Genomic DNA, 104,809 nt, shown 5'->3' with positions numbered 1-104,809 from the left:
TGTGCTTTCAGAACAGAGCGACATACTCAACTACGATCATTTTTCATTTCCTGCAAAATGTTTTGCTCTCCTTGGAGATAATAATTTTTGCCTGTGTGTTTAGTTAATTTTCTAATCCCTAATTCAATCCAACTCTCTTTCAGTTTAAATTTATTAACATATTCCATCAATTTCATCTTCCTAAATAGGATCTGCCTCCGCAAACATATTGAAAATTCCTTTTTCTTGTCTCCTACAATAGATCTCCTGCTTGGATGGAACACAAACTTCAGTAACTTCATGAGAAAGGATGCATGGGGAGGGAATTTTTTGGGAGCTTGCATGTCTGAAAATGTCTCTTTTCCCTCTACATGCATACTGAACATAAAATTCTAGGTTGGAAATAATTTTCCTTCAGAGTTTTGCCACTTCACCATTGCTTTCTGCCTTCTGATATTGCCACTGAGGAGTCAAAAGAAAAAAAATTCTTGTTCCTTTATATGAGGCTTCTTTTTTTTCTCTTTGGACGTTTCTAGGATCTTCTCTTTGTCTCCAGTGGCTAAAACTGCACAGCAATGTGTCTGAGCGTGGGTGTTTTGTCATCGCTGGTGATATGTGCTCACTAAGATTTTTCAATCTGAAAACTCACGAGCTTCAGGTCTGGGAAATTTTCATAATTATCTTGTTAATGCTTTCCCAACTGTTTTCTTTTCTCTCTGTCTGGAGCGCCTGTTACTCAGATGGAGTCGTTCTCTGGATTGTCTTCTTCCTCTTCTCTCTTATTTTCTGCTCTTGGTCTTTTTGCCCTCCTCTCTGGAAGATTTCCTCGACTGAGTTTTCTGACTCTTTTGTCAAGTTTTCATTTATGCTACCACAATTTTAATTCCAAAGAATATTTTTGCTATCTGAATATTGTTCTTATATAGCATCTTGTTTCATGAATATAACAGCTTCTCTTGTTTTTAAGATTTTTCTCTTTGCCTAGTTGCTATTTCCTCAATTTTTCTTTCTTGCATTTATTCATTTTGGTTTTTATCTTTTTAAATAGGATTTCTCCAATGTTCTTCAAATTTTCTTTCCTGTGTTTATTTGTTTTGTTTTTTACGAGGAATCTTCAACTTTCTGCCACTCAGGTGTTGGGTTGCTCGTGTTTAACAGTAGGACACTAAAAGCTGATTGAAAGATTTGAGCCTATGGCACCGCTGAGATTTAGTGTGAAGGGATATGGCTGGGTCGTTTCTGGAGGAATCCCCCGAATTGGTATACTTGGCATTCTTTGTGGACTGGTCTGATCTCCAGAGAAAAACCTTTCAGTCCCCTGGCTGGAAGGCCTACGCCTCACTGCCAGTGTCTTGGCGTCAACTGAAAACTGCAACTGGAAACAACCCAGGTGATAGGAATCTTCCATACGACACTGTTTCCGCCAAAATAACTGTGAGTCAATAGTGTGACGCCCCTTGGATTCACAGGTCGTATCTTGCATCCCCTCACCCAGCAGCAGTTAGTGCGGATCTTAGTCAGTGACTTGGCTGCTGAGAGCTCAGTGGCATTGCCAGCTCTGGGACCATGCTGTACTGAGGTGTCAGCTTGGGGTGTGGTCCTACAGGATGAGGTAAATGCTCTAAAAACCTTTGACTAATATAAGGTACGCTTTCTCCTCTCCGGGAACCGAAGGAGTGGAAATGCAGATTATGCCTCCCACAGTTTAACCAAATGGCCCTTGCACAAAGTGTTTATTTCCTGTCCCCATGACCTTGGGCTCTGTTCGTTTAGCAGTTTTAATAATTGAGGTAAGAAGACATCCAGCAGGGAGATAAGAATGTCGTGCAATAGACAAGTAGAAATGTCTTTCCATCGGAAAATAAAAGGTGACAGTTTAGGTGAGAAGACCCGGACTACAGACAGCAGTCTGAGAGTCATCGGGTATCAGATGTCGAGGTGGAAGAGTAGATTTACGCTCTGAAAGAGAGCGCAGCCCGAGCAGCCCGCCAAAGACTGTGCCCTGGGAAATCCTGCAGTCAGGGTTGGGAAGGAATGGGAACAGGCTGATGCAATCACAGCAAAAAGTCAGTGAGGCACTTCTAGTGCTAAATGGTATTTGGCTAGCAGCCCCTGACTCAGTCTCTCCCAAAGGCTGCCTAAAACACAGAAAAAGACACAGAAAAATGACAAAATCCATGCCAATGCACAGCATAAAGAATGGCAGGCTGCTTATTGCCCAAAGGAATTACCTCAATTTACAAAGCCGATGGAGTTGGATTCAGAGGAACGAGGGTGGTCTATGCATACCCTGCTTCAGGATACAGAGCAGACCCACCGGTCTGAAAGGTGGGCCATCTGAGCACCCCTCCCCCACTGCTTGGACCCTGGCTTGCTGATTCAGAAAGCTGGGGTCCAGAGAGAGCGCCAGACTGAGCGACTGGTCCTCTTTTACCTCCAAAATCCGCAGTCCCCCTTTTTGGTTATAGCAACCTGGAGGATATCATCTTTCCGTGTGTATTGGAAAGACTGCAACCTCCAAAATTCCGTGGGGCAGGATGCAGTGGGGGGGAGGTGCAGATAGTGGTCGTTGTGGACGGGCAGCTCTGTCCCTGCAACAGTCCCCAGCAGGGTGCTGGGCGCAGCGCCTGCTGAGCGAGAGCAGATCGTGAGTTCAGTTGGTTTAGTTTCTCAGAGAATCAGCCAGTGCCTCCTCCCCCAGCAGTGACATCGGGACCACCACGTCATCGCAGCAGAGCAGAACATTGTAAGAAAAAACACTGGGCATTACTCTGGACGTGAGCATATCAAGCTGGCCTCTAGCTGGAGATCTGAGAGGGCAGCCAGAGATCTCTATTTCCTGCCTGGGCACATGACGGGTGTACTGAATGTAGACGGAAAAATAAAGAAGGGAGAAAACTGTCCAAACCGATCAGAGGTCTTAACGATTCCCTCCAAATCCAGCGCTGTGAAAAGCTATCCCACACCTGTGTGTTCTATGTCCTCAGGTTAACGTTCCTGGCTCTGTCTCCAGAACCTCCCAGCCAGGGTCAGTCTTGTCCGACAATCTTCAAAAAAGATCCAGTTCTTGAGTTCACCTTCGCTTGCAGATTTCACGTTTCAGATTACCGCTTTCTTCTCCAGCTGCTCCGCCAGGCTCCTAGACGAGGGCGGGGGGCGGGGGGGGCGGGGGGGGCGGGGGGGGGCGGGCTCCCCCGCTGCCCACGGCCCGTGGCCGGCCAGCCTGCCTACCGCACACGACTTGCCCTAAATCCTTGGAACGTGGCCCATGTCAGACACCCAAGCCCTCCTCTTGCCCGAGAGAGATGTAAAAAATAATATAGAAAAAGGAAAAGGAGCATAAATCCAGATGGTTCAGAAAACAGACTTCTCTCAAAGAAATTTTCATCTAGAAAACCGTGAAGGACTTACGGCCTATATGAAACAGAATCAGAAGGACAAAAGAAAAAGATGGGATAAAAACCAAACTGGAAATTGTAAGTATGCCCGAGGAGCAATCCAGAAGGTTTTGAACAGAAGAAACAGTAAATGAAAAGACAAATTGAATAAAAAATGTCTGAACCTAAAAAAGACTTAAAATTAGAGAAAGATATGACATTAAATTAATGGGAAACACCCACATTGGGACATATCCTGGGGAAAAATATGATAACAAGGGTTTTATAAGCATTTGGGCAGACTAGAACAGAGTACTTATAAATGACCAAAAATCACATAGTCCTCATGTAAAGCTTAATTGTCACAGAGTTTGTAACCAAGTTTGGAGGGATGAAGTTTGAAATCCAAGCTATTGTTCAAATGTGAACGGATGTGTTTCTGTATGATAGCAAGAAAAAAAAAAACAGAAAAGGCTTCAGCATAAAAATACCATTCATGTTCTCTTTTTTAAAGAAATTATGAGTATATGTTCAACTATGAAAGAAATCAAAATAGCATAATTCATTCATTCATTCAGTTATCAGATATTTATCAAGTCACCGCTCCATGTGCTAAGCATTGGAAATGCAACAGGGAACAAGATTATTGCCCTGGAGTTAGTGGGAAATAAAGAAAATTAAATAACTAGAATCAAGTGTGTGCCATGAAGCATATAATAGGGGCAACTGGCCTATTTTAGGGTGAAAGAGAATAGACCAGAAGACAAATTTTAGTCCTGACCTAAAAGATTGCTAGGAATTAGGTGAAGAAGAGAGGAGAGAGTGTTTTAAACAAAGTGAAGAGCTCCTATCAGCCTCAGAAGCAAGAGAGACCATTTGAAGAACAGAAATATGTTCACTGGAGTTCAGAGATCCGGCTAGAAAGGTGGCTGGGGGGTTGGATCACGGCTGTAGCCATACTGAGAGGGCTGGTTTTTATCCTAAAGGTAAGTCAAGGGATATTATGGAAGAGTTTAACCAGAAAGAGGTGATCAGATTTGAGTTTCAGAAAACAAATGTTTTTCTATGTAGTCAGTGGATTAGATGGTTACACAGATAAGCAGGTAGATTCAAAAGGTATTTACAAAAAAAAAAGATATTTAGGAGTACAAACAGTTCGCTTTTAGAAACAGGAGGAAAGTTGGTAGATATGGGCGCCGATATGGGGTGGGTAGATGTGCCAATGTCAGAAAAATGTAACAAAAATTTAAAATTAAGTAGAAGAGTTAGAAGATAAAGTTGAGGAAATCTCCCAGAAAGTACGACAAAAAGATAAAGGGAAGGAAAATGAGAGATTAAAAAAAATAAAATAAAACGCAAGCCGAGTTGAGCTCCAACACCCCAGTTTAGAAAGAAGTGAAAAAGAAAAACACGTATAGGAAATGACTGAAGAACTTATCCAACCAAATCTCCTGCAGCTAAACCACAGGATCTAGGACCAAACTGCGTCCCTAGCACAACAAACGGAAAAGACCCTCGTGAAGGTACGTCACGGCTGATTTTCAGAGCTGGGGTTCAGAAAAGATTGTGAGAGCCCTTAGAAAGAAAAAAAGAAAATGTCACATGCGAACGGTTAGTGACCAGAATATCTTCAGAGTTTTCCACAGCAATAATGAAAGCTAGAGAACAATAACACAAGACCAATATGAGGGGCAATTACTTCCATGTATTCTTTCCCAGGAAGCTGCTGACGAACGTGTCGCCAAAAAGAAGGAAGCAACCAGATGCCACTCTCAAACTGGGTGACTGAAGAGAGGGTTTCTTGGAGGGACTATTTAGACAGTGTGGCACTCGGGGCCTAGTAACACCCCAGGCTGGAGGGAGGCAAGCAGAGAGCGTGGTTCAAGGCTATGTGACATTGGCCACAGGCCAGGAGCTGTGGCTTCAGGTAGAGAGAAGGAGTCAGCGGGATAAATACCCCATCCTCGCTTTCCTCCCTCCTGCAGATCTAATGCTGTGCCTCCCACCGTGTGAAGCCGATCAAAGGCCACGTCAGCCTCTTGGGAAGGCGCACAGCAGAGTGGAACAGGGAGAAGCGGAGTTGAGGGGCGAGTGGGGTGGCTGGAATATGCGTATCCGGTACAGAGGCAGATACAGGATGCAGGAAATCCTGCAGGTGCAGGAAAGCACCCAGGCGAAGGGATTTCCCACCTTGAAGGTAAGCAGTCCTGGACCACTGCTCTGTAGCCGAGTCCAGATCAGAAGCAGATGGTGGAGAGTTAAGGGCAAATGTGTCAATTAATAAAATAGAAATGAAGAAAGGAAAGAAGGATGGGAGGGAGGGAGGGAGGGAGGGAGAAAAGCAGTGAATTACCTGACACATTTCATGTCCTGGAAGAATATTTAAATGCTTCCTAAGAGTTGGGAGAATAATTTATCATAGTCATGTAGCAAACAAAGCAAAGGAGCCAGGCAACTATTTATTAAGGAAAAATACAAAGTAGTACCAGGAAGGAAAAAATACTTAGCTCCAGTGTGAGTGGTTCGTATATCAAAGCCATGATAACAAGTTCTGAGTATTCATCTACCAGATGTGGGAATGGACAAGAAAAGTGCGAGTACACCCGTGCCTTTGAATGTGGGGGTGGTGAACAGTAGCAAATAGGTAATGTTTAAAACCGACATGTTAGGAAATAACAGCATAGTGTGTTTTTAGAAATATGAGTCTAAGTATCAGAGCAGCAAGCCAAAAGACACAAAAGCAGCAGTGGCTCCCGGGGAATGAAGGGAGGGGGCATTCCTGGGGGAGACACGGGACCCAAGACTGCATTTTTTCATTATAATACTCTTTGGGTTTTTAAACCACGTACGTGCAATACTGTGATAAAATTTTAATTGAATGAAAACCCCAACAAACTGCTGATTTTTCTTTTGTTAAAATAAAGCAAAATGAAAGCGTGGGCAAGTCTTTTATACCGGTATGGGGAAACACACAGAACCTTGGTGACTCCTGTCTTCTCCCAGTCCTGGGACTTCTGAGCGTTTAGTTCCCTGTGCTCCAGCTCCTTCCCATCTGGTTCAGTGAAGATTCTTCACCACCTTCACACAGAATGAGGAAGAACTAATAAAAATGATTGATAAGTATAAAGAGGCCTGAAAAGATGAGACTCTAGGGCAAGTCTTTCGGCTGAAATGTGTTCGTATCTCATGAAAACATGAGAAATGAAAAAGAATTATAAAATGTGGGGATTTTCTTCAGAAGTTTTCTTCCTGGAGGTAATTTTTTTCTTTTATTGAACAAATACATCGTGCAAATGCTGTCAAGAACAGCAACAACCAGAGTGGTCCTCCCATACGTCCTCTTAGCCAGTGAATTCAGCATTCCAGACGAAACCTGTCTAAACTAAAATATGGCGACAATGAATAAAATAATAAAAGCTAGCAATAAGCCGTAGCTAAGTGACAAGCCTCGCGCTGAGCCCTTTCATTTGAATTCTCGCAGTGATCCTACGAGTCAGGCTGACTCTCTCCCGATTCTGCATATGGGAAAGCATTTGAAGGGATAAGTCATGTGTCCAAGCAAGCGGCAGTCTGGATGTAAACTCGGATATGTCTTACTCAAAGGCTCAAACTCTTGTCGACCTCCAGTGTATTTTGAGCAAAACCGAAAATGACAAGGTGAGGGGCGGTGGGCACGGGGCAAGATCAGAAATCACTCCGACTGCCAAGTCTCACGGCAGGGGCAGGGGAGTGGCAGGGAAAACGACCGAGGGCCGACTGAAACTGGGAAAGAGTGGTGCTCCCTTGGGAGACGATGCCACAATGAGGGTCCCGTGAACGCCACCGGACAAAGCAGAGTGCGCGGAGGATAATTCCCCAAGCAGGGGTTGAGAGGCCCCTGAGCTGGGCACGGGCAGTGTAAATGTTTACATGTGTGCAATGTAACGTACAGTGTGGGGCCGACGTAGGTGTACAGCTGTTCGTATGGAAAACAGTACAAGAACGAATAAGTAATAATACAAAAATAAATTCCGTTTCATGTGCTCACAACTGGAAACCTACTTTTGCCCGCCCCTGCACTTCGGAATGAAGAATGGGTTCAAGTATCACTACAACATTGAAGGCTGTTTGCTATCCTCCAGAACACAGTTCCTTTGAAGAAATTAGTTGTTATACTACAGCATTTTCAATAGAGGGCACCAGGTGATCAAGATAGTTTTGAGCTTCAGGTTATCGACATCGTTAATAGCATCTTTGGGAACTGCATAGTCTTGATTTTATTTTATTCTCTTTAAATTTGTTCTCTTTTTATTGACATATAATTGATATTGTATTCATTTTTGGTGTACAACATAATGCTTTGATAAATGTATAGATTACAAAATGATTACCACAATAAATTTAGTTGACATCCATCATCTTACATAGTTAGAAATTGTTTTTCTTGTAATGAGAACTATGTAAAATTTTTTATTTATTTAATTTATTAGGATGACATTGGTTAATAAAATTATATAGGTTTCAGGTGTATAATTCTGTAATACATCATCTGTATTGCATTGTGTGTTCAGCATAGTCATGACTTAAAAAAGCATATCAAGTGTTCCAAAAATCGAATAAGCCATAAATAAAATTTTAAAAAGAGAGAGGTTTGATATATAAATATTGACAAGATCACTAAGGTCAATATTCCAGATGCTTACGCAATGATAGATGTTGTGTGTCCGTGTGATTCTATTCATAAAATAATTACCATAACTTACCTGCAAGGCTCTGTCAGGGCCACCAGGCAATGCCAGTTTGGCCACTAGCACTTATGAGAGAGACGGCTTAGGGCAGCAGAAGAAGCCTTGAGCCGAAAGCTGAAAGGCTCAATTTTGACAGCGCCTACCCCTCTCTCCCCACCCATTGCCTCTTGTTAAGTATGTGGCCTGGGGGGAAATTACTTCATCTCAGTTTCCATGCCTCTAACATAGTATCATTTCTCCCTTGCTTATACGCTTATAACACTCTCCCTTGCAGAGTATTATAAATCCATGAGGTATCATTAAAGTATAAACAGGGAAGCTATCAGAAAGAGAAGCACTGTTTGTGTCTGGTTTCTTGCAAAGCTGGGATGGCATCCGCAGCCCAGAGCCTCCTCTCTGAAGGGCATAGGGTTGCCATTAACGAGCGGCATCTTAGGAGCTGCGCATCAGCCATGCTTGTTTATCTGTGGCCTGTTACCACCATGAAGGCGTGGGAGAACCGCTTTTTGCCACATTCTTTGAAGACCAAGCTGAGGTGAAGAGGGAGCATGCAAAGCAATTGCTGAGACATCTAAGAAAATGTGAGGGTAAAACCTGCCTTCCGGTGATGAAGAGGCTGATAGAGAAACCTGGGGAACTGGCTGGGGAGCTCCAGGGTCTGTCTGCAGTTGCAGGACACGTTAAGCCAGCTCCCGCGGGACCTGAAGGCCAGGGCCGCTGCCAACAGTGACACTGCTCCTAGGCTTCCTGGGAAAGTACCTGGGCAGAAGCAGAGCAGGAACACAGGCTGTCTGGAACCCCAGCTTCCGGCTCACTGGGGATTAGAAAAGCAGGCCCCGAAGGAAGACACGTTTAAAAACCTGCTGAAGCGTCAGGTTAAAAGGCTGGGCATCTGAAGGCAAAAAAGCAAGCAGTAGGTGCCCAAGTCAGCTCCTTAAGAATCTCACTCAGTCTTCTCCATTTGAGAGAAGGCTGCTTTCCTTCATTGTTGTGTGAACACATGAAATTGGTTGTGCATTATTTAAAAAAAAAAGAAAGAAAAGAAGTTTCTGAAATTTAACAGAATGAATTCTTTTAACCCTTTCAAAGAAGTCAAAGCTTTTTATTTTTTATTTTTTTAAAGATTTTATTTATTCATTTGTAGAGAGGGAAGGGAGGGAGAAAGAGAGAGAGAGAGAGAGAGAGAGAGAGAGAGAGAAACATCAATGTGTGGTTGCTGGGGGTCATGGCCTGCAACCCAGGTATGTGCCCTGACTGGGAATCAAACCTACAACACTGGTTCGTAGCCCGCACTCAATCCACTGAGCTACGCCAACCAGGGCTAGAAGTCAAAGCTCTTATCAAGCACCTGAATCAACCCACCAAATATTAGTTAAACAGCCAAGTGTATGGAAGTAAAATTTGAGAGATGTTGCCCCTCCTAAAAGTGCTAACCAGGGTGGAAATCAAAAACTCCCTGAATAAAACTATTAGAACATAACTTATTGCTTGACCTAATACTAAATACTAAGGGTAGAAAATAAGTTGTCAGGAAGAACAGAGGTAAAAAAATAAAACCAAAACAAAAAAACCTTGGACTATCAAGGTATCTTTATGGTTCTAAAACTGGAGATTCGTTCTGGAATACTGAGGATGCATCAAGTTTAGGTAAACCAACAAATTCAGACGGAGAAAGGGTCTGACTGAGTAAGATCACTGTGGCCCCAACCAAGTCCATTCACATTCCCCATCTCAGAAATCCCGACTCGGGGCTCGAAATGGGCAGGTTAGTCTCTGAGCAGTGCTGGAGCTGGAGCACGCACAGTTGGAGCCGCACGCAGGTGGGCAGAGAAGTGGGGCGAGCTGATCTGCAGAGAGGAGCAGCAAGAGAAGAGCCCGGATCTCTTGGCTCTGCGGCTGGCGACACCTGGCTGGCGCCTCTCACTGCATTGTCGTCCTGGAGTTCTCTGAGGAAGCTCCGTATCCTTATAATAATTACCCTCTGTGCCTAAATCGCCTCAGGTTGGTTGCTGTGACTGAGAGCCAATATGCCTCATCGGGGGCCAGCACCGTCGTGAACACAGGAAGGAATGTGACGAAGAGACAGGCCTGACCTCAGCCGAGCATTCTATGCACAGAACATTGAGTAGGAAAGAAAAAGCATAAGGCGAGGCACCTTCCTCGACAAGCACATGGTTAGTGGGGCAAGAGCAACAGCAAGACAGAAGAGCAATAGCCTCTCCGCCTGCTGATATCAAAGACGCTTCAGGTGAAGGATGTAATGAGCCCTGGGTGGTGTGGCTCAGAGGGTTGGGTGTCCTCCTGCAAACCCTGAGGTCAGGACACACGCCTGGGTGACAGGCCAGGTCCCTGGTTAGGACTGTGCACGAGGCAACCAGCAGATGCCTCTCTCATATTCTGATGTTTCTCTCCCTTTCTTTCTCCCTCCCTTCCCCTCTCTCAAAAAATTGATAAATAGAATCTTTAAAACCCATTAAAAAATAATATAAGCAACATTGTCATACAAAGGAGTCACGAATCAGGCACTCACACCCGCAGGAGACAGTCTTACTTTCTGGAGATGAATCTGGCAATATTCTTAAAATGAATATACTCTTTTTGACAAATGGGAGTTATCAAGTCCTTACTTTGTGTCAGGGACTATTCTGGATACTGGAGACATAGTACTAAGCAAGAAAGGCAAATTTTCTGCCCTCGGGGAACTCACGCTGAGGGAAGGAGAGGGAGAAATAATAAATAATAAATCAAGGACAAGACAGCACATAATTTCTAGGAATTTAACACAGTAAATAATCAGACAAACGTACATAGATGTAAGCCCGAGGATATTGACACCTTGTGTGACTTACAATATTAAAAAATTGGGAGCCACCTAAATGCCCAATAATAAGAAATTGATTACATAAATTATAATATATCCAAATAACGAAGTCCTATATTTAAAAAGTATTTTAAAATAGCAATAGCTAGTAATCATTTAGTGCTTACCATGGGCAAGATATGGTACTGTTCTAGTGTTTTACGTGTAGTAATTTATTTACTAAATACAGAAATCTGAAGCGGGTATTTCATTGTCATCTCCATCTTGTGGATATGGAAACTATGGCATAGAGAAGCTAAGTAACTTATCCAAAGTCATGTAGCCAAGAAGTGGAAGAGGTGAGATTTGAACCCAGAGAAGAGCTTCACTCTAGACACACGATAGTCTTAATGACACCATCTCCAGAAACAAATTCCAATACAGGAAAATGCCCATACTAGAATTTTTGAGCTAAAACATGCAAGATATTGATCTAACTTGATACATAGTTTTAAAATTAAATTAGGTATATATTCGTGCCCTAAAAAATGAGTAGGAGGAGATATTCCAAAATATTAATATATTATTATTTCCAAACAGTAGGATGGGAGATTTTTATTTCCTTCTATATCTGTTTTATATTTCCAAAACTGTTTTGCACTCAACCTGAATTACTTAGTAAAAGGGACAAAATTTGTGCTGAGACCTAAAGAATAAAGTGAAATTAAAAATTGATGGAAAATTAAGTGGGAAAAGATACTAATTTGCTACCGTAATCTCTATAGTGAATCAAAAACCAGGAGAAAATCTAGTTTCCGGAAGTTGCTTCTTCCAAGATGATTTTTAAAAAGAGTGTTGACGTTGGACAGGTAGGCCATTTTATTTGTCATTTTTACAACATGACATTGAAAGCAAGAGAAGAAAGGTTACATGTCCACAAAAATTAATGACGGGGCTGACAAGAGCTAAGAAAACAATTACATATCATTCAAGGCAGGTGTGCTTACAGTGCGATGAGGGCCATGCACTGTATTTTAAACCGTTACAATCGTGGGAAGAATTACCTCTGCACGGGTCAACTGATATTAGTTGGGAAGAATGGTAGAAACTCCGTAGACAGAGAAGGGAGGCGAAGGGTGTGTGCTAAGCAAGCACTCCGTCAGGTGTGAACACGGAAAACCATGGCATCTGGTGAAGCTGGTGCCACGGCATGGAGGGCTGTGCACCCCGGGTGCCCTGCCAGGAACGTATGCCCTCAGTTTTGTCCCCCTACTCAGCTCCAAGACCTAAAACTAGGCTAACAACCCCCCCGCCACAGGAGATTTCAAAGGCTTTCAGATGTCTTCCCAGGACTACCTGAGCTGTCCAAGAGGAAAGACCCGAAGAGACCAGCACTGGGGGTTCCTTAACATAGTGGGCCAAAGCAACTCACTCTACAGCAGATTTCGCAGTTGACAAGCATGACTCACGGGCTCAGAGTTCACAGTCAACTTTTTTCATCATTTAAAACAGATGAGCAAAGATCACAGTTATCTGAGGAGAGCCTCTAGCAAATATGCAAAAGTAACCTGGAAGGAAAAAAGCCTATGTGGCCTGGCCTGGTGGCTCAGTTGGTTGGAGCTTCATCCCAAACACCAAAGGGTTGCAGGTTCGATTCTCAATCAAGGCACATACCTAAGGTTGCAGGTTCAATCCCCACTTGGGGCACATTCTTAGGTTGCAGGTTCAAATTGGAGTGCATACAGGAGGCAAATGATTGATGTTTCTCTGTCACATTGATTTTTGTCCCTATTTCTCTTTCTTCCCTTCTCTCTCTAAAATCAATAAAAACATATCCTCTGGTGAGGATTTTTTTTTTTTTTACAAAAAAAGACTATGTGGAGAGAAGAATACTCCAAAAAGAAAATCCTCATTCATGTCCACAAAGCAAGAACATGATGCCATATAAAACAAACATTCATGATACAACTGAGCAAACAAAACAGAACTGAAAACATCAGTTCTTATAAATTAACACTTTGAGAATCTAAATGGAAATTTTAATCTCTGGCGGATGATGCTGTGGAAACTTAAGTAAAGCACAGTGCAAAACTCGGGGATAGAAAAGGGGGAGAGGGAGAAGGAGTTAGAGGACTCATCTGGATGGGACAGCATCCAAATCAGTGGAGGTCCAGAAAGCGAGAACAGAGAATGAAAGGGAGAAACTAACCGATGAACATATTCAAATTGAATTGAAAGATGTGAGTGTCCAGATTGAAAAGACTTATGTTGTATGCAGTGCAATGGATAAAAATAGACTCATACGAAGACACATCACAGAAGTTCAGAAACTTGAAGACAATGAAAAATTGTATAGGTTTCCAGAGGTAAAAACAGGACATACAGTATGGACCATGAATTAGGATAACTTCAGACTTCTGGGGTAGGCAGAATTCCAACTACAAGAGTCCCTGTCCCCTGTGTACCTGTGTGCTATGGATATGATGGATTTCACCCCCATCCATACTAAAATTGCCCATTTTACTTTCAAACCTTATAAAACTTTTTTTTCTTTAGAGGTATGTATATCTGCCCTGGCCAGGTAGCTCAGTTGGTTAGAGCCTCATCCTAATATGCCAAGGTCGCAGGTTTGATGCCTGGTCAAGGCACATACGAGAATCAACAATAAATGACTAAATAATTGGAAGAACAAATCAATCTCTCTCTTTCTCTCTCTTTCTCTCTTCCCCCACTCCCACATTCTCTCTTTCTCTAAAATCAATTTTAAAAATCCAGAGGCATGTATATCTTTGATGAAAACAAACAATTAAAAAAAAGAGGCAGTGAAAGGGATCTCTACAAATTAGGTATAAATGGCTTTTTAAGAGGCAAACTCCTGACAGCCATCTGACCATAAGAAAGTTGTTTTCATGTTAGTATCTATTTTTAAAAGCAAAATAGTTTTATTGTAGTTTTTTGAGCAGAGGAGACATGTTTGGTATGGCAAACGGGGATGGAAAGAAGTAGATTGAAACTATCTCAGGAAACAGACTCAATAGAACTCGGTGACCAATTGTCCAGTAGACCAGGGCAGTGATAAAATGGAAGCTGGGAGGAGGGAGGGAGGAGTCAAGGATGGTTCCCGGGTTTCTGCTTCAGAGTGTCCGGGTGGATGGTGGTACCGTTTTCTGAAAGAAAAAAAAGGTATAGAGGAGGAACAGAATTGGACAGACAGCAAAGAGTTTTGATTTGAGCCATGATCAAATAAAGCACCTACGGGACACCCAGGCAGAGAAGGCAAGTGGCGCCCAGGTGTAGAGAACAGGAGTCCCTAAGAGAGATCTGGCCCGGAAGAAGAGGACTGGGAATATAAGGACACAAATAAGCTAATGGGGGGGCCGGGGAGCGGGAGAGTGCCCTCCTGGGAGTGTCCTTTCCTGGGGATGGCCCCGCTTGCTAAACCCTCTTAGGGAGGTGAGACTTCAAAAGGCTGTGGGGAGACTGACAATTTTAAGTCAGAGAAGCTGAAAAGTGCTGAATTACTCCAAGAGGAGGAGGGCACACCAGGGGTTAGGAATGACTGAGGGAGACCCTGTAGCTGGTAGCATTTGGGAAAGGCTTCGAAAATGTTCGATTAGGAACTGAAAGTTATTTGTTGCGTGGTATGCCTTGTCACTTCACGTTTTCCTTCCCATGAAATCTTTAGTAATAAACACTGGCTTTCCTTCTCAGTATTTTGTGAAGCGGATTTGTTTTTGGGGGGACGTGACAGGAGATGAACTGTGTCTCAAGGTTTGTATAGGGCGAGACCAGACGCGTGTTCACGGAAGCGCGGTAACCCGTCCACAGTCAGAGCATTTGCAAGTGTCCCTGGTGAGAAGTAGCGCCAAGCAGTACCCAAGAGGTCACTGTGGTTACACAGGAAGGTCTCTGCTCATCTCAATTCTCTTTTTAAAAAAAAAAACACATTTTGTTGTTGTTTTTCCTCTGTTCCTTCATTTCTGCTTTTTTTTTCTTTTGTATTTTAAATATTGAGATACAACTCCCATAGAAGATTAGTCATGCCCTGCTTAGTGGTGGGGATAGGTTCTGAGCCAGCAGACTTTTTCTATAAACTCATAAGACTAACTTTATTTTCAACGTTATTATATTGGCTCTAAGTGACAGAAGGTGGCAGTGGTAAAAATAGAAAGCAAAGTGCGGATCTGCGAAACCTCCTTGAGAATATCTCAGAAGCAAGTACATCCGGAGCTGGGCGCATCAGCCTCTGGAAAGCGAAGGAAGAGGCTGGAGAGCAGAGGAAGAAGGAAGACTCACCTTTCGTGGGATATCCTAAAACACCTTTTGACTTGTATAGCTCTGAGAGTTCACGGGTGACGGAGCCCTGGTTGACCCAAAGGCAGGGACCAAAGGTGCCTGACCTCCAGGGTTTCCTGAAGATTCTCTGCGATGATGACGACACCATCTCCCCAGCCGTTACTGTGACATAGAGAAACCAGCGCCTTTGTTCTCGATTACCACCCACGGGACGGGACGCCGAGCCCAGCTGCCTGTTGGGATCGAGGCTCCCGTGTTTGCTACCTGTGACTCAGCCGCCACTCACAGCACATCTTGTGGTGTCGAGCCCATCAAGTCAGCACCTGACCAAAACTGCTCCCTCCCTCTTTTGAAGTCTTGTGTTAGTTGACTCATGTTCTTCAGGTTCCCAGTAAGAATGAGAAAGAGATTTTTAGGCTGTGAAGGTCCCCCCTCTCTTCCTTCCCCTTCTATTGTCCACCGGCTTGAAGCTTGAGAGAACAAAATTAAAGTTTAAAACGTTTGTTTCAGCAACGAGGAGAAAGGTGGGACAACTGTAACTGAACCACAATATTTTTTTAAAAAGAAGCAGAAAAAAAACCCATTGTTTCACTTAGCTGTTTGTCTTGAATGATTTTGATATATCTTCGCTTAGAAAATATTGAATTTCTGACTCTTTAGCAACAACAAAATACATCAAAAGGTGTTATTAAACGTCTCTACCTTTTTCAAGGAGTAAAATGAATTATTAGAGATAAAACAACACACACAAACCCTCACTGGGGAGTTGGGAGAGAGCAACGGTGGAGGTGGTGGTGGGAGGAGGCTAGAGACAGGAGTGCTTTAGCTGATATCCTATTTTCCCCAAAAATTTTTAAGCATTAAAAGTATTTTTACTGACAACAACAAAATACAATTTTAGAACTTAAAGTATAGGCAGTACCACAAACCAGTGCTATACGTATCGAAATAATATACTAATAAAAGGGTTTTTCTATACATGCGCCTAAAGGCATTGCATTTTAGCACAAACTCACTATTTTCCTCTTCCTCCATAAAGAAAGAGTGAAAAATTGTGATAATTTTTTGACTGTTACTTTCCTGTGCTGTGTTAACTGAACTTGAAATACATTCTAAGTGTTTCCTGCCTCCTGAAAATATTATCTTTGAACTTTTCCCAAATTCAACACCATAAACCTACACATGGCAACAACTTTGGCTTTGTCTTAAAACCTAAGGGTGATTTTTAATTAAATATCCTCAAAATGCACAAAATACAAAAATGACATGAAATGACGTATTCAGGCCCTGGAGCGTTTGTTCCGTTTATCTGCCCCTTGGAGGCTAAGTAACTGCTTTATGGAGTGGATCGCTCCCATGCTCCTTCTCTCTGCAAACACAGCTGCACTTCCGCCGTCGACCTGCCTGTTTTCTTCTCCCCGCAAGGGTCTAGGAGACATGGAAGAAAGAACCAGTTCTTCAGCTCTTGAACTTCAAGGGGGCGGTAGGTTATCTTGGATAATGGATGCCACCCCCCACCCCCACCCCCACCCACCCTGCCAGGGACATTGACTGCTGGCTCCAACTTCGAAACTCTCTGGGAGCTGCTGTCTCGGGATAAGAGCGATGTCACCAAAGTCATGTCCTCAGGAGTTCATGCTCCCTTCCTGGGGACAGTCCTCAGACGATGACTGGCCAGTGTGAAGTTGTAAAGGTCTGTCCTCTGGCCTCGAGGTGGGACAGCTCTACGGGAACTCCCAGCTCCAGAACTTTCTGAGCATCAGCTGAGGCTTCTGTTGCCGCTGCATCAAAGATGGACTCTTCCCACAGCCCTCGCTCCCAGGGGTGCCCCTGAGAGTAGCCCTCAGGCAGCTTTCTGCACCATCGCCCTCTGAAGTCTGCTTCTGGGGAAACTACCTAAGACATGGGGGATTGATTCCAGCCCCCACCCACCTGGCCCACCAGAAGTGAATCGGTTTATAGGGATGAATCTGGACTCCTTTTCCCTTTAATTTCCCAGTGTGTTTTGCACCTGTAACTCCCTGTAGCGGGATGTCGCAGAGCTATGCTAGGATGCAGAGGCTTCACGGCTGCAGTAAAACGAAAGCAGGCTTGTTTATTGCCTATTTCATAGCCACCCAGAACAACATTCTGGACTTTCTCTGTGCGTTTAGGGGAGAAGATGGAGTCTGTGAAGTTAAATGAGGCTAGTTGACCCTGATGGACAGCAAACTCATGATGACTTTGCTTGGCCTTATTTTGCCATGATCTGCCCAAGTGAGCTAATAGGTTCAGAAGCAAAGCTTAAAAGTGAGATTTAAAGACTACTTCTATAAATCTTGCTGTCCCTATTAATGACAATCATCCAAAACAATCTAAAATTATGAGAGCCTTTGCATTTCTCCAGTAGATTCTGGTTGAAGATGGCAGACTGATCATATGAATTTATCTCCTCTCCTGCCTAAGACACACACACCCCCCAAAATTTTAAGAAAATGGTAGAAGAAAGAGCAGCAGATAGGAAATTTCAACCAGCTTTTGAAAACCTGAAATCAGAAGAAGCAGTAACTGATTTGCAGAACAGAAACTGAATAACCCCAGGAAAAAAATATATCCTGTGTCCTCCAGAGAACTGGCTGCCTCCAGCCTAATGGTCTTGAACCTATAATACACAGAACGAAGGGACCCAGGGAAAACAGAGGTAACACAGGAAGAAGAAAACTCTTTTTAAAACTTTCAGGTGCCTTTCCCTTCTCCTTCTTGTCCCCGCCCCCTGCTCCCCCTCCCCCGCACGTAACCTTTGCCCTTCTCTCTCCTAAGCTCCTGGGGCCCTTCTTTTGCTTCTGTAACTTATTTCCTGAGCCTACACAGCCCAGCTGGCTCACTTCTACTGCTACCAAAGCACAAACAAACAAAAAAACCAAACCTCTAAAACTTTCAGAGAGGTCAAAGATTATATGGCACCCATTAAAAACAAAACAAAACAAAACAGAATGCTATTAAAAATAAACAAAGTACATAAAAGATATCTTAGAAATTAAAAATATAATAGCCAAGTTAACAATGTGGTTATGTGGGTTGGAAGGGAAGATGAATGAAATCTCCCAGAAAGCAGAAAAAGGTACAAAAGAAAGGAGATATAGGGAATCAATACAGAAAGCCAAAATCTAAGTTGTAGAATTCCTGCAAAAAGGGTCAGTAAATAGAGATGAGTAAAGTATACAAAAAAAGCTAGAAAATTCCCCAGACCCAAATGACCGAAGTCAACTAATTGAATAATAATAATAATAATAATAATAATATAATAAAAAATACTTAAAGCCCTGGAAAAATGACTGAAAAAAAAATTCACACAAAAGTATGTCCTGGCAAAATTTTAAAACACTGTAGATAAAAAGAAGATTCTAAAAGCAGAGAGGGAAAATAGGTCCCATTCAAAGGAGCAAGAAAGAAAATGGCATGAGAATTCTGTTATCAATATTGAAGGCTAGAAAAGAATAAAGCAATGCTTTCAGAATTCTGAGAAGAGTGTATCTTTCAAACCAGAAGGTAAAGACATTTTCATTTATTCAAGGAACCAGAAAACCTATTTTCTGTTCACCCTTTTTAGGACTTTACTAAGGATGTTCTGTAACCCAAACTGGATGTAGATCAAAACAGAGGAAGCGTGGAACTGAAGAAGCAGCACGTAGAAGGTGGCCCAGAGAACAATCAACATTCTGAAAGCGTGGATTGAAACGGGAAAGAGGCTTCCACGTGCGAGTCTCTATGAAATGAGAAAACTGGTAGTTTCTCTGTTCCCTGTGAGCACTGGGGGGAAACTGGCAGCTTGTGAATCTATTTGAGCTGCTGTAAAAATATTTTAAGTCCTTTTATTTTTCATTTTCATTTTATTTTAAATGTACTCTAGAGTTGCAAAAAAAAAGAAATACTATCATAGGGCCGTTTGGAGTACTGAAGCGAACAGTATTTACATAGACATAAACACAGATTAATTGAACTGACAATTATGATGTAATTATGTTAGAAGTGTTGTAAGTGCGGGGGGTGGGGGTGGAATTGTAAAAAGATTTAACCCACTTGACTGTAAATTCCGCAAAGTCAGGGATTTGTCTCTGTCGTCACCTCCGGAATCCTGAGCGCAAGAAGCAGAGTCTGGCACGTAGTAGGAGCTCAGACAACATTTGACTTGCTATCATACACCATACCAATAAAGTCCATAAATACCATGTAAAAGGGGTAGATCAAGAAGCAGCCCTGTAAGATACCATCTAGGAATATGGAGAGAGGCAAAATATAAACACATACACATACACGCAGAGAAAGAGCGAAAATGATATAAAAGAAAAAATTATTGTTTCTGAGGCCATCGTTGAGAGACAGTCTGAAGGGGCGGGGCAAGACACTACTGTTCGTCTTTTACTGATCCGGTGCTCCTTGGTATTTTTAAAATTATGTATATGTCATAAATATTTTGATTAAAACTTTAATGAAGACTGATACAAGCTTTAAATAAAACAATTTTCTGCAATAAAATATTTTTAAAAGAAAGTACTGAGCACCTGAAACCTTTATAATTTTACTAACCAATGTCATTCCAATACATTCAATTAAAAAAAAAAGTATTTAGCAATAGAAGCTGAACAGAAAGTGATCGAGGATCCTTCATTGTGAAAAAATATGCCAGCCTCGGCTGGTGTGGCTCTGTTCCTTGGGTGTCTTCCTCGGGGCGAAAGGTCACCCACCGGTTTGATTCCAGTCGGGGCACATGTCTGGGTTGCAGGTTCGTTCCCTGGTTGGGACGCGTGCCCCAGGCAGCCAATCAGTGTTTCTCTCTCATGCCAACGTTTCACTCCCTCTTTCTCCTTCTTTTCCCCTCTCACTAAAGAGAAATAAACACAATCTTTTTATTATTATTATTATTTAAGATTTTATTTTTATTTATTTTTAGAGAGAGAAGGGAGGGAGATAGAGAGAGAGAAAAAAACATCAATGTGCGGTTGCTGGGGCTTGCAACCCAGGCATATGGCCTGACTGGGAATCGAACCTGTAACACTTTGGTTCGCAGCCCAAGCTCAATCCACTGAGCTACGCCAGCCAGGAAATAAATACAATCTTTAAAAAAAAAAAACATGTCAAACAAAAACTCAACTTGCTTTTTTTGGCACCATGACCATCAGTATGTTAGAAAAGGTAAGGGTGGCTGAGCTGATAAAATTCTAGTTTAATGCACTGCACTGGAATGGCATGAGCTTTTAATAGATTTAGGGAATACATTAGTGGTGATTTATTTTGCACGACTTCTCATGTAACCTAGCTTTATGATAGTGGGCAAGGTTAAAGCATGCCTTGCTATGCGATTATGGCTATTAAACTTACAGCATTTGCTACAATATGGATGAATCTTGAGAACATCATGCTAAGCGAAATAAGTTAGAAAGAGTTAAAAACCATACAACTTTACTCATATGTGGGATATAAAACTGAAAGCAACAAATCAACGATAAGAAAAACAAAGAAAAACTCGTAGACACAGACAAGAGTACGGTGGTGACCAGAGAGAAGGGGGTTTGGGGGTAGGAGAACATAAAAGGGGCCAAACATACGGTGACAGAAGATGATTTGACTTTGGGTGGTGGGCACACAATGCAATACGCAGATGATGCATCATAGAATTGTAGCCTTGAACCCTATATAATCTTATTCATCAGTGCCACCCCAATAAATTTAATCTAAAAAAATAAATAAATACACAGGTGGGGTTTTTTTTTATTTAAAATTAGCCCTGGCTGATGTAGCTCAGTGCATTGAGCTCAGGACTGTGAACCAAAGGCCGCTGGTTCTATTCCTAGTCATGGCACATGCCTGGGCTGCAGGCCAGGCCCCTGGGAGGGGGTGCTCGAGAAGCAATCCCATATTGATGTTTCTCTCCCTCTCTTTCTCCTTCCCTTCCTCTCTCTCTAAAAATAAACAAATAAAGTCTTAATAAATAAATAAATAAAAATAAAAATGTAAAATTATTGTATTGGTGAGCAAATGATATTTATTTGGTCGTGTTAAGAAATCTAGGTAGGCTCTTTTCACCGGAGTGAATTCAAGGTAGACGATTAATTCTCTTCCCTTAGCTTTGGTGCTAAAACGTTGACAATTCTTGTGGGTTTCTAACCAACCCCCCACCGTCCCCAAACTGGAATGTTTACCACGTTCCTTCCTCTTCTAACATTAGGACCCTGTGCCTCTTGAACTGAGCTTCAGCAGGTCCTTCGACAGCAGTGCGTAAAGCAGAGCGTGGGCTTCCGAATCAGGTAGTGCCCGTCACAAATCCCGTTGTCTGCTAGCTCTATGACCATGAGCTACTTAACCTCTCTAAGCCTCAGGTTCTACCCTTTTAAAGCAGGGATATTAACACTTAGCATATCACACTGTTAATAAAAATCAGAGGTCAATAGACAGGGTGAATCCTTGGTAAAGTACCTGGTACTTAACTTCATAAATGGCAGGTAACAGGACTACTTAGGGCTCAGAGATTCCATTGTTTAGTTTTGTGACATATTTTTCTCATCTTCCCAGAAGTTCACCTAATGTCATGCATGTATATTGATTTTAGAAAGTCAATTAAAATGAATTAAAGTTTGGTTTTCAGGAGTCCATGAGACCCTCTGAGATAGCTGTGCTGTTGCCGACCCAAGGGCCTGGGGCTTTCTGCAAAGCATCTGCTTCATGGTGATAATAGCGCTTAGGAGGGGCCGCGGTGACAACTGTTAGTTGAGTGGGGGGTGCGTGGGGTGTTTATTATACCATTCTGTCTACTTTGTGCATGCTTGAAATGTTCTATACTAACAAGCTAGAATAAAGATGGGCTCCCAAGAAAGGAAAAGGTGTTAACTCGGTTTTCCTGAGCAAAGAAAGCATGGGTTGGTACAGATCCTCTCTTGTCCACTGGGTCAAGTTAGCAAAAGAAAGAGTCAGTGCTTTCTGCAAGATCAAAATCATGGCAGGTCCAGAAACTGATGCCCAATTCCAATTCACTGGTATCAAAAAATGTTTCAACTCTTACACTCTCACAGGGCGAATGAATTGTGTACTGGCTACATATGGAGGCATTGCTTTGCTGGTTTTATACTTCAAGTTAAAGCCTAAGAAAAATCCAGCTGTAAAAGCAACATAAAAGGATTCTAAACTGTACCTCATCTGTAATTTCCCCTACCTGGAGAAGCTAATGTCAACTCATCATGTGATACTCAATTTGTACAATAAATTATGAACCTGGAAAAAAAAAGAAAAAGAAAGAGTCCATTTTCTTGTAAATATTTTCCATCGTAAATTCTATTTTTGTTTTTATTATAAAGAGCACACCGCCTGACAAGAATGAAGATTTAATCTCTGGCCAGCTATATCATCCTCGATCTGCTAAGCACTTGAAGGAGAGACTCTCCAGGTAAATCTAGGTAGGAAGTAAAGTGTCAACGAGTCAGCCTGTGGCGCACTCTCTGCATTGACACTAAATCAAAACTCAGTTAATGACTAGGACTGTTTTGTTGTCTATGCACTTGTTTTGGGAGAGACAATAAGATTGAGTGTGTCGCTATTAATAGATTTAAACACTTCCCTCTTTTTTTTCGGGCGGCGTTTATTGCACAAGTCCATGTGTTGCTGGTGGAAACCTAGATAAGTCATTATTTGGATAATTATTCTCGCCAGGAAACGCCATTGGTGGTTTTCGTTAAACAAAAAAATGATGTTGCTTTTCCTGCTCTAAACTATTCGCCTGGGTTGTTTACACATGAAGTTGTGCCAAGCACAGTCTTTCCCACAAAGGCTGTGTTTTGCTGGTCCAGTCGGTGATTCATCCACTATACACACATAAAAATTATAGTTCACGAGGTTGTTGTAAGAACTAATTAACGTTTGCTGTGCACTTTATGATCCCCAGATCATAAAGGCTGTAAGGAAATGCACTGTGTCTACATAATGTAACATTGGTACACAATGTAAAAAATGTTGGGATCTTTTTGAATGAAAGGTCGAGTAGCCACTTCAAGTTATTTTTATTAGTGTTTGCAGAAGTCAAACACTATTTGGAGGAATATAATGAAACCCCAGAGATTTTCCCGGTGAACATGTAACTGACAAAAGAAGGAAGGAGATAATAATTGTGTTGTAGACTAAGGAAATACAGCTTTTTGCTTTTGGATAGCTAATACGAGAAAGAAAGAAAAAGCAACAAAGAAAGAAAAGAAAAAGAAAAAAGAGCACACGGTCAGTGTTCAAAGGAGATAGCCTAACAGCAATGATGAAGATCCTTCATTCCTGACATACTTTTCCCATTGAGATAAACAATTATAAACTGGCCAAAAGAGCTTATCAGAAATATTTGATCTTGTCTCACTCCTCATAGTTTTACATGTGGCTGGGGGAAGACAGTTCAAAGGAAGAGAAGGGAGGCAGGGAGGGAGGGAAAACTGGGCAAACACCAGTAGCGGAAGAAAAAGCCTGAGCATTATTTTGAACCCATCCTTCTTTCACTGCCTCTGAAAACGAAGGCCTAATAATAGTTCCTCACAAGTATCAGTTCCTCCTGCCTATTCCCCTCTGCCTCACCCCCGCTGCATCCCTCAGCGTCTCAGGTCTGGATTACTCCAGTCCTGGCTCCCTGGCTGTTCTCCCCGAACATCCTCACACTGCATACCAAACGCACCACATCCCAACTCCCTTCCTGCTCCGAAGGCCTGTTATTATCAGGCCCCACTCCACCTGTCCTGCAGGAGCTCTGTTCAAGTCCCGTCGTTCTCCTTGGAGTGGCCTCTCCTTCACAGTCTTTAAACCACCGGGATGCACTGTCCTTCCCCGTGACCAATTGAGATGTAACCCGCTCTTAAAGTTTCTGATCCGCTTCAAAGCCTTCCCTGACTGTGCGGCTCGCAGTCATCTTTCTCTTTTCTGACCTTTTTGGTGTCTGGGCCACGGTTTAGAGTTTGCACCATGGACTTTCGTGTTTGTTGCTCTTACCTACAGGATGCGGCTTTAACCTCCCTGAGGGCAAGGGCTGGTCTGGATACGCATTTTGCAAGTCGCAGAGTGAAGCGCTTAGAGAGAACACACTGAGTGTTTGTCTGCTTGGCTGATCCTAAGTGCGCTCTGCTGTTGTGTCTCTTTTAAACCAGGGTGGTGGGGTCCCCTGAGGCTCACTGGCTTTGGAATCAGAGCCGAATGAGAATGCCACCTCTGCCTTAAATATATTCCACCTCTGCTGCACGATTTTTATTTTCTAATGTCTAGAAAAGCTGTCAAGACAATACTAGACATGCCCATCCAGCCCCTGACCGGTGGAGAAAGACGTCACATCTGGGGAGAAGAACCGTCAGTGTAATAGGAGAGGAATGTTTCACCAGCCACCTCCAGAGCCTAAAGGAAATAGTACCAGCAAATGTTTGACTTTTCTTGCTACAATTCTATTCTCACTAATGAACTTTCTGGTTTTCCAGGATCCCTGATACCAGGAAGAGAGAGTCCCAGGTAGAGGGAAAGAGTCTCCAGACACTGGCATGGAATAATTGATCACATAACATTATGGCTCTGTACTAGTGTCCTATGAGTTTGGCCAGTGTGGATTGTCTTGAAGACACTCCTTATCTTTTAAGTAATTGAGAAAGTCCAGTGGATTGAAAAAAAAAAAGGCTGAGAAACAGTGGACACCCTTCCACATCCTCTGCCAAGGAGGGCCGGCCAGAGCAAAACTCCTGAGCCACATTCCCAGCTCAGCCCCCAAGACCGGCACACACATCTGCTTCTCAGACCATCGGTCCCGATTTTGGCTATGCCGAAGGAGCCATACCAGGCAGTGGTCAAGAGAGGGGACGTTAGAGCTGGGTGGCCTCAGTTTGAAGCCCGATAGGTTATTTACAAAGTCACCTTGAGCCAGCAGTCAACCGTCACGTGCCTAAGTTTCTAACTGCACCCACCTCACAAGGGTGTCTTGAGACACTGACATATGTAAAACACTTCAAACGGGGCCCGGCACATAAGTCCCCATAAATAATAATCATGCAAAAGGCAAGTTTCAGAGAGAACTATAATAAAATTAGTTTAACCCCAGTCTGTTGACTCATTTGGGTAAAATATGAGGAATAATTTTAAAAACCTGTTGAAAGTTAGCACAGACTGCTACTTCCCCATCTTTGCCAGTTTCTTTTGACCACAAATTTGTTTCCCCATAGCAATTGATAGTGATTCCTTACAAACAAAAAGGGCCCCTGGGCTTTTTTCCTGAGGTCCCAGTCTTGGGAGGTGAATTCTAGGTGGGGTGGGGGCCCCTCTGAAGAAGAAAGGAAGGTGGGAGCCATCCCACAAGCCCTAGGGAAGAAAGGTCTTCAGAGATGTCCCTGGACCTCAAGAAATGCTCTGTCATCATCTCCTTTTGAACCAGAGCTTCTGACTCAATTAAAGATCGGCTTGATGCTTGCTCTCAGCAGTATGAAGAGATTGTCTTCAATCCTTCGGTGGGTAAAGCTGTTTGTAATACAAGTAAGCTCTCAGTTAATACCCAAGAATGTGTATGACATGCTTTTTCATGAACATTCTCCTAGGAGATCGGAATATATTGTTATCCAATGTATTCCTTGGATGATTTAGAATAGGGATCCCCAACCTCCTGGCCACGGACCAGCGATGGTCCACGATCTATTAGAAACCAGGCCACACAGCAGGTGGTGAGCAGCCCAGGTCCACTGCTGAGGCTGCTGCAGCCCATCCAGCTGGGCCCCCGTGTGCGCCCACCTTGGCCATGATGGTCCTTGGCTTTCAGAGCGGCCACCGGGACTTCTCCTTCGGGCCCTGGAAGCTGACAGCCACCAGGACCCACATCGTGAAGTTGACAGAGAAGTTAGCTGATGAAGTGCATGCATATGCCAGTCCTCCCCAAAATGATATTTGGGGATGTTTTAAGAATCCAGCACTGTTCTGGCTTTGGGATGGAGCTCAATGCTACAGGTGCTCTGAGGTGTGTAAACAGCTACCAAGGAATGCTCCAAGCAGCCTGTGCGGAAGAGTGGCAGGACAGCAGGACGGAGGGTGAACACCAAGGAGGTTGTTAAACCGTACGATTGGACCGGACCTGTACAACAGGTTATAAGGGAACATTACTTGGAGAATCACTCAAGTGAAAGGTCGTGCCCACAACACGTCATATAAACACAGAGAAACTGAAAGCCAGAGAGCAGATTAAGTTTTTTGAAGGAGTTCTCCTGTTTGAGGATGAGCTTCATGATCGTGGAGTTTTAAGTCTACATGTGAAAACTAGAGTAATGCCTTCCTGCTTTTCCTTGCTATTGCATTTTTTGTTTTTTGAGAATTGATGGAGTGCTTATCAGAATGCATGCCATGAGAGTTTACCAGAGGCTGACAAGACCTACATTTGACGAGAATAAACATCATGAGAGAGCAAAATTGCTAATTTAACTAACGCATGCTCTGCCTTCCTCATTCACTGAGCCCAGTGAAGTAGCGCCGTATTTACCGATCAAGGAGGCCGTCTACGAGAAGCTCGTATTTCCAGAAAGAATAAATCACAAACCCACAGACTCACAAGAAAATGCACCTGTGGAATAAAATGTGGCGTACCACTTGCTCACCGTGGGATCTGATGGAGACCTTGGCTACGTGGATGGGGATATTTTTATTAGGAGAATTAATTGCCTTGTCTATGTGCAGATTTTCAATAGCCTTAAAGGAAAAAAATAAAGAATTATTGCAGGCAAAAAAATAATAATAATAAAAAATAAATAAATAAATAAATAAATAAATAAAGTCACAGCAGGATATCCTGAGATGGCCACAAAAGCACTGAAAAGCCTGCTTCCAATTCTGACATCCTGCCTCTGTGAAACAGGTTCTCTGCAGTGACGGCAACCAAAGCGAGATTAGGAGCAGACTGGGCATAAGCAACACACTCCGGGTGTCCCTGTCTCCCGTCACCCCCAGACGGGACCGTCTAGTTGCAGGAAAACAAGCTCAGGGCTCCCTCTGATTCTGCATTACGGCGAGTTATGTAATTATTATATGTTACAATGTAACAATAATAGAAATAAAGTGCATGATAAATGTAATGCGCTTGAATCATCCCGAAATCATTCCTCTCCTCTCCCTCCCCTCTTCCCCCACCCACGGAAAAACTGTCTTCCACGAGACAAGCCCCTGGTTCCAGAAAGGCTGGGGACCACTGATTTGGAACACTGATGGAATTCTTTAAAAATGTACTCCCACCTTCAACAAATATTTCTGTGTCTTCAACATTGTAGGGTGGTTCGACAGCAAATTGATCTTTTGGTTTTGTTCCAAAATTCCGACTGCGTGTACTTGGAAAATATGTATCCAAACATGGTGGGTGGGTTTTGTCCCTTCTATTCTGTCAGCACAGCCTGAGGGTCCCGATTCTGGGGCCGACTGTCAACACTCGGGTCCCAGCTCTGCTCCGGTTTTTGACGAGGGACCTCAGGGCAAGCAGCTTGATCTTTCCCTTTCCTCCATGCCCTCATTTATAAAATGGAGGTAGTAATAATAATAATGCCTATTTATAAGCCTGTTGTCAGAATTAAACGAGTCAGTGCATTTCGAATAATGCCTGACACATGGTAAGGACTCAATTAATATTAGTTGCTATTGCTACTAGTTTTGGTTTCGTTTATTGCATTATCTCAAAACAAGTTCTGATTCCTCTTACCCAAAAGGCAAAATATGTTTAGCATATGATTTTAAAAGGCACTTAGCACAGGTGTATCTGCAGAGCCCTCTTCTCCTGGTTCCATGTGCTCCTGGTGGAGTTACTGGTCAAGGTCTCGATTTTCACCACCACGAGTGTGGGCACACACATGCCACCGTTTGGGCCCATCCCTTCCTCCCGGACTTTCCTGTGTGTTGTGCTGAGGACGGGGTTGAGAGGGGGGCGCCTCCTTGGTTTTCCACTGTGAACAATGAAGAAGTAGCCCTGGGACTACCAACCACACTCTCCCTACCTGTCCGCTACAGAGGAGAGTGATGCCAGCAGGCGACGCATGGCAGACGGTCCCAAGAGCAGAAGAGAGAACAGATCTCTCCCCGCAGAGATAATCCAACACAGTCATATGCACCATGGCAAGAGAATTCATGCCACGCAGAGTCCTGATCTGAAGCCCCACCCACTATGTTTACATAAATATGCTTCAGTGGTCACTTGTGACTGTATATAGTATGTATATATACAATACTGTATTGTATATATACAATAATATCTATCTATCTATCTATCTACCTATCTGTCTATCTATCATCTCCTTCTGCATACCAGTCAAATCTGAAAAGCAAAATGATGTTTGCAGGCTTGGAAATCCAGCCCTAAATGAAATATACATTTCTGGATTAATATGTCTGACTTCTTTTGAGGTCACATGACTAGGCAAACCCAATTTATAATTTTCAAAAGCTCCCTTGTATTGATAGGGTTTTTGAATCCTTGCCTAACAGCATCTTTTTAAAATTAATTTTTTAAGTAGTGGTAAAAATAGTTACCTTCTTAACCATTTTTAAGTGTTCAGTTCATTTGTGTTCACTGTATTCACATTGCTGTGTAACAGACCTAGCAAAGCTGAAATTCTATACCCACTAAACATCTCCCAGAGTTCCCCTCTCCCCTCCCTGGCAACCACCACTCCACTCTGCTTCCATGAATCTGATTACTCCAGAGACCTCACAGAAGTGGAATCATGCAGTGTTTGTCCTTCTGTGACTGGCTTATTTTACTTAGCACAGTGTCCTCAAGGTTCATGTATGTTCCAGCATATGACAGGGCTTTTCTTTTCAAGGCTGAACAATATTCCATTGTGTGTATATACTACATTTTCTTTATCCGATCATCAGTAGATGGACATTCGGGTTGATTCCACCTCTTGTCTATTGTGAACAATGCAATAGTGAACACGGGTGTGCAAATGTATGTTCAATACCCTGCTTCCGTTCTTTTGAATACCCACAAGTGGGCTGGCTGGACCACAAGTGTTTTGGTCTCAAAAGAAACCGCCATGCGCTTTCCAAAGCATTTCACAGTGTTGCTAGCAATACATAAGAGAAGCAGTTGCTCCATACCCTTGCAAACTTTGTGGGCGGCCAGTCTTAGAACACTAACATGTAACAAAAGAGGTGGGTCTGTCAAAAAAGACTGAGAAGCAGTGAGCAGAGAAACAGGAGAAAGAAATCCAGGTGTGATTTCGTAAGAAGGCAAAGGAAGAGAAGTTTTTGAGAGAGAGAGACTGATCAAGATCTCGCGTGCTTTTGCTCTGCCCCCAATACAGTTTCCACTCTCTAAGTAGGGAGTAATTTTTCAACAAGCAAATTTTATCATGTCCCTCCTTAGCCTTTCAGACCTCACATTGCTATTCTAATAGGGTAGCCAGATTTAGCAAGTAGAAATACAGGATGCCCAGTTAAATTTGAATTATATACCGGCAATGGGTAATTTTTTTCAGTGTAAGTATATTCAACGTAATATTTGGGACATACGGATGCTAAAATGGTGTTGTTTATTTAAAATATAAATTTAATTTGATGTCCCATATTTTATCTGGTAAACCTGTCTTCACACAAAGTTCCAAGTTTGCACTTCAGGTACCAACGCCTACCAGTCTACCTCTGACAGGGCCCCTCTGAATTTCTGTGCCATCTCCAGCCAAACTGCACTTCCATTCGCTCCTTACGCATTCCGTGCCCTTCCTTGCCTCAGTGCATCTGCACATGCTCTTCTCTTGGCCTGAAACACTTTGCTCTCTCTTTGCCTGGCTAATTCCTACTTCTGTGGAGCTTTCAGCTTCAATGGCGCTCTTGAGGAAGCCTTCTCCTTTCATCTCAGACGAGGTCAATTCTCACTTTTAAATATACCATGTGCTTTGGCCTTCAAGCTTGTGGTTATTCAATTATTTTTCAGTGTTTTATCTTCCCTGCTAAATTAACTTGAAGCTATCCCAAGGAGGAGAATCTGCCTGTCTTGTCCACTACTGCATCACCACAGCATAGTGACTGGCACGTAACAGGTTACTAAGTATTTATTGTGATTGTAATAAAGTAGATGCAAATGAATATTTGTTCTGTTTGAGAATACATTTCATCATCGGAGAACACCTGAGGCTGGATTAGATGTTGCAGAAACGAGATTACAAATCTCTGCAAAAAAGAGCTATCAGTGAACACTCCCATTGTGGTAGTCGAAATACTTTTGCAAAAATTTAAAAGAGAATCAGCTGGGTAGCTGATTATGGCATCATCCTGCTCCAAGTTTGTGGGTTTGATCCCAGGGCAGGGCACATACAAGAAGCAACCAATGAATGCACCAATAAATGGAACAGCAAATCAAATCAATGCTGTCTGTCTCTCTCTCCCTTCCTCTCTCTCCCTAAAATCAATAAACAGTTGTTTTAGCAAGGAGGGCTTTGAATGCCCCAAATGAAACCCTTGATTAGGCAGATTCTTATTAGCAAAAGGGATTCAAGAAAAAATAAATAAAGAGCACTTTGCATTCATGATTTTTTAGCTAAACAGAGGTTAATATAGAACCTTTCCCCTTGAGAAATCTGTGCAGCATTTGCTGTTAATGCAGACACTAAACATTTATGGCAGAATGAGTAAACAATTTCAAATCAAAAGCTTGGGAGGAGTGCTCATTATTGGGGTACAATTAGTGAACTTAGTTAACAAAAGGAAACCAAATTTAGGACACCTGCACTTCAGTTTAAGTAACACGAACACAGATGGACTCAAGTTCTGAGACACTAATAACGAGGGTCATAAACATCAGGGCCCAGACAAAGAAAGAATATGGGTGACTCCATTAAACTGAGTGAAGGACAACTGTCTGAGAAATGGGAAAATGGATTATTCCCGCATTCCTTGGATTTCTGCACCCTTCCCCCCATGTGTGAAACCATCTCAGTGGCTATCTTAAGCAGAAAGGGAATTTCCTGGAGGAACATTGAATGGATCACCGTCTTGATGGTAAGGAAGGGAACTGAGGGAGGCTAGATGGCCGGAACCAGAGCTAAAGTCAGTCCCCAGCTGGCCACTGCCCCTGAGTGCTGGACACTCCCTGGGGCCTGCTGCCATTGCCCCGCCAGACTGTGGATATCACAGACACTGTGGGTCCACTTCTACTGATTCCCGTGTAACTCAGCCCAGATTCAAAATCCCACGTAAGAGCATCCAGTCTACCAAGAAGCTTAGGTCACTTTCTCCCCTCACCCCAGGCTCACTGTAGGGCAGGGCAGAGGGCAGAAGGTGAGCAGCTGGACATTGTGGCCCTTGTAGTGGGAGAAGAGATCTTGCCACCCACAAAAATTCCCCAGTGGGAAGTTCCCAAACAGTATAAGGAGGACAGGGTAAGATATTGGGCAGCCAAAACTATTACAAACATTCATTATGTCCATCTTTCAGGAATATGAAGACATATCAAGGAATCTTGCCCTATCCGACAACAACTACTTCATCTTTACAATTGTAGGCAATAGGTGAGTGAATTAGCAATCACTTGATTTAAACCAAGCCATACATACATGCGTGCACACGCACACAAATTGATCCGCTGATTTTTCTTCTACATTTACTAGTATTCCTGTTGCGAAAGGGAAACCTTTTTCGTGGTTGCAGGTTAAAGAAAGGAGATGGTCACAGGTGTCGCTCAGTTGCACCCATAACACGGCCCCTAATTTCAGAGGATGATCGGACACTAATGTATTATCCAAAGAAATTACAGTCGGGAGGAGCCAAATTCATCCCTGCAGAGAACCACGAAGTCTTGTTGAAAGGACCCCTTTGGCTTCCTCATAGCCTCTTGCTGAAAAGGGGAAGGTCATCTGGGGCATTGTTTGTTCTCCTGTTTACTTTGGTTCCTGAACGAGCCCCTGTGCTTTTTTATTATCTTATCTGCTATTTGTAAATCAAGTGCATTAGGAAAATCTACCCACCGCGAACTCAGTTTCACATTTAGCCTTGTAGAGTAGCCGCCTTGTTTATATGACCATTCCTCACTCAGGAACACTCACAAACATTATGTCTGTGCTGTTGTTGTTTCAGATTACTAATGCCTTCGAAGGCAGGAGCCCTGTCTGTGTAACTAATTGTGTTTAACACCAGACATTGGTCATTACGTGTAAGGCTTTTAATGCTGCTGTGGAACATAACAATAATAAAATACTTCCCCCAGCTAGAGCGAACATAACCTCTCTCCATATAAGACAGGGTTGGCAAACAACAGTCTGGGGGGCCAAATGCAGCTTACTATCTCTTTTTGTCTGTTTTTGTAAATAAAGTTTTATTAAAACACAGTCGTGCTCATTTGTTCACATAGTCTGTGGCTGGTTTCCTGCTACAATGGCAGAAATGAGTAGCTGTGTCAGAGACTGCATGGCCTGCAAAGCCTAAATTATACATTACCTGGCCATTTACCAAAAAGCTTGCTGCCCATTGACCTACATTAGTGGTTCTTACCTCAAGATGGGATCACCTGTAAAATCCCCCCAAAATGAAGATCCCTGGCCCCACACCAACACCTCAAATCAAAATCTCTAATGTCAGAGCTGGAAAAACACAGTTTTTCAAAGTTTACAACAAAACGGAGAATTGCCAGCCCAATGCGGCACACAGGCCTAGTATAATTTAAAAATAACTCTCATTCATTGAGTATCTGTTAGATGTGAGGCATTGTACTTGAGGGTCTCCATGTATTTTCTCATTTTAATCTCCTAAAACCCATCTTAGATACATTTTACAATCCTTAGTTTAAAGGAAATCAAAACTTTCTAAGCTTAACTTGTACAAGCTCACATAACTAGGAAGCAGTGGTGCAAGGGTCAGCGCCAGGTCTTTCTACGTGTCCAAGGTCGACAAGAGAAGACAAATGTCCAGGTGGGGAAGGACTCTGACTCTCGTCAGAGAGGTTGCTCTTGAGATTGCTTTTCCCCTGGGAGGGAGAGCTGCAGGTGTCTCCCACCGTGATGCTGCCCCGGCCTACATGAGAAAGACCAGCCTACTTACGGCTGCAGAACTCTCCTGTCGATAGAAGGTAGCGCTGCTGAGAAAAGACTGAAGCTTCCGCCTAAGACTTCATTCAAAGGTAGAGGAGATGAGAGGGAAATAAACTCATGGAGTAACCCGAAGCTGAACATTCATCTTCAGTGAGAACTCTGCCACAGGGACATCTTTCTACCTGGGTCATGACCTGCCTCCAAGAGACAGAGCTCATCTTTAGCCCCTAATCTCTTGGAACATCGTAAAGAACTCTGAAGACGCCCCTACGTCCGGATCCTAGAAAGTAAGGCATGGAGCAAAAAGAAGTTTCCTCTCGTTGCTTAAAGCTCACTTTCAAATTCTGGCCTCCTGAATGATTTACACATTAATGTCCCACTTTTTCTTAACTGGGGACTCATGACATGATAAACCTAGGAGTGCCCAACAGATACTGAATATACCTTTGTGCTAGAGGATGTCACTTGGTTACAAAACATATTTGACCTCAGTATATCTAGAATTGCTTATTTAGACAAGATGGAACTCTAAATGAGGTTCAAACTATTAGCTATATAAATAGTAATCCTTGCATACTAGTCTTGAGTCTAGTCACATTCTGGTATGTGCTTTCTAGTATCTGGTGGAATTACTCAGATAATTTTGGTAATCAATTTTTTTATTTTAGTATCCCAATTCTGGTTGCTAATTTATGCCCTCAAAACCATTGATATTGTATGATACAAGGAGCAATTAGAAAAGGAAAAGCTTCAGGCTTTACTGAGTATATTTAAAATTGTACGTTCACAAGGGTGCCTTTTATTCATAAGTATAATGTTTTATTTTAAAGGTTTTATTTATTTTTAGAGGGAGGGGAAAGGAGAGAGGAAGAGAAACATCAAAGTGTGGTTGCCTCTCATGTGTGCCCCCCACTGGGGACCTGGCCCACAACCCAGGCATGTGCCCTGACTGGGAGTAGAACTGGCAACCCTTTGGTCCGCAGGTCAGCACTCAAACGACTGACTCACACCAGCCAGGGGCATAAGTATGATATTCTTAAAGTGAGCATGTATTATTGTTATGGGCTAAATTGTGTCCATTCCTGCCCCCCAAATTCATATGTGACAGTCCTAAACCATAGTACCTTAGACGATGGTGCTATGTGAAGACAGGGTCTTTAAAGAAGCAATTGAGGTGAAATGAGGTCACGTGGGTAGGCTCTCACCCAACATGCCTGGTGTCCTCACAAGAACAGGTGATGAGGACACAAACACAAAGCCTCCACAAGCCAAGGAGAAAAGCCTTGGAAGAAACCTAACGGGCCTACACCTTGCTCTTGGACTTCTAGCCTCCGGAGAGTTTTGAGAAAATTTCTGTTGTTTAAGCCGTCTAGTGTGTGGCATTAGTCATGGCAGCCCTAGCAGACTAGCACGATAACGAAGCAAACAGTATTCCACCCAGTTTTGTCCCGTGAAAAACAGAGCTGCTTTCTCTTATGACACTTTAAAGAAGTGCCTAGAGTGGGCCTCTTTGTTGAAAGTTGTTTGATGCCTCTTTAGTAAAAAGGTGCTGTTTCCTGTCACTCTAAGATAAGTCTCGGAAGGTCAGCTGAAGGTCAGACACGCTCAATGTTGAGTTGGAGGCCTTCACGGGAGGTAGGTCATCTTGGAGGGAACTTCAGGTAGGACTCAGAAACATCATTTTATTTAGCTCTCTTCAAATCAAGCCTACGGGGACCTAGTTCCGGAAATCCTAAAACTGACTTGGCTTATGTCTGCCCTGATTACGTCGAATTGTAACCCTGAGTCTAAGGCAACCGGTTTGGCCCAGTTTGTAGATGATGACTCGGGACTCGTTTGAGACTAGACTCTGGAGGTAAAGGGTAGGTCAGAAAATACTGGTTTCCTCATATTTCCTTTGTGTAATTGCTGGGGACATTTTCCTCTATTTCAGGGGTGTCAAATTAATTTTCACCAGGGGCCACATCAGCCTCGCAGTTGCCTTCAAGGAGCTGAATGTAATTTAGGGCTGTATACATGTAACCACTCCTTAACCAGGGGCAAGGAGCTCGGTGCTGCCACGGGGCAGAAAGAAGGCATCGGGCCAGATAAAACAAGGTGGAGGGCCGGAGTTGGCCCATGTGTCTTGTGTTTGTCCACTGTGCTCTATTTCTTATTTATTTCCTAGAGATTTCTCTCAGTGAACACTAGGATGCCTTAAACTTAAGGAACAGTAGTCGTAGGAGCATGGACTGGGGGATGGGGTAGGTTATGGAGAATCTATGCAGGTATAGGGGAGGGGAGGAAGGACAGAGAGGCCTCGCTCTGCCTCCCGCCCTTATTTTACCTGAAGCAGGTAAGAAAACGCAAACGACTCAGCTCCAGTACTCCCTATCTGTGCATGTTCCTGTGTGAGGGCCTCATTCCTCCTCCCCCTACACGAATGGCCCCGAAGAATTCTCAGGCCCCTGCTGTACTTTAAGCAGGTGTAGTAGTTCATCCACACTCTAGGCTCCCACTTCCCATTTCCCATCCCTTACTCTTCCTCATTCCTACCCACCTTGAATGGGGAGCTGACTGTACTTCTGTGCCACTGGGTACACCTCTGATCTCATACATAGTATTGCCACCTGTCAAAAGGTAGGTTCTGCGACGTTAGAATGAAGATTCCTACTATTTCTGCCTTTTCACAGAACTTTGTAGCATCTGTGCAGTAATCTATTTTATACTCTACCCATCAACTTTCCTACCTTATTGGATTTCTCCTACTATACTGTTACATTTTTTGAAGGCAGGGACACATGACACATTCACCTTTGGATTTTCTCCTCCCATCCCAGCCTTTCCAGCTCTCTAGGCTCCTCCACAATAACACAATATTTATGAATAAGAAGTCAGATATATGATCCGAGCAGCCTGTCTCAGACTGTCTCCTTTGCTGAAATAAATGGGTTGCTATCCAAGGTCTTTTCTAGCCTTCATATAAGAAACCATGCTTTAGGTTGACAATTACACATTCCAGGGCAATTTTAAGGAATGTAGTAGCTTTAAAAAACATCACTCAGCGCAACCTAAAAAGCATAGGCTATTCTCATAAATATATACATACATGCATAATCTAAGGAAAAACAATATAGTACAGGCCTATCAGGAAATACATCAAAAGAAATCCGTAAGACATTACTCTGATTTGCATGTGATCTAAAAAACAGTATTAATATTTTTAGGGTTCATGCTAAGAGCAAAAATGTTATTTGATGACATCCTCATTTGATCAAGAAACCAAAGACTATAATGACATATACATAAGATTAATTTTTTAAAATTTTGAATACTTACTATGTGCCACATGCTGTTCTAAGTCCTTTATATGAAATGACTCATTTAATTTTCATACTGTATCAAATGGTGGAGGACCAGGCAGAGTCTAAATTTCTAAGCATTCCATATTAGAATTAACTAGTAAAATATACTATAAAGAGCTACATTGTTTAAATTGTGTTAAAGCTACAAAACAGTGATTTTTAAGTACAAATGACCATAAAACATTTAACCTGTTTGTCTTCAGTAATTCATTCTTAATGTGTTCTCTCAGTTCAAGGTATTTCTCAAACACTATTTCACTGTATTAATACAAAATTCATTGTATTAAAACAAATTATACAATATTAGGTGTTTAGAAGATTAAATAGATATAACTTAAATTTCAACATATTTAATCTTATTTATATTAATTCTCAATACCCTGAAAAATTTTACTATTACATAAACAATAACATAGCAAACAGCATAATCAGAAAAAAGGGGCTTCCTTCACTTGCTAAAATTCTTACAGAATTAATTTGGGAATAAGACCCAGAATATCTTTTTTCTTGCTGAATAACCACATTGTCTTTCTTCTAAATAGACTCAGCCTCAAGGGATAAATTATTCCCTGTATCTTATATGCGTGGCCTAACTGGGGAGTGTAAAGCATATCAATGACTTCTTGTAGATTAGTTTTTATTGTAAACAATTCAGTATTTTTCTCAAAGCTACTCTTCTCCCTTTTCTGCCAAATGTTTGTTTAATTATATCATTAAAATGAATTTTGGGAAGCTCCTTCATTTTAAACTTACTTTTAACTGAAATATTAATGAAATAAATTTAACTTAAAAATTCTATTTTTTTAAAGGGAACCTTGAAGAGACTTTACCAACTGAGGTACTACTATTAATAGTTCAAGGAATTATATTATCTAGGTTGCTAGGTTGTAATGGAAGTTACTGGCTTCCCCTAAGCAACTTAGGTTGGCATGTTTGCCTAGCAACAGCCGCTGAAACCTTCTGTTGTGGAAGGTTCCCTAGGAGTGAAAAGAAGAGAGGAGGAGAAGAAGCAGGAACAGATTAATCTGTTTTTTCTAGCAGAGGACTGAGGCCGAGCTGTTCGAGGTGGAAGATGGCCTGTAGGTTGGCGCAGGCCGGCCTAATCCCTCTGTGGAAGCTGGGAAATTTGCTCTCTGTAGGACTGGGGTTACTAAGTAGTAGGTTGAAGACAGGGTTACAGATTTCGTTCACTTCAAAGGCAGTCATTTCCAATCAATAGAAAGACATCAATAGGTCTGAAAAGGAGCTGAAATCTGAGTAGCAGGAGGATGCTAGCAACTTAAAAAGAACTCTCCCCTGCCCAGAGTTTAGGAAGGTGTGTGACATATTATTTACAGATAATAGAAAAGACTCTATCTATCCTAGTGACTGGATTTTATCACGAGAAAGGTAGAAGCGTCTCTAAATAGAGTACAGCACTTTCCGTGGTATTGGTGATGCAAGCAGTGAAGAAAGGACAGGAAAGCAAAATCTCTGCGCCCTTGGCAAAAAAGGGAGGGCGATGCAGAGAACTACTGACTGGGTGCATGTTTGTGGGCCATCTCTCTGCTCTGTTCTAATAAGACGATTTATTTTGAAATTAGGGATGCATGGTACGAAAAGCATTCTATCTCTCTCCCATTTCAAACGTCAGGACCTGGCTAAACCGAATTGCTTTGCAGGGGTCTCCCATTCCCCCAGAGCAAAATGACTCCTTCTCCCTAAGGGAGAAGAAACTTTCAGTCCTCACGAGGTTAGCTTTTAGGTCCCGGAGCTCTTCCAGGAGCCGAATCTTTCCCTGACCCCCCGCCCGTCCCCCCGCCCCTTTCTTGCCCAGAGAGCTCTTACAGTTCTCGGGGGGCCTGGGGACACATTGTGCAGTGGTGAACGTGCGGGCCTTTGGCCCGGTTCGCCCTGGTGAGAGGCCGAACTCCTTGGGAACTCTTGAGAGGAGTGACTAAGGCAAAGCTGGTGTGATGAAGAACCTGCCTAACGTGAAGCAAGAACAAATTCTTCTGGGGTGGGGGAGGCGAGCTGATGCAAAGGAACAGTTGGAACGGGGGGACGGGAGCTGAGAAAGCCAAGGGGTTGAGGCGGTGCGGGGTGGGATGGCACTGTCAGGCATTTTCCAATTCACCTTCACTGCCCGGCCACCTGCCCGTCGGGCGCAGGGGCGCGGGGGGTGGGGTTGGGCCGCGCGGGCGCAGGAACCTGTTCGCCGGCTCTGGGCGTGTTGCGCTCCCGGGCCGGGAGGAGCGCGTCGCCAGCCTCCCCGCGGGGCGCCGGCGGCGGGTGACTCAGAGCCACCCACCCGCGCTGGCCCCGCCCCCCGCTGGCCCCGCCCCCGGAAGGAGGGACCTGGCCCCGGGCTCCGCCCTGGGCTCCGCCCCAGTCTGCGGAGCGGGCGGGAGCCCGAGGAAGAGGAAGGGGACGAGAACGAGAGCGACCGGGCGGAGGAGGAGGAGGAGGAGGAAGAGGAGGCCGACCAACAAGATGGCCCCTGCTGCCGGAGCAGCCTCAGCAGCAGCAGGTGGGGGGCCGGAGGCGGCGCTGGTGGTGGCGGCGGCCGGGGCCCGGCGGCCTGGGACGGAGTCCGAGTCGACGGTGGCGGCGGCAGCGGCGGCGGCGGCGGTGGCTGCCGCGGCGGTGGCGACGGCCGCGGGGACTCGGAGCTGAGAGGAGCTGCTGCTCGGACCAGCGCGGTGAGCCAGCGGGCGGCGGCGGCGGCGGCGGCGGCGTGGGGAGCGGGGCGGCGCGGCCGGGCCTCGGTCGGGAACAATAGGCAGCGGCGGCGAGGACGGGGCCGTCCCAGCCGGTGCTGCGCTCCCAGTCAGCGCCCGCCCGCCCGGCCTCGGGCCCGCGAGCGGCCGGGGGGGCTTGTCAGTGGCCAGCGGCCTTTAGGCCTCAGGCCTCGGCTTGCCGCCGGGCGGGCCCGCGGGGCGAGTAGGCCTGTGGAGGTGGGGACCCCGCCCTGGACCGCGGGAGGGGGGGGCGGGCTTGGGCCGGAGGGAGGGGGCGGCCGGCCGGCCGGGAGGGGACCGCGTCCGGGCGGCGCTCCTGGACCCCCCGGCCCGCGGGGCGGCGGGGGGTGGGGTGACGGCGTCCGTAAACAGGCGCCGCCTCCGCCTCGCTCCCTCTCGGGGCCGCTCGGGTCCCCAGCCCCTTCGGGCGCTCCCCGCCCGGGCCGAGTGGGTTTTACGACGTCTGCTTCCCCGGAGAGGGAGCGGGACAGCCTCCTTTCCCCCCGGGGGCGCGGTGGGGAGCGCCGTGGGGGCAGGTGTCTTTTTAAAAAAGCGTGTAAGTGCAACAAGAACAACGACCCAAAAAAAAAAAAAAATGTGCGAGGTCCAAGGTGGTTAGCGAGGAGGGACGCCCCTCCTCCTGAAACAGCTCTGGGCTTCGCCGCTCTCCGGACCGCGGGGCGGGGCGGGGCGGGGGCGCTGGGGGGGCGCCGGCCGCTCCTGACATCCCCGAGCGGTCCGCGAAACTGGAAACAAAGCCGCTCGCTGGCAGCGCGGAGGCAGACTGTAGTGTTTGAATAGAACTTTTCTTCCCACGAAGCGCCGTGCATCACGCATGGGCCGCCCGAGGGACAACGGTAACTGGCGTGCAGTGGGCCCGGCGAGGCAGCCCCGCGGGAGACGGCGCGAGGGCTCGTCCGCAGGCGAAGCCCGCCGTGTGTCCTGTCTCATGTTCTAATTTTGGCTTTCAGCAATTCGTCCTAAAATTACTCCGGACCAGGCCGTTCCTCTGAGTTGGACGTTTGCTTTCTAAAGCAGTTTCCACGCGATTTCGAAACGTTGTTACAATTTTCAAAAATTGGCAACAACTGTTCTGTTCTGACTGTTTTTGGCTTCTCAAGAGACAGCTGTTCATGATATTTGCCCTTATGGTAGTGGGGTATGAAACTTCAACAAGGAATTGGTATTTCTCCTTTAACTTAGTTTTTGAAAGGCACCTACCAAGCCCATTTCCAAGGGAGGGAGAAAGATGATTCGAGTTTCTCCTATTCCAGTTTCGACCTAGGTGTGCAGAAATTCGTCTTAAAGTTGTGTGGATGCCTTGCTTGCCAATCTTCGACACTCAGTGGGGTGACCCGTCTGGTTTGTGTTCTGAACAGGAAGGTTGACCTGTGCAGAGAACACGCCAGTTAATGGTGCTCGCCCACGTTTATAGTAATTCAAAGCGTTTTCAGGTTATGTGGTATACGAAATTTAATGAGCTGCACTAGTTCTTAGTCCTTCCACAAGCGTTGACAGTAACTAGACTAGCAGTTGGGTAAACGTGGAGGGGGAACTGTCTCGTGGAGGACTGAGCTGGAGTGGACGCGTGTGAACGACTTTCATGCTATGCACAGCTTAAGTAATGTGCATGTTTTGACTTTTCAAGTGATGGGGAAAGAGCAACTTTCCCATGGCTCCAGGGAGTGTGAATTTTCTGGGAATCAGTTTCAGAAGGGAAACTTTAAAGTACTCAAATCTATGATTCTTTTTTTATGCTGAATTTTATTAGGTCAGTACAGAATGCAAGTGAAGTTTATATTGCAGTGATTCTTAAATTTTTTCTGTGACCCTAAAGCTATTACAATTTTAGTAACTTTAAAGTTTGTACATTGTAAGTGGTTAGTGTGCTTTGTTATGAAAAAAAATTCATGTTGTATCAAAGACTAATTTGTCTCATACCTAATATCATTTTTCTGAAAACAAAGCTTTTTAAGGGTTAAGGTTTTGAATTTGAAATTGGATATTGATCCAGCAATTTATGGGTTAAATCTGGGTCCCTGTTTCTGTTTAACACTGAGAAATCTCTTAGAGAATTCTGTTTTTATCTATCAGAACTTCTTAAAGATGTGATCTCTCAACTGTCATATCTTCATTATCAATGTTTATTCTGATTATTTCAGTTCAGAATTTCTCAACTAATATTTAAGAATTTTCTTCTAAGAAGTTTCAGGACCATAGCTTAAAAATCAGATTTGCATATTTTTTTTTTGGTAATATTGAAAGTTAATGTATGTTTGATTTATTTGAAAATATTTGAAAAAGTTTTTTCTACATAAAAAATTGAAGTTTTTTGAAGTAAATTTGTTGAATGAATAAAAACATTCTTATTTAATCCTCCTAGTTAGGCTGTAATATTCTCATTTTATATATGACGAATCTGAGAGTATAGGAGTAGCTAAGTAGCAAAAGGGTCACATAATTAATAGGTAAAAGTTTACTCAAACGTAGGTGTCGTGACACAAATTAGATGCTTTACTACTGCTACCCTGTGTCTCAGGGTTAAACTTTGAAGCATCTTGTTTTGACCATGAACTATGTCTTGTAATACTGTACTTGCCTGTCAGCCCTAATATCCTTTTTATTATCATTATTTGTATCCTGCCAAATACTTACTTATAAGTTTGAGAAAGTATATATTCATGTGAATGACAAAAAAAACATTTTTGCTTTTGCAGGTCTAAATCCTTTAAGTATAGAAACTCATACCATTTACATAGGACAGACTTGTGGAATTGTTGTCATTGTTTCATGACTTGAATTTGTTATATAAGCAGTTACTAAGTTGTGCCTTTGAAATACATAATGAAAATTCAAAAATGACTTTAGTGACTTTCAGTGGTGTTTAAAGTGGAGTGGGCCAACATCTGAAATTCTTCACTTACATTTTTTAAAAGGCATAGACCATTTAGAATTCTGCAGCATTCTAAATTTTTAATCTCTAGATCTTAGGGCTCAAAATGGAGTTTGATGGGGTCTAATCAGTCTGCACTTGCCATATATCTTGAAAGTGGTTGGCATCCAACCGAGTGAAGAATAAACTGATAAATGATCCTTGTTTGGTGGACACCTCGGAGCAAGATGTTCCCTGGCAGGGCATGCTGACCTGGTTAGCGCTGGCCCTGCCAGTGCTCAGGGTGCATGCGTCTTTGGGGTTGCTTTCCAGTGGATTTACATTCTCAGACTGGCCTGCATCAGAACAGTCACAGTTGATCTCGAAATGAGCCTGTTCCGGAGTGTCCCCTTTAAGACTCCCCTTTTGTTTAATCCTGGAGTCTAGACGGGATTTGCACTCGCCTTAGAGGTTATGACACAAGATTAATTTTGCCAGGCATTTATACAGGGGAATTTTCCTCCAAAGTTTCTTAAGGCAGATTCTATACATTTCTAAGTGTGAGGCGTACTAATTAAAGTAATGTTGCCCTGCATCCCTAAAACAGTTAGCTCTATTATTTTTATTTATGTCCGTGTTGGTCATTCTTGTGCTTGTTTACTTTTTATGTAACATCACAGACTTCTTATCAGCTCACAATGTTTTCCTGATTGGTTGAGGTTGGGGAAAAGAAGTCTAGTAAAAAATTTGAATTCCCCTTATATGCACAGTTAAGCTGACTAAAATTGCATTCTGTCATAGAGGAATAAATGTTTTAAGGTTCACTGATATTTTTCTTGGAGACTATTTACAAATGTATGTCAGCAATATTCTGTTGATGTTTGTTGAGCGTTTTAGCACTGATGTCAGTATACTCCTGAGCAAACATGGTAATAATTTAACTTGTAATGCATTTTAGCTAAAATCTCTAAGATCTAAACAGAATTTGAATGTGGTAACAATATTTTGAAGAAGAGAAGAGTTCTAAAAGGGTCAATTTTATCTATCTTAGCACTCATTTTTTCTTGAGGTTTAATTCATATAACATAAAATTAACCAGTAAACAGTACAGTAGCAGTACATTCACAATGTTTTGCAACTAACACCTCTAATTCCATAATATTTTTATCACCCCGAAAGGAAACTACCTTTGTTAAGCAGTTACTTTCCATCCTCTCTCTCCCTAGTTTCTGGCTACTGCCATTCTACTGTCTGTCTCTTTGGATTTAATGGAAAATTGTTTTGAGCCAAGGTGGAAGAAGAGTGCTATGTATAGTTGAAATTGCAGAAAAAGCTTTGGGATATGATTGTTAGCAATCAAAACCCACCTCATTCTGTGCATGCTTTTCCAAGTACAGTAGGCTGCTGCCAGGGACTTTTTATGGAAGAAAAGATGGAAATCACAACAATTTGCAGTTTTAGTTTGAATCACTCCGAAGGAGTTGTATGCACTCTCAGACCATTTGTATTTCCTCCTTGGGTTGTGAGCATTGACTAAGTTTCAGCGTTACATACAAATGTAAGTGATTTATTCAGTCTGTTATCTACAAGTTGTTTGCCTTTTGGTTTTTCTCAATGTATGGAAACAACTTGGAACATTAACAGACTTATTTGGGCTTATTTGAGGTTACTGTATTTTTAGGACTATAAGATGCACCAGACCATAAGACGCACTTAGGTTTTTAAAGGAGGAAAATAGGGAAAAACTTTTTGAAGCAAAAAATGTGGTAAAATATTTAATAAATAACATAATATTTCACCAGTGTAAATGTAAACTACATTTACTAGCCAGGTAAGCTACATTTGGACTATAAGACGTACCCCCTCCTCCCAAATTGGGGGGGGGGTGCGTCTTATAGTCTGAAAATGCGATATTGGGAAATGATTGTTAGATTGAAACTCTTTGATTCTATCCTCATGAATCTAACTCTGTGACCATTTAATTTTTGAGAATATTTAGAGTTTTGATTTGTCTGGGACTCTGCATTTAATCTCTTGTTTAATAAATCTTAGAACCTTGATCTTGGTTTTATATGTGACTTGCTCCAAAAACATAAGACACTGTTATAGAACCAATTGGTATTTAGCTTTTTTGGATTGTTTTAGATGGTTGATTGAGGAACAAAACAATTAGGTTTGTTTTTCTTTCTGGGATAATGTAATAAAGTTGGACTTTCTGTAAATTTAAATTTTCTACTAAGTTTCTACTTGAAGTTTCAGTTTTGGGCTTCAAAATATTCTTTTATCCTTATCTTAAATTCAGAATGGTACTTCCCCTAGTTAAATTGAAATCTTAAAATGTATGACAAGAAGTGAAATACAGATTTCATGCTATTAGTAAAGGAGGTCTAAGTGGAAAAGAAGAATTTAAATTTTGATACTAATCTCTCCCTTTTTAGGGAAAGTGTAATTAATAACTTTAGGTCTTAGGACAACTTAAGAAGTTATGAGAAAGAATTATGTGAGAATATTTAGGGTTCAATGCAGTAAGATTTCTGCTTTTTTAACAGTGAGTATTTTTTTATTCAGGACAATATCAATTTTTTATAAATATATTTCTTTGTTTTTGTATATCATTAATTTCTTATAGTGGCCTTTATTGGAAAGCTAGTACACTAAATTTAATCATAAAATAACATCTTTAAGTGGGTGGTATTCAGAGAGCTGTGCTTGAAAATGTGGTTTAGTGGAAGGTTTGTGAATGAAACAGAATTGTTATATTTCCAGCTTTATTACAGAACAGTGTCTTATCTATCCAGCTTCCAGTTTGGAATAAGAAGTAGATAAAAAAGACCTTGAATTCTCACACAATTAATGAACTGAGTCATCTGGCTAAGGCACTAGCTTAGAAGATCTCTTGCTTTGTACTAATTCTAAGAAGTCTGATTGTTTTCTAATCCCACAGCAGATTAAAAGGTGCCGGTCAGAGGTGGGAGTGGAGGCAGTAAGGGGAAGGAGGACAGCAAGGAGGGTGGCAGGAAGGAAACCACATCCGGGAGGGCAATGCAGTGGAGGGACAGGACCTCATGAGACTGTGAGTGTATTGTTCATTAACCATTCTGTTGTGCTGTGTGCCTTATTCAAAAGGTTTAGAGAAGAATAAGAAAAAAAAGATGACTTCAGATTTTAAGAGTTCCTGATGAAAAAGTTGTTGTAGGGAAGATTCAATTATGGTTGATATTTTAGGAATCATAAAAATATATACAGGGCATATTAGCCCATAGACTTTGGAGTCAGATCTAGCTAGGTTCTCATCTTCCACCACTTAAACGTTATGGTTCTTCACCTGTAAAAATAGAAATGGTAATAACTTCCCTCAAAGATTGTTTTGAAATTCAAATGAGATAACATATACCTTTATAGTACCTCACATTTAGTACCCACTGAATAAATGTTATTTTCCTCAAGTTTTGTTTAACAAAAATCATTTTAGAAAGCTATTCATCTAGAATATTTGAAACACACAGTTCTGCTATAAAATGTTAACATTCAAGCTGCATATAAACTTTGTATAGTTTAGTATTATCTATGTTTGTATTTTTGGGGTGGTGGTCAGAAATGAAATGCTGTTCTCATTTTCTTCCCACCAGTCTTTCTTTACTGTGGATCTGTACTGTTTAATACCAGCCACTACTAGTTCATGTGGCTACTTAAATATAAACATTTGTATAGGGTTTATTTTTTTAGTAGTTTTAGGTTTATAGAAAAAATTGCATCGAAAGTACAGTTTCCATATACAGCTTCCCATAGTTACCTCTGTTAACATGTTGCATTAGTGTGGTACATTTATTGTAATTGATGAGCCAGTACTGGTACATTATTACTAACTAAAGTCCATGTTTACATTAGGGTCCACTCTTTGTGTTGTACAGTTCTATGGGCAAGATGTCTCCTGTCATTTAATAATGAGGCCCTGGTTGGGTAGCTCAGTTGGTTAGAGCATTGTCCCCATACCCTCAGGTTGCAGGTTTGATCCCTGGTCAGGGCACATACAAGAAGCATGTATGAGAAACAGATATAGAACATTTCCATCATCTCAGTTCTGTTGAAGAGTGCAACATGTAGACTATTTCCCCAATGTCCAGTTCAACATTTATGTTCATTCTCAGAGAGAATTTATCTGTTTACAAGGCCTCAATTTATCCTCAAGCCTACATTTTCAGTGCTTTGTCCACCCTGGTCAGGTAACTCAGTCACGATTCTCCAAGGTTGTGGGTTCGATCCCTGGTCAGGGCACATAGATAAATCAACCAATGAACGCTTAAGTAAGTGGAACAACAGACTGATAACTTCTCTTCTGTCAAGTCAATAAATAAAAATTTTTTTAAAAATAAATGCTTTATTCCCCCAAAGACCCAGCCTTTCCAAATGTTGTTCATGGTAGCATGGTTTCTTCTGTTTCCTATCAGGACATCCATCCTCTTTCAGTCCGCTCTTCGTAGTTCCGCACTTGGAGTCCCCTTTCCTTTCTTACCCTCCTCTAAACCTTTCCAATACTCGTCAAAGGTCTGTAGATCTCAGAGCGAGTAAATGGCATCGCTGAGATGAGAGTTTAGGTCTCCCTATTTCCAGTTCTCTCCTGGGGTCCCCAGCGTTGGGTTTGCTTTTACAATTGTTTTTGAAATTAGAATCACTTTTGTGTAAAGTGATTCTAACTTCAGAACTTAAACCATCCCTTTATTTATGCAATGACGGGATTATGGGGTACTATTTGATTGTATACTGTGTAATTCAGAACTTATAAATCAAAACTATAGAGACTATTGCTATAGATTAATAAATAGCGATGTATTATCTTATTCTTTAAACAATTAGAATCTTAAATGAAGAAGTTTATCCTATCTAGTGGATATTTTTTCTTTAGTTAATGGTGGACTTTTTTTCTCTAAGTGTGACCCATTTTAGATAACAAATTGATTTCCAGTACTAATATGAATTGGTTGGCAAGGATGAATAGAATTTAACTAAACATTATTGTTTTCCAGAATTATTTGTTGGCACTGATTGACATTTGGATACTATTCAAATACATGTTAATCTGTACAGTCCAAATGGGTCACCACGTGAACTTGGATTTTCCTACGTTCATCGTGTTAAAGGTTCCAGAGCTTGAAAAGTGGAGAGCCTCAGGGTCCGTCCCTTTTGTGCTTTCAGGGGAGCATTACCTCTGTTTGTGCTCAGTAGTCATGCTCTGTGCAGCCTTGATCTGACCTTCTCCGCGGGCTGGTTGTGCTCGTTCGAAAGTCCGTTTCTGTGCAGACATTCTGTTAAAGAGTAGTAGTCTTCCATGGTTAAGTACTGCACTTAAAAAAATACACACCCTTGATTTAAACTTCATTTTGAAATGCTTTCCCTATAATTACTGCTTTGAAAACACATATTTTTGTGTCGATTTTCACATTAATTACTCCATTGACAAGCAGTTTTTGAACTATTTTGATTAATACTGTCACTCTTTGCTCAAATCCAGCCTTTCTCTAAATTTATTTAAAAACTTAAAGAAAATAAATGTAAGGCAGTACATTTACTTAGAAAAATTGAATCGTGGGCTCTTTGCATTGACTTGTTCGGTCCAAGTCAGTTGCCGTTTTGTTCTGTGGCGCTGAACTGGGCGAGAACGTGCTCACAAGGGCATAAGAGACCCTCCAGTTTTTTCCTTCCTATCAATATCTTTTCAAATGTTGGCTTTTTGAAATAAGAAAATTCTTAGAGTAGAAAATGTGATGTTTAGTAATTTAGACTATCACAAAGCCTAAACAGGCAATGTTCTTACGAAAGCATCATTGAATATCGAAGTAGTAGCGCCTGTTCCTCTAAATGACTGGCATTATTCAATTCACTGGACTCAGGTGTTAAGATAAAACTTTAATAATCTTTGGGGCATAATGCCACAATCACCATTATTTGATGATTTTAGGGGGCAGAGGGGAAAGAAGGGGACAGCAAATTCTAGCACCAGAATCTTCGTATTTGAGAGCAATTTCAGGTTCAGTTGTTGATTTAAAAATTTTTTTTGTTTGTAATGACTATTTTTAGAGCAAGTTTAGGTTCATAGCAAAATTGAAAAGAAGATACTAAGATTTTCTATAAACTCTTTGCCTTCACACACCTGTAGCTCTTCCTTCATTATCAACATCTACCACCAGATTGGTACATTTTTGGGACAGTTGATGAACCTACAATGACACTTGAAGTCCATAGTTTACATTAGGGTTCACTCGTGGTGTTGTACATTCTGGGGGTTTGGACAAATGTATAACACGTATCCATCATGATAGCATGTATCATACAGAGTATTTTCATTGCCCTAAAAATCCTTTGTGCTTTGCCTGTTCATGCCTTCTTAGGCCAACTCCTAGCAACCACTGATCTTTTTATTGTCCCCATAGTTTGCCTTTTCCAGAGTGTCCTATCGTTGGGATTGTTAAACAGAAATTTTAATGGCAAAAGCTTTTCTAAAAGAAAGGGCTTATTAAGACTATGCTAACTTTTCTGGCCGGTGTGACTCAGGTGGCTGGAGCTTCATTCCATAACCGAGGGGTTGCTGGTTTGATTCCTGTTCGGGGCACATACCCAGGTTGTGGGTTCTGTCCCCTGCCCGGGCATGTACAGGAGGCCACCCATCAATGACTCTCTCACACTGTGTTTATCTTTCTGTCTCTCTCTCTTCCCAAAAGCAATGAAAAAAAAAAAAACAACTTATGCTAGCCAGAGAAAGACCTGGTCCTGGGGCATGCAGTCTAATCCACCGGGGGCAGGGCTGGATGGAGAAGACAGCATGGTCTCCATCCTAGGATTGACTGGGTTCTTTTGTGTCAACAGTTTGGGGGGGAAAGATGTAAGTTGTTTTGAAAGAATTTATGTTGGCTGTAAACACAGGGGGTGGGAGAAGCTGACGTGGGGCCAGTTCGGGACAGGCCAGAGGCTGTAAGGGGTGTTTGCTCTTTAGGGTTGGTCGTGAGCAGTTGCCGGGACAGTTCATGCGTAAGCAAGAGGCAGCAGCACCTGGTGATGGGCTATTCCATCTCTCTAGGTAATTGTGGGAAGAGCCACCTTAGGGTTGTTTCTGGTTTGTTTTCAGCTTTTATGAGTAAAGCTGTTACTAATATTATATATTTATATGTCTTTTGGTGGACATATGTAGTCATTTCTCTTGTATAAATACCTATGAGTAGAATTCTGGGGTCATTTTGTTTGGCCTAAGTAGATATAGCCAGTTTATATGCACTGATTTACACGGGCAACAGCACTGTGTGAGAATTTCATGTGTTCATGTTCTCTTTAACATTTGGTACTGTCGGTTTGAACAATTTTAGCCATTCTGGTGGGTGTATCTTATTGTCATTTCAATTTCCCTCCTGATTAATGGTATCCTATAACTATTCAGTAAGCATATAATGGGTATGTATATTCTAATATGTATGTATATCATATGCTTATTGGCCGTTATCATGGGCTCATCCCTTTTGTGAAATGTCTGCTCAAGTCAGGGGTCCTTTTTATATTGAGTTAGTTTGTCATCGAAGACAGTGTAGCAGCAGCTGTGAGGAGGGTGGAGGGAGGCAAGAACAAAGTGGGAAGCTGACGTCAGTTCAAGGTCACTGTGAGCCAGGCACGAGTGGCTGCATGCTCTCTGAGGGCAGGGCCACTGTTTGGTTCAGGGTTGTATCTTCAGATCTTTGGACACTGTCGGGTGCATAGCAGGTGCTCAGTAAGTGCTTTTGGTTTTGCTTTTTAATGAATGAATACAGACCTCACTCTGAAGAGTAGAGATGGACAGGCAGCCACAGATGCCAGAGGTGATAAGGCTTTTTAATGGGGGCAAAAGAGAATGGGATCTAGGGTGATCACCAGGTTGCCAGGTGGGTAAGTACATGGAGTGTCAGGTTGGATAGTGGCGGTACCAAAGAAATACAGGTGACAGAAGGAATTGCCATTTTGGAAGTAGGGATAAGTTAAGTTGCCATGTAACTTTGAACATCTTTCCTGACATCTGTGCTTCAGTTTCCACAACTCTAAAATTAAGCCATAATGAAGCCTAACAGGGTCATTGTGAGGACTGAGATAAAGCTTGTAAAACACTCAGTACAGTGCCTGGTACGTAGCCCAAACTCAACAAGGTCAGAGATAGAAACAAACAAAAATCCCCGTCATTCTGGGATTTACATCTTAGTAGTAGTGGGTGCACACTCTGGCAGAATACGTAAAAGAACAGCTTGTTGGATGGGGAGAAGTGTTCTGGAGAAAAGTGAATCAGGAAGGAGGTGAGAAGCACGGTTCACGTGAGGTGGCAGAGGAATTGCGGTTGACGGGTCATTTCAGTGAGGCAATAAGTGTGGCCCTCCCTGAGGAAGTTCACACGCCGGAGGGAAGTGGGGGAAAGGTTTGTGTTTAGGGGGAAAGTGGGACAGACTGTTCATAATTTTTTAAGATAAGAAAGCAGGGCTCCCTATTTTTACCAATGAACAGAGTGTAATATGATATTAGTAAATCTATCTATTTAGTGTGCAAGTAGGGCAGTTAGACTAGGTATCTCAACCTTTTAGCTCCTCCTCCCAGCAATCAATCAATCTCTCTCTCTCTCTCTCTCTCTCCCCCAAACCTAAGCATGGATTTAATCCCTAAGAGATTGTCATTAATACTTTGGAAGAAGTGTTTCCTGTTTAACTCTGTTGTATTAGCGATGAATCAGTAGGTTCTCTGACAGTAGCTACTACTTGAAAATCAGCAAAATACCTTCTCTGTAATTTATATACCTGTTCCAAACCACATTATGTACAGTCAAATCTCGGTTCTCAAATGTCTCCCCTCTGGAACAACTCGGTTCTTGACTAAGATGTTCATGAAGAAACTGTCTCAGGCCTCTAACAGAACTTCTGGTCTCAAGTCTCTACCTGACAACCCTTTCGTGCTGAAACCTGTGTGATGAGTCACACGTCTCTCGGGCGACAAGCAAAAATGATTTGGTTTTTGAACAAATTGCTTTTCAAACAGCCTTCCAGAACAAATGAAGTTCCAGAACCAAGGTTCAGCTGTATGAATAAGATATATCGTAGCCGTAGGCTTCAGTGTTTGAAGTCCTTGTAGCAATTTGTTCATTCTTTTAAATTCAAAACGAAGTTTTGCCTGGGATAATAGTCCAGAAATAATTCTAAAATGGAAAGTAAATACATACCTCTTTATTTTTGTAGCTTTATTTTTCAAGTATGTGTAATTGAAAGTCACCATGACTTTTTTTCTGGAAATAGTTAAAATTCTATTAGATATAGTCTATAAAATAAACAAAGTAATGTAAATGTTCTTAGGCCTTGGCCAGTAGATTATGGGGGCAATATTTTAATAACATTAATACTATTGCTATTTTATTATTATTAAATGTGTTAGATTATATCCTCAAAATGCAAAAATTCCCTAGGTCAGAGTATGCACTCCAGTATCACCTAACCATTGTAAAAAATGCCCATGGACCTTGCCTATTCTGAAAACATCAATGGGAATGTTTTGTAGTAGTTTAAAAGTGGAAGTAGGAAAAAAATCTAACAACTATAATGTTGAGTGAAAGGAGCCCAAATACAAAAGGATGTGCACTGATGGTCTCATTACACAGAGCTTTAAACTGGTCGAAACTCATCTACAGTATTAAGTTGGAGTAGTAGTGACCTTAGGGGAAGAATAAAGGAGTGGTGATTGGGGGAGCGGGGGGGCTCCTGGGGTGCTGGTAACTTGTACTCCGGGCGCACAGGCGTGCTCACTTTGTGATAGTGCATCGAGCTGCACGTCTCTGTCTGTGTAGCTTGGTGCATGCATGCCACACTTGAATATATTATGTATAAAATTAGGAGCCATTTTCTGCCTTAGTCCTCTGAATATTTCTCAGTGTGTTCTAACAAAATATTCTTGTGTCTCTCTTCAAGAGAAATAGATGTCATTACCTGGTTTTTGTTTGTTTGTTTTTTAAACAAACCAGTAGGGTTACATAGTCCCAGGGTTCCTGTGCTGGTCTAGTGTGTGGTCTGTCACAGATAGTGGTCCGTATATATTTGAAAAGGGTTCTCCTGTTGTTGGGCATAGTATTCTGTGGATGCCTTTCAGGTCCAGTTGCTTTGTAGTGTTGTTTGAGTCTTACGTGTATCTCCTTGTTGAGCGGCACATACTATGGTGGATGCCAAGGCTTTAAAGTTTTCCATTGGCCTAATTGACTTTCCATTGGAGAAAACAAGTATCTAGCTTGATAGGTTTGCTGTTTTTTTCTTTATTAAAACCATAGAGCAAATGGCAACAGAGGAGGGGAAAACCCAAGATACTCCCTGGTTGTAAGGAATTTGCAATTCAGTTATAGCCTAGCTTTGCTTGGTTGGGGATACTGTTAACAGGGACACCAGTTAAGAAATTGTCACGGTAATCTAGGTAAGAGATGTTGGTAGCCTAAACTTAGGTATTGGGAACGGATGGGAGAGTTTCAAAAAACAGTAAAGAAATAAAATGAATAGGATGTGGTGATTTGTTCATTGAGGAGGCAGATTTGAGGAAAAGGAAGTAGGCAGGGATGATCCCCCTACCTTTGTCGACAGCTTGATCACTCAGTCACTGACGTGAGAACAAAAGGCCTGGTTAGATCGAGATGGTTTGAGACGGTAGTTGGACGTGGATGACTAATAGCCAACTGGTTATATGGCCCTGGCCCTCAGACCTCTGACCTTGAGCTGTAGGTTTGGAAGTCAGCAGCATCTAGTTGACAGGTGAGAGCTGATACATCCATGATATCACTCGAGGAAAGTCTGTACAGAGAAGTGAGGAAGGAACTCTTAGGGAGCCGTGTGTGCTCCCAGCATAGGCAGAGAAGTGGGGGGTGGGGGGGGGCTGCCAGAAAGTCACACAAGCATGGCCTGTCAGTCAGCTGGGACAGCACTCCCTATAGAAGCCAAAACAGTGGTAGCCTTTGCCAGAGTAACTGGTCAGCATTATTCCATGCTGTCGAAAAAGAAGTGAGGTAAGGACCGAGACGTGACCATTCAGTTCATTCAGTTTCGTAAGGAGGTGTTGATGCGCCAGTTTAGAGCCCTTTCTGAATAGGGGTTGGAAAGAGTGGTGGCTTGGAAAGTGGAGGGCGAGGGAGTAGAGAGTAGAGTCTGGGAGAAGGCAGGGACAGGGACTGAATGGCTTTTTTTTTTCCCAATTAAATAAGACAGGTTAGAGATATAAACGTACTTTTTAGCTCCTCTGAACAAGGATTTAAGCATGCTGGTGGGGAAAGAGAGAGTGAAGAGGGGCAAGTTAAAGCAACGGTATTGGTGCAACCCCTTAAAATGTCTCAGTGTCATTGGATTCCTCAGTCTGTGGGTTAGTAGTTTACAATCTGAAATAGAAATTTATGAGGCACAAGTTAGATTTTCTTTTCGTTGTGAGCATTTTCCCTACGTTCAACATCATTCTGCTCGTCAATCAGGTTTGTCATTGTGTCTCAAAATAACTTCTGGGGACACTAGGAGGAAGCTTCCTCCATGAAACAGAGCCATTGTTATAGCAGGAGGATGGTTTCAAAATGTGACCTGAAGAACTAAAGTCTTAGTACAATATCTGGCCTAATCTTCAAAATTTATTCATGACTCTTTTGTGTTAGTACTGAGTTATCTTTATAATTTAGCAAAGAACTTTATTAATTAAGGAGATGTCAGTTTTTACAAAGAGAACATCTGGTTTCAGAAATTTGTTTAGGGGGGTGGGTGGGGTGGGGGCAAAAGGTGGTGAGAACATGGAGACAACCGTATTTGAACAGCAATTAAAAGAAAGAAAAAAATGTATTTCATTTGAAAGCAGTTAACAAGATGACAGATCAACTAAAATGCATCGTGTATTCCAAAACAGTCCTGATTTTGCCCCGACTAGTGTGACTCAGCTGGTTGGTGTCATCCCACAAAGTGAAAAGTCGCAGGGTGGATTCTCCCGCAGGGCACATGCCTGGGTTGAGGTTTCTGTCCCAGGTCCCTTGGGGTGTGTGCGAGAGGCAGCCGATGGGTGTTCCACTCCCGCATTGATTACTTCTCTCCCTTTAAAAATGAAATAGTCCTGATTTTGGTTATTAGTTCTCATTAAGTCCTTGATGTTTGGACTACCACTAACTGGTGATGACACATTTATGTACTTGATGGAATAGTGTATGTACCACTCAGCAGAGTATTAATGCAGAAACTGAAATAAGAAAATAACTCTTTGCTGTTTTGCTATAATGGACACATTTTTCCTGCGTAGTATCTCAGTCTTTTAAAGATGATGCTTTTGAGTCTGGCTTTTTTATCCTATCACCTCTTGATTACCGGGATTGTCCCCTTCAGTGTAGCACATTTATACACAATGTATAACTTTGTTACATAGAACAGAAACCTGGAGCCTCAGACTGTGTACACAAAGTTAGAAACGGCCATTCACACCTTAGAGTACTGTTTCAACTTCTCATCAGGCAGCCTCTGGGGGAAATGGTTTTATCTTTTTAACTGTTTCGTTTTCATTTGGAATTAAATTGAAAGTAGAAATGTTTCTTTTTGTCCCCGCCCCCCCCCCAAAGTAAGACACCTAAATTAACCCTTTGCAGCTTTGTTAACCCTTCTCTACAAGTTCCATTTTTCAGGCCTTTCTCCCTCTAAATCATAAGCCCTTCTCTTCCCCAAATATGTCTCCATTAGCCCAACATTAGCATATGGAATCATTTATGTCTAGGATGTTGGGTACAGTGTAGGGTTACAATTTAATACATATATTTTGGGAAGAGCTATTTTTACAGTCAAAATTGGGTCTTTCTTCACAGGATATTGCTGGAAAAACCTCAATCCTTCTAAAAAATCTCGGACTACTATTTTATCTGTAAATGAATTGATATTCTGCTGAGTGATAACACTGAGTAGGGTTGTAGTAATTAAGCCTTCATTTCTTCTTCTTCTTTTTTATTTCTTGCTTTTAGCTTCATTTTTCAAGAGAGCTGAAACTTTTTCTCTGATGTTGCCCTGTGTGTTGGTTGCTATGGAAATGTTCTGGAAAAATGGCAGGTTAAGGCCAAGAATAATGAGTTAAACTCATTTCATAGGGCAGGGCAGGTGGGAATAGATCAAGATTGTCTTCTTGCAGACAGTAGGTTTTATTTGATATAATATCTTTCTCAAAGCAACTTATACTTCAGAGAAGAGCTGAGTTTGTAGTCTCAGCTCCACAATTTTTAGCTTCGGGCAGGTTACTTAGTGCCTCAGAAACTCAAGAGTTACCTAGAAATGGGCGTAGTGATGCCTCGGAGGGGTGACTGGCCCGGAGTAGCTGCTTGACGCATTCTGATTTCCATGTTTCTCCCTCCTAGTCAGAGGCAGAGAAAAGGAACCTGTCATAGAGGAGATGGTTAGTACATTTTTCAACAATGCCTTAGGTGCCTGTTTGTGATATATGGGAATGTAACCTCCAAATATTGCTGTACTCCTGTAACAAATGTGAAGTGTCTTTATATTTTTAAGTTATTGCATTTAAAAACTTGAAAACTTACTTTTTATGAAAAGCCTTTAATGACTATTGTAGCAGCTTCATTGAAGTATAATTTGCATGCAGTGAAATTTACTTGTTTTTAAGTGGACAATTTGATGATTTTTAGTCAATTTACAGAACTGTGCAGCCATCACCACAATCCAATTTCAGAACATTTCCTTTGCCCCCAGAAGTTCCCTCACCTTAACGACTATTAGTTTCCATGTATAAGGGCACACATTATAGGATTTAAAAGTATCAGTTTGGGGTTAGCCCTGCATGAGTTTGAACTGTAGTCCTGTCGCTTACTTGCCTTGCATCTTTGGATGCTTCTCTGTACTTTGGTTTCTGTGTCTTGAAAATGGAGATAACTATATTACAGCTATATACAATGCTCTGAGCATTTAACTGATTAGATACTATATATGGAACACTGAAAATGTATCTAATGCTGACATCTTGTTGGTGCTTAATAAATATTGATTACTGGTGGAAGTTTATATCGTGGTTCAGATTGATGGTAGATTTAGACTTTGTTTTCAGAAAACCGGACTCTCTTGTGCTGCGGGTGGTCATAGGTTTGTCTGTAGTAGCTCTTTAGCAGTCGCTTTAACCACACAGGTAACCCTTTGCAGCCCACGACATACAGTGATTTTTGTTACTTTGCAGAGCCACGGGCCTGAGCTGAGTGGCTGCACGGCAGCTCTGAGAGTGGGGGTCGGACCCTGCAGACCGGTGCTTAGTGGTGGGATGGGTCCTCGCTCTCACTGTCTGTTGTTCACTGGAGGGGTTTTCTTACTCTGAGATCTTACTTCTTTGTAAATAAGTTCCGAGAAAAGTCGAGTGGTGATATTGATGATTTATTTTATTAATATAAACACTTAGAGATGTAGAAGTGATGGTTTGTAACCAGAATTTAGAAGTCGGGATAAGGTAGTGAAACGCCGAATGTCAGAATGTGTACAGCAGCTCCGGTCAGGGACGCGAACACGGCACGGAACCAAACGCAGCCGTCTTTTAAGTGTTTTCCGTGAGCACGCTTTCCGGTATAAAAGTATGTCTGTTATTGGGGAAGCGATATGATATCTATTAATTTGGACCTACTTCAAGGTGGACTGATTTCCATTTAATTCTATTGTGTGTTCTGTATTATCTGTTATCCCTCATCTGCAGTAAAATCACTCGTTGCCGCTTACATAGGCGAGTAGACCTTATTTAAACTGATGGGAAAGTGACCATTGCTCTCATCACTGAGCATCGAGTCACTGTTGTAGGTTTTTTAGACACAAGGAGGACCCATCCTTCATGCTCTGCTTCTGATTAGGAAGGTTCCAGTAGAGTTACTCCTAATGAGCTAGACTGAGACTGAGCCCTCAGATGTAGAGTCATCTGCAGGCTTTGTGCACATGTGCTTTAATTAATAGAATCATTTAGGGGTTTTTTTCCCCTGATAAAACATTACTCTGAGGAGGTGTAAAGAAGCTGGATGTTGGTATTTTAGTAGTTTTATTGCATATGTGTACTCTTTTTAAAAAGATGATTTTATTTTTATTTTCAGACAGAGGGGAAGGGAAGGAGAAAGAGAGAGAAACGTCAGTGTGCGGTTGCCTCTCGTGCGCTCCTACCTGGGGACCTGGCCGGCAACCCAGGCACGTGCCCTGACTGGGAGTTGAAGCGGCGGCCCTTTGGTTCCCAGGCCGGCACGCAGTCCACTGAGCCACACCAGCCGGGGCTTGTGTGTTTACTCTTAGCTGAAAGAATGTTTATGACACTCACTAAGCCACATGTCCTGTGTGGTTTAGATATGTTTTGTGGTTGGAGATGATGTAAACACTCCCCTTGAGAAGCTTGGAGTATGTTTGGAAAGATGACTTTGGAGAAAAATGTTTAAAGAATGAAGAAGAAATTCTTCTTAGATCCAATAACTATAATTAATGACTCTTTGAGTCTCTAAAACATCTTTGATTTATGTTTTGTAGTTCCTGAAATTGAATCATTACTATTCTTAATCATCAAATTTCCCAGGCAGAGTCATGCTTTATTATAAAAGACTATTTTCCCTGGCTGGTGTAGCTCAGTGGATTGAGCACGGGCTGGGAACCAAAGTGTCCCAGGTTCGATTCCCAGCCAGGGTACATTCCTGGTTTGCAGGCCATAACCCCCAGCAACCACACATTGATGTTTCTCTCTCTCTCTTTCTCTCTGTCTCTCTCTCTCTGTGTCTCTCTCTCTCTCTCCCCCTCTCCCTCCCACCCTTCCCTCCCTAAAAATAAATAAATAAAATCTTTAAAAAAAATAAAAGACTATTTTCTCCTTGATCTCTCAAACTTATCGGTATGGTCAAATGAATGCTTTTATTTTTAGTGAAGAATTGGGTGCTAATTCTGTATGTTTTACTCTATCAAATTTGTTGTAATTGTTTCTAAGAGAAGTTTTATTAGAAAATGTAAGAGTTTAGCAACAATATGCCTCATTTTGCTAGGCTAATAGAGATAGAAATAATTATATAAAAATTAACAAATTATGTTAGTTCTGTGAAACATAAATTATAGGGAAATATATAAAGATTTTTAATGAATTTTGAAAAGGATTAATAAGCTTTGATGACGTGGCTTATCCAAATGTGTTAAAAGGTCAGTTTAATAAGGAAAAATATTTTGAGTAGTTTCATAGTAATTTATCTTAGGAATAGCCTAAATTGTGTTCTAAATGTACTCTTAGCTTCTCTTATTTTCATTCTTTAACCTTTGTTTACATTTATATAAATAATTCACAGTTGTATACATTGCCCAGCTGTGTAATGGCTATTCAGTTGGTTAGATACAAAAAAAAAAAAAACTTGGTTAGATACCTTTCTAGACCTTTTCCTTTCATCCATTTACACCCACTAACCACTAAACCAAGACTAACATGTAGGATTTTCCCCCAACACAAATAATATCATATGTACTGGTTTACAGGTTTTGTTTTTACTTAACAATATACTTTGGATCTCTTTCCATTTCTATATGCATAGATCTCCTTTAAATTTTCTATATGTTTCCATAGTATAGGTATAACCTCTGTTTAACTGTTCTCCTATTTTGGACACAGTGCTTCCAATTTTTTTTTTACAAAGATTTCTAGCCTTTCTTTCAAAAGAACCCTATTATATATCCTGGCCAGGGTGGCTCAGTTGGTTGGAGCATTGTGCCACACACCAAAAGGCTGTGGGTTTGATCCCCGGTTGGCACGTGTATAGGAGGCAACCAATCAATATTTCTCTCTCACAGTGATGTGTGTCTCTCTGTAACCCCACCCCCCACCCCACATCCTCCCTCTCTAAAAGCACTGAAAAAGTGTCTTCAGCTGAGGATGAAACAAACAATAATAAAAGAACCCTATTAGGAATACCTTGGTAGATTATCTTTCTGTAATATGAATGATCACTGTGTCTTTGTTCTCTGTTAGAACTTTTACCTGTCGTGTTTTCTTAAAGTGGGCGTGCTGCTGGTGTACCAAAACTTAAGTCGTTCAGGGCCCAGCAGAGAGAGAGAGAAGTCACACGGGGTTTGCTAGGTTGCTCTTCCCACTGGGCCTTGAAGGAGGTCTCTGTGGGCTGGGATGGGCGAGGATGGTATACAGCTGGGGGAAGTCGAAAACAGTGAGGTGGTCACTCCTGCCTCCGCAGTGCCTGCACGCTACTCTCCGCACCGTGACCACATGCCACGATGAGTTGAAGGACCCTCTGTGTTTGATCCTGGCTCATTCCTTCCTCGTCCCATGATTCTCTGTCTTGCTCTCTGCATTGTGTTTTGTTTTGGTTTTGGTTTCCCTGTTGTTTGGGTTTTCTAGCTTCCCAGTTGTGCTATGTTCTATCTAGTCTCCGTACCTTTGAGTAGGCTTTTAGTCTACCTGGAGTCTACACACACAGCACGCATTATTCTCCCCATAATTTTTATTCAGTTCCGCTTTCAAATCTTACCATGTATATCCCTTCCTCGGGGAAGCAGTGCCCCACACAGCCCACTGCAACTGCTTCAATCATCTCTGTTGCATCTGCTTAGACCTCCCCGAGCTTCACCTTCACATCATTTACCGGGAGCTACAGTCTTGTATGGAGTTGTGTCATGATGACTTGCGTGGCTCACGAAGGAAACCGTGTAAGCTGCGTGCAGACTTGGAGTGACTTTCGTGTTTGCTGTTTTTCATCGCCAGTGCAGGCTACGTAATAAAGACCAATAACACTTTTTTTTGGCCAATGAAATATTTAGTATTCTGAATATTTAATTTTTACTGGGGATGCAAAAAGGGTTCTAGGGAACATTTCTATGGAAAATTGGTTTAATGAACAGATAGAATAGCTGTGAATGACAGCATTTAACATTCTTTCTAGGGAATAACATATCTGTATGTCTACTTACAAAGATAAAGAAACTGCGAGTACTGGTGCCAGTTTCTCTGTGCAGACGGGGCAGGACTGAGGCTGCAGGGGTGGGTGGGACATCACTGCACTCACTGAACTTTCTTTGACCCTCGTGAATATTGCTTAAACATTTTTATGAGTTTGTTGAGATCGTGGGGTAAATGCAGAAGAAATATACGTTCATATAACTTACTGTTTCTGTTTTTTTCTATATTCTTATGTTTTCAACTGTTATTTTATTTCAGTATATCTGGGTCAGTGATTCTTATTTCTGTCCCCTGCAAGCAAAATCTTTTGAGAATCTGATAAAAGTCATAGGTCATATTCCCAGAAGAATGAGCATGTGTATATAATTTACATATCATTTCCAAGGTTAATGGATGCCTGATCTAAGCCAAATATTACTAACCATAGTTTTTTTTATTATTGATTTTTAGAGGGAGAAAAACATTGATTTGTTGTTCCACTTATTTATGTATTCATTGGTTGATTCTCGCATGTGCCTTGACCCGGGATTGAACCCGTAACCTTGGTGTATCAGGATGATGCTCTAACCAACTGATCTACCTGGCCAGGGTACTAATTGTAGCTTTACTGTGTGAAGATGTTTTTTAAAGTCAGAGGTTCAGCCATGAGTTTATATGCAGGCTGATCCAAAGGGTGCAGGGGACACTAAAACCAGGGATTCGTCAACTTGGTTTGTGATCCCCACTCTGCCACTGTTGAGCTGCATGGTTTGCAGTGAAATCGTGTTACCTGTCTTTGGTCTCTACCATGTCCAGCTGGTGTAGCGGAAACCAGGTAGGCTGTAGCGTCAACTATTAACCTGAGGTGGTTGTGACTTGACTTTGCCACTTACTATCCATGTGATCTTGGACATGTTTTCCGAATGCTATTTTAGTTCTTTGTAAAAAAGAGGGAAAATGATTCCAAACTCTCAGGGTTTTCAAGAATAAATGAAAAGAGGTGTTTCAAAGAGTTTTGTAGTGCTTGTTACCATAGGAACATAAATAAATATTTGTTGTCTCATCTCGAAAAATTGGTCTAGAATTCGATGTTTTCTAAAATATCTTTTACGGTAAAGTTTTATGATTCTTTTTAAAACAATTCTTGTTAAAACAATAATTTGGAAAACTTTTTATATAACAGCACTGATCTGAACTCGTGGGAGATCAGTGACGTGTTTTAAGTTTGTAAAACAGATGTTGACCATTTTTTTCTACCTGTTTCATATTCCATGCTGCTGGAATATGGAAATCTCAAATTTTAAGGTATATGAAAGATAGATACAGGTTTGAGTCTTTAAATGCCCTAGAGATCTGAGTAGATTTTCACCACTCTGCGAACTCTTTGAAATTATATGCAAAATGTTCAGTGCACCAGAATTGTAGTGAGGAGCTCCAGCTTTCATAGTGAACAGCACAGATATGACAGTTCTTGTCTCACATAGTCTGCATTCTAATAGGAGAATATAGACATTGAGTAAAAACATTAAAATATAAACCAGAAAATGCAACTTACAGATGATGGAGATGTTTGGTACAGAATTTAAATATAGTGATGGACCAGGGAGGGATTTAGAGGTTATTTTAGGGTTTTAAGTGGTCAGGGAGGTCTTCTGAGGAGTTGGCATTTTTGGTGGCTTCCATTATAAATGATAAAGGGCGGCCTCCAATACCAACATTAGACAGAGAGGCTAGTACTGGGTTGGCCAAAAAGTTTGTTTAGTTTTTTCCCCTACAGTGGCTGTGGGAGTGCTTAGTTGTCTTCAACTTCATTTGAAACAATTTCATACAGATTGTATTGTGACAGCTGTCATATCAGCATGCACTTAAAAAAAAAACTTATCAAAACTGGTGAATTTTTGTCCAGCCATTTTAATGTTGAAGCTAGAAGAAGGTATGCATCATTTTCAGTGTATTAAGCTTTATTATTTCAAGAAAGGTAAGAAACACAACTGAAATGTAAAAACAAAGTTGTACAGTGTGTGGAGAAGGTGCGATGACTGATGGGACGTGCCAGAGGTGGTTCGCGAAGTTTCTTGGTTCTCTGTCAACATTCTGGTCAAACAACTCTTTGCTGCGGGGCCGTCTCATGCACTGGAAAATGGTCAGCAGCACCCCCGGCCTCTACCCACGGGAAGCCAGTAGCAGGAGATAGCCGACATACTCAGAATACCCACATCAATGAAGTTATTGGCGAAAAATGGAAACGTGTCTGTTATTTTATGGAAAAAATGTAACAGACTTTTTGACCAGCCCAGTACTGATGTTCTGTGATGGGACTAAGCTTCACTCGAGCAGCTGGAGAGCAATGGGGTGACGGGGACAAGGGTTAGAAGAAGTTGGAGAGCTGAATTACAGGTCATACCACGTAGGGCTTTGTAAACCAGAACAAGAAATCCCAAGTTTATTCCGAATGCACTAGGAAGCCATCTCAGATCTTTAGCTAGAGAACGAGAAAAGGAAACTCGAGACAGAGGCGTGATGACTCCAGAATTTGGGAACCAAGAGACCAGAAGCGCAGCCAGTGAGCTGGGAAGGCTGCTGAGGGGAATGCTGTGGCTCCCTGACCCCTTTAAGAGGGAGGGAGGAGTCCTCTTGTCCTATCTCGTTGAGAAGACAGTTACCTTCAGAACAATGACCTGACCATCAGATTTGGCAACAAGCTTGCCAGAAGATTAGAGTTACTGTGAAGTCAGTAGCTAGTAGGGAATGCAGCTAGGTGACATTGGTTTTTAAATGAAACTGCAAGTAGTTCTTCCTTCTTTAAAGTTAACCTTTAATCTATGGGTGGTGATACAGTTAAGAGTCTGAGCCAGAGTATCTGGGTTAATATCACACCTCTATTTCTCTTTAGCTTGCTCAGCCTGTCTAAACCTCCATTTTTACATCTGTAAACAGGGTACCATAATTGCCTGCTCTTTATTTATTTATTTGTTTAAGATTTTATTTATTTATTTTTAGAGAGGGAAGGGAGGGAGTAAGAGAAACATTAATGTGCGGTTGCTGGGGGCCATGGCCTGCAACCCAGGCAGGTGCCCTGACTGGGAATCGAACCTGCGATGCTTTGGTTCACAGCCCAAGCTCAGTCCATTCAGCTACTCCAACCAGGGCAATTACCTGCCCTTTATAGGTTTGCTCTATGTAAGGCATTTAGCTCAGTATGTGGCACTTAGTCGTATAACTAGCCAAGATTATAATGGTGTGTGGCAAAATATTTATCATTTGTGTTCTTTGGGGTTTGTATAGTTTATAGTGTTTAAGGGAATGAAGCAATGTGTTTTATCTTAACTTTATGATCAGCGAATGCCAAATTCTCTACAGGCCATACTAGTAAACAGCAAGGAACCATTAACTGTACTTTCCAGGGATTGACGTCTGGACTAGCTCCTTTATTGGTGTTAATATGAAGCCATGCTAATCTAGAGAAACGTTCATGTGGATGATACTTTAATCAGCGTCAGCAAACATTTTCTGTCTGATAGCCAGTTCTTGTGTTGAGTATTGTGTCCTCCAAACGCTCACCTTTTCTCGTTCTCTCTTTTGGAGCATTCTGCAGCCCCATGCACAACTGTGGCATTTGCCTTTACTCTTCAGTAGCGTAACCAGAAGCTGTATTGTCTCTTTTTAGCATTCCAGGGGATAGTCTCAATTTATTAAGTAGTAATAATTTCATATAAACATACTTGTAGCTACTCATCATCTATTTTATTAAAAGTATAATTGGGGGGTGGCTGGGGGGAGGGGAGCATAAGGGGGAAAATTGGGACAACTGTAATAGCATAAACAAAATACTTTTTAAAAAAGAAAGTATAATTGAAATATAGAAATCAAAATTTGGGCAATCCCTTTATTATTTGTTGTTATTGCAAGGGCCTTTTGAACACACATGCAGATAACTTTTAGATCTTGAATGTGAAATTAATGTGGTGACTGCCTACTAGAGCATTAAGTGTTTTTACATTGTCCATGTGTCTGGTAGCACGCTGCACCAAAACCCAGACAAAACCGAGGTTGCTCAGAGGACAGATGTCATGACTCTGCTGTTTCACTGTTTCTCCATCAGTTCAGGCAGAGCCTGGCACGTAGCAGCACTTAGTTAAATATTTGCTGGATGAGTGGATACAAGTTTTGTATTCCTAGAAACTGTTCTCATCAATAATGGGCTTGCACTTAAGGTGGAGTCATTTTAATAAAACATTAATTAAACAAAATACTTGAAGAGTACAATGTGTAGATTACTTTTCAAGTTAATTACACTTAAATAAGATTTTTAAAATCTTTGTAAGTAGTCTCTGCTGAGCATAAACAAATCTTTTGGAATTTGTAATACTGTTACTTTGCTGCTTAGTGCATCTGCTCTCATTTTTAGACACTGCAGTCAGAGTAAGTGTAATAGGCATTGTTTGAGATACGTGCCAGACATTTCTGGTAGGGCTTCATACTCAAAGGAAATTTCTGTTACACATAGGTGACGAGTTTTGTGATTTGGCTTTTATCCTCCACCAAAGAGAGGGTAGACAGGGAAAACTGATTGTATGTGTGTTCTGGTGAGTTATACTTACTCTGTCACTCTTAAAGTCGGGAGCTTTAAAGAAGTATCCTGAGTGAATAATGCTGACCACGGTGTTCTTAACACAGCACCCTGTAGCAGTGGGTACAGGTCGTGCCTGGGGCTCGGTGATAATCTACTCGTAAGTTAAACTTTGAAGAATGTCTAGAACCCTTAAAAATAAACCCTAAAAAACCTGGTCTCTTTTTCTCTCATTGCCCACACCACATTTGATGATGAAGTATTTTAAGGCAGTTTTTCTCTTAGGCCAATTTTTTAACCAAAAAAAAAAAAAAAACCAAACCCTCTTAATAGGAGTGTACAGATCCTAAGTGTAGAGCTTGATGAACTTTCACAGATGAACAGATCCGTGCAACTGGTGTACAGAGCGAAAACCAGAATATTGTTAACCGCCGTAAAAAGGCTAAGGTTTAGACCCTGGCTGGGCAGTTCCGTTGGTGAGAACGTTGTCCCAGTACATGGAGGTCGCAGGCTCAGTCCCCAGTCGGGGCACACGGAGGAACCCACCAATGAACCCGTGGGTCAGTGGACCAGCAAACTAATGTCTGTCTATCTCTCTGTCTCCCTCGCCAAATCAATGAATTTTTAAAAGGCTAACTTTTAAATATAAAACAACCATAGATTTAGATAAATTTGAGAGACTTAGTCCTGGTTCTTTTTAATTTTATTACTAACTTCAAGGGTCACTTTAGGCAAGTTACTTCATCTTCTGGGGTCTGTCCCCAGTCTTTAAACTGCGGGGCTGAGGCCAAGTGTTTTGTTACGGCTCTAGTTATGTAAAAGTGCAAAGAGAAGGACTGCGGTGGCATAGCTGTGGTACAAAAGGCTGTGGGTAGTGGGATGAGAGGGCACAGTTTAATGTAAAAAGGAGGACTCATTTTTTTTCTTTTTCTTTGTTTTCCAGGTTATATTTCACACTATGTGCTGACTGTATCTACAGAAAATATTTAAAAAAAGATAAACTTTTTTCAAAGATTTTTGATTCCAGTGGAATCTTTGCTTTAGATATTTGTGTGTGTGCGTGTGTGTGTTAGTGAATTGTAACTCCAGAAGCAATGCCTGTACAAGCTCCACAGTGGACGGATTTCCTTTCCTGCCCGATTTGCACTCAGACTTTCGACGAAACAATTCGAAAGCCCATCAGTTTGGGTTGTGGCCATACTGTCTGCAAGATGTGCCTGAATAAACTCCACCGCAAGGCTTGCCCTTTCGACCAGACCACTATCAATACAGACATTGAGCTCCTCCCGGTGAACTCGGCATTGCTGCAGCTAGTGGGTGCTCAGGTATGGTGTGTGACCTGTGACACCTTGTAATTTCTCTCTCTCTCTCCCCCTGTGTTTCCTTGCTGAGAAAAAAATGGTCGAATTAAAACTGGGTAGCGTTGCCCTCTATTTAAAAAGAGTTCTGTTCAGTCCCGTGCAAGCCCTTTATTTTGGTCTGTTAGGAGAGTTAGGTGGTGGCCCCGTAAGTCCTGTCATGTGCAGTAACGATATGGTGGTTAGGCTTTCTCAGCAGTCTTCGCTGTTCAGATTGCTAGCGCAACCTGAGGAATAGTCCCAAGGACCTCTTAGGAGGAAAATACTCTTCATAAAACCATTGCATTTTACTTAACAAGAAAAGTGAAGCTGCTTGAGAATTTAACTTTGTAGACACTAACAGAAATGAAAGATGAAGAAGGGAACGAAAACTGAAGCTCATAGCCTTTGGGAGCCCGGTGTCTAGAGCAGGAGCAGACGACCCTGGGTGCCTATCAAAGCAGTGTGGTAACTCTGAAAGTAGTACTCTGAAAGTTTTATGTCAGTGTTCTCAGACTAGAGATCCATGATATCCTCAGAAGGTTTCACAAAGCCAGGAGAGGCCGTTTTTTTGAGAGCTACATGTGATTCACTTAAATAATCCCTTACTAGGTTCATTTGCATAATGTGAGTCTGAAGTACCATCTGGTTACCGTGAATTATTATCTGGATAAATATATTGGAACTTGGAATCTAACCCTACTGCTACCTTGCTAAAAGCTGCCATAAAACAGAGGAGGTCAATATTGTGTGTGTTGGAGATAAAGAGAACAGTTCTTATCAAAAGGTGTCACCGACAATACCACAAAACATTTGTCAGAGGGGAAAGTACAGCTGATTGTTTTTCTTTTCTTCCTGTACTTTTTATTTCATAATCACTTTTCTTTTCATTTTGAAAATTCCAGTATGACATTTAGGAAACATTTTTAAAAATTGACTTATTAGGAGGTAACAATTTGTGGAGAATACAATTAGGAGAAATACAATATTTTAATGACAAATAATCAAGGCTTACTTGTTTTCCTAAACATATTTGAGAATGAACTGATTCTGTTTCTACCGAATGAGTAAGGCCTTGTCATATGTTTCTCTTTTCATCGAATTTCCTGGGGTGGCCCTGGTTAACAAAATTATGCAAGACCTTCTATGTCTTAACAGAAACAGCTAATGTTTGTGAAATTTCAAGGATAGAGAATAGTATGTATTTTAACACAAAGATTTCCGTCTAAAAACTGGTAGAGCTAATAAGTTAATTAAACAAAGTTGTAGGATATACAATCAACAAGCAAAACTCAGTTGCATATCTATATACTAACAGTGAACAATTAAAAAAGAAATTAAGAAAACACTTGCACTTACGGTAGCATCAAAAAAGAATAAATTTAGCAAAGGAGGTGAAAGACGGGTGCCCCGAAAACTACCAAACACTGCTGGAATTTAAAAAGATGTAAATAAGTGGAAAGACACCCTGTGCTCACGGCGGGGCAGACTTCGTGTGGGGAAGCTGGAATACGACCCAAGGTGATCTGCGGATTCAGCGCAAGCTCTATCAAAATCCCAATGGAGTTCTTTTTTTCTTTCAAAAACAGACAAGTTCATCCTAAAGTTCACATGGAACCACACTTTCTGATATTGAAACTGCAAAGCTCGAGTGGTCGAGTGGGTGTGGCGCTGGCATGAAGACGAGTTTAGATCGGTGGAACGGAATAGAGGGTGCAGAAACAAACCTGTGTGTGGTCAGATGGTTCTTGACACGGTTGCCAAAACCATTCAGTGGGGAAAGGACAGTCTTTCCAACAAGTGGTTCTGGGAAGACTTGATACCCAAGTGTGAAAGAGTGAATTGGGATCTCTGCCTCAAACCGTGTACAAAAACTGACTCCAGGTAGATCAAAGGGTCCATTGTAGGAGCTAGCACTACAAAACCTTGGAAGGAATGTAGGCCTGCATATATTGGTGACCTTTGAGTAGGCAGTAGTTTTTTAACTGTGAAACCAAAAGCACAAGGCAAAAGATAAATTAAACTAAATCAAAATTTAAAACTTTGTGCTTCAAAGGACATTGTTAAGAGAGTGAACAAAACAACCCACAGAATGGGAGAAAATAATTGTAACTCATCTGTCTGGTAAGAAACTTGTGTCTAGAATATGCAAAAAGCTCTTGCAACTTAATAAAAAGAACATAATTTTAAAATAGGCAAAGATCTGAAGAGACACCTCACCAAAGGAGACATAGGGATGGCAGGTGAACAAATAAATGAGCTCAGCATCATTTGTCATTTAGAGTCGCAAATTAAAACAATGAAATGCTACTGCACATCAGTTAGAATGCCTAAAATCTAAAACACTGACACCACCAAATGCTGGCGAGGCTGTGGAACAACAGAAACTCATTTATTGCTGGTGCGAGTGCGAAATGGTGCAGTCATTTTGGAAGTTCCTGTATGATTCTATGAATCTGTTTATCTGGAGTGTCCAAAATAGGCAAATCCATGGAAACAAAATATTGATAGGTTAGTTTTTCTGTAGGGCTGGTGGGGGTTGGGAAGGAATAGATGGTAGGGGCGGCAGTTAAAACAGCATGGAGTTCTTTAAGAATCCCGTAAATTTAGCCCTGACTGGTATGGCTCAGTTGGTTGGGCATCATCCTGCAAAACCAAAGGTCTCCTGTTGGAGAGACAACTGATTTTCTCTTTCTCTTTCTCTTTCTCTTTCTCTTTCTCCCTCCCTTCCCCTCTCTCTAAAAATTAATAACATCTTTAAAGAATAAAAACCATTCAGTACATTCACTGGGGGTTCTGATGTTACCGGGGTCAGTGGCAGTGCACGTGCACACTCGGCACCGCTGTTGTGTGGTTGCTTCGTGAGCATGAAGGAGACCTTTTCTTTTGGCCTCCAGGTCCCTGAGCAGCCGCCCATTACTCTGTGTAGTGGGGTGGAAGATACAAAGCATTATGAGGAAGCCAAGAAGTGTGTGGAAGAATTAGCATTGTACCTGAAACCACTCAGCAGTGCTAGAGGTAAGTGGGATGCAGTTGTCAATGCCAAGCCAGTGTTTATTAAATGCATGTTAATGAGATTCATTTATTTATTGTAAACCAGACTCACTGGTCCTAAATGATGTCATTGCAAACCGCACCAAATACAGTAGTGAGTGAGGGTCTAGGTGATGTTGGAAACATTACTCAAATGAGATGCAGAAGAAAATCCGAGTGTAAATGCAGTAACGGTTTCAGAAGGGCTCGCTAGCATTGGACAGCTCTGAATCGTCTGCCCGCGATTCCCTTTTGTACGGCGTGCTGCAGGGGGTGTAGTGGCATTGGAAGGTGATAGTGGTGTCTGGCCATCACAGCCTGTTATCACCGGGAAGGTAAGAGTAACCACTAGGAACCAACGTGCCAGAACTGTCACGACCTCCAGGTGTGGATCTTCAACTAAGTGTCATTGTCTGGCCTCTCGATCCTTATTTCTCCATGATTAAAATAAGTAAGAGTATATTTAATGTCATGAATATTCACACGAGGTAACTGCTTTTGTGTGCCTCTAAAAATGCCTCACTTGTGTAATTGTATTGCTCACTTTAGATATCCTAGCAGAACCCAGAACTGTTCATATACCCATACGTCAATCAGCCCATCAGAGGAAGTTTTCCTGGCCTCTGAGTTTGCCTTGTAAACCGAGGAATGACTTTCTGCTCTCTTTTAAAGGAGTGGGTCTGAACAGCACGACTCAGAGTGTTCTGAGTCGCCCGATGCAGAGGAAGCTGGTGACTCTGGTCCACTGCCAGCTCGTGGAAGAAGAGGGCAGGATTCGTGCCATGCGGGCAGCCCGGTCTTTGGGCGAACGGACAGTTACAGAGCTCATCCTCCAGCACCAGAACCCTCAACAGCTCTCTTCCAATCTTTGGGCAGCAGTCAGGGCCCGGGGCTGCCAGTTCCTTGGACCAGGTATAGAATTAAATTTTATGGCTGCTCTGCTAGTAATTCTAAAAGTGTGGTGTAGGAACTAGAAATATGTACGGAGGCTAGTTCATTGCAGATTCTACTGTTATCAAACAATATCCCATTTGATAATCATGGCTTGGGTAATTCCATGTTAGTTTTTCAGAGCTCTTAAACTTCCCTTAATGCCAAAGTTTGTTCATATTGATAGAAGTTTTTCTTAAATGTATTAACTTTTTATCTGCTTTCCTAAATAAAATATACAGAATGTAATACAAAAATGCCCCCCAAGCTTAAAAGTCTAACTGTGACTATCTGTTACTGTGTTACCTGTGTATCAGGTGATACCTGCAAAAATGACTGAATTTTGCCCCTCTGATAAGGGGATTTGTCTTATCCCTGCATGAGATAAATTTGGGGTTTGCCCATCTTTTCCTAGCAATGCAGGAGGAAGCTCTGAAGCTGGTTCTCCTGGCCTTAGAAGATGGCTCTGCTCTGTCCAGAAAAGTGCTGGTTCTCTTTGTGGTGCAAAGGCTGGAGCCTCGGTTCCCGCAAGCCTCCAAAACTAGCATTGGGCATGTTGTCCAGCTCCTTTACCGGGCCTCCTGCTTCAAGGTACGCACTCCGCCCCACTTCCGCCAGAAGGAAGCACTGCCCTCTCCCAAGCAGGTAGACGGCTCGGGGTTTAATCAAGGTGCCTGAGTCTTTTCAGAAAATTCAGTTTTTCTTGTAAAGAATATATATAGTGTCCTATTAAAGTTAAATCTTTTTATATTAAATTTGGATGTTAGATATTGAACAATATAGATCAAACCAAGCCTCAGAGATTTTTGTGTTTGGAGAGACTAATAAGCTGTGTCAGTTTTCCACTGAGATACAAAGAGAAATGTTCGGAACGGAGAGAGCCGCTGAAGCAGGAAATGAGCTGTATTTGGCCGTTTGTTCCGAGACGGCTCCACGCGCAGGGTCCTGGGGCTCCAGGTGCCGTTCGGGTTCCCGGATGGGGAGTGATGCCGGGCAGACTCCTTCGTGTTCCAGATCGGCTCCGGGCTGCTTCCCACACCGGTGCCCCTGTCTCATTTACTGTTCATCTCGCTTTCCTGACTCCTAATGTCAAGGCTTCTGGCTTCTGATACAACCCATAACCCATAAGTGCTGCGTGGACCAGGGAGGCATGTCTCCAAACTGTTGTTAATTCGCCCAAGCAACGTGGAAATCCATTCCTAAGTCACCCCATTCCTTCATCTGACACTCAAACTAAAAAACAAACAAACAAACAAAAAAACTGACATTAACCATCCTGTTAAATTCTGTTCTCTCATTTTTTGAAAAGAATAAAATGGCCCACAAAATGAACAGGAGAGTATACAGAATTAATGTTAAAAATTTATTCATTTTAAAAATTAATGATTGATTTTTAGAGAGAGGGGAATGGAGACAGGGAAAAAAAGAAAGAAACAGCCATCTGTCTTTCCACCTTTCTGCATTCATTGGTTGATTCTTATGTGTGCCCTGACCTTGACACAAGGGGATGGTACTCTAGCCAGCTACCTGTCCAGGGCAAGAATTTTTTTTAAAGCTCTATCTAAAAGCCAACCTTATTCTCTTCGTAGAGTCAGATTATTTACTAAAAATGAGGTGTGGACTTCAGGTGTGTGCCCATCCCTGTCACTTTCCTTAGGTACCTCTGGAGCGGTCAGAGCCTTAAGCTACAATAACTCCAGCTGGTCCTGATTGTCCCTAAATAAGGCACATTTGTTGTAAGTGCTGTAACAACACAATTGTGTACTAGAGCCCAGAAGCCACTTCAGAATGTCTGTCTGCTTCAGCGTGGCTTGTTCTCCGGGAACAGCCCCAGGCAGGTACAATGCGGGAAGCTTACAAAGGATGGGAAAGCCCGCCTTCCCCTGCGAGGAACAGCAAGGGGCTCAGGAACCCACCTAGGTGCCCACCAGGTGAAATTCTTGATCCTAATTAAAAGCATTAAAAGTAATTTTTAAAAAGATTGGACATTGTAAATGCACTTATTTTTAACTTGGATCATGATTATTTCCCTTTATTTCATTGTCCACCTACTTTATTCTCTTGGTGTGGTTCATACCACACTCTCACCCGCAAAGAGACTTACCTCCTCATATTGCGCTAGGTCCACACCCTGACCTTCACTCGCTGTGGCAGAGTGTGTGCCAGTGCCCATTTCGTCTTCCTCGTGGGACTCAGGCCGGGCTCTGGTCCCCACTCTGCCTTGCAGGGGTACGGTTCATCCAGCTGCATCCAGCTGTGTCCTTCCAGCATCTCTCGCTTCCATTTGAGCAGCTTTTCCAGCTGCAGGACAGTTCTGGTGGTTCTCAGCACAGCACAGTTGCAGGACTTCAGACGTTGCCTCTCCTGGAAACCCTGGATTGTTTTTAGTTACAGAAACTTTTGAGAGCCGAGTCCAGGGAACCCCAGTATGTCTCGTAGAAAGCCCAGTCTACACGTTACTGAGGGTTAGCCTCCGTTGAGGAGGTGTTCTCACACATATGCATATGCATTTGGTCTTTTGACTTGCTTTTTAATAGTGGTGAAATATGTTTCTTTTCTGTAACTGTAGTTCTTTATTTATTTATTTACTTGGTCTTTCTATGGACTTGCCTAACGAAATTTAAGTTCAATCTTCTTGTAATAAGAATGGAATGTGCTTTCAAATATTGTATCAGTATGACCTAGAAGTCTTGACTAAAACATTTTGTAGCTTCTTTGATGGAAATTTTCTGCTAGAGGAATTTGAGTCCTAAAAGGTTGAGTCCTAGGCAAAGTATGTTCTAAAATGTGTTAGGATGTAAGGTGATCCTAGACAAGAATAAATTATTTTACTTTGATATGTTAAGAATTTGGGCTAAACCCAGCTTGACTTAAAGTGTGAATTACTGGGTATGAGAACAATAGCATCTACCTCAACAAGTTTGGAGAATTAAATGGGTTAACACTTCCATATGACAGTTGGTCAGGTAGCTTAATACATTGACTGGCACATGCTAAGTGCTCAATAAGTGTTAATTATTTTAATTACTAAACGATATTATTACCGTTACCATCATTGTTATAGTTCAGCATCTCAGAATTTACACTTTCTGTTGGTGGCTCACCCTACAAATCTCTGAGGAGAATTAAGCCACGTAGAATTAGTGGCTTATTCATCTTGAGAATCACACCAGTATCCAAAGCTGCAGTTAGGAGTACCAGCTAGCTCAACACCAGGCAAACCCTGCAGTGGTACTCCACAGTTACGGAAAGCAAATGTACATTGTTTGTCAGAATAATTGCACTTGTATTAGTATTTTTTTTTCACTAATGCATAATATACGCACACACAGTTTAAAGCGCACTATGTGTTAAGGTCTGTTCAGTCTTTGGATTTGTTCCAGCACATGCTCCTTCCAGAAGATTTTGACATCAATAAAAGGGAAATGTTTTATTGGCAAAAGGCTGTGCTCCATTTTAATCTTGCTGTTGTTACCAGAAGAAATTTGTTACATTAAAAATTATCGGTTATCTGTAAAGGCCCTTACAAAGTATCAGCCCATTTTGTTCTTTCTCTGACTCACGATGAGATCCTGTGTGCCCAACAGGTCACCAAACGCGACGAAGACTCTTCTCTGATGCAGCTGAAGGAAGAATTTAGAACCTATGAAGCGCTGCGGCGAGAGCACGACTCCCAGATCGTGCAGATAGCGATGGAAGCAGGCCTGCGCATCGCGCCAGACCAGTGGTCCTCGCTGCTGTACGGAGACCAGACCCACAAGTCTCACATGCAGTCCATCATTGACAAGGTAGACCTTTGTTGTTCCTTCTTCTCGGGCTGGTCCTGGGGTGTCGGTAGTTCGTGATCCGGTAACTCTCTTATTTGAGCAGTGTGTGTTAGAGGGCGTACTGCGCGTCAGACTCCTTGTGAGGTGTGTGCTCTCTAGTCGGGTGGCGTGTCATAGCTAGTCGCATCGTATGCCAGTTTGTTCACATAAAGACTGTTTCAAATTGAGGGATAATGGGCATCGTTCACACAAGATTGGATGGGCGTCGTGAGGCTCTGTCCAGTGTGTGCTCGCTCGTTTCTCTGAGAGGCTCTCGTCTCTCACATCGTTGCCTCCCTCCTTGCACTGCTCCCTGAGTCCTGTTCACTGCGTTAGTTAAACCCGTTGTCTAAACGCCTTTATTGTCTGCTTGCAGCAGCCACCTATGGCCTGGAAGATGTTCACATAGAGGTTTCCTATATTCTCAGCCAGAAAAATGTCACCTAAGTTACCAGCCATTCTAAATTTGACCACATTTTCAGTAAACTTACTTCTCTACTTTATCTGTTGTTTGTTATGATGAAAAAATCAGTAGAGTATACATGAATTTTAGGTCAGCCTCCATTATTTCTGACTCTAAGAGCTATTTTTAATTTTCTTAAAATAGGAGCATACTAAGAAAAAACTGGAGTGTACTATAAATGTGTTCTAATTCAATATGAAATATATGAACGCACTATAAAAAAGCCTTAGAATGCCATGTAAATATATTATGTTCAGTCATAGTATTTAATTTTTACTGTTTTACCTTACATACTTATAACCATAGAGATTATGTACTGACCTTTATAGAGTCCACCCTACCATTAATTGGGAGAAATAAGGTCAGGATGTTGCCCTGATATTTAGCACTTACTGAGAGCTGCCTGGGTGCGTTCCCGATGGTTTAAAGAATGCATTCGTGTATTCCTCGCAGCAGTCCCGTTCGATCCTTTTCGTATAGAGGCAGAGAGGTTAAGGACACTCCTCCCGAGACAGACCTGGGTTTGAACCGGGGTGCTCTGACTCTAGCATCCATGTTCATAACCACTTAACCAAACTCAACCCACAGCTCGTAGGTCTAAAATTATGCAACTGACTGATTGTAACATATCGAAACCCTAGTGATGATCTCTTAAAAAAGTAGCTTTCTGAACAATAATTAAAATAAAATAAAATTAAAAAAAGAAGTAGCTTTGTACTGCTAAAGAGAATCTTGACTTCTTTTACAAAGATTCTACAAGGAAGTTGGCCTTATTGTCTGAACTGAACTATGTAACTAGGTGTATGTTCTGTAATAATTTTCTCACATTATGAGCAAGAATTTGAACTTACTATCCAGAGACCTTCATACAGCAAACTGATAAACATGCTTTGCAGGGTATGGGATGCATTACCATTGTATAGAGCAGTAGAACTTGCTGTGATAATAGGATGTTCTGTATATGCACTGTCCAATACGGTGATCACTGGCCACATGTGGTATTTTCTTAATTGATTTTTGAGGTGTGGGGAGGAAGGGAGAGACACAAAAAGCAACATCGCTTTTTTGTTCCACTTATCTATGTGTTCATTGGTTGTTTCTTGCACATGCCCTGACCGGGGATTGAACCCTCGACCTTGGTGTGTGGGGATGGTGCTCTCACTAACAGAGCTAGCTGGCCAGGGCTCACACATGGTTATTCAGCAACTGAAATGTGATTTATGCAACTGAGGAACTAAAATTTTTAATTAATGTAAATAGCCACGTGTTGCTAATGGCTACTGTATTGAACAGTGGGAATATTTATTAAAATTGATAAGAAAAGCAATAATCCTAGTAAATTAATAGACAAAGAAACATGAATTAACAATTCACAAAGGAGAAGTATATCTAGTTGACTGGGTAGAGTTCAGCCTCAATAGTAATTAAATACACATTTAAAACAGTGACAAATCAAATGTTGCCTGTTTAATTAGTAAAAGAAACATATGCTCATACATTGCTGATGGCTTGTAAAATGCATTACAGATCTTTGGGGGAGCTCAGTGAATAAAAATTCAAAATATTCATGTCCTTTGACCAAACTTAGTATTCCTAATAATTTATTTTAAGGAAATAATCTAAACTTGCACAAAGGTTATGAGATCGAAAGAATTAATTGCTATATTATTTATAAAGAAAATGAGGGGATGGTTAAAAAAGTTAAGAGCTATCTACTCAGAACACCGTTTTAGGGCCATTAAAATTACAGTTATGTCAGAACAGATACTTTCTGTAACTAATAAATAGTATTTCATTTCTTTTAGAAAAATTAGTGAAATATTTTAATTCTTTGTGGTAGATACAGGGGTATTGTTATTATATCAGATACTTACTTTTGTGGATATCAAAATGTTTTGTTATATCAAATGTAGCCAAAACCGTAATTTTATAAACTGATTATAACTAGGTAAAAAAGGTGTACAGATGAAAAAAATTAAATATAGGTATGTCAGCATTCTAGTAGTAATATTATTTTTCATGTCTTTTAAAATGTATGCTTTTAAAGAAAAATTATCTTTTATAGAGTGACCTTTTGTGAGGGAAATATTCTCATCTGTGTTAATGAACAGTTAATTTTTCCAAGTATAGACCCTCAGTTATTATGACATAATCAATCTTTTTTCCTATCAAAGGTCATATATGGGCAACATAAGGAAGTTAATGCATTAAGCCTTAGGAAAATATACAACCTGGTGGATTCTAAGAATCCCAAACTGAATTAGGATTTTTGGGAGTTACAGTGGACTTTGTAAATTATTTAGTCCATAGAGCACATGTACTTCAGGCTGAGTCTGTAAAGGTTATAGCCAGTGTCATGATCTTTCCTCTATAAGAGAACTTGAACTCCAACTCCAACTGAGTTCAGTTTCATGGTTCTTGCCTTTGTATAGCATTATCTCTAGACTGTATTTCCAAACTTCAGTTATTTGGAAGGGTCCCAAGAGCCAGACTGTGAGAACATAAAATGGGAGGAGTACTTCCTAGCCGAGAGCCAGGAGCGTTCTCCCCGTGAGGACTGGCGGCAGAGGGCATACGCCAGGCTCTGTAGCCGCAGAGAAATGCAGGGTTCGCCCAGGTAGCAGCAGGTAATCCGGTCTGGCCAAAGCATGGGATGTGCAGGAGGATAAAGATTAAACTTAATAAATTGCAAAAATGAGTGTGAGTATTGTAAATAATCTTTATTTTAAAGGGATTATCTGGCCTTTGGGGAAGTTAATATTTTTCTTTTTTAAGTTGCAGACTCCAGCCTCTTTTGCACAAAGTGTTCAGGAACTAACGATTGCTCTCCAGCGGACTGGAGACCCAGCAAACTTGAACCGCCTGAGGCCCCATTTGGAGCTACTAGCGAACATCGACCCTAGTCCAGGTAAACCAAGGGAAACTCCTGGGCTGTGTCCTCCGCGTGCCCCGGTGCTGCTCCGTGGTGTTTTAATTATTCCTTGTTACAGTCTTCTAGAATTTCCCAAAATGGTTATTTCAGGGTTTTTTCTACAGTATTGTAAGTTTCTGGCTCCAGCCTTCTTCGTCTGTGTTATTACTTCAACTAATTGTTACTTAATACTTTTTACTCTGCTGTTCATAGATTCTCTCTCTCTTTTTACACTTCCTTTTTCTCACTGTAAAGGTGTGCTGTATTTAACCATTCTCAACTCTTGACAAAACTCAAGTTTTCTCCTTTTTCTAAATCATATGTCATTAGTTGTATTTTTGGTCCCATTTTTTTCCCGTTTTCAGTCCCTTTCCTATCTCTCCTTCCTGACCTGAAAGTCACCCAACCTTCAATTTTCTCCTCATACTTCATCTGAGACATGTTGGCTTGTGTATTGCAGTTCCTGTGTATATTCCCACTACTGAACTAAAACTCTCTTTCTTTTTACAGATTTTTTGTTTATTTTTAGAGAGAGGCGGAGGGAGGGAGGAAGGGAGAGAAACATTAGTGTGTGGTTGCCTCTCATGTACCCCCACCACCACCACCAGGGACCTGGCCCACAACCCAGGCAGATGCCCTGACTGGGAATCAAACCAGCGATCCTTTGGTTCGCTGGCCAGCTCTCAATCCACTGAGCTGCACCGGCCAGGGCTGAATTAGGACTCTTAACATTTACTATTAATTTCCAATTTTCTAATTACAAAAGCTTCTCTCGGTCCTTACATACCTTGATTGGTCCTCAGCATTTGATAATGTTGACTACTCCCTTGATACAGGAACTCTTGTAATAGCGTATAGGTGATATCTGTCGTCTTACGGTTATCTTCTGATCTGTCTAAATGCTGTTTCTGTCTTATTTTGACCATTCTCTCCCCTCCTGCCCGCCAAGGAGCAGGATGGCTGTGTTCTGGAATCGTGCGTGCTCCGTCCTCTGTGGGTGATGGTCGCCCATTCCCCGTGCCGCTGTTCTCTCCTCGTAGACAGCAGACCCCAGATGTCTGCGTCACTGCTCTGTCTCACCACTCCAGGCCCCGTCCCAGATGCCTCCTGGACGCGCCGTCGCCTCCTCGCCCCATCTTCGCTGCAGGCCTGCTCTTCCTCCTGTGCCCTCTGTGAATGGCCCGCTCTCCAGGAATGCGAGCTCAAAACCCGAGTCTCTCTTGTTACTTTCCATCTGTTCCTTTCCCCTGCTCCACCTGCCATTCCAGATGACAGGGTCTGTCTGTTCTCCTTCCACTCGGTCCCTTTGTCCCTGCCGGTCAGTGCTGCTCCGGTGAGGAGGGCCTCAGGCCTCTTCCTGAGACAGCATGCCCTCCACTCCGCCCACTGGGCTCAGTTCCGCCTCATGGCTTTCAGCGGCACCCCAGTGCTCGCAGGATGACGGTTAGTGCTCCTGAACGTGGCACTCAGCACTCTGACTTTTTACCAGCCCACCTTTGTGGATTTGCCACCAAAACTGCTTAACAAATCAATCAGAGCTATTCCTAGAACACGTGGTTTTCCTCACTTTTGTGCTCTGATCACTGAGCAACGGGAAGAGCACTTCACAGTCTCGCCACCAGCTCGAGTCTGAGCGATCGTCCTGTGCTCCTGCTGCGAGCGCGGATAAACTGTGCCGCAGCTGAGGCTTCCCCCCACCCCCTCTTATGTGCCGGTGTCGTCTTGTCAGGTCTGTCCTTCCCGCATCTCTGTCTCTTACCGCCGGTTTTCCGTCTCTGCTGGAGTCTGCCAGCCTGAAAACATACCGTTACTCCTCTCGTCGTAACACGCTTCTGACACCGCCTGCCATCCGCCTACCACTCCTCTTCTCTCCTTTTTTATAGCCCTTGAACTTACTGCAGTCAGGAATTTATCTCTGCCACGTAATCCGATCTGCTTTTGTCGAGGTGACAAGTGACTTCCATGTAGCAAACTCCAAACATCAACTGTTGGTACTTATTGTGTTTGGCTTGTTAGCAGCATTTACCATTGTTGTTTATTCTGCTTCTTATGACACTTTTTTCACTTGGCTTCCATGCCGCCGCTCTCTCCTAGTTTACTTCTTTCTTTATTCCATCCTCCTCCTCAGCCTCCTTGGCTGCTTCCCCCTCTTCTCCACAGCTTCTAGTCAGTCTGCCCCCTAGCGTCCAACTTTCGGAGTGCCCCCAGAGTTAATTCTTGTATCTCTTCTGTTTTCTGTTTACTCTCATTCCCTAGAGTATGCTTTAAATGTTATCTAATCATCATTTAAAGTCTCATGGCCTTAAATATTATTTATTGTATTTAAAGTCTCATGGCCTTAAATATCATTTATATAACTCATGAATTTATTATATCTCATTAGTTTTGAAGCCCACAGTTCTATTCAGATCTTAGCACTTCTGAAATTAGGATGCCTTTGTTGTACAAGCAGCGGAATGTGGTAGTTTGGTTAGTAATCTTTAACAGAATTTTTCGGCACATAAAACAATGGTGTGTGTGTGTGTTACAATTGGCGGCAGTTTAGAGTCTGTGCAACAAACAGTGTATCCAGGCCAGACCTTCTTCCAGAACTGTTTTTGAATATCCACCTGCCGGCTCAGTAGCCATCATTCCAGCCTCTACCTTGAATATCAGATAAGAATTCCCAACTGAATCAGTTGAAAAGTGAGGTCCAGACCCCCGCCCCACCCCCATTCCGGTTAGTGACAGCCCTGGCTCTCCGTGTCCTCGGTGCAGACACCTTGGCGGTACCACCCCGACTCCTCTTTCCCTCCTCCGGCACATCTGCCCCGTCAGCGTGTCCTGTGGGCCCGTGCACTCGGGAGGCACCTGCTTCTCCCTCTCACTGCTGCCGCCCCTCGCTCTCCTCACGGACTGCAGAACAGCCTCCTCCTGTCTGTCGGTGTGAGCACAGGTGCCAAGGCGACCCGTCACCCCTCTGCTCGGTTGTCCTTCAGGGCTTTCATTGCTCAGCAAAAGCCAGAATCTTCTCCACGACCTGCAGGGCCCCCCAGGATGCGGTCTTCCTTCACCTCTCGCCCACCCTGTCTCCTGCGCTTGTCCATCCCGCTGGCTCCTCTGGTTCCACCCACACAGGCAGGCCGGCCGCCCCCGGAGCGGGGCTTTGCACTCGCTCTCCCGGGATGTCCTTCTGCCCATCTGGTCCCAGGGGCGTTCGGACCCTGCTTTCGGGTCGGAGATCCGGCGCAGCCTCCTCAGGAGGCCCTCCCAGTCCGCCCGGCCCACAGTGCCACGCACGCCTCTCTCGCTCCCCGTCTCGGCGTCTCGGCTCCGTTTACTCCGCTCCCGATCATCTGCACATTCTGTATTTGGACCGTTTATCTTGCTGCTTCCTGGCTCCTCTCCTTGAATGTAGCAGGGATGTTTGTTTTGATTGCTACTGCTTCCCCAGCGACTAGAGCAATCCCTGGGAATTGGGTGTGCCAAAAAATGCTTGTGTGTGACTGTTCTTTTTACCTTCCCCACCTCTTCATCTTTGTTGTTGTTGTAGTTGTTAAAATTCCACGTGTCCTTCAAAGCCTACCCATTTCAAATGCCATCACCTAAATCTTTCAGAATGTCTCCAGTCTGACGCCATCTCTGCATCTGTGTCCTCACATCATTTTATATTACTTTTAAAGAACATTGCAGCCCTGGCCGGGGGGCTCAGTTGTTTAGAGCATTTTCCCAACACGCCAAGGTTGCGGTTTGCTCCCTAGTCAGGGCACACACACAAATCAGCCAACAAGTGCGTAAGTAAGTAAGTGGAACAACAAGTTGATATCTCTCTCTGCCTGTCTGTCTCTCTCTCGTGCTCATAATTAATTAACTAGTTAATTAAACATGTCATATTTAGCCCCATGGTTAATTTTTCCTTTATAAAATCCCACCGCCAGCCCTGGAGAAATAACATACTAAATGAAGAGGATGGATATCAGAGTTGCTTCATATGTTAGCTCTTCTATTAAACAGTTAAAATTTCTGTTTATCAATACTTGATTTTTATGTAATTTCAAAATACACATTACAGATTGGTTTGCTGTGGGCAGTGCATGGGTAAGTTTTGTTTGGTGCACACGGCGTTGGCCTGCACAGTATTCTAAATTGTTTTAGGTTACCAACACTTAAAGACTGGATAATTTTACATAAAAATCTCAAATTCCGGCTTTCCCTGGGAAACTGTGGTGTATCTGGCAGTGCCAGCCTTGCGTCTTCACATCACGACTATCGGCTGAAGTCTAACAGTGACCGTGACCTGAGATGTGAGACGTCCTCTCCGGTCCAGCGCAGTGCAGTGCAGTCCCTGTCTCCTTCTGTTGTCGTTTCCGACTCTAAGGGTCTCAGGACAGCTGCCATCTGTGGTGTGGGCTGCCTGCTTGCTTTCTGTGACCTTCCCTGTCCCTTACAGCCAGTTCGGTTTGCAACCCCAGATTTAAAAGAACATACCTGTTTCTTTACAATGAACGATGTTTAGGTGAATAAGCTGTCACCTGAAGCTTAACTTGCTTTCACTGAAGTGCTGACACAGCTCCTCTGTTCATGTAATGTTGAGCAAAACAGTGAATAACGTTTTAAAAATGTGTGTTTGTTTGTTGTGTAGATGCTCCTCCTCCTACTTGGGAGCAGCTGGAAAACGGGCTGGTCGCCGTGCGCACGGTGGTACATGGTCTGGTGGACTACATCCAGAACCACAGCAAGAAAGGAGCCGACCAGCAGCAGGTGAGGGAGAGGCTGGAAGCGTAGACGCGCTCCGCCGCGGGTGTCTTCACAGACACACGCAAGCCAGCAAGGCGACACGCACATTCTGGGACTCAGACTGCACTGGCAACATGTGGGCTTAGCGTGGTTAGCGGCCAGTCACTGGATTAGTCTGGTATTTTTGTGTGGCAACATTGAAATGAAATAGTTCTTGTTGGCCTAATGCTGAGCTGGAATCACTTTTCTCAGTGGATGTAGCAGCATTTGATTCTGTGCTAAAGCTCATTCCATTTCGGTCCAGTTAGTCTCTTTGGTTACTGTAACATCTCTGTTTGACAGTACGTACCACTTTTTCGTGGTAATGCTACATCTCTCCAATACCGTTCACATGTTTGTAAATGCTTTTTCCATATTGGTATTGTAACATTTTTCATTCATAATGTTTTTTATTCCAGTGAGCCAAATTTTCTCAAAAAAATTTAAATGAAATATATGGCAGTATAATATAATGCGTCATGTAACTAGACTTTTTAACTTTACTCCCCACAATTTTGTTTCACTCTCAGTATTTATATTACTAGCTCTTTTATTTTGCAGTAGTAAACTTGAGAAATTAAAACTTCGTTATTAATTTATCTGGCTTAGGTAAATATTAACAATAGATTATTCGCTGTTCTTAATCTTCTTTGGGAGACAAGAAATAATTAAAACTGTCTTAAGGAGAATGATATGGATGTAATTATCCTAATCAATCTAAGTACAAATCAGAGCTTTATTTTTTTATTCAGAAATAAATGAAATTAAAACCTATTTTTTAACTCCCTGTTCCATTAGACATTATGAAGAATGTGACAAAATTCATAAAATTAGCCTTTAAATTCTGCCAATTAGTGATAAAAATGCATCAATTTTTCCTTCATTTAGTATTGTGTTTGATAACTTACTAACTCCCAAATCCACTGTCCTGCCTTATCACTGAGTTGTAAATAATGAGTTTCGTTTGTACCTTGGGAGATAGGTTAAGTCCTTGATACAGCCTATATGTCAAGACTTGGTTACAGAGTGTTTGTCGGTTGTAGGGCATATTGTAGATTCATGGTGTGTTATAAAGAAACACAATTACAGCCCTGGCCAGTGTGGATCGGTGGGTTGAGCGCCAGCCTGTGAACCAAAAGGTTCACAATCGGTGCACATGTCTGGGTTGCAGGCCAGGTGCCCCAGCTGGGGAGTGGGAAAGGCAACCATTTGGTGTTTCTCTCCTCCTCTTTCTCCCTCCCTTGCCCTCTCCCTAAAAATAAATAAAATCTTTTTTAAGAAAAGAAACAGGATTATAAATAAACTAAACATTGTTCAAAACAAATATTAGAAGACAGTTTAAACATTTAAAAAGTCCTAAACTTCAGTGGTTTGTTCATTATAAAACCCGGAAGAATATCATCAAGCCCTCATGAAATTTAATCAAAAATGTATGTGAGCCCTGGCTCAGTTGGTTAGAGTATCATCCCGATACACTAGGGTTGCGGGTTCGATCCTCAGTCAGGGCACATACTACAGTCAACCAATGAATGCAAGAATGGGTGAACAACAAATATCTATCTATCTGTCTACTTACCTACCTCCGTCTCTACCTCTCTCCTTCCCTGGCCTCCCTCCCTCCCTCTCTTGGTATGTGTTTGAGAACATACCAGGGTGTCTGGACTACATTTTCTTTCGTTAACTTATTTTGGGACTCTCTGAAACAAGACAGAACGACTTTCCAGCGCTTTCGCTCTGGGCAGTCTAGATAAGTGTATGAAGCAGTCAGTCTGAATTGTTCATCTAGATTGTCAAGATCCTAAAATGGCAGTGAAATTTTTCCATCTTTTTCTAATGTCTAATATTTTACTTTTGGACTTAGCCTCCGCAGCATAGCAAATATAAAACGTACATGTGTCGAGACATGAAGCAGAGAGGAGGATGCCCTCGTGGGGCCAGCTGTACATTTGCACACTCCCAGGAGGAACTGGAAAAGTAAGTGCAAAAAGTCACTGAACTCGGCCTTCTAGCTGAAGAAGGTCGAGTTACTAAGTAGAGTAACTTGCTGCCATGGAGAAGTACAAGAAGAGTAGGTGTATTCTCTTCAATGAACAGGAAATGTTTAGAAAGTAATACATGAGATGGAATTTTTAAAAAGAAAATTGAAGCAGTCTTTTCAGCTTTCATTTCATCGTGCCTAAAAATAGGAAGCTATTTCTGGTTAATTAAATCTAGAATTGAGTCATTCTCACTACCAAAATAGAGATGAAAATTCTGAGAATTTTCATCAGTTTTCACTGACTGATTTTAACTAATTGAGTAACATATGACCAATGGAAAAATGGCCTCTTTGCTCTATTAAAGAAATTGTTTAATTTCCAGGTTGAGTTTCACAAATATTCAAATTTGAAGGACTAGGTAATTTCAATGATGTTAAATTTTCCAGCACATAGTAGAAAGAAAGAAAAACTTTTAAATTTTTTTTATAAAATCAGCAATACTAAGTTTGACAAATGGTATAATTAAGCTACATATTTATCTGACATACTAACATTTGTAAAATCCCAAATATTAAACTTGGAATTCAATAATACATTAAAGTAGACACCATGGCTTACTGCAAAGGTAGGTAGCACAATATTAGTTACTATAAGTTATAGAAGAAATACCTTTTGGTTGATCATATCCAAAGATGCCAAAAGGCATTTGAATAAAATTTAATGTCCATGATAGATCAAAATCCCTTATTAGAGCAAAAATATCATAGGCACTTCCTCAACATTATATCTTATAAGCCAGCATGATAACATCATGCTTAATTAGTAAATGTTAGATTTAGTCTCATTTAAGAGTAAAGCAAACTTCTGTGCTAGTAAAACAATTATTTAATATTCTAGAAGTAGTAGCAAATGTATGTGAACAAGAGAGTAAAACATCTTAACATTATTACACAGAGCAATTCAAGAAGAGCACTGGAAGCTAAAGAAATGAGAATTTGCACTGACCAGCACGGCTCAGTTGGTTGGGCATCAATTCCCGTTCAGGGCACATGCCTGGGTTGCTGGTTCGGTCCCCATGTGGGATGTGTGTGAGAGGTGACCAGTTGATGTTTCTCTCTCACATTGATGTTTCTCTCCCTTTCTTTCTCCCTCCCTTCCCCTTTCTCTAAAAGAATAAATAAGTGAAATCTTTAACAAAAAAGAAAGGAGGCCTTAGTAAGATTGCAAATCAAAAAAATTTTTTTGATGAATTGCTGTCATATAAACCAGTAAAGTGAAATTAAAGATTCCTTTTGCATTAACAACAAAAAGGTAAATATGAAATTATAAACTCTAAGAAGTATTCAAAACCTTTATGCATTGAATTAGTAGACTAGCTGGGAACATAAGGAAAGAATTGGCTAAAAGAAGAAGAATACTGTATTTTTATATAAGACTGGGCATTATAAAGGTTTTATTTTCTCTGAAACAGTAAATTCACTGAAATCCCAATTAGAATCTTCACATGATGATTTTTAGGACCTAACAATCATTTATTTGGAAGATTATGCAAATAGCCAAGCACATTCTGAAAAAAGAAGGGACTAGACTAATAACTAGAATAATAAGCAGTAGTTTGTATTATGAGCTAAAATGTATACAGGCTATAGTATTGGGATAGATCAATGAAATATAATAGAGAATGTAGAGAGAGTTCAAGACACACGCCGGGACTTGGCACACGTGTTCAAGGTAGCATTTCACACCAATAAGAGAAAAGTGGATGGAGTCACTGCTGTCCATTTAAAGCATAATAGCTGGATTATTACCTTTACACCAGAATGAATTATAAATATATCAGAAATTCAAATATTTAAGAAGGAAACCATAGAATACTTAAAGACTTTTGTTGTTGTTACATAATTTTACAATAGGAAAAGAGTTTTTGAAGAATGACAACCCAGCATCCATAGAGGAGAAGATTGATAAGTTTGATTACATAAAAATTAAAAACTAAGATATGGCCTAAACACCACAATTAAAAGAAAAAAGATTAGTGGGGAAATAATATACAAAAGCTGATATCCCTAACACAGAATGAGCTCTTAAAAATCTGTAAGAAAGAAAGGCCAGTAGATAGATGGAACAGGAACATGAATGAGCAAAAAGCAGTAGAATACTAATCACCAGTAAACATGTGAAGATGTGTTCCCCTTCACTCTGCTAAAGAATGTAAGTAAAAACAAAAGTCGATATTCTTGAACTAACAGTTAACAGAGACTGATACTACCCAGTGTTTGGCGAGGTGCTAACATAAAAGACACTGTCAGTAGGGATGGTTATGAATTGTTTTGGAGCATTAACATAGTTTCTAATATGCATACATGAGATTTTGGGATTCTGCTTTCGGGTACTCACACAAGGGTGCAAATACATGTACGTAATTATCTGTCACTACTTGTTTTAATAGCAAAAAATTAGGAATAACTTAGAATGTACTGACATAAAGGAATGGCCAAGGTTACAAAGTGGAGGGGAAGAAATTACTAAGCAATCATATATGACCCTGTTTCTGTAAACAGTAATCTTATGTACATATGAATATTAAGGAAGTGTATGGAGGGAAAATCTATATGATTACATACCAAACTGTTAACAGTGGTTTCCCCCAGAAATTTGTCACATATGGAAAAAAATTGAAAAAATAGCATTACTCTTTTGGGGGTTTGTGTTTGAAATCTTTAAAAATGCACTAGGTAGTTGTAAAGAGAGTTGCTTTCGTCGTCGAGGAGCAAGGATGCCGAGTCTGAGGGCTTCGTTTTTCCCTGTGGTTGGATTCGGCATCTACAGGCCTGGCACACTGAGGCACGTGTTCACATTCAGGCAGTATCCTCCATGGTTTCCACGAGCCCAGTTTTGAAATAATCCCAGCTTTATGTGGGTACACACAACATCAGCATCTCTGAATCGGATCCGATACAACTTACAATTCTTGATTACTTAAATGTTTTCGTGGAACAAATAGTAAATTTTTCTCCGTGCACATTGGCTTTCTGTTTTACTCCTAATTTATAATGTAGGCTCACAGTATCGCAAGGCACCTGAAAGGAACCTAAAATCTTGCAGAAAACTGTCTTCTAAAGATTTGTCCACCCCTTCCTCCCATTAGTTTTAGGAAAAAAATTTTTCAATATAAGTAACTTAATTATATTCATTCAAATATTAGCATGATTTGTAATGTTACAAATATTATGAGGAACTTTATACTTAGTGTGTCTTAAGATTTTATAGAACATATACACACAGACATGCACGCACATGCACGGATCCATAGCTAAAGTCAGTGTTGGCAGAGAATTTCTGGAAAATAATGCACTTGGAATCTCTAATGTCTGTATCTGTTTCTTAAGGATATTTGTGTTGTTGGTTTTGACTTTGTGATTTTGGTTGTGGTGTGTGCCTTTGCTTTTTGTGTAGATTCCGTAAGATGAACAAACGCCTAGTTCCCAGAAGACCCCTGAGCGCCTCTTTGGGTCAGCTGAATGAGGTGGGCCTGCCTGCGGCGGCCGTCCTCCCGGACGACGGCGCCGTGGATCTGCCCGGCAGAAAGCCCCCCGCTCTGCCCAATGGGATTGTGTCAGCAGGAAACACGGTCACGCAGCTGATCCCACGAGGGACGGACCCCAGCTACGACTCCAGTCTGAAACCAGGGAAGATGGATCATCTGAGCAGCAGCGCCCCCGGATCCCCTCCTGACCTGTATGTCATTTTCCTAGCATTTATTTTAAAGTTTCTTTTTTAAAAATTTATTTATTTATTTATTTATTTATAGAGAGGGAGAAGGGAGTGAGAAAGGCAGGGAGAGAAACATCAATGTGTGGTTGCTTCTTGCATGCCCCAACTCCAGGGACCTGGTCCATAACCCAGGCATATGCCCTGACTGGGAATTGAACCAGCGACCCTTTGGTTCTCAGGCCAGCGCTCAATCCATTGAGCCACACCAGCCAGGGCTCAAGTTTCTTCTTTATAAACGTAAAATAGAGGGAAGGAAGAATAATCAATGTTTTTTAATTCATTTTTTTGCGTTTTCGGGGTATATTTGTATTTTTTGTGTTACTGATTTTGTAAGAAAGTTCACGTAAGTGAAATAAGATGAAAGTTTGTAAATTTTGTAGAAGGAATGACTATTGGAAGAGAATCATTTCCCAAATTGTGACAGTTTATTTTTTTACGTTTAACAGTCCGTACAATCAAGACCTTAAGTCTGACTTGCAGAATTTCTTTCTGCAGGCTAGAATCGGTCCCCAAGAGCATCCCTGCCCTAGCTGTGAACCCGCATCCCGTACCTCCACGGGGCCCGACAGACCTGCCTCCCATGCCCGTCACCAAACCGCTCCAGATGGTGCCGCGGGGCTCTCAGCTGTACCCCGCGCAGCAGGCGGACGTCTACTATCAGGACCCTCGGGGAGCGGCTCCGCCCTTCGAGCCTGCGCCCTACCAGCAGGGTAATGGCCTTTCCTTTGCTGCTCTCACTGTTCTTAGCACTTAGGGGATGGGTCCAGGTAGGAGTGGTCACTCTTGCAGTGGCCTCCTTAAGGTAAGTGTGCTTTTTAATGGTTTGGAAGAAACATCCTGTGATCAACGAAATAGTATAGAATAAATGAAGTAGCCAAGCTATAATGCTGTTGTATATTAAATATATTCATATATTTATGGAAATAACAAGTTGGCCATGTAGACAATGGAAATTGGCTAAAGCAGTATATATTTGCCTGACCAAAATTTTCTTCAAGCATGAAAAATATTTTTAATACATTACAGTGGGTATAAATTAAGTGGGCACGGTATATTTTTCTTCCTTTCAGTTATCACCTAATATTTTTCTGGGTCCCATCATATATACAAAAAAATGCAGCGTACATAGAGTTTATAGTATGGAGTTGTATTAGTAAAGAAGAGAAAACTCGATGGGTGAGTGTGTGTGTGTGTACAGGCATACCTTGGAGATAGTTTGGGTGTGGTTTCAGACCACTGTAAAGTGAGTCACACGAATCTTTGGTTTCCCAGTGTATATAAAAGGGATGTTTATACCGTACTATTATGTGTTAGTGGGTGCAGCAGCATTATGTCCAAAAAATACTACACATACCTTAATTAAAAATACTTGATCGGTAAAAAATGCTGACCGTCAGCTGTGCCTTTAGGGAAACTATCACCAGTAGACTCGCTCCCAGGGGTTGCCACAGACCTTCAGCTTTTTAAAAATGCAATTGTGAAATGCAATAAACAAAATGCAAGCAAGCGAAGTATGCCTATATACACTGTATGTGTGTTAAAAATTAGGTGTTTGGTTGTGTTGCTTAGTATTCATGTGGTAGCAATGACTGCAAGCCTTGGGAGCTCACTGAAAGCTTGAGAAATTAGACTTTATGGAAGAATGCCCTAAGTAGAGGTTTTGGGAATGGAAAGAGTTATGGTGGGTTGGAAGAATGAGACTAGAGGCAGTAAGAGTGAGGAGACTATCGTTGACGCAGGTGTGAGTGTTGAAGTCTGAATTAGTGTGGTGGGAAGAAGAGGAGGGATTTTAGAAAATAGACAAATTTGAAAAATGAGCCAGTTTTGATGATAATACTAGGAGTGGAGAATGAAGGACTGTAGATGACTGACGTTTCCTAAATTGTATATTTCCTATATACAATTCATGTGGAAAAAAATAAACACCCAATTTTTTTATCCCCACCCAAGGATGTGCTTACTGATTTTAGAGACAGGGGAAGGGAGGGGAGAGAGAGGGGGACATTGATTGATTGCCTCCTGCGTGCTCCCTAATCAGGGTCTGAACCTGTGGCCTTGGCATGTGCCCTGACTGAGAAGCAAACCCACAACCTTTTGGTTTATGGGACATGCTCCAACCAACTGAGCCACACTGGCCAGGGCAAACACCCAGCTTTTAAACCGAAGTGTTGGATCTCTGTGTCAGAAACAGCATACAGCTATTATTTTGTTGAAATGACTTTAAATACAGTACACCAGTTAGGGTTCGATATTTAGCAGAAAGAGGTGTAATGCAGGAAGTTCAGGTGTTTATAAAATCCGTGGAAGGTGCAGGAAAAGCAGGCTTAAGCGAGGCCTTCAGCGGCACTTCCAGCACTAGCTGCCGAAAGAAACTGCTGCAGTGAGGAAGCAGCAGAAATGGGAAACTTCCGTCCTGCCTGCGAGCTCCAGGATCACGTCACATGCAGCAGAAACCTGGAAATTGGGACGCTCCTGGCACGGCTGTTGCCTGAGCTCTGGAGCAACACGGTAGCTGCCAGGCCTGCGCCGGGTCTCTCTCCGGCTAACGCAGTTGCACATTCAGGACTCATGCAAGTGAGTGATTTGTGCAGCTTAAACTTCAGGGAAATGCAGGTTTTCGCTTTCCATTGTGTTGAGTCATACCTGAAAGACAGTCAAACAATTGAGAGAGCCAATCTATGATTGCAGATTATAAACCAGATTAGTTTTTTCAATAACTTTTAAGAACAATTTTTACATGTTATTTTTCACAAAGCTAACCTGAGTAAATAAGCAGAGAAGAAAACACCTAAAGAAATCAGTGGGTGGTTAATTCTCTCGTGTTCAAATACTTGCACAGACAGAGTCTCCTGTAGAGAACCCGATGGGCCCATTGTCGCTTTTCTGTAACACACAGGTATGTACTACACTGCACCGCAGTGCGTGTCCCGCTTCGTGCGACCTCCGCCGTCTGCTCCTGAGCCCGCACCTCCCTACCTGGATCATTACCAGCCCTACCTCCAGGACCGCGTCATAAACCCTCCGTACGGCACGCAGCCGCACCAGTACCCGCCCATGTACCCGCCGCACTGTGACGGCCGCCGAGTGTACCCTGCTCAGTCTTACCCCAGAGAGGAGATCTTCCGGGAAAGTTCTATTGAGATTCCACCTCCGGCAGTACCGTCCTACGTGCCCGAGTCCAGGGAGCGGTACCAGCAGGTGGAGGGCTACTACCCGGTGGCTCCTCATCCAGCGCAGATCAGACCTTCGTACATCAGAGTACGCTGTGCTTTTTCTTACTACCGCGTAGATTTAATTTGAGTATGGCTTAGAGTGACTTTCTTTTAGTGAGACAGCATGCCTTTATTCTTCATCTTGTCATCATTTGGGTAGGATTTTTTTTTTTAAACCTCACCCAAGGATATATATACAGTGGTTTTCAGAGAGAGAAGAAGGGAGGGGGCTGCGGAGAGAGAAATGTCGATGTGGGAGGGAAACAGATCAGTTGCTTCCAGCACGCGCCCCAACCAGCGATCACACCCGCAACCGAGTGTGCTCCCTGACCAGGAACCGAGCCCACAGACTTCTGGCACATGAGAGGATGCTCTGGCCAACTGAGCCACCCTGCCAGGGCTTATTTCTTTGTTTTTGTTTGTAAGGTTTTATTTACTTTGAGAGAGAGGGGAAGGGAGTGAGAAAGAGGGAGAGAAACATGTGAGAGATACATCAGTAGGTTGCCTCTCACAGGCCCCCAACTGGGGATCTGACCCGCAACACAGGCTTGTGCCCCGACTGCAATTTGAACCAGCGACCTTTCAGTTTGCAGGCCGCCACTCAATCTACTGAGCCACACCAGCCAGGCCTGTTTTGTTTTGTTTTTTGTTTTTTAAATTAAACTATTAAAGGAAAAAAAATTTCTATCCCACTCTCACTAATAATCCTTCTTAGTTTCTGAACTTTAGGTGGTTTTATTAACAATTGCAGATTGATTTGGAAATTAAGGTCTCTGACCAAAAACCGCCCCCCCAATTTAGCTCTTTGGTAAATCCTGGGAATTTGGGGCAGGGGCTTGTTATACTTCGATTGTTGGTATTTCCAAATGTTAAGATGAGTACACAAGCTGCTGCTTATCTAAAACATGTGCTAAATGAATGAATGTGTTCTGAAATTCTTTTTCAGTGTTTACTAATGTTTGTGTTTGCAGGAGACGCCCTACAGCCGGCTCCCTCCCCCGCCCCAGCCCCACCCCAGTCTGGACGAGCTGCACCGGAGACGGAAGGAAATCATGGCGCAGCTGGAGGAAAGGAAGGTTATCTCCCCTCCGCCGTTTGCGCCCTCACCCACGCTGCCCCCGCCCTTCCACCCAGAGGAAGTAAGCACAGCGTTCTTGGTCTCTGTTGTCCCCTTCTCCTTGCTGGTGGTTTGCCCTGTCCTATTGAAGTGGTCTTCGCCTGGTCTTGAGGTTATGAAAATATTTTCCTGTTTCTTTCTAAAAGGTTTACTGTTTTATTTCTCATTGGGACCTGCAGTCTCTCTAGAAGAGAGATTTTTTATTCTGGTGTGTTAGGAGTCAAGGTCCATCTTCCCCCAAAGGGTTTCTCATTGACTCGGCGCCATGTAGGGAAAAGACCTCTTTCCTCAGTCCCCTGCAGTCACCTTCATTGTAGCCAGGTCACCTTTGTCACAGCCAGGCGACTGTGTGTGTCTCAGGACTCACCTGCCGCTCGCTGCTGTGTCCCGTGCCCCTGCACCAACACCACGTCGTCGTCGGGGTGCGGCGTCACAATAGGTCTTAGTACAGAGTGATGTGTGCTCCTCGGGTCTGTTCTTCCTCACGGTCACCTCTGCCGACACGTTTCAGAGTCACGTTTTGTTGTCCACACAAAAAATCTGCTTCAGTTATTTCTTAATCCTCACCCGAAGATGTTTATTGGTTTGAGAGAGAGAGAAAGGGGGAGAGAGGCAGAGAAACGCCATCAGTGGGTTGCCTCCTGTGTGCGCCCCGACTAGGGATTGAACCCACAGCCCAGGTGTGTGCCCTGACCAGGAATCAAACCCACGACGTTTTGGGGTACGGGACAATGCTCTAATCAACTGAGCCACCCGGCCAGGGCTGTCTGCTTGCTGCAGCTTCTATCAGGGTTACACCGACTCAGGGTCTGTGCTGTTCAGTACGGAGCTGCCAGTCACGTGCGGCTAGTGAGTGCTTCAAGTGCGGCCGGTCCATCCAAATTACACGTGCTGGGAGCATAAAATAGCCACTGGGTCTGAAGATGTAGCACCCCCACAAGTAAAATACTCTATTAATATATATGTTAATTGCATGTTAAAATGATAATGCTTTGGCTATATTAACTTTAAAAATTAAATTAATTAATTTCTTTAAATTAATTAACTTTCTTTTTATTTGTGTAATGTGGCTACTAGAGATTTTTTAATTGTGTGTGGGGGTCTCGTTTCCATTAAACAGTGCTGCTTTAGATCCACTTGGGGAGAAGTGACATCTTTTTAACACCGAGTCTCCAAGGACGTGGTCTTCCCTCCACGTGCCTGAATCATCTGTGATTTCTCTCAGTCACACCGTATGTCACACAGTTTTCAGCCGTGCACATCTCCCGTTAAACTTACTCCTGGTGACTGACTTTTCAAGCCGTTTTAAATGGAGTCCTTCTCTTTCTTATTAATAGAGAGAAGATAGATCATACTGGCCCTTATATTCAACAGCCTTGCTAAATTTCCTTCTTAATCTTCATATTCGTTAGTGGGTTGCTTCGGGTTTTCTGTGCACACAGTCATACCCTCTGCGAACGGTGTCCATATGGCGTTCTGCTTTTTTCTTTTCAGTCCGCTTATCTCCCCCACCCCCCGCGACAGCCAGCCCTCCAGGGCAGTGCCGAGCCGAAGGGACGGCCGCACGCGCTCTGGACTTGTCTGCAGTCCTTGAGCGAACGCGAATGGAGCTCTTAATAATTCATTGTATTTGCTGCAGGGTTTTTTTGTAGATAATTTTTATCAGGTTAATGAAATTCCCCTCTCCTTGGTTTTTTTGTTTGTTTGTTTGTTTTTACTAATGAGATATGCCAAAGATTTGTTTAAGTAAGGAGGGAAGGAGCAGGATGGTCAGGTCGCGGGGGAGAACAGGAGGGAGAGGCCGACAGAGCGGTGAAAGGCGGAAGAGAGAGAGCACTGACACAGACAGTTCCTGGGATAAACTGATTAAAGCACCGCAGGGCCATAAACTGTAGTTTGGGGGGTTATCTTCGTTGTGTTTCTACAGGACACTCCCCATAGTCATCACGAATGAGTGCTATTACCTTTGATGTCCACAGCATCGATAGTGGTCTTCATTGTTCCACTTGTGACAGCAACAGTCATTTTTCTCAGACTTGCTAGGGATTCATCCATTTTGTCTTTTCAAAAAACAAACAGCTCTTTGTTGATCTTATTCATGTATTTATTTTGGTTTGTTGATTGTACACACTGTCTCATTTACTGTGTGTGTGTATATGTGTGTGTGTTTTTTTGTTTTTGTTTTTTTTTTATTTTTTAAAGATTTATTTATTTATTTATTTCTAGAGAGGGAAGGGAGGGAGAGAAAGAGAGAGAGAGAGAGAGAGAGAGAGAGAGAGAAACATCAATGTGTGGTTGCTGGGGGTTATGGCCTGCAACCCAGGCATGTACCCTGGCTGGGAATCGAACCTGGGACACTTTGGTTCCCAGCCCGCACTCAATCCACTGAGCTACGCCAGCCAGGGCTTATATGTGTGTTTTTAAGTCAGTTAGGTTTTCTCGGCATTGTTGCAGCTGATGGTATGTAAGGAAAATGTCTCCCATCCTTTCTGTGTGGAATTACAGTTCTAAACAACATTGGTGTCCAACAAAGTGTAAGTAACAGGCAATGAAAGGTAAAGTGCATCAGATCACGTACAGCAAACAGTAACCTTTTGGGTCTGTGAAAGTGATCTACTAAATGAAAGTTGTTCACATATCTAGCGTTCCTGTCTAAACGCTTCGGATGGATTATGCATAGCAGTGTAGATTAATTAGTAAGCTCATAGCCTCTTCTATTAATGTAATTCTACTCGTAAAGTATGAACATCACGTGTTTTTTAAAACTGTGTATTAGGGGCATCCTGGGACCTTGTTGCCGTGGTGTTTTTTAAGAAATAGCGAAAGCTACGTGACGCTGTGAGAAGTGAGCTAATTGTGGAGTCAGGCACCTTTGAGGTTTAGCTGTGTCACTCAGCATGTGGTCTTGTGCGAGTTCCTCGGCCTCCCTGACCCCGTGAACCGAGCACAGTGGAGCCTGCTCACGGCGAGGCAGCGAAGATCAAGTGGGACGTGAGGCACGTGGCCCAGAGCAGACGCTCGGTAACTAAGGACCAGTCACTGCTGCACAAACGCTGTTGTATACAGTTGACCCTTGAACAACATGCGGAATGGAGGCACCAACCCCCACAAAGTCAAAAATCGAGTATGACCTGTGGCTCCCTAAAAACTTGACTACCGTGCAGTTGTCCCTCGATATCTGTGGGGAGTTGGTTCCAGCGCTGCCCACGTGTCAAATCCGTGGACGTTCGAGCTCCTTGCACAGAGTGGCATAGAACAAGGCGTGCATCCGGCCCTCTGCACCCGCAGGTGCAGAGCCTGGGAGCACAAGGGCCGACTGTAAGTGTACTGAACAGTAGCCATGTATTGAGCAGTTCGAACCCATGCCATTCTTGGGTTGGCTGTATTTATGCTTCAGTTCTGATTATCAACAACATACATAGAGCTGTATCAACTTTGTACATTCTAAACGGACGTAACAAATCCCTCCAAAATCCCATTTTGCAAATCACTGCCAATTTATTAGATATTTCAACTTTTCTGTGCGTGAACTAGCATGTTACTTTTAACAGTGTCATTTAGTAATTTATCTTGAGGTTTTGTACATGTTTTGTATGTTGTATATAAATTTATCTCTTTTTTTAACAGCTGCATGATACATTAGGGTCAGGGGGAATCACTCTTTAGTAAGTCACTAAAACAGCTAGCTTTTTAGTATGTCTCTAAAAAGTTCTACACGAAGTTTGGTTGTGGAGGAGAAATGAAAAAGGATATGAAATCTTAAAAATAGAGGTAGAACAAAAAAAGCAAAGAGATATTAACATTGGAAACAGGCCTTGTGGTTGGAAATGAGTGGTATTTGGAAATAGACGGCCCTGTGTCACGCAGAAGACCAACACTGAGGACTCAGGAAAAAGATTGTCTCAGATGGGGGAGGCCCAGAGCCACTGAAATGTTCGGGCAGCCCTGGGGTGTCAGCGCAGGTGTCTGTGGTCAAGCGAAAGCCATGTTGAAGTCCGGGCACTGCCCTGGACTGGAGGAGCCTTGGGGAGACTTGAGGTGCAGGGGAGGTGGTGCGCACACACACACCGTGACAGCTGCCGGCACCCCCCGAGTGTGAGTGCCGCGGTCTCCGTGAGAACACGCAAGACCTGCAATAGCTGTTTTGTCGTTCCGTGATTTCCGAACTCATCTCGAGAAAACAAAAGTAGGCATCTTTTCGTTTTCACTTCATTGAGTCAACCCCAGGACCAGAATTCTTTCAAGATACGAATTACTACTTTACAGAGATTTCAGTAAAAAGGTTATTACATCATCGTACAGAACATTAAAAATAGTTTTCATGTTCTTGCTTCCCTGGAATGTTATTGAAAGAAACGTTGAGGGGAGGGTTTAGCAGAACTGGGGCCTGATACGTATTTTTGTAGTCGACAGAAATCTGTGACAAATCAAATAACCGTCAGATGTTGTTTCAGCATGATGTGCTACGAAATTTCTGCTTTCTCCGTGTTGTTTACTCATAGACCCATTTCCTATTTGTTTCCTTTTTTCTCCCCTCATCTGCAGTTTTTGGATGAAGACTTGAAGGCCGGGAAATACAAAGGAAATGATTATAGCCAGTACTCTCCCTGGTCATGTGACACCATCGGCTCCTACATTGGAACCAAAGATGCAAAACCCAAAGACGCTGTGGCAGCAGGGAGTGCGGAAATGATGGTATGTGTGATAACTAAGCCATTATTAATACAGGTCAAGGTCAACCAAATAAATTATTCCCTATTACAGTGTAGACACAAATAAATGAGATTAGCTTTAGAGTTTCAGGCTAACCCTGGCTGGGGTGGCTCAGTGGATTGAGTGCTGACCTGGGAACCAAAGGGTTGCTGGCTCCATTCTGGCTCAGGGCACATGCCTGGGTTGTGGGCCAGGTCCCCAGTAGGGGGCGTGTGAGAGACGACCCATTGACGTTTCTCTCACATGTTAATGCTTCGGTCCCTCTCCTTCGCCCTCCCTTCCCTCTCTCTAAAAATAAATATATTTTTTTAAAGTTTCATGCTACATTCTTTGCTGTGCAATTAAATTACATTTACACTATACTATTTTGTGGGGGTTTTTTTAGATATAAATAAAAATATTTTAATACTTATCTAGACAGAGAACATTTATTATATTTCTGAGCAGGTAGCAGTTAACCCAGCAGCCTCTTAGACCCCAAATTAAGTTATTTTACATAACTAATCAAGATCTTGAATTTCTCGTCCAAGTGAACGATAACTCCTACAGCTCTGAAGTTTACACAACAACGTTGCACCCAGTGAAACAGAAGTGCGAGAGTCAGGATTGTAGCCACGCAGCCTCAAGTGGCTTGCGGTGCACTGGAACGTTACGCTTGTGCGCTTCTGCTTTTTAACAAAACAGGATGAGACACCGGTTTATCTAATACCCGAGCTTAAAGTAGATCACTATTTTATCTTAATTGTTTCCTTATTTCTTAAAGAAATAAAACTTGACAGAGGTAGTCAGATCCTCCTTTCTCTACCTCCCTAATCTCACCTTTCCCCTCCCCCTTCCCCGGAGGTAACTCTGCCTCAGTCGAGACCTAAGTGTGGGGTGGGTTTCTCGTTTCACTTGTCAGAACGTGGAGAGTAAGGGAGTGCGAGACCAGCGGCTGGACCACCAGAGAAGAGCTACCGAAACCAGTGACGACGACCTCATCCCGTTTGGGGACCGGCCGACAGTCTCGCGGTTTGGTGCCATCTCTCGAACCTCCAAAACAATATACCAGGGTGCTGGCCCGTTGCAGGCGATGGCACCTCAGGGAGCTCCCACAAAATCTATGAACATGCCAGGTGAGACCCTCAGGGGTACGCTTCTCTGGAGGGCTCATATACGTGACCCCCAGCACCACCCCTACTGCCCGCCCTCTGTCATTGCCGTCCGTAATCGTACGCGACAGCCACCCCCACATTCCTCCGTGGCCTTGTCCCTGGAGAAAGGTAATTACCCGCCCTGGAATTACGGGCCACAGACTAAAACTAAATGCCTGTATGCGAACATCGCTTCTTTTTTTAATAGCTTCATTGCTTTTAGTTAAAATAATACATGATCATTTTTTTAAAATACAGTCAAAAGAAAAATGACAAAGACTGGTGTTTCATTGGGGGGAAAAAACCAAACTTCAGAGTGCTGTTCCCATATTGGTGGAGCTCTTTCTGGAGAGCTGCGTGCACAGTGTGCGTGTGCCCTTGGGGCACGGCCGCGCAGGGGAAGCGCGCCGTGGCCGCGGGTGGGTGGGGTGCACTGCATGCAGCGAGTCCCTCTCTTGCAGACTACAGTCCGTACGGAGCCCACGGCGGCTGGGGCGGCTCCCCGTACTCCCCGCACCAGAGCGCGGCGTCTCAGGCACACTTCAGTGAGAGGTACGGTCGCTCCTTCTGCTCCTGCGGACCTTCACAGTTGTGCCCCCTCCTCATTTTGTTCTTCTGGCCTGTGCTTTTCCAGTCAAGTTTCTCATGTATCCCATGCTTTCTTTCCCGCCACAGGGAGAGGATATCCATGTCGGAAGTGGCCAGTCACGGAAAACCCCTTCCGTCCGCCGACAGGGAGCAGCTGCGACTGGAACTGCAGCAACTGAACCACCAGATCAGCCAGCAGACCCAGCTGCGTGGACTGGAGGTACCGGCCTGGAGGCGGGCTTCCACTCCAGTTTCCAGAGGGTGCTCAAGGAGGTTTTAAAAGGAGGACCTTTTCAGGTGCTGTGAATGCACAACTTTAAGGTCTGCTTTTTGAGAGTTAGGATAGGTGTCCATTCTTCAGAGAATGTAAGTACTTAGAGTTTAGTTCTGGGACGGGGGAAACAGAATTTTATTCCCCGAGAGCAGGAGACAGGTGATCTGAATTTTCCCCACAGGTAGTCATCAGTGTGCGCCTTAGCTTAAGATTGGTTTTTGGTTTTTCATACTTCTTTACCTTCTAAAAACTTATTTCCTTTAATTCCCAGCATTTATTTATGTATCTTTAAAAAAAATAGAAACTTAGATCTTTGCCTTTAAAAAATAGTCTCTGTATAATAATAGCACCTTCATTAATGTAGTTCTTTTTGTTTATAAGTTACTGTCACGGTAGCGGGCCCTCAGTGTGTCCCCGACAGGCAGGGTGAGCGGGTGGCGTTGTTCCCCTTTTTGGTTGAAGTTTAGTAGTTTCACAGAGAGTAGGGCATGAGTCCGGGTCTTCAGACTCCAGATTCAGGGTTCTGCTAACTCATGGCTTTTCTTCTTAGTTGAAATTTCTAAACCCATTTTCTGCCCCAAAGGAATAACAGCATCATTTGCAATCTTGCCACATATTTAACTTAATTCTGGTTAAAGGTCATTGCCATTAACGAGGTTTCATTGAAATAAATTACAGGGTGTGTCAGAGAAATTCAGTAAATGAGGGCAACAGTGTACATTTCTAGTTGACTTCTCTAAGAGCAACTTACACCTAAGGTTAAATCGCTGCTCACTAAAGTTAGGTCCCCTATTTTTTTTTCCCGAATGGTACTCAGAGAAAGAGATGGTACCTTGTAAGCTGCACTGTGTTCATTGCAAATGCCCGGGCGATAAGCTGCTCGTGGCCGCGGTGTGGAGTGGGGCCCGGCCGTTCTGCACGCGGTGTGGAGCGTGCTGAGCTGCGCGTGCGCTCGGCTCCGTGCACTCGGCCGTTAGTAACGGGCTGCTGTTGCAGAGGGAGGCGAGCACCCTGGCAAGCCAGTCGCAGCCCCCGCCAGCACCGCCGAAGTGGCCTGGAATGATCTCGAGTGAGCAGCTGAGCCTGGAACTGCACCAGGTGGAGCGGGAAATCGGGAAGAGAACCCGGGAGCTGAGCCTGGTGAGTGTTGTGGTGGGAAAGGGGGGGGGGGGACGGGAAAGCTGCTCTGCAGCTGTGTCACAGAGCTCGTGGCTCTGGAGTTCTGGAATCATCCAGAGCCATCAAATAATCACCCCAAAGCACTCTGACGAGTGCTGAAGACTTAGAATAAGTCTCACGAAGATGGGCTTCCATCCTGTTTTGTCATTCCTCTCCTCATTCCCTTTCGGTTTGAGTGTGTTCTCTGTCTTAGGACCCTGCATTACAAAAACTGTTCGGGGAAAACAAGGTAGTTCAACGTAGTTGGCTTTTTCTAAGTCATCCTTTACGTGGGACGTTTCCGTGTTCACTGGAAGCATCCCCTCCTCGCTGTCCAGCCTGGGTAGTGAGCAGGTGGTCGCACTCCGCTGTTGGGTCTGGCTCTCCGTGAGTCTGCCTCTGTCCTCGGTCATTTTGCAGAACGAAATGCTTTCTGGACCATCGGTTTGTGTTGCCTGTGTTTGGTCTCTCCGCACCAGCACCACTAAATAGAAGCTGACTGAATTTATTTCCTTCTCTTTCAAAGGAGAACCAGTGTTCTCTGGACATGAAAAGCAAATTGAATACAAGTAAGCAAGCAGAAAACGGACAACCGGAACCCCAAAATAAGGTTCCAGCTGAGGACCTTACATTGACATTCAGGTAAAGAATGGGACGTTTTCATAGTCATCTATTACCCAGTCGTGGCAGAAATACCCTTAGAAATACGATTTGGTGTTTCAAATATCATTATTCTGTGTATATTAAGGAAAGGATATTTTTACATAAATTTAGGAGTTATGAAACTTATGTTAGAACAGATCCAACGTTGAATTATCTGTTAAGACCTAAGAGAAATTTTCTGGTTACGTTTCTTTCTTCCTCTGTTTTTTACTTTATTTGAAACCAATATTTACATTTTGATGTATACCTTTCCAGTCTTTTTAAAGTGTGTGAGCACTGAACTTCTTTCAGAACCCCCCCCTGCCGCCCCCCATCACTCCATACCCCTGCTTTTAGTTTGGTCTTTTCCATACCATCTAGTGCTTCTTCTACAGGTGTGGGAGGACACCTGCCAGGTATCTGAGACTTTTCCATACGTAGTCCTGACTTACACTCCTGACAATAGGTAACAGTGACTGCTAATGCCCTGTTGCTTTTAGGCTTAGGGTTTGGCTGTTTAAATCTATGCATTGTTTGGGGTTCAAAAAGTGTCATATTAGTAAGGGATCAGCACTTTTTCTTCAAGGCAAGATTTAAATATTTAAAATGATGGGCTTTGCAGTCTCTGTCAAAACTCTCACTTCTGCCCTTGCAGGGTGAAAGCAGCCATGGGCAGTATGTAAACAACGGGCAGGCCCTCTTCCAGTAAAACTTTATTTATAAAAACTGGCAGCCGGCCAGCCTGAAAGTCTGAGAGCCATTCATAGCGTGTCCCTACTGCTAAAAGAACGGCCCGGTTGATTTTATTCTAAGTAATCATTTTTATCTCCTTTTTTGAAAACTCCAACTCCTTTTTTTTTTTCTAATGTGAACAGTGATGTACCCAATGGATCGGCCTTGACACAAGAGAGTATCGGCCTCCTGTCAAACCAGACCAGCTCTCTGAACCTGTCGGAGGACCCCGAGGGAGGAGGGGACAACAACGACTCCCAGAGGCCAGGGGTCGCGCCCAGCCCTGCTCCCTGAAGCAGGAAGAGCCGCACTCGCGCTTCTCCCGGAGGAAGAGCGCTTCTCCGGAAGGAGGACGAACCGCGACCCCTGCGCCCGCCCTCTGGGGCGGCCGGAGGCAGCGGCCGGCCGAGCACGGCAGCGGCGGCGAGGTGCACAGACCCCGCTGCTCCTGGCCGGCCCTGCACATCGCTCACACCAGTGCATTTTTTAATTTAAAAAAAGAAAAGAGAAAAAGAAAATTAGCAGTATCTGCAAGCAATTCAGATTAAATTTGTTTTTGTTCTGTGAATGAACTTTATTTTAATAACTTTGGACGCCTTGGATCCAGGGCTTTAAAAAAAAGAAGATATTATATATACACTCTGTTTGATTAATTGTATGATCTTAATGAAGTAGGCTTTTCTTGTATTTTGGTATTATTACATACCCAGTGTATAATTCCTGCCCTGCAGTCCTTCCCCAGTCTCACAACCCCGTAAGTTAAAGCAGACAAAAAGCCCCGGCCTTTCTGAGAAGTCTGTGGTGCTGGGCGGACGGACAGACAGCGGCAGACTGGCCGTTAGAAAATGTGCAGCACACCGGGTTTTCTGAGCGAGCTGCTCCTCGGGAGCCGCCACGGTCCCTCCCTCTCGGGGGCGCCCCTCCCGTGTCGTGGGCGTGTGTTCCCGTGTCCGTGAGACCGTGTCGTCGTCGTCGTTCCGGGGTGTTCCGGCAGTTCTTGTTTTTGTTTCTAACTTGTCAGATAATTACTGACTTTTGTGAGTCCTCATTTTCCATAGAACGGATCCTTTTCACTCTCTCGATGTGATCAGGCAGCCCAGCCAGTGCCGGTGTCTCCGATCGTTGGTCCGACTCCAGTGGAGACTCTTTAGAGATGAACCGTAACCGATCAGCCCTGAAAGTACATGCCCAGCGCGTCCCCTCTGTCGAGCTGATGGCTGGGACTGTTGATCTGTGCTTTTCCAAACTGGACTTTGGCTGAAATGATAGCATGTTAAAAATCCAGGACAGTCGGCACTTGATTGGAGCTTAACAGGAACAGAGCCGCATTATTTCACTGGATGCTTTTGCTTTACCCTCAAAACCCAAAAGCCTGAAATAGCATCTCTCTGTAGTGGCACCCCGGCTTTCAGAGAGATTTGCCTGGATCTTGAGGATAGTTTGTGAGCTGATCAGTCGTTGCTGTCCGGAATCATTAGCACAGGAAGGTAGTAAGTACCAAGAAGTCGGGGTCTAGAGACTTGGCTTTGCGGTATTGAAAAGGTTCTTCCTGACGGTGTTGAAAAGAATGCAGAAGAACTTCCGTTGTTTGGCTCCACTGCACATATTCTGACGGCACGTCTGTGCTGAGCTGAGGCCCTGCCCGACCTGCTCGGTGGGGACCCCTCGCTGTGGTTACCCTCCCACCCCTCTGTGTGCCCGAGGTTTTCCGATTCCCCTTTCTGGGTTAACTACTAAAACAGAAAGCACTGGTTATGTAATAAGTTACTGCATTGCTTTGGTTGGGTAAAAGCAAGAGTTTGTACTTTTCTTGTTTCTTATTTTCTTAACCCTCAACTCTTGCTGAGGTCCTCACCACCTCAGTCTAAGCTCTGTGTCCATCATACTGTTCACCGAAACAGCCCGGGGCGGGGGGGCGGGGGGGACAGTCCTGCCATTGCCTACCAGTAGGAGAGTCCAAACCGAACACTCTTTTGAGTAGCGATTATTTAATTTGCCCAGTCAAGGCACCGCGTTTATATACTATTTCACATTGAATTTGATTATGCCCTGCAGACCTGGCTGGTCAAGGATTTGATATACACATATTGGCTTGGGATTCGAGCTTTCTTTTTTATTTAAATAAAAATTTATATATATTATATATATACACATATACATAGCTATATCTGTATATATATTGGGTATGTTTTAAGGATTTTTTCGCATGAGCGCAGCTGTTGCGATAAAATGATTGGGAGGTAGAAGCACTGAATAAAGATGAGGCATTTTTCTTTGGAAATCATATTTTCCTGCTTTGTCAATACACTTGCTTTTTTGTTTCTGTTTGTTTTGCTTAAAACCCTTTTATATTGACTCTTTAAGTGCTTATTGTGTGTTTTTTGGGGGGGAGAAGGAGCGGGGCAGAGGTGTGTCCAACAGAGAGTCCCAGGAGTCTCCATCCCTCCGTGCCACGGGGGGGCCACGCCCCCGGCCCCAGCCTTGTGCGGGCGGAGTCGGCTCCTTTCTCCTCTGGACGGGTCGGGCGATTCCAGACTTTCAGAAGCAGTCGGTTCCCTTTGGAACCCAAAATGATTCCAGTATTGGAAGGAAGCTTATGGGCATTGATTTTGTTCAAGTTCAGAATAAAAAAGTAAAATCCCATTTGCGTACATCTAGCAGCCCCTAATAACTTCCGTTGTCCTCATTTCCTTCGGACGCTGTGGCTCCCGCTCCCGCTCCCACTCTCACCGTCCGGATCTCCCAGGCTCGTCAGGAGCAGGGATGAACTTCCACAGTATTCCCATTCTGGGTAAACCAGGAAAGCCGCTGTTTGCAGCTGACTGAAACTCGGTTCTCTCACCCTGTAAGGTATTTCCATCTGAGGGGAGGGAGACCCCCCAAGTGGAAGCCTTAACTCGCGCTGTACCTCTCTGAGGCCCCACCCTTGCAAGGAGAGCTGGCTGTGTCGGCGGGCAGGGAACGGCGTTCCCACCCACTTCGTGCCTGCAGTGCACGGCTGCCCCACACCGGTCATTCCGCCTCCCCTCCAGGGTATTCTTGCAGCTAGCTGGCCCAGGGCTCCGAGCAGTTTTAGGGACTCAGTGTAGCCTCCGAAGTTTACGGCTTTTTCCCTTTTCCTTTCCTCTCTGATACGTTTTCGGAGTTGATGAGCCTCTGGCAGGAGGTGGCCCGTTGTGGCCAAACTGCTTGGCCTTCTAACTGCTCTTTTGTCAAAGTCTGTGAAAGGCATTGATTTGTTTGGCTTTTAAAAGGTATGCCTTTAGAAAGAGTTAAGAGATTAAACCAGTCAGATAGAAAATAGTTTTTACACTTTCTACTTATTAAAATATTCATTTCTTCTGAAGATAACTATTTCACTGAATTCAAAAGGAAGAACTTGGATGTCTCAGATGGACATGCGTGAACCTGAGGGGGTTCATGTAGGAATAATAAGCACTGTGTTCACTGTTGGACTAAAAACTGGCTTTTACCCTAGCGAGGAGTATAGAAGAACTTTGACTTACTCTTATTTCAAGGGGATTCGGGCAAAGTGTCGAAGAACCGAGACTAAGACATCTAGATTCAATTTCTGACTTAGGTGGAATTCTTTTTGCCTTCCTGGTAGTATTGTTACAAGGTGAGTCCCATGGCTTCCCTA

At 42.8% G+C, this 104,809-nt stretch overlaps 2 protein-coding genes and 1 pseudogene across 3 annotated transcripts; all 3 read left to right on the top strand.

Moving 5' to 3' along the window:
* Positions 1–22,134: 22,134 nt before the first annotated feature.
* LOC123818524 (ATP synthase membrane subunit K, mitochondrial-like) lies at positions 22,135–22,437 on the top strand. The gene has a single exon (XM_045838766.1). It carries the CDS (start codon positions 22,150–22,152, stop codon positions 22,324–22,326), a length of 177 nt encoding a protein of 58 aa, XP_045694722.1. The 5' UTR covers positions 22,135–22,149; the 3' UTR covers positions 22,327–22,437.
* A 3,504-nt stretch (positions 22,438–25,941) lies between these two features.
* Positions 25,942–26,765, top strand: LOC123818547 (annotated as a pseudogene).
* A 12,166-nt stretch (positions 26,766–38,931) lies between these two features.
* RC3H1 (ring finger and CCCH-type domains 1) lies at positions 38,932–101,737 on the top strand. 2 transcript variants are annotated; one of them, XM_045838351.1, is made up of 20 exons: positions 38,932–39,221; positions 65,556–65,937; positions 68,847–68,967; positions 69,655–69,894; positions 70,328–70,503; positions 73,500–73,700; positions 76,963–77,089; positions 81,714–81,832; positions 83,709–83,821; positions 87,283–87,564; positions 88,096–88,310; positions 90,497–90,858; positions 91,784–91,951; positions 96,475–96,624; positions 97,544–97,757; positions 98,237–98,327; positions 98,451–98,583; positions 99,634–99,777; positions 100,322–100,437; positions 101,313–101,737. In XM_045838351.1, exons 2-20 carry the CDS (start codon positions 65,707–65,709, stop codon positions 101,461–101,463), a joined length of 3,354 nt encoding a protein of 1,117 aa, XP_045694307.1. In that variant the 5' UTR covers positions 38,932–39,221; positions 65,556–65,706; the 3' UTR covers positions 101,464–101,737. The 2 variants fall into 2 exon arrangements, with proteins under 2 accessions (XP_045694307.1, XP_045694306.1); XM_045838350.1 differs by having other exon boundaries at positions 76,957–77,089.
* The last annotated feature ends 3,072 nt before the right edge of the window (positions 101,738–104,809 follow it).

Source organism: Phyllostomus hastatus, unplaced genomic scaffold, assembly GCF_019186645.2.
Source record: "Phyllostomus hastatus isolate PE091 unplaced genomic scaffold, TTU_PhHast_1.1 phas_contig_283, whole genome shotgun sequence".
In the NCBI taxonomy this organism is placed as follows: domain Eukaryota; kingdom Metazoa; phylum Chordata; class Mammalia; order Chiroptera; family Phyllostomidae; genus Phyllostomus; species Phyllostomus hastatus.
The sequence above is the reverse complement of the archived record's forward strand: the minus strand, read 5'-3'. Positions and strand labels throughout refer to the sequence as shown.

Bases quoted from the DNA above. Each gene is read 5' to 3' on its own strand.
- RC3H1 (XM_045838350.1), top strand. From the start codon at position 65,707: ATGCCTGTACAAGCTCCACAGTGGACGGATTTCCTTTCCTGCCCGATT. The intron at 91,952-96,474 runs GTAAGCACAGCG...CCTCATCTGCAG, and splicing joins CGCCCTTCCACCCAGAGGAA to TTTTTGGATGAAGACTTGAA. The intron at 97,758-98,236 runs GTGAGACCCTCA...CCTCTCTTGCAG, and splicing joins AAAATCTATGAACATGCCAG to ACTACAGTCCGTACGGAGCC.
- LOC123818524 (XM_045838766.1), top strand. From the start codon at position 22,150: ATGGCAGGTCCAGAAACTGATGCCCAATTCCAATTCACTGGTATCAAA.